The 144,179-nt window shown below is 36.4% G+C and overlaps 4 protein-coding genes across 4 annotated transcripts; 3 read left to right on the top strand and 1 right to left on the bottom strand.

Annotated features, from left to right (window-relative positions):
- Positions 1 to 20,206: 20,206 nt before the first annotated feature.
- On the top strand, positions 20,207 to 31,446 carry LOC134743393 (histone-lysine N-methyltransferase, H3 lysine-79 specific). The gene is made up of 9 exons (XM_063676784.1): positions 20,207 to 20,441; positions 21,304 to 21,448; positions 22,722 to 22,844; positions 27,150 to 27,330; positions 28,554 to 28,627; positions 28,697 to 28,789; positions 28,871 to 29,439; positions 30,863 to 30,938; positions 31,281 to 31,446. Exons 1-9 carry the CDS (start codon positions 20,410 to 20,412, stop codon positions 31,443 to 31,445), a joined length of 1,458 nt encoding a protein of 485 aa, XP_063532854.1. The 5' UTR covers positions 20,207 to 20,409; the 3' UTR covers position 31,446.
- Positions 31,447 to 46,177: 14,731 nt separating this feature from the next.
- Positions 46,178 to 83,086, top strand: LOC134743738 (bromodomain-containing protein DDB_G0280777-like). Its single transcript, XM_063677371.1, has 2 exons — positions 46,178 to 46,317; positions 81,225 to 83,086. Exons 1-2 carry the CDS (start codon positions 46,309 to 46,311, stop codon positions 82,986 to 82,988), a joined length of 1,773 nt encoding a protein of 590 aa, XP_063533441.1. The 5' UTR covers positions 46,178 to 46,308; the 3' UTR covers positions 82,989 to 83,086.
- An 8,588-nt stretch (positions 83,087 to 91,674) lies between these two features.
- LOC134743788 (coiled-coil domain-containing protein 12) lies at positions 91,675 to 94,103 on the top strand. Its single transcript, XM_063677448.1, has 3 exons — positions 91,675 to 91,969; positions 92,382 to 92,502; positions 93,840 to 94,103. The coding sequence occupies exons 1-3, from the start codon at positions 91,821 to 91,823 to the stop codon at positions 94,047 to 94,049; spliced, it is 480 nt and encodes a 159-aa protein (XP_063533518.1). The 5' UTR covers positions 91,675 to 91,820; the 3' UTR covers positions 94,050 to 94,103.
- A 446-nt stretch (positions 94,104 to 94,549) lies between these two features.
- Positions 94,550 to 141,445, bottom strand: LOC134743770 (putative carbonic anhydrase 3). Its single transcript, XM_063677422.1, has 7 exons — positions 141,221 to 141,445; positions 104,183 to 104,230; positions 102,120 to 102,284; positions 99,643 to 99,781; positions 98,403 to 98,508; positions 97,384 to 97,611; positions 94,550 to 96,508 (listed from the first exon to the last, which is right to left on the bottom strand). Exons 1-7 carry the CDS (start codon positions 141,264 to 141,266, stop codon positions 96,254 to 96,256), a joined length of 987 nt encoding a protein of 328 aa, XP_063533492.1. The 5' UTR covers positions 141,267 to 141,445; the 3' UTR covers positions 94,550 to 96,253.
- Between the last annotated feature and the right edge of the window lie 2,734 nt (positions 141,446 to 144,179).

Below are 144,179 nucleotides of genomic sequence, written 5' to 3'. Positions count from 1 at the left end.
GCCCTTGCCAGGATTCGAACCCGGGACCTCCTGCTTCGTAAGCAACCAATGACTCGATGTCACTACCATCTAGGCTAAATTAAATTCGAGTAAGTATATTCCACGGTATATTCAAACCTAACAATGAAAAAGTTTCAGCAGGTTCTAATTTGATACTTTCCAAATGCATAATCATAATCAATATTTATACGGTAGATAAGATAAGACAGTGTAATGCTATTAACAACTTCCACTAGACTTATATTGACCGGGATATAGACCGTTAGTACCTTTTGTATTTCGGCCAATATAAGTCTAGTGAAACTAACCGTGAATCATTCAAAACTCTTATTAATGAGTTATTTGATATATTAATACATAATATATACACAAAACGCCCGTGCCCCTAGTGCCGGCATTTGGCGAGGTCGCCCATGGGTCCTACTCCCAACTGGGTGCGGCACCTGGGCGGGAGGACTGGGGGGTCTCTTTCGCCAGGCCTGCGCCCGTGCCCCTAGTGCCGTCTTTTGGCGAGGGCACGCATGGGTCCCACCTGGGTGCGGCACCTGGGCGGGAGGACTGGGGGGACTTCGTCGCCAGGCCTGCACCAGTGCCCCTAGTGCCGGCATTTGGCGAGGCCACCGATAAGTTCCGCCTGGGTGCGGCACCTGGGCCGGTCGATTCTGAGAGGGGCTCCTGGGTTGCCCACGGTGGTCTGGGTCTTGCCGATAAATCTGGAGGTGGCGCACCCGGATCCTCCACGTTTTCTCTTTGGGCCCTTGGCCTGGGTGCTTCGTCGTCTCCCTGTGATAATAAAAGCTTAGTAAAGTAGTAAATGAACACTAAGTACCTAAAAAAATTTTAATTGTAAGAAATTAACTTCACAGCAGTTTAAAATTTCATCAATTTCAACTATATTATATCACTAGCTTTTGCCCGCGACTCCAATCTCCAATCTGCTTTATTTCGATTTCCCATACAAACTTCCACCCCCCCCCCTTTTCACCCCCTTAAAGGATGACCCCCGCTGCCGTGTCAGACGTATCTCTGCTATCTTTAGATAGCAGAGATACGCCTAACCAGTGCAAAATGAAACTAGACACTATGCTTTATATAATACCTAAACAAAATTTCAAAAAATGTCTTTAGTTACTGAGATATTTCATGTTTTAAGATAGACGTTTTCGAATTTTTGGACATTGAGTTATGCGTATCTCTTCTAACTCAAGTTAGAATAATTATGCGTAACTCTTCGCAGTTTTTTTACGGCAAACTGGATATCTACTATCTCGAGTTATCATAGTTTCGCGTAACCACACGCAGGTAGTACGGCGATAGGCGGCTCGCGATGAGGCGGGGGGCGGAGGGAGCGGCTCGTCGCTCCTTGCCACGTGTATTTGTTTATTTGTGTCGTTTTCAAGCAAAAGGTACCACATTGTCGCTTATCATAAGGACATTCTGACAGGTTTTTCGTATAAAGATACAAGCAATTTTCGTCCTTATGGTAAGCGACAATGTGGTACCTTTTGATTGAAAACGTCACATTTACATTTCATTACGTACGTAATATTGACCCGGTTAAGTTAGCGTTCCGGTGTTTTTTTATGTTGTTTGTTCAAAATATGATAAATTAGTCTTTGAAATGAGTTTTTTACGAAGTAAAGCCTTGTTACGAATGTGTAGTGATAGAAATGTGGTAGAAAACAAAGGTTGTGCGACTAATTATCTTAGCTAATCTCACTTTGTAATCATTGCTGAAAACCCTGTGAAAAACTAAACTATTTCGTATTTTTTAAATCTTAAGATAACCTACATAGGTACTGAACTGTTTATCGTCGTCCGCTGTCTGTCATGAACTAGTCGTCAACTGGTCTTGTGATTGTCATGTCTAATTTTGAATTTAAATGTCGGTCGTTCCAAATGTTCCAATATTCTAAATATGTATGTCAGTCAGCCAGTGTCAGTAGAGGCAAAATATTAGTTTAAACATATATTTGGATCGCTGGAGTGTCTTATTTTGAAATACATAGAAACGTTAATGATTCTGATTCTGAATAAATTTTTTGGAGTAACTGACCTTAATATTTTTACTATATATCTTCTAATACCCACAATAAATTTACACCAAACCTGAACCAAAACCTGAGTTCCACTAGGTACAGCCGGGGTTCATCATCAGCTCTATCTTGGGTACTGCTCTCCCAAGTGCTCATCAAGGCGTGTCGGATGACCAAAACAGCGTTTGCCTACGTTGCACCAAACCTGAGTTCCACTAGGTACTACCAGGGTTCAGCATCAGCTTTATCTTGGGTACTGCTCTCCCAAGTGCTCATTAAGACGTGTTGGATGACCAAAATAGCGTGTGCCTATGTTACACCAAACCTGAGTTCCACTAGGTACAGCCGGGGTTCAGCATCAGCTCTATCTTGGGTACTGCTCTCCCAAGTGCTCATCAAGGCGTGTCGGATGACCAAAACAGCGTTTGCCTACGTTGCACCAAACCTAAGTTCCACTATTAGGTACAGCTCTCCCAAGTGCTCATCAAGGAGTGTCGGATGACCAAAAACAGCGTTTGCCTATGTTACACCAAACCTGAGTTCTAATAGGTACAGCCGGGGTTCAGCATCAGCTCTATCTTGGGTACTGCTCTCCCAAGTGCTCATCAAGGCGTGTCGGATGACCAAAACAGCGTTTGCCTACGTTGCACCAAACCTGAGTTCCACTAGGTACAGCCAGGGTTCAGTATCAGCTCTATCTTAGGTACTGCTCTCCCAGTTGCTCATTAAGACGTGTTAGATGACCAAAACAGCGTGTGCCTATGTTACACCAAACCTGAGTTCCACTAGGTACAGCCGGGGTTCAGCATCAGCTCTATCTTGGGTACTGCTCTCCCAAGTGCTCATCAAGGCGTGTCGGATGACCAAAGCAGCGTTTGTCTACGTTGCACCAAACCTGAGTTCCACTAGGTACAGCCAGGGTTCAGCATCAGCTGTATCTTGGGTACTGCTCCCCCAACTACTCATTAAGACGTGTTGGATGACCAAAACAGCGTGTGCCTATGTTGCACCAAACCTGAGTTCCACTAGGTACAGCCAGGGTTCAGCATCAGCTCAGATCTATGTATACTAAACCTTCTCCAAAATGTAACAAACCATTTTTCTGAATACCGCATCAAACTCGGTTCAGCCAAACGCGAGATAATCTCGGACAAACATACGGGTCAAACTGAGAACCTTTTTTTTAAAGCGGTTAAATTTTTTGGAGTAACTGACCTTCTGCCGTTAATTCCGCCTTTTACACTTACTGGGATTAAATATTAAATAAAGTACATACAAACAAACACACACACACACACACACATACACATACATACATACATACATACATACATACATACATGCATACATGCAATACATGCAAACGCTATTAAACATAAAGCTCTTTCCACCATACGATTGATCTACTTTATAACCAATGATGTAAGGACTGATGGAAATCGGGCTCCTTGTATGTAATGTGAGTTAGCACAATATAAAATGGATTATCTTGTGTAGTCTGGTTACGCGTTTTACTAGGAGCACTAATACAACGAACTCTTACAACTTAAGATAAAAGAACTACGCGTGACCACCTCAATATTCCCCATGCCCTGGTTACACGTTTTACTAGAAGTTGATACAATGTAGTCTTCTAACTTTAGATAAACGAAAACCGCAATAAGCCCGCGAGCCGTGGCCACGCGAAATAGTATGAGCGCTCATACAACGAACTCGTCTAACTTTAAGTTAACATAGTTACGCGCAACCACCAAATGTATGAAACAGTGGTTACGCCAAACTATGTTTATGCGTTTATTTCAAAAACTATGTACTTTTACAAAAAAAAAGTAAAGAAATATTATTCTTCACGTCTATTGAAACACAAAACACATATTAAAAATGACTTAACTCAATAAACTCACGAAATATATGAGTTTATTAGTTTTCACGCTCACCAAAAACTTTAAAGTCGATTTACTCAAAACTATGTTTTTTGAGATAGCAGAGATACGTCTGACACGGCAGCCCGGGTCTCAAACTATCTCTATTTTAAATTTCAACAAAATCGGTTCAGCGGTTTAAGCGTGAAGTGGTTATGGTAACAGACTAAACAGACAGACAGAAAGATAGATAGATAGATAGATAGAGAGATTTATTATTCCAAAATTATACATACAATTTATACAGTTTCCTGCAAAACTGTTGTTCACAGTTTGCCTGCAGGTAAGATAGTTAACTAAATTATTCTACTTGCTATGCTACTTAACAGACACACTTTCGCGTTTATAATATTAGTATGGATTTGACTTTAAATTCTGGATCACTGATCCGCGAATTGGCGATAGGTAAGTTAAAACCATCCTAATTATTAACATTTTTGGGGTGCTTCCTGGTTTCAATTGCATCCCGCACAACTCAAAATAAATAATAATAAATATACAGCGATAGACTTGAAGAATCTTTAAAATACCTTAAATTGACTACAAAAACATTTTAAAATGCCATTTAAGTATTTATCCATAACAATTACAATTTGGCTTCAAGACTTGAAAATGTTTTGTCTTAGAGGAGTTCCATTCAGGTCTTCATGACCAGTGCCAAATAGCACTAGTTAAATGCAAATGCTTGGTTTTTATATAAAATGTAAAACATCGCTGTTATAAGTATGCTTATAAGGGTTCAGGCCGCGTAGTCAACATGCCCATCGCTTACGCTTCGTAGCGAACGAAACGCAACTGTCACACACTGCGTTTCGTTGTCGTAGCGCAAACGATTGTCACCTTGGCTAGGCCGGCAGGAGTTCCCTCGATTCCGCATGGATTTCATCATCAGAACCGGATTTTGACAAAAATGAGAGTAATCTACATCTGTATTTACATCTGCATTTTACAAATGAAGGGTTCCGTACCATTACGCAAAAAACGGCAAATAAAATCAGGTTTGTTGTATGGGAGCCCCACTTGTATATTTATTTTATTATGTTTTTAGTATTTGTTGTTATAGCGGCAACACAAATACATCATCTGTGAAAATTTCAACTGTCTAGCTATCACGGTTCATGAGATACAGCCTGGTGACAGACGGACAGACGGACAGACGGACAGAAGGACAGACGGACAGACGGACAGAAGGACAGACGGACAGACGGACAGACGGACAGACGGACAGACGGACAGAAGGACAGACGGACAGACGGACAGACGGACAGACGGACAGACGGACAGACGGACAGAAGGACAGACGGACAGACGAACAGTGGAGTCTTAGTAATAGGGTCCCGTTTTCACCCCTTGGGTACGGAACCCTAAAAACACTGGTCGGAAATTAACGAAGTTATGAAGTAACAAACCTATAAAAAAAACCGGACAAGTGCGAGTCGGACTCGCCCACCGAGGGTTCCGTACTTTTTAGTATTTGTTGTTATAACGGCAACAGAAATACATAATCTGTGAAAATTTCAACTGTCTAGCTATCACGGTTCATGAGAACAGACAGACAGACGGACAGACGGACAGACGGACGGACAGACAGACAGACAGACGGACGGACGGACAGACAGACAGACGGACAAACAGACGGACAGACGGACAGACAGACGGACAGACAGACAGACAGACAGACAGACAGACAGACGGACGGACAGACAGACAGACGGACAGACAGACAGACTGACAGACGGACAGACGGACTGTGGAGTCTTAGTAATAGGGTCTCTTTTTTACCCCTTGGGTACGGAACCCTAAACAGATTCTCAATACGATTGTATGTTTTTTTATTATTACTTGGTTCCGTACTTTTTAGTATTTGTTGTTATAACGGCAACAGAAATACATAATCTGTCACGGTTCATGAGATACAGCCTGGTGACATACAGACAGACGGACAGACGGACGGACAGACAGACAGACAGACGGACGGACAGACAGACAGACGGACAGACGGACAGGCAGACGGACAGACGGACAGACGGACAGACAGACGGACAGACAGACAGACGGACAGACAGACAGACGGACGGACATACAGACAGACAGACGTACGGACAGACGGACGGACGGACAGACAGACGGACGTACTTTTTAGTATTTGTTGTTATAACGGCAACAGAAATACCTACATAATCTGTCACGGTTCATGAGATACAGCCTGGTGACATACAGACAGACGGACAGACGGACGGACAGACAGACGGACGGACAGACAGACAGACGGACAGACGGACAGGCAGACGGACAGACAGACGGAAGGACAGACAGACGGACAGACGGACAGACAGACGGACAGACGGACTGTGGAGTCTTAGTCATAGGGTCTCGTTTTTACCCCTTGGGTACGGAACCCTAAAAAGATTCTCAATACGATTGTATGTTTTTTTATTATTACTTGGTTCCGTACTTTTTAGTATTTGTTGTTATAACGGCAACAGAAATACATAATCTGTCACGGTTCATGAGATACAGCCTGGTGACATACAGACAGACGGACAGACGGACGGACAGACAGACAGACGGACGGACAGACAGACAGACGGACAGACGGACAGGCAGACGGACAGACAGACGGACGGACAGACAGACGGACAGACGGACTGTGGAGTCTTAGTAATAGGGTCTCGTTTTTACCCCTTGGGTACGGAACCCTAAAAAGATTCTCAATACGATTGTATGTTTTTTATTATTACTTTGCTTAATGACTGAGTGGGCGAGAGAGCCAAATGCCGGCTGCCGCTTTCCGTGTAAGTCGACGACTCGAGGGCGTTGTCAAAACTGATAATATAAATATGAATAAATCATCAGTTTTGAAAAAATAATGATATCTAAGAAGTATTAGATTTAATATTGGTCAGATTTAGAATAATATAATAGATACCCACTATCATCGACGTTCGTCTTCTTTGTTATTCGTTTATTTATTTCTCTGTCATATTCTTCGTTTTTTATTCGCCTTCTTCGCTATAGGTACCTACCTAATTCTTAGGTCAAAAGTGTGATTAAGAAAATCCGTTTTACAATGGGATTTTTTAATGGGATTTTAAGAAGAAGAAGACTTTTTAGTCTTCTTCTTCTTCCTGCCCTTATCCCACGTTATGTGGGGTCGGCACAACATGTTGTTCTCTTCCATTCTCCTCTATCTTTCGTCACCTCAGCACTCACTCCTTTCTTTCTCATATCCTCTTTCACACAATCCATCCATCGCTTTTTGGGTCTACCATACGCTCTCCGTCCATCAACATTCATCCCTAACATTATTTTGCCTATATGGCATTGATCCCTCCTCATCACATGCCCATACCACGCTAACCTACTACTTCTTATCTTCTCCGTTACTGGTACTACTTTCAAACTTCCCCTAATATACTCATTCGTAATCCGATCCTTTCTCGTCACTCCACACATCCATCTCAACATTCTCATTTCCGCTGCGTGCACTCTTCTTTCATCCGTCCCTTTCGTCGCCCAGCATTCTGATCCATACATTACTATTTAATGGGAACAATTTTTTTGGTTAAATGAAAGACTAAGAACTCCATGAAAAGGCGTTAAAATAGGTAGGTAGGTACTTAAATTACCTATTAAAATTCAAGCAAACAAAGTTGCGGACAACAGCTGATTATTTATTGTGCCTAGCGATATGTTTGCTAGATGTTGGCTAGATGTGATATCACAAATAACACTATGGCATGGCAAATAATATGAAATGAAATTTAGTTTTCCTTTTCGTTTAGTATTATAATATTTTGTTACGGCGATATTGAGGTACTCACAAGGGCGTAAAGTCCTGATCCTCTTGATCCCCTTCGGAACAGGACTGTTCGTGATATTCCGCTGTCTACAAAAATAAAATAGATTTAAGTTTGCAGTGCTCCCATCGAGTCGAGCAAAACAAAGCATTTGTCATATAGGCTATTTTCAACCTCCTGTAATTTAAAGCTAGAAAACCTACAATTTTAACTTGGTTTCATAATTAATTTTTACCACACCAACTCGAGGAAAATACTAACTTTAAAGCATCAAACCAAATCAAACCAATTTAAATCCAATTGAACGTTTTTAAATATGTATCATTCAAAATCATCATTTTCTCAAACATGCTTGGAAATGGTCGCCTTTTGTTCGTAAATCGAAAACGCAGTGCCTAATTTTTATCCCAGCGATGACAACGCACGGCCGTCGCGCGCCCGGCGGCGCGGACGCAGCGGGCAAAAATGAAATTCGTGTGATAAATTTTACTCCTAGGACTTGCATCTAGGTATCTCGTCAGAAAATGCCTTTCTTTCCATCCCTCGGCAACAATCTCAACAATGTACTATTAAAAGTCAATGGTACCAGCCGAATTTTCTCGACATATAAGAAAATATCCTAATGTAACAATCCATACTAATATTATAAATGCGAAAGTCTGTGTGTTCCCTCTTCACGCTTAAACAGCTGAATCGATTTAGATGAAATTTGGCATAGAGATAGGTTGAGTCCCTGAGAAGGACATAGGATAGTTTTTATCCCTAAAATCATCCCTTAAGAAAGTATAAAGCGGGGTGGAATTGAGATAATTAATGAAGTGTCTGCTAATTTGTGTGCATAATATGCTAAGTCCACGCAGACGAAGTCGCTGGCAAAAGCTAGTAAATATATAAAGAGGTCGGATTTTCAGTGGCGATAATCGACACGAATCATTGCGCAGCATTTTGGCCGATCTAAAGGCTAAGTAGCTTTTATAATTTCTCTTATACATATACACGGGAACTACTTATATTACGCCCCAGGCGTAAGAGAAGCACAGGTTAGGTACAGCCGAATCGGCGGAAAGTCAGATATGACAAATTGTTTTCCATAATGCATCAAATGTGTTAAATACACTTTTCCTTGCTATAATTAAAAAAAAAAGTCTGTAATAAAAAGGCATTTATAGACCCTTGGTACATGTACACAATGTTAATGTTAATAAAACAATAATGCTCTTACCTCCCTCTCTCCGAACACGGGCACCTGCACATTTGGCATGGAGCCACCAAATAGTGGCCCCAACAAACGATGCACCCGCTGTTCATTGGACGACAACCTCAGTTTGGTTGCCGGACCTCCGCCCGTCCCCGTCGCCAAGATTTTAATGTTTCTTGCTTCTGATGCGATTTTTATACTTGGACCAATGCTAGAAAGTGTAAAAATTATTATTATTATAATGGATATTGTATTCAAGATATATGTAAACGATTGGCAATTATTTAAGTATACATACAGTAGCCCAGCCCTGTGGACTTTTATGGACACCAGGGTGGCCGTTGAGGAAGGGCGCTACGCGAGACCACCTGTCCTTGGTCGACGAGCGACCCCCAAGCCCCGTTGTCACGAACCCCACCGCCAGCTCCCGGTTACGTACCGGCCGGTACCTTCCGAACTTTTTGGGGAACGACTGTAATATGATATATATTAACATTTTTACTTATGAAATACTTACTTATAAAATAAATATATGACAAATATAGTAACAATTACTTACGATCCACTCATTGTTACGATGTTGTTACGCGTTGTCATGTCGTGACGTTGTCAATATTTGAAAACATGCATTTTTTTGTTTTAGAATAACAGTAACTGAGTATTTATAGACAAAAAAGGTTCTAAGCCCAAATAGTGTAGGAAATAGGTGTAGTTGTTGTATGGAGACCCATGCATTAATTTCTGTCGATGAAATTTTGCTTGGTTATTGTATACCTAGTATGAGCCGTAACTAACATATAAATATTAAAAAAAAAACACTCCAGTCCTAAGTTAGGTATTAATACGTAAAAATACAAATTTGTTTATATACTGAACCGAGTAATTCCTACGTCCAAAATTATTTTACCACATAGGTTATTTGTATCAATATGTGATATATTAAATATATTAATAACGGGTCACTCACGTGTTTTAAGTCGAAAACGCTCGACATGTTTTACTCCGTACCGAGGAGCGTCATCAGGAGCTTGCGTCGACGGTGACGGACCGGCGCAGACTGCGGGCCCAACACCAAATGTCATGTTGTGTGCAACCCATCATTTGACAATAATGCCGTAAACGAGGGTAGTTTCTCGCCCCCCTGCCGCCACCGGCGCCCGCGCCGAGTCATCGGGCGCGGAGGGCTGCGGCCCGCAGTCTGCGCCGGTCCGTCACCGTCGACGCAAGCTCCTGATGACGTTCCTCGGTACGGAGTGAATCATGTCGAGCGTTTTCGACTTAAAACACGTGAGTGACCCGTTTCTAATATATTTAATATGTCTGTGTCTTACGGAAGTTTTGTCTGTATGTGATACTAGAAAAAAATCTAAAACTTTTGTCAAACATGAGAATATTTTTCTTATGATAATTCCTTTTTTAGACTCTTATTTTCATTGGAAAATTGCTCTGTCATTATTTTCTTCTTATATGATCTTAGAATATAATTTGGCGTAGTGGATTAGAAAATCCAAAAAAAATGCATACCCAAATTTATGTATTTTTTTAGAACTTTTAAAAACTGAGTGGAGAATTTCTCAGCCTGATTTCTTTTTAAATATATACTAAGTAGTCACGTATACACTTTAATCGAAAATATCCAAAAGATGTATCATCCAGAACACCGAAATTTTGGAAGCGAAGATAAATCCATCCCGCGGTTACGCAATAATGTACCGTCTTCCTGTAGCAGATTAGCGTCCCGACTCCCGACCCGACCGCGTGACTCGCAGCCCGCACTTAAGAAGGGAGTTGTCGTTGTCACTGGTGTGTGATTCTTTACACTACATTTAGTGATTTTTACAAGCTTTTATTTAACTTGCAATGAACGTAAGTAAATATGTATGTAGTTATGTAACTATGTTTGTACGGGTCAAAGTTAAATTTGACCCACTTTCCGGTTTCCGATGAAACTTAAAATGTGCACACATATGTAAGTCGGGTGACAATGCAATATTATGGTACCATCGAACTGATCTGATGATGGATACAAGAGGTGGCCATAGGAACTCTGTGATAAAACAATGCAACCTAATTGTGTTTGGGGTTTTTAGAATTATCTCAATAAGTATTAGTTGCCTGTGGAAAGAAAATTACAGTCAGCGATAAAAGATTGTACCAAAAATGAAATTTTTGCCAAAAACTTATTTGCGTTTTCTTTGTACCGAATAATATATACTTACGTAGTTTCATATATAGGGCAAACGAAGCCCAAAAATTGCCATTCAGTTGAAATAATTCGTGTGTAAGCGTATTTTGGCATAGTTGTAGATAAAGGTGCCTGAAACAACATACTAAAAGTACTGATGGATGGGGGTGAAGCTAACGGGTAGAGGGAGGTGTAAAGGTCCCTTTTTAGGGTTCCGTACCCAACCTGTATGTCCGTCTGTCTGTCACCAGGCTGTATCTCATGAACCGTGATAGCTAGACAGTTGAAAATTTCCCAGATTATGTATTTCTATTGTCGCTATAACAACAAATACTAAAAAAAGTACGGAACCCTCGGTGCGCGAGTCCGACTCGCATTGGCTGGTGTTTTAGTTTTTCGTAAATAACTCGTGAACGGTGGCCCATAACAAAAAATGTTCTAGTACATAAATAATCTACATAAAATTGCCTACAAGAAAGATTTAATACACTTTTTCGCTACGATCAATATTTAAAAAGATATTAAACGAGAAAGTTAATTAAAATCAATTCTATGGTTTTTTTATATTTTCGTAAATAACTCGTAAACGATGGCCAATAGCAAAAAATGTTGTTGGACGTAAATAATCTACATAAAATTTACTACAAAAAAGACTGCATACTTTTTGCTAGGATTAATATTTAAAAATATATTAAAGAGGGAATTTTAATTATAATCAATTCTTAGGTTCCTTTTTTTTCAGTTTTTCGTAAATAATTTGTAAAGTATGAGCTATAGCAAAAAAAATTATACACAAATAATTTACACAAAATTTTCTACAAGGAACATGTGAAACACTTTTAGCTAGGATCAATATTTTAAAAATATATGAAAGCGGGATAGTTTATTATCATCAATTTTAAAATCAATTTTTTAACATGCAGATACGTCTGCTACTCCAAATTTTATATTAAAGGAAAAAATGGAACCCGCAACCGCCGCAATCCGTGCGTTGCTCTTAACCAATGGCTTTACGCCACCCCAAAGGCGTGTATACATAAATAATAATAAATAATAAATATTATAGGGACATTCTTACACAAATTGACTAAGTCCCACGGTAAGCCCAAGGAGGCTTGTGTTATATACAACGATATATATAATACTTATACAAATACTTAAATACATAGAAAACATCCATGACTCAGGAACAAATATTTGTGCTCATCACACAAATAAATGCCCTTACCGGGATTCGAACCCAGACCATCGGCTTCACAGGCAGGATCACTACCCACTAGGCCAGACCGGTCGTCAAAACACATACATAAGTTAAGGAATGGAAAGATTTGCAAGGTTCTGGTAGGCTTCCGTAGCCCAATTGGTTAAGAGTAACGCACGGATTGCGGAGGTTGCGGGTTTAAATCCTGCCGGAAGTGTAACTTTTTCCATTTTTTCCTTTAATATAAAATCAATTTTAAAGTCCTTTTTTAGTTTTTCGTAAAAACCTCGTAAACGGAGGCCCATAGCAGAAAAAGTTCTGGTAAATAAACAATCTACATAAAATTTCCTACAAAAAAATTCCGAAAACTTTTCTCTAGGATCAATATTCAAAACGAAATTAAAGGAATAAAGTTAATTACAATCAATTCACAGGTCACTTTTTTAAGTTTTTCGTAAATATCTCGTAAACGGTGGTCCATTGCAAAAAAAATGTTATACACAAATAATTTACATAACATTTTCTACAAAAAAGATTTATTACACTTTTTCGCTAGGATCAATATTTAATGAGGTATTAAAAGGGGAAATTAAATTATAATCAATTCTACACATTATTTAACTTTCCCACTTTAATAGTTTTATAAATGTTGATCTTAGGGAAAAATGTTCCACATGTTTCTTGTAGGAAATTGTATGCCAATTATTTATGTTTAAGCTTTTTTTTTGCTATTAGTCATACTTCACAATTTTTTTACGAAAATCTAAAAAAGGGACCTGAGAATTGATTACAATGAACGTTCCCTCTTTACTATCTCATTATATATTGATCGTATCTAAAAACTGTAAAATACCTTTTTTGTAGCAAATTTTGTGAATTATTTTTGTATATTTTTTTGCAATGGACCACCGTTTACGAGATATTTACGAAAAACTTAAAAAAGTGACCTCTGAATTGATTGTAATTAACTTTAATTTCGTTTTAAATATTGATCCTAGAGAAAAGTTTTCGGAATGTTTTTTGTAGGAAATTTTATGTAGATTGTTTATTTACCAGAACCTTTTCTGCTATGGGCCCCCGTTTACGAGGTTTTTACGAAAAACTAAAAAAGGACTTTAAAATTGATAATAATTAACTATCCCGCTTGAATATCTTTTTAAAATATTGATGCTAGCGAAAAATGTACCACTTGTTTCTTGTAGGAAATTGTCTGTAAATTATTTATGTATCAGATTTCTTTTTGCTATAGGTCACTTTACAAATTATTTACGAAAACCTGAAAAAAGGAACCGAATTGATTATAATTAACATTCCCTCTTTAATATCTTTTTAATATTAATCCTAGCAAAAAGGATCCATAGTCTTTTTTGTAGTAAATTTTATGTAGATTATTTACGTTCAACAACTAATTGGCCACCGTTTACGAGTTATTTACGAAAATATGAAAAAACTTACCATATAATTGATTTTAATTAACATTCATTATTTCCCCCGATTTTCCTTCGTTTGGTGGCCTAATAACGAACTTTGCTCCCGTACGACTGCAGACAATATAAATATAACAAACGAAAACAGTAAGCCACCGCCGGGCGAGGCGTGGCGCGTGCGCTGGCGGCGGCCGGTACCGCTCCCGCACCCCGCTTGTACACTCCGCTCCCTACCACACTGCTACCGAATCTCCTGATATGTTTACTTTTTAATACGCTCGTTATTTTTTTGGATTTTTTTATAATTGAATGGTAAGAAAACTGTGAACTTAATTCAATAAATAAAATGGATAGAGAAATTTTCCACAGGGAGTAAAAAGGCAATTTCTGAAAATAGTATAGTTACATGGATTTTTTTTTAGATTTTCATTTTGTAGGTATAAAACGGCAATAAAATTGCATTCCAGTGAAAAAATTTGACGGAGCAATTTTCCGGTCCAAGACACGCCAAAAAATTATATTTTGTTAATATTGGTATTTCTGCTGGGATATTTTTTTTTATATTGTTGCAATACGTTACATGAATATGTCCGGCGAAGAAAGTTTGAACGGAGCATTTTTCCGTAAAAAGATATTAACGAGTTAAGACTTTAGGTATTTACTTAAATCATCTTAATATTATTCTTTGAAAATTTATACAATACTCTTTATTTATTGATACTTTATCATACTGTAAAGTTTTTTCTGGCAGAGGAATTACTGCAGGGGTCCACTACTTTTATTTCCTACACTAAACTCTCACTCTCTCTAAGTCTTGCAAGCTACCAATAAGCTTATAAGTCTAACAAGGGTAGCGGAGCCAATATAAAGTTTAAGTTACATTAAATGCACACTCAAAGTTTTCTACATGGGTGAATTCTATATCATACGTCTTTATAGTACAATCGGATTAGGTCTAACCTCGAAATCCTTCCAAAGATATGAAATTTGTCGTTTCATTCACTTTTCTAAAGGCATGTATTTAATTAAACAGGCATCTTATATGTATCCTTTAAAACATAACAATGTGGAACTTAAAGATGAAGTTCATAAGGTAAGTATGCCTATACCTATTAGGTGTGTTCAATTTGCTGTGAAACCTTAATCTAAAGTATCTAAACCAATATAATATTGTCTACATATGGTGCAAGTATTAAGATGTTTCATTCCACTTACCCGTAATCAACTCCAAATATTGTAAACATTGCGTTTTTTAAGCTTGAATAACCTCGTGCTGATTTTTTATTATTGTAAAATTGTTTATCATGTGGAAAAGTAGCTCCCGCACGCCGCTTTTATAGGGTTTTACCATGGTTTCCCCATTTATCACAAAACACAAGTAATCCAACAAATACATAATACGATTCTGACAATACACATGCCATATAGTGACTGCTAAAACATTGCCATATATAAATTTTAATTGAATGACAGCTGCAAATTTTGGTTCGTTTGACTCTAACGTCTACGTAGACTGCCAACTTCAAGTTTAGTTCATCATGCTCTCTGGAAAATCCCCTTTGCTTTTTTAAGGTTGGCGTCGACTATACTCGCCTAATTATTACAAGTGCGAAAGGTAGGAAATTCGCACGTGTATTGTACAACGTTTTACAGGACATAATTATGGCCCTTTAAATTTTCGACATACGCACGTATAGTGCTAGTTACCGCACTAGGGCGGTAAAGTAGCACCATATGTACTGTAATAGTTATTTACGATACAAGTGCGGAAAAGACGAAATTCGAAACGAGTGGCGATAAATTAAAACACGACCGCAGGGAGTGTTTTAATTCGACACGAGTTGCGAATTACCTATTCGCACGTGTATCGTACAATGTTTTACAGTATATACAGTATGGCTCTTTAAACTTTTGACATATGCACGAAAAGTGCTCTTTTACACACTAGTGCGAAAAAGTAGCACCATATGTACTGTAATAATACATTACGATACAAGAGCGAAAAGTAGGAACTCGTGTCGATTTCGATTGCCAAAATTTTCATTTTTGGTACAAGCTTTTATCGCTGCCTGTATTTTACTTTAAATTTTTTCAAACACAATTAGTTTGCGTTGTTTTATCACAAAGTTCCAATAAATATTTTTTTTTATTTCAGAAATTTAAAAATTCCATAAAACATTATAATAAATAATCGACACAATACTTTGGACAAGATTTGTAATAAAATTTAAATTAATTAAAATTAAAATAATGAATTTAAACGAAATAAATATCATATACAAAGGAAAAAATGACCAAAGCCTCCAGTGCCCGGGGCTAGAATCAAACCAGCGTCCTCCGTTTACGCGACAGACGCCTCAACCGCTCGGCCACCCGGGCTCGGTGGCATGGGTCGAAATTTCCAAGAATATGATATTTATTTCGTTTATAGTTTAAATAGTAGTGTGACTACTTGTAAAAAAAATACACAAATTAAAATATTTGCACAAGAAAGTAATTTAATTTGTTCTTAGAATAATGAATATATTATTAAAATACTTAAGTAAAATTTTAAATAAAATAAAATTGACGAATTAAAAAGATGTCACAATATTGTTATTCATATTAATAATGATTTCATGTCAAAAGTACAAATAAAAATAAACAAATATCCTAAAAATAATAAAATTTGGCCACCAATGACCACCTCCTGTCTCTATCATCAGATCAGCTCGATGGTACCATAATAATATTGTATTGTATGCAAATTTTCAGCTTTATTGAACACCCGAGAAGTGGGCCAAATTTAACTTGCAAGATTTGATTGTTTTTTTGTTGACCACGAACGCTGTAAAGGGTTCGATACGTCGGGATGTATTATAAATTCGATATACGCGATATAATCCGTTTTCATAGTTTTATTTCATGAGTAAACTATCGCGGTAACCGAAGACAATATTAAGGATTTATTTAGCCAAATATTCTTTAAGTTCTTCTTCCTCGCGTTATACCAGCATTTTGTCACAGCGTAATAATTGGCGTAGGCATTAGTTTTTACAAAAGCGGCTGCCATCTGATCTTCCAACCAAGAGGGTAAACTAATAGGCCTTATTGGGATGTAGGCTTTATTGTGCCAAAGTTACCTACTCGTAAGTCACGTAACACAACATATTATTTTTCACATCACCAATTAGAAAAAGGGCTTTTTCTTCCCTGCTAGGAGGGATCAAAGTGGCACTTTTCTTCCCTGCTAGGAGGGATCAAAGTAACACTTTTCTGTTCTAGGACACTATTTCAAAAATTTTTTGCGCATTATTTTTTTAGCTTAAATAATATTTTTAAACATTATAATTACCTCATAGGTGATGTGAAAAGCAATATGTGTCACATGGCAGCAAAATTATTTCCATCTTGGGCGTAACACACTTGAATCCCTCACTACGCTCAGGATTCTATAATAGAATCCCTCGCTACTCTCGGGATTCTATTATTCTTCGTTTAGGATTCAATTGTACGCCCTCGCCATAAATATGTCATTTTGCTCCCTTGTGACACAATCTACTAATAAGTTTCACAGAACAAAATTACTTGCATATAGGTATAGGTATAGCCGGTATAGGTACCTAAACATATTACTTTTCTAATAAAAAGGACTGAAGTGTAGTGCTGCGAAGATACGGTATTTTTGTTTGGCTTTTTTGTTGCTTTGTTTGTCATATGGATATATCTACATGGTAGAAGAAGTAGGTATGGAATCCTCCATTTTGCGTAGTCCGACGCACCTGGTATTAGGGTTATCCCAATTTTCTGTCAATGTCTGTTAAGACTGTTTTTCTTAAGAACACCTAAAATAATAAGTTTAAAATTAATAACGAGGACCGGTCTGGCCTAGTGGGTAGTGACCCTGCCTGTTAAGCCGATGGTCCTGGGTTCGAATCCCGGTAAGGGCATTTAATATTTGTGTGATGAGCATATTTGATATTTGTTCCTGAGTAATGGGTGTTTTCTATGTATTTAAGTATTTGTATACATATATACACATATACATTTGTATACATGTATATATATATATATCGTTGTCTGAGTACCCATAATGCAAGCATACTTGGGCTTACCGTGGGACTCAGTCAATCCAATCTGTGTAAGAATGTCCTATAATAATAAAATCTCAGTCTCCAGTTTGCTGTTCATTCAAACTGAGAAAATATAAATTTCTGAGTCAATATACGACCGGCTGTCCTATATGCCATTGAAAATTCAACATTAAAAACCCCACGTCACGTTGCATAAAAACTAATTAGTCATAGCGTCCAATTTAGAGTATAGCACAGGCAAGTGTTCTTAAGAATTTTACCTTAATTTATTAATCAAAGGAGCTGAGGTAAACATGAGTTGGAAGAGGTTGGTACGCAGATGCAACCAGCAGTTATGTAGCCGACGCTCCGCTTCACACGGGATTAGCCCTTAAGCCTGCACCTAACAGACTCCGGCTCATAGCAGCTATGAGCTTGCTGTTGCGTCAGTTTTCATTTTTAGAAAAAAACTAGTCTACTAACTACTAACAACACAATAAATGCTTATTTTGCCGCATTCTTCACTATCTCGCCCTGTCTCACTGCCATCTAACCCAGAGGGGAAAAATATACCTGATTGTGATTGGTCCGTCTTCCTCGTGATATTTTACTTAACCGAAAAGCAATTGGTATTTTGCACACAAGTTACAAGAACCGAGCCGGGGTTAGGACCCACAACCATTGGTTTAAAAATCAAAATTTATACCTATATAATTTGTATATTTATAATAATAAATCTGTTTTCTTTTTGACATTTCGTAGTATATGTATTACTTTATGTTAATTGTCAAGTATTTTTTTAAATCATAGATTATTGTCACATGTTCGTTTTCATGATAGATCTACACCCACGCAACTGCATGTCATGTTCTTGCGGTTTATTTTTATGACGCCATGATCGAAAGTTGACTATAACTCCATCTTGCGTCCAGTAGAGGAATCAAAATAGTATGGAAAAATAAAATTGCAGTTTACTCTATGCCGTAGAATCCCCTTTTGAATGTGATAAATCTATATATGGCGGCCATACCCATCGACAAAAAAGTCTACTTTTGAGATCATTTCATGCATTTGACAACTAGAATCCTGACTAGAGCCGGGACACGTAGGCAAAGTGCGTACCAAAAGTACGTTTCTATAAAAATACCAGTTTTACGAGTACGACCCCCAATAGGCAATTTACGTGCTTCCCGTGCTTAAGCGTCTTACAAATAAGGGTTATTTATGCAAATATCGACTTTTTATTAGTAGGGATCTGACGTATCGTGACGTTTTGAGTCAAGTCCATTAATCATATGACATATTAACAACGTAAAAATTACCTCCATTATTTTTTGTTCCAACAGACACACTGACAGACTGTCAGTTAACAAAAAAATATTTTACTTAAAGTAAAGGTAAGAATGGCTGTACGAGGTGTTGGAAATTTCATATTTGTTATATTTCAACAATTAAAGTCCGTGCTTTTAAATACTCGACAAAACTAAAGATCGTCCATTAAGAAATACCTGTTCCAAAAACTATTCCAGTAAAACGCCCCACCTCTAGTGTGGAAATGTTCATTACCTGTCAGCGAATTTACCTATTCGACAACACACGATTTCTTCCGTTCAACTGAAGTTCAACACGAGACGTCACTTAACGCATGTCGAATACCGCTCCAGTAGTCAAATGAAAACATGTAATTTACTTATGATAATTAGTATTTTCTGAAATACCTACAGAATTTACGAGACAATAGCTATCCAGGTTTGCTAAATTTTTACGATTGAAAGTAATGTAAATACATACATACAGTCACGCCTATATCCCGGAGGGGTAGGCAGAGACCACGGATTTCCACTTGCTACGATCCCGACATACCTCTTTCGCTTCCTTTACTTTCATAACATTCTTCTTACACGCTCGCCGGTTTAGGGTGCTCTAGACCTGGCCTTTCTTCACGATTTTCCCGATTTGATCAGAGAAAGTCCGCCGTGGTCTACCCCTTCCAACTCCCGCTTCTACTTCTTCCTTATACACTCTGTTTGCTAGCCTTCTTTCACTCATTCTTTCCACGTGTCGAAACCATCTCAACATACCTTTCTCAATTTTTGTCAATACATCTTCGTTCAGTCCACATTTTTCCCAATTCTATCTTGCAATCTCACACCACACACAAGCTTTGAGAAGTCTCAACGCTCTCATTTCCACTGCATTCACTTCACTTGGCTGTGATGCCTCATCTGCCATACCCAACTTTCGATACCATACATAAGTGTAGGCACCAGCACCCCTCTATGCACAGCCAACCGTGCATTTTGCGACAACTTCTGGCTGCTCATAAGAAGTGATGTAAATAAGTAAATATATAGTTAGTTAACCTGTCCTACATTCGTCAATTCACAAAAGCTCGTGACGGCAACAAATCAACAATGAAAACATTCCCTGAAGCGTGCAAGCCTTCCAATCCAGTGTCGTTTCAGTTCGTTTCAGCCGCAGTTGCTCGCGAATGCCCGGCTACAACCGACCTCCATGTAATTACCTATCAACGTATATACTAAGTACTACGATTATTATATTGTAGTCATGTTTAGTGAAACTCACTAATGTTTGCTTTGCATTCGCAGCGGTTGCGTAGGTAGGTGCAGTGGCGATGTGTTGTAGGGTTATGTTAATATGCATGTAACTTCCTGGTACTTATGGTGTTAGGTGTCATGATTAGGTACGTTAATGAGGCATTTATCTATGAAATAGAGGATATCAGCTGTGTATACTTATCCTACAGGATAAAATGCTTAGCAATGAAGTGCCGCATCAACCCTGTTTGCCTATTTCCATGGAAAATCTGAAACTTTTTAATGCGGTATTATTGTGCAGAGGTTCCAAAGAACCAAAGGCCTCAACTTAATGGAAATGTAAACGTAAGCTTTTTGATTTATTGCATTTGATTTGACCCGGGCAATTAGTAACAATATTAAGACTAGGTAATCCATTTTTTTTTAAATATTATTTTGATTTGTTTCACGTTTTCGGATGTAAATCTTTTGCATATTTTTGTGAAATAATCCGATTTAGCTACGTAGTTTTTTGTTTGGAGACGGTCCCACTCAGCAACTATTTTGGTCTACCTTTCAAGATTCATCACCTTTTAAATATATTGGAGAAAAGATAAACAATCATTTTCGTTTTTTGTGCACTGGTAAATCTTAACTAATCTACTGACTTCTGATAGAATTTACATATTTCAATTTCAAAATATAAAATAAAAAAAACAAAATGTCGTTACATTTCTTATAAGGTCAATTAGATGAAAAAATAAAAAATAAAAATACGGAATATAAACAGATCCAGTTGCAAAATACGCGTCCACATCATATAATAGGTCTACATCATAAAATAGGTCAGTAAGTTCCCAAACAAATCGCAAGTGTTGCACAGCACCGAGTTTATTTAGCGTGGAAATTAATATATCGAAATATAAACAAATTTTGAGTCCACAGGAGGCTGAGCGCACCCACGTCAGGGTCAGCGCGGCGGCGAGCGCGGGAGCGTCGCCTCGCGCAGCTGACTCGCGTGGAGGGCGAGCGTTTGGCTCAGGAGCGGAAAGAGCGGGCAAGGAGAGAGAAGTTGGAGCAGCAGCGACAGGTGAGTTGCAAGTTTAGAGTGTTTAAGTTAGCTGAGTGCCCTACGATAGGGTCGGATGTGGCCGCAGGAGCGGCACCTGACGCAGCTGAATCGTTTGGAGGGTTACAGGTGAGTTGTGAGTATTTGCTTAGTTGACTATACTTTGTGCGCTAGTGCGTGGGTACCGTGGGTATCGTGGGGGGTCAGTGCCTGGCTCAGCTGACTCGTGTGGAAGGCGAGCGGTTGGCACAAGAGCGGAAAGAGCGCGTGAAGAGACAGGTGCGGGTTTCGAGTGCAAAGAAGCACAATATCTATAAAAAAAGTAAGAAGTAGTAAAATAGTACGTGCTGAGATGTACTTTACAGATTTTTGTAGGCATCTGTTGTTCTGGTTACTTCTGTGTTCTGTGCACAGATAGCTACTACGACTAGGGATAAGTTCGCCTTTGTACTGCCTATTTTGTGCCATACCTATTTGTGTTCTGTGTTTTGTACAATAAATAGTTTATCCATAAAAAAAAGTTCAGACTCGCTTTCATCTTTGCTTTGAGATTCGACAGACTATAGTAGATTGTTAACCAAGGGATAAAAGGCATCCATTTCTGTCGTGGTAGTTTAGCGCTCGAACGCACAGAGACTGAAATGGTGCCTTTTACCCGAGGGAAACACTACTTTTCATTTCGAATACGAGGAAAGTAAAATATAAATGCGCATTTTAAAAAAACACGGCTAAGTATAAACTTCAGTAGTATTTCTTGAGGGTACTTTCAATTAACAATTTAGGTATACATAACATTATTTATTGAATGGGGAGTTAATTATCATAAGGAAAATTGTGTAACAAATCTATTTAAAACCATAATTTTAGTTGCTCGTAATCGTAAAAAAAAGAAAAAAAAACGTACTTAAAAAGTACAGTGCTCTAAAGCAGAAACTCATCATTTTCTGCACACTTTTTAGAACAACAACGACCCACTTTCAGAGCATGAGAAATGAAAACTACTTTGAAGAGTCAGAAGATATTTAGTTCTTGCAAAATCAGAAATATAAATTAAGTACACTCAGTACAGTGGGGAATTCGTCCCCAATTAACTTAGTTAATATATTGGAAATTCGCATTCAGATTGAATGCAGACCGTACTTAGAGAACAACTTAAATTTTCATCTATTCAGTGACCAGCGGCATCGACGAAAGATTATGAGCAGTCATAGTAACCCGTAGTTTTAGGTACTAACTAACGATAAAGATTACGAAAATAATTAATATTATAATTATGTATGTTTTACTCCGGCAGGTCCGAGCAGAGCTGGCGTCGTACGAGCCATGGGGCCGAGCCGGCGGTGGCGCGCCTAACGCGCGGAGCCTACGCCGCACGGATCTGCGAGCCTGGGGCATTTATCCTGAAGACGAACTGAAGGTAAGTATAACCTTGTTAACAGCTAGACATGTCAGGGAGATTAGGCGAGTCATGCGAGCTGTTGGACCTGCGAGCTGGGCCGTGTTGCATAATAAACTACAACTAATATTACAAGCGGAACTCCTTTTCTAATTTCACTTATTAGAAAAGGAGTTCCGCTTGTAATATTAGTTGTAGTTTATTGTGCAACAAGGCCCTGGTCGCGAAGACAAACTCAGGATACGAGTAAGCCTCCTTGGGCTTACTGTGGGACTTAGCCAATCTGTGTAAGAATGTCCTATAATATTTATTTATTTTATTTTTATTTTTAAGTGTTAGAAAGAGTTTGTGTCACACGGAGTCGTACCTGCCAGCCGTGGGAAAAATCGAACTGAGGCCGATTCTTACCAACATCTCATGTCGGGTTACGTGCTCTAACCTAATGTGGGTATAATATATTATTTTCTCCCCCCCCCCCCTTGCTTAATAATTTTTTTTTTTTCAGATACACTTTTTCTTTGTATCGGTAGATACAAACCGGTTATTTACCAAACTTTTTTTACAAATTGGCATAACAGATTGAACTTAACATAAATTAGTTTTTTTTTAGAGGATTGTTCGTTTTTAGGGTTCCGTACCCAAAGGGTAAAAACGCGACCCTATTACTAAGACTCCGCTGTCCGTCTGTCCGTCTGTCTGTCTGTCACCAGGCTGTATCTCATGAACCGTGATAGCTAGACAGTTGAAATTTTCACAGATGATGTATTTCTGTTGCCGCTATAACAACAAATACTAAAAAGTACGGAACCCTTGGTGCGCGAGTCCGACTCGCACTTGGCCGGTTTTTTTATACAAGGATTAAGTAAACTTTACACTAAAAAAGATGTCAGAACAAAAAACGGCAATACTAATTATTACACATTTAGCTAACATTATAAAATATTCGTTCTAACAACAACATAATTATTAGCCAAATTGCTGAATGATTTTTCCACAGTGACAAACTATAAAATCTGCGATTGCGATCATCTTTCCGGCAGTAATGATCAAACGAATAAGATTGATAAGTTCTATGAATAAACGTGAAAATAAGCTCGTTATAGCAATTTGAAAAAGGTACGTTTTAAAATAATAAACATTTCATAGTTACTCGTAGCGTAGGTAATATCACTTCAACCCTTAAGTAGGTCATTCGTGATGTGAACTTTTATAAAGAATCGCACGTAGATATATCAGGTAAATATGGCTTTCTATAGTCAAGTTGCTTTTACACTACGAAGAAGCAGTTTAACAAAATTGGATTTCGTATGAAATGTATTGGGTACAGGTATGTAGCCTCCGTGACCTTTAACAACTTTCCACGAAGGTTCATCACATTTCTTGATTGACACATCGGGTGGGGGCCGATTTGGGTCATTTATACCTTTGTTATTTTCCAATGCCGACGTAGGCCTGACGATGATGCCTAAATGATAGGCTTCAAACCATAACAAAAATACATAAATCACATTTACAATCGAGTCTTTCGCGAATAAATAAATTCGCGATAGACCCGATTGTAAATGTGATTTAATATGTGTTCAAAACGCGAAAGTTTTAAATGTTACATAACAAAATAACCCTTAATGATAATAATCACTATACCTATTAGATGACATCTTAAAATACTTACCTATATAAAAAAGTTCGCTCAACAAAACCTTGTCACAATATAATGCCAAGATTTTTTATTTAGAAAATAGACAATAAAGAGTAAAGAGTGTTGTATTATATTGTATTGTACTTATATAGACAAAACATATTTAAATGTTGTCCTAAAGCAAACTCGAGTAACGTAGGTGCGGTGCACTGACATAATTTCACTTGTTTTCGAATCCTGAACCGAGATTTTTAGCCACAGCCGGGCGCTACCTCGAGGCTATAGTCGCCCTGAGCACCATTAGTACCGATTAGATAATAATACCTAATATTATTTAAGTTCTGACTTTTTTTTTATCTATTTAATAAAGGGGTTTTATCATATTTGATGATGGCACCCCCATTGTTACAAATCAAAATCACAAATTTACCTTCACTTAATTCCTAAATTAACTAATTTATATAAATCTTTAGCTGTTTTAGACACAGGGTGTGGTAAAATATCATTACACCCTGTGTCTAAAACAGCTAAAGGAAAGGAGTGGCGTTAGTGAGATGACGTCCAAGCCTCGTATAGGTATGCAGTATGTTTACATATCGTTTTCCAGTATCAGTAAAGGCATCAGCTCATTCGATAGGTTAATAAGTATAGTGAGCTTGACGACATGGGAATTCCTTCTGTTATCACATTTATCTAGATCCCGAAGTAATAGAAAAAATGACCTCCGCTGATGTTGTTGTTAATTTATTATAGTTATGTATAATTAAATTCGTATATTCCTAAGTGTCATGTTTGGTGTATACTGTAAGCGACATTATAATAATAATTAAATTAAATAAATAAATGATGACATAAGTACTCGTAGCACTCGACTTATTTTGAGCGATGAGCATCCCTAATATGCTGGTATCTGTTAGAATGGTACCTACTGCAATAATTGCAGTTCATTGTAACTTTTATCTGTCTCTGTTGGCTATTGTGAAATATACCGGGTGTATCCTGTAATATGAGCAAAAAATTTAACTGTTAAAAATAAAATGAATTTTTATTTTTAGCGTAAGTACTTAAAGTTTATTCTAAGACGCAATGTATTGCGAATTTTGTTTTGTTTAAAGCGTGACAAGCAAAGTCAATTACACTTATTACAGCGTACGATTGAAGACAATATTTAATTTTTAATCAAGTCTTCATTATTTAAAAAAAACGCTGAACAAATGTTGGTCAGTTAGAGGAGTATATCCTACAGCAGTTTAATATTTTGCTCGTGTTACAGGTCACACCCGGTATGGTCTTTAAGTTATGTTCGTGCATTACATTTTCCGTATTAACTAAGCCTGGACCACTCTTTGTCTTGGTAATAACATTAAAGTGCAAAAGGTATTACAGTTTTTAAAGACATTGAAGCTGAAGTAGAAATACAGCACATATATTACTGCCATTCGCGTCTTTAATCAGCTTCCAGATGAATTGAAAATGTTAGATGGCATAGAATTTATGCGTAGTTTAAAAAAATGGCTTATTAAGAATGAATTCTATTCACTAAAGGATTTCTTTGAATTATATTCTTTATGATACTGTGTCCCCTGTACAGATAGCTATGCTATGTACGTGTATAATAGTTAAGTGTTTCTTAGTTTTAATTTAGTTTTAAGTGTCCATTGTATACCCGAATTGGGTTACCGTTGAAACTCACATGTATCACACCACATAACACCTCTGTAACACGGTTGTACAATAAAGAAATATCTTATCTTATCTTATCTTACTTAATTTAAGTCGGCGTTGCGGCGGGAATGGATATTAATTAAAAAATGTCACTCTACTGCTTAAATAGAAACAACCAACTTTCAAATACCTCTACCTATGTTAAGATTATTTAAATGTTCTTACACCACTCTTTACTTTACTACCTACATTTAAAAACAGCTAATAAATTATCAACTTAAACAGCTACAGAAATAAAAAATAGCCGTAATTTAAAAAGTGATTGCTTTTAGAACACTTTATCCCAAATGAGAGTCATAAAATTGAATCATAATTGTCATTTATTGTCTTAATACATGGTTGAATATAATATCTTACAAACGTTTAATATTAGCGAGTAATTATTATGTAAGGAGTGTCCGTTGGCTATATATCTATATAAGGTAGGGGTCAATCATATTGCGCAGCGCAAATTAAGTGCATGGCGCAACTGATGAGTAAAAACCAGTCAACTGATTTCCCCAAAGGCCAGGCTCATCTATTTTTCGACCTATATGGAGATGACTTCATAACATTTAATGATAAGGATGAATTACCTACATATTCAGATTGATTGGTTTGTTTGCGAAATAAATTCCTGCAAAAGATTTAATGTTTCCTTGCTAAAAATGTTCTTGTAACGTAAAGTGTACTTAGGTACTTTGAGTTACCTACATGCAGTCATTAAAATTTTGCGGTTAGGTTTGTTATTTATTTATAGGCACCTGTCGCAAACTATATTTTTTATCATGTTTAATTTATCATTTGCCAAATTTTCATTTCACCGAACCCGTTTTTTTTTTCAAATTTCGTATTTCCGAAAAACCCGCAAATCTAACCTAACCTATCCTAATGGCTTCTAATTAAGCGATATCCTTTTTGATGGTTATAAAAAAACGTTCGTTTTCCCACTGGCCTTGCCTTTATGTCGGTCAACTTCGCAGGGTGTGGCATCATACGAAACATGCCGCCGCTGGTCGGGTCGGCGTCGGCGTCGGCGCACGCCGCTGCGGCTGCGCGAGGACCCACAGCACTGCTACACCGAGAGCCTGCGCCGTGCCGTCGACAACGACATCCGCTACCGACAGACGCCGGACCAGCAGCACACCTACAGGCAGATACTTGGTAAGCACTAATGTAACCCCCTACTCGATTTGGTGTAACTGATGTAGAGAACTGCAGGAACGGATGACATTAGGTACACTCATTACTTCCTGATTGTACCTGTAAATTGATAGCAGTCTTGCACTGTAAGTCAAATGAATATCAAATTAATTAATATCAGTTTTATAACGTTCAAATTTAGTTTCCGGTCTCAAAATGGAATGACTTTTATGTGTCCTTTACTTATTTATTTTTCCCTATATCTAGTTGTGTCATTCGCATAATATAAAAAAAGTATAATGTACTGTGGCACGATTACTTTTATAAACAAAATTCTCCAAAAATTATGGTTCTGGTTGGTGTCACGTAAAAAATATCAATGATTGTTTGAAAACAGTCTTTCGCAAGGATGACAGAGGGTGATTGAAAAAATCTAGTTAAAGTATCGAATAATTCATAAAAGAGATGTTAATAGATAGGACAATGTGCTTGAAAGTATTGTTGTGTATGTGCAATACGTCTAATAGGTACGCAATGAATCTTAGCATTTACAACATTTATTCTGCGATAATATTTTTTTGTAGAGATATAATGTTTGAGAAAATTTTGACAGCCAAATGTTGATGATTTATAGCTTCGCCTTGCAAGGACTCGCAACAAATGATGAAGAACTGAAAGTCTAGACTTTCAACGCTGATGGGCATCATTTAATTGCATTAAAGTGTGGCACTACGGATGTTTTAAAATGTTGTTCATTCATGGATGACCTAAGCTCGAGCCTTAAGGCCCGAGATGAGCTTAATTGACGGCTATAAAAATATGGCATAGAAATATGCACCTAATAGCATTAACCTTTAAAAATTCTTGTTTATTATTTTGAGATAAAACAAGATTAAAAGAATAAAGTATAGGGTATTCTGTGGGAGAATAATAATTATGTAACTATGTAGGCACTGAGCCTATTCTTGGTTTTAAGGGTTTTACTAAGACTCCTCTGTCCGTTTGTCTGTCTGTCACCAGGCTGTATCTTATGAACCGTGATAGCTAGACAGTTGAAATTATCACAGATTATATGTATTTCTGGTGCCACTATAACAACAAATACTAAAAAATACGAGTCCGACTCGTTCTATATACCTACCTACCGGTCTAGATGAATATTGAATCGGTAAACTTGTTGCTTCAAGTTCATTCAAAATCAAATTTAGTCATATACTATATTGATCATTTTCTTTTATTTTCAGACGATATGGTCGATACGCGCAAACGGGCTATCAAAGACGAAATGAAGAAAAACCTAGAATACGAGCGAAAAATGGTAAAAGGTTGAATATTTTTTTACCATAATAATTTACCAATATCGACTCAACTGATTTAATGTTTTCAGCAAACTATGGATGGTCCTTGGGGTAAACCGGGACCTGGCGGGACTATATGGAGAAACCCTAGAGACATAGGGTTAAACTTCTCGAAGTCTATGGCAAGTTCTGCAACTATATTCCTTTCTATTATGCAGTTTTTGTTAAAGACAATGAAATTATTCTTTTATAAAACGTTATAGGGTTGGACCGACAACGATCTTTTAAATAAGCTACAAAGTGATGAACACAAACGCTATAAGAGATCTTCACTGACTTTGCCTAACGTAAAGAGAGATGATGATACTAAAGATAAGGAGAGAAACACACCAGATAAGGAGAACAAGCCTCAAAGCGAATTAAAACTTCCTGATATTAAACACACTAATAGTCCGAAAAGTAAAAATAAAGAAGCACAGAAAGAGGACAGTACACAAACCAGCAACAGGCAAGTAACAAACCATCAAGTTGTAAAAAAAGACGAGGGTGTTTCAATAGCTACTAGTAAAAACAAACTAAAGAAGAAGACATTTGTAAAGAGGCTACCAAATGGGGAAAAAATTAATCGAACTCTACCTGAGGAAGAACATGTTGATAAAGTCGAAATAGAAAATGCAACAGATATAGGAGAAAAGAAGTTGACACCCGAAGAGACGATACTGCGTACGACAGGTGGTATAGAGTTGGTGCCTATCTTGGCGCGGCGGAGGCGGATCGGACCACGCACGCTGCACTCAAGTGACGTCACTAGACCCCCAGAGGACATGTGCCAGTGAGTGTTAAAAAGCGTAAAGCCAACTACGGAAACTGTTTTAAATTATGTGATCAAGCAGGCAGGCTAACTTAAAATATGTATAAATATTAAATATCCAAAAAAATTGGCGGGACACACGTAAAAGCTAAGCTAAGCTTAATTTGTTTTAGAAGTATATGCTGCTTTAAGTTGATTTGATAAAACTAATAACGGTCAAACGACAAAAAACGATTACCTTTTGTCAATACTTTTCAATAAATCTTTACATGCCTCTTATTCGTGCATCCCATTGTAGTTTCACAATAACTTATTCCATTCAGATGTCTTCTTACGTAATAAAACAGTTGGGCATTATTCCGAATAATCGGTGTGTCCAAGGTTCGTTAGAATAATAAATTTTTAATTTCAAGAGGTCATCTTATCTGACCCTTAGCATTATAAGTAGGCGGATAACTAACCGTGACATCTTGAGTAAATTTTTGCTAATATGAGTGGATATTCTTTAAGAGCCTATTTAGCCTAAGGCAATCCTAGCCGTAGAATATATGCTTACAAATGTCATATCAATGTATGTTGACATCCACAGGAGCATACAAATGAATGCCGAATTATTATGACAATTCTCGTTAGTATTTATATTAAGAAGGAGGTAACCGGTGCCAAATTATTGCTTAGACACAGATGTGTAAGTTATTAATTAGCGCTCCGGATTAACGAATACATTATAAATGGAAATTCGTTATTTTTATGTCAATGTTGCAAAGTTCTGCAGGCGGAGGGTACGTATACCCAATATGTTGTATCATGGAATTTTAGTTATGCGTTGTGCAATCCGGTAGAAAAATCTCGCGCCGCGGCGGGCAGGCAGATGGTTCATATTTCTTCCCAGCGGCCGATCTTTATCTCGCTTTCGGTGCAATCTGTTATAAAAACAACGTGAATCGGTAAAAGGTTAATTAGCATACAATATCGATTAACCGGTAACGGTTTAATTCGTGCGACGCTTGTGTAATCGAGTTAATAAAACAAGTGAATAACGATGTAGATTGTTGTATGTTAACAATAGTTGTACATAATAATAGGTGGCTTATCTATTTGTAGTAATGACAGATTAAGGTGATCGACATGACAGATATTTAGTGTGCCATCCATAATGTGCAGTGGCTGTATGTAGCTATCGATCGTGCGCCATGGATTGCGTCACGGCTTCGGCTTTCTATCCACGTCGTGATATATGACGCTAGAAAAGATTTACGGATTTCATTAGTACCTACTCTTAATAAAGCGTTTGCCACCGTCACTTTGATCTTTGACATTGTTTCGTTCGATAATAGTTTTTAATTTACTAGGCGTTATTATCGCATGTCTAAATCACTTTTAATTATCTTTTCAAATAAAATACGCTTCTTCACTTATATAATTGGTTTCTCCATATTTGTAGATGGCGAGAACTTCTGAACGAGGGTTATCTGAGAGAATTGAAACATCAAATGAAGGTCAAGTACCAGCGAAAAGAGGTAGTTTTATAGAGTGTCAATTGTCTGTTACTGTTTAAATAATGTACCTATTTACGAAAATAGTGATATTTTAAAAATTTATAAAATACTATATACCGACATGAATGTCTGACATAGACAATCAATTTGAATTAAGTATGAACAACTTTACACCTCAACACAGTGTCAAATAACACAAATGCCATGAGGTATCTAATGTAATTGTAACTGTGTCAAGGTATGACATTGGCACAAAAATCAAATTAACTGACTGAATCTACCTATAGGTACATATATTGTGCTCTACATGTTTTCTTAACCAGTGTGTAACCGCCATACAATAAATAAATAATGTGTTGCCAGGAAGCCCGTCAGAACTCGGCTGAGAGCGTGCGGCAGCATCAAGAGACCTGGGCCTCGCTGTGGGGCCGTCCCGGCCACGGTGCGCCGCAGCAACGCGGGCGTTACGCCCGCAACAACCTAGCGCGCCTACTGTATGTTGGGCCCCTTACCAATACTTTTACGTGAAAACAGTCGACTGATGACGCATCGCATTTCGCTGCGTACCTACAGCTTTCTCAGTTAGAGAATAAAACCTAAGACCAGCACGATCCGTGTGTGGACACTACGTCCGCATAACCTAGCATGCCTACTGCACCTATGTTGCATGCTTATGTGTTGTCCAATGGCTCCAGCCACTAAGTGAACCCTGGAAGGAGCACTTCTACGAGTGTTGATCAAATGGTCACGCGATGACACAGCTCGCAGCACTGCGATCTGAAGTGTAGAAAGCCGATGGCTCGAGGGATGATACATATTGATATTTATATACCTACTTGTATTTAGGCATGCATTGTAACAACACCAAAAAGATAATAATGTAGATATTTACCCCCTTATAAATACGACTTCTGTTGAATTGTCTCTTTCTAACAAACACAAATGGCAAAATGACGCGTAATAGTCTAGTCGACAAGTTCAAAATGGTGACAATAGCTTTAACAATTTTTTTATGTGGGAATAAACGCTTCGAAAACACTCCGAATCCAATTAGGTGTCAGACGTATTTTTACGAGAAGTACCTCTATTTTTCACTATTTTAAACCTGTTGACTAGACTAAAGGACAGGGGCAAATGATTATCAACTCCTTGTTAGATTTGACAAACGTTAATGAATAACGCCAATACTATTTATCACCAACAGAGCCCACAACATCACGTTAAAAACTGAGATGGTATGAATATGAACTAACGGTGATGACGAATATTATACAGACAGACAGTCTAGCACATCTTGAGTTACGTAATTGAAATGTAAATTTAACATTCGCGTATTTTAAGAATATTGCGTTGCTTGTCTCTTGTTTATCGCAGCAATATTACTAGTTTTAGTGTTCTTTTGAAAATTAAATTTCTCCTTAATTAATTTCTTGCAAAATCTATATGTGTAGTCTACATCCAAAAAAAGTGTCTTCTGATTCTAAATATATCTTTAATTTTTACGAAGTCTTATCAATAGAGAAAATTCATAGATTTTCTCGGTAACAGGCGACGCAAAAAATTGGGAAACCATGCCATACCTAGATGTATAGATATGTCTTGGATGTAGCGTGTAGTTTGATATTAGATTGTATCTAATTAATACATACTGTACAAGATATTGAAGTAGTTATTAATAATGTAACGTTAAAACGACACTCATTTAGGCAAGAACATGTAAAAGTCTCGATAATTAATTAATGTACGTGTTCTTGTGCTTATACAGAATCTTTCCCCTGATAACTACTAATATTTAAAGTTTAAACTATTATAAAATATTATCATCATCATAACTCTTAAGAGCCTGGCTCTTGTCGGTGGAGTAACCGCCACTCCGTTCTATAAGCTATATAATATTATATAAGCAGGAATATATAATATTATATAAGTTCTATAAAATATTATATAAGCAGGAATTCATAACAGGAATGTAACCAAGAGCTAAAAACGGGTCTCATGTGTACTATATTAGAATTAAATGAAGGCTACAAAAACCACTAAAGAGTTGTGTAAATAGCGTTTAGGGTTAACCAAGTTTATAATTAAGACATTCTCAAAATCACGAGCAATTGTTTTAATTAATGTAATTAAAGTGACATTTTGGTGCTTATAATAATTTATTATTTCGTAAACATCTCTGTCATTCTAAGGGACAAAAGACCGGATGTACCAAAATACTATCATGTGTATCGCTTTTAAGCGATAAGACCGCCTGTTGTTACCTCTATCCAATTATGTTTGTTTATGTTTCTGTGCGTTTATTGTAAACTATGTGAGGTGTGCAATAAAGAGTATTGTATTGTATACTAGTACAGTTGGATATGGTTACAGTGATAGACAGTTCTCGAGAAGTTTCGGAAGCAATAAAATATCGCGAGAAGCTTCTCGAGAAATTTCTATTGAAAGGAAATTTCCGAGAAAGTACTTTAAATATACAAAATTTTAGATTAATTGTTTTTTTATATGTGTTGATATTAGTAATTTATTCGAAATACATTTTAATTATTGCAAAACCTTTAAAGGCAAAATTTTCTTCGTTCTCGAGAAATGACGAAAGTTCTTCTCTTCTTCTTCGTTTCTTGAATGCCTTACGCATAATCACTTACAGTAATAAATTAATAAAATATTAAATTTTATATTGTTTTGAAATTTCCGTTCCGTCCAAGGGAAATTTCTCGAGAATCGTTGAGAATTTCCCGGGAAAGGAATTCTTGAGAACGAGAATATTCTCGCCGGCACATCACATCAGTTATGGTTGGATATTTTATTTACTTATGCAATTATCATGTTACTCAATTTTGCAAAACACGGCTAAATATATTATGATCAGCACAAAGAGTTTAAATCACTTTTCATACCTTAATAAATAGGGAAAATGGGGATGGAAGTTTGTAACATAATAATATTATGTTTGTTATTGGACGAAGTCACGTGCAGGCTAAAATAGTATAATTTTTATACAATCGTGATATAATAGAGAGCTTTCATTTGAGTACCGTGTTTATTTAGTGAGAGATTGAAAAGCTTGATTATATCACTATTGTATATAGTATTTTTTCTACTAGTCATATAAAATAATACTTTAAATAATTAATGAAAATTAGTAATACAATAATAAAGTACAAAAGATATCAACGCTCGACTATTGTTGCCCATTTAGTCTTTTTATGGGAGCGCGGCCGACGGCACGTGATTAGTTTTTTTTTTAAATATAGTTGATGATGAAATGATTATTATAGTTGAGTTGGGAGCCCATACATGAAAAGAACGCAATTATATTTTGGTATACGAAATCTTAATTCAACCATTACAGTTGACGAGTAGAAAAATAGTATTAGTCTGCTGCTTTAAGGTTCCTTTCCCTGAGAATGACACCCAGGAACTGTTAGGCTTACGCAAGCTAAGTATAAACAGTATATCAATTCAAATATAAATGACTGTTAGTATATCGAGATCCGAGAAGGTATGTAAATTTAAATACTTTGAATGAATCATTAGGTGTCGGTAGAGATTATTTCAGCTAAGAAGGGATAAGAAATGAATAAAAGTCATTTTAAATGGATTTTTGTGTAATCCGTGCATTATTCGTTCCGTTCTTTGGTAATTTTATTCATTCGTTTTTATAAGCAGTATTCAGCTCACGTAAAATATGGTTGGTATCTTTTTAAACATTTTTTTACGATGATAATAAGAATCTTATTAGTCTATTTTTTATTTAGGGCCGTCATTCTGCAGTGTTGTGTTTACATTTTTTTCAGTTTGTGTTTGAATTAAAGGCTTTTATATATATATATTTTTTTCGAAGCAATAACTTTGCCAAGTTTCATTTCACGGCTCTATTAAAATAACCCATTGTCCAGATACAATTTGGAAAAGTACGTTATGTTATGTCAAATTTTCTTCCTACAATGCAGAGCCGAAACTAAGTACGTTATGTCAATCTTTCTTCCTAATCATGGTTTTACAACTGCACAAAAATATAAATTCTGTAATTTAGCCTGTCTAATGTCAACCGTACTGGCATTCACTTTTATTGTGCAAAATTTGGATATGAATAATAAAGTTAATATCAGTGTCGGCACACTATTAATTTTATTGGGCTTTAAAAATGTTTCTTTTTTCTGATTATTGAATAAGATGTTAGGTCTCATCTATCTTTGCCGTCGGCGTATTTGATTAATTAATACGCATGGAAATAAAAGTTTAATTTGACAGAACCACAGGTATCGTTTAGCATAAATATGTATATGTGTCAGAAGCATCAAACGGACCGGAAATGCCGGCCAGCCTCGCTGGCCGGTGAGAATTAACTGCCAGTATCAGTGATACTCGAAACGAATGAGTTATAGTATGTAAGTGCCCCTGTACAGTCAGCAATACTTTTAGCTTAGCACCCGTATGCACTAATAGTTTTGTTGACTGTACCTACGTTAATAAGAATATGAAATAAGCAGGACAGCCCGAAATCGCTGCCTACATTCTGATTCATGATTGATTAATTGTCATACATAAATAATTAGGCTTTCATCAAAGATAGTTTTGTTAATATTTATTTACTAAAAATATACATTAATCCTAACTTTCAATTTCAATTTCAATATCGTTGTGTGAGTACCCAACTGCCTTCTTGAGCTAAATATGTGGTTTAATCAATTTGTTTGAGGAAAGTAAAATGCATGTTTAAAAAAAAACATGACTAAGTATAATTTTTTCATAATATTTCTTGACGGTACTTTCAATTAACAATTTAGGTAAAAGTTGGTAGAAGTATCGTTATTTATGGAACGGGGAGTTAAATATCAGAATGGAAATTGTATAACAAATCCATTAAAAACCCAAATGTTTATCTTTAAACAAATGAAAAAATCGTACTTGGAAAGGAAAATGCTCTAGTGCAGACACGTATCACTTTCTGCACACTTTTTAGAACAACAATGACCCTCTTTCAGAGCATGGTAAATGAAAACACCATAAATTACACTTTTAACACCGGTTTGTGGTAAACCCTGCGCTGCTATGTTACAATTACCGCACCGCGCATTTCAAGCACTTATAGAAGCATCTGCTTGCGCAAGAGTGCACAGGACTCATTATTTAAATTTAATATAACATAATTTACAATTAAAAAAATAACACAGTTTGATATATTCTAATCTGATCTTTTTAGGTATACAATAAGATCGATATTTAAACGATAGTGTGTTAAGTCGTTCATCTCAGGTGTTTCAACCATACTAATATAAGTAAATACGTCTTACCTCACTTTACAGTTATTAATCTCCGCCCACTAAGTATAAGTATTTACTGTTTAAAAATATTTTAGTAGATAATTAAACATACATATTCGATATAATCTTAACTAAACAAAATACTTAGGGTCGGTTGCACCAAACTGTTTGTCATCGTTAGAGTTCGCTATATTTTATTGTATGGAACCGCCATACAATAAAATATAGCGAACATAGTAAACCGCCGCGGTGCGCCGGTCGACGTTGATCAGTCTGTCAAGTGCGGATGGTTCAACTGGCACTTAAACTACAATATAATTAATAATTTAGAAAAATAATATACAAAGCAAAATAGGAAATAAAAATGACAAATTGACAAATTAATCTTGTACAAATTGATTTAACATAAGTGTGTTTTCAGTGTCATACTTTTTTTGGGGTTCCGTACCCAAAGGGTAAAAGCGGGACCCTATTACTAAGACTCCGCTGTCTGTCTGTCCGTCTGTCTGTCTGTCACCAGGCTGTATCTCATGAACCGTGATAGCTAGACAGTTGAAATTTTCACATCAGATGATGTATTTCTTTTGCCGCTATAACAACAAATACTAAAAAGTAAGGAACCCTCGGTGCGCGAGTCCGACTCGCACTTGGCCGGTTTTTTATTCTTAATTTTTATAGAGGCTTCCGTACACTCGTGATGTCGATGCCCTCATTAGGAGAGTTGTGTCGTACAGTGATAATCGTCAGGACCACTAGCAGCCAGATTAAATGTAAAATACTTTCCACTTCTAAAATTAGTAAAATTTTTATAATTTATATCATTATAAAGGAGGAGTGATCAGCTTTTTAGATCAAGTAAAAGAAAAAGTAGAGGTAAAAAAAGTCAGAGCTGGCGCAGGATAGGGAAAGCTGGAAGGTATTCCACCGACTAGAGCAGTGGTTCCTAACCTTTTTAGTACTGTGACCCCTTTGACTAACTAGGGAACTCGATTTTACCCCTCCTCCATAATCATTAATATTTTTTCTTATAGATAGGTACCCCCGTAAAATGCCAGTTTTACCTCCACGGGTAATTACCCCCAGGTTAGGAACCGCTGGACTAGAGAATAACTCTTAAGTTAATGATGATGATGAAAAGAGGAGTACTCTATTATATTTAAGTAGTTTGCCTACATACCTACGCATGGAAATAAGTTGCGTATGAAAGTACGCCTAATTAGTATAGGTAATTACAATTCTCACTTACCGGCATGCATTTACCGGCTTTTAATTTTAGTTAATCTGTTAAGGTTGTAATGTCAATTGCGTCTCACCATCTTACTAAGCAAAGACTGAGATAAACATTGAGAAAATACACATTGGAGTAAGAAATTGGATAGATGGAATACCACCCTAATCAGTGCGTGTTTTTTACGATATAGTATGAGTAATATCACAGAATAAATAATAGTACTAAGTAAAGAAGCTTCACTCTCTAACAAAACGCGTCAATTACGACAGATATGACCCCAAGGTGGCGCAAGCGCGAGCAGGCGTACGTTCCGTAGCGGTGCGCGGCAACTAAATACTATGGCTAGACACCAAAATTGGTGTGGGCCGCATGTACTTGTAGCGACGCGACGAAATCGCGGAGTTACCCACGCCTGGTAATACTAATCTCGAAAAATCATTGACATTCTAGAGAATAGAGCCAGTTTATATTTTTATTTTTTTATACCACGTCGGTGGCAAATTGGCAATCAAGCATACGGCCCGCCTGATGGTAAGCAGTTACCGTAGCCTATGGACGCCTGTAACACCGGAGATATTACACGCGCGTTGCCGACCCTGTCGACGTTGAGGAAACTTACTCAATACATATCGTATAGTATCACAAATGGCATGAGCCTAATGAGCAGTCGTATTCGAAAACAAAGAACTGTGAGAAAAAAGCTTATTATTGCACAAAAATCTAACATTTATTCACACGTTATTAAATTAACTAATTTAGGCATTTTAAATAAATGACTGAGAAATAATAAGCCCACACTTAAAATGTTTCTTAGATAGGATGTTGTAAGTTCGTCGCTGGCGTTCAATCGTGAGGAAAGCAGCTTGTACCTGCCTCGGGTAATTTAAATAATTGAAATTTATAAGCCGTCACTTGCCAGAAGCATCTTACCTAAACGTTAAAGTCTTGTTAGTTTTCTTGGCCTTAAGCTAATAGTTAGCTCAGCACATATGTAGTCTACGTACATGTGTAGGTACATTTTAAGCGCATCTTGTTTAAGTTATTATTCAAGTGAATAGTTCATTATTTTAAGTTAAATATTTGAAAAGTTCCTTACTCAAAATATCTGAAAATTTTCTCTGACTTGGTACGAAAAACGTTCTATCACATTTTATGCCAATCCTGCAGATATTTAGAAAACATGGTGCCCATTATAACCGACCAATAGAAGAGAGGTCATAGGGCCAACTAGCATTGCATTTTCATCTTCCAAATGTTTGTTATATGATAATATGCGAGTATATTTATTCAATAATCATGAATATAATAATAATAATCAGGAAAAGCAGAATTTTGATACATAACTATAATTTTTATATTTGTACATATATGAGAATCATTGGATCTTTGAAGCGACATGTCCAATTTATCATCCATAGTCTAGGGACAAAGAATCCATATGTCAATGGATGTCTCATTGCTCGAACGGATAGATAATAGTAAAGTAAACAGTAGTAGTGTAAGAGGGATTAATTAAAACCTGTCTTGTTTACTTTTCAGTTTACATAATCATTATCGTCAGAGGCTCGATTAACCAATTATGCGCATACCTACGCGTCGAGGTACAATGCAAACAGCGGTCAAGTGCACTTGGGCCTACTGAAGTATCAGTAATGACTATACCCCAGTCAACGGAAAACATATTTTGTGAGATTTCGGCATCATTTATTACAATAAATCACCGATATCTGTATTCATTTAGATCAGGGAATAATGTCGAGCTCTTGAGTTTCCTTGCGCTTTTGATGTTGTAAAAAACTATTCAAAACTAACCCATTCTTTTCAAAATAAAATTTATAAAAATTCCATAGTTTTATAGTCACGATTTTTCTATTACAGGCAAAGTATACACTGCTACTCCACTAGCTGAAGCACTAATCGAATTCACACAAATACAAAAAAACCGGCCAAGTGCGAGTCGGACTCGCACACGAAGGGTTCCGTACCATTATCTATAAAAACGGTCACCCATCCAAGTACTGACCCCGCCCGACGTTGCTTAATTTCGGTCAAAAATCACGTTTGTTGTATGGGAGCCCCACTTAAATCTCTATTTTATTCTGTTTTTAGTATTTGTTGTTATAGCGGCAACCTAAATACATCATCTGTGAAAATTTCAGCTGTCTAGCTATCACAGATCACGAGATACAGCCTGGTGACAGACGGACAGACGGACAGCGAAGTCTTAGTAATAGGGTCCCGTTTTTACCCTTTGGGTACGGAACCCTAAAAAGCAATTATACAAGACAAAAGCATATACCAGATAAAACCTTTAAGGCCTACTTGCACCATCCAGGGTTAGCCACTAACTCGGAGTTAACCGTTATCAGGGTTAATGGCGCAAGTGGCTCTATTGTATTAACATTTATAACCTAAAAGCTAAAACTCTCGAACGTCAAAAACCCCTGTTGCGGGCCCTGCAACACGAGCAAAAGTATAATGAACGGATTCTTAATTTTAATAGTATATTTTTAAGTGGTATTGGCATTTATTTTATATTTATAGGTCTGACAAGTTGTCAAGACAACTAAAAGGTCAAGTCATCTCCTTCGTAGACTGGGTCTATTAGTTCTTTAATTAAACTTCCGCGGCCAGCCTAGCGCGTGGGCACCCGCGGATGGAGAAATTCGTAGAGCAAACAAAGATGTGCGTATGTAAATTACGCGACGGAGAAAGCCACGTATTATGACGAAATGGCGACAAAGCCGTAAAAACTGTCATTTCTGCTAAGGTGCGGTTCTTAAATAATTTCTTAGACGAATAGTCATGACTATCGACATCCGTTGTCAGGTCTAAATACTCAAACAGAAAACAAAACCTATCTTCTTTTCACGTAAGTGGAGTCTCATTTCTAATAGTTGTGGTTTAAATCTACGTAGTTTTTTCAAAAATTGTGGACTATGGGTAGGTACATACAGGTACACAACAGACAAATAATATCCGTTTGATTAATTCGTGCTATCTTGGAATTCAAGGAAAGATAGTTTATTCTCATGTACCGTTAATATTGGTAATTTTCGATTCGTTACCTGTCTTTGTTGTGTCACTGCATGGAAAGGCGTAGGTATACGCAAACATTGCGTCTGACATTCAAATTTGCAACGGCTAATCATTTCTTTGTTGCAAAATTACTTTTTCTTTTATCAAGCTTCGAGATTAACAAAGTTTCATTGAATACTAGTTTACGCTGCGTGATGTCACGATTGTGGAAGTATTAGTAAGTTATCGTGTAGCTAGACATTTGATTAACTTTCTTTTATAATAATATTAGCGACCCGCCCCGGCTTCGCACGGGCAGTTCAACTAATTTACACCACCACCACCACCTTTACAAGTTTTACCTATACACATAAACCTTCCTCTTGAATCACTCTATATATTTAAAAAAACCGAATCTAAATCCGTTGCGTAGTTATAAGATCTAAGCATACATAGGGACAGACGGACAGGCAGCGGAACGCGACTTTGTTAGGGTCCGTACCCAAAGGGTAAAAACGGGACCCTATTAGTAAGACTCCGCTGTCCGTCTGTCCGTCCGTCTGTCCGTCTGTCTGTCTGTCACCAGGCTGTATCTCATGAACCGTGATAGCTAGACAGTTGAAATTTTCACAGATGATTTATTTCTGTTGCCGCTATAACAACAAATACTAAAAACAGAATAATATAAATATTTAAATGGGGCTCCCATACAACAAACATGATTTTTTGGCTGTTTTTTTTCGTAATGGTACGGAACCCTTCGTGCGCGAGTCCGACTCGCACTTGGCCGGTTTTTTTATACTATGTAGTGAAAATACCTAAAGGATTAAAGGTTAAAGGATTGCGCTAAGGTCGAAGAGTTCGAGAATGCAAAATGCTATCATGATTTTGTTACAATATATTCATAGATCGCTATCTAGTATTTTATTAGATATAGCAGGGGTTTCCTAGATGCGGCCTGCGGGCCGAATTAGGCCCGCATAATAGAAGCAAAGACCAAAAAATTAGGCCTGCGGAAGCTAGACCGTGGCTTTCACAAGGGACCCTTGAGATAGACGATAAAATATATAGGTAATTAATAACTTGCTCGTATGTATGTAATGTCTCGATGCTATGAAACTTTTTACACTTTTAAATAAATTACTTACAAGGAATACCATAAAAATAAAACCTGCGCATTGCAGTAAAAACCGGCTTCTGATATTTTAAAATATACTATTTATATATTGGCTTTCGAAAACGAAAAATCGCTCTGGCTTTTAGGAACTTTTTTTTTACCAGGTAATTACTTAAAATAATTTTTGTGGGATTTTATTGATGCGGGTAGAAATTGATTTTTGAAACAATGCAAAAATTATTATTATGAATTTACTATTTAATTTATAGTGCAAATATTTGTTGTATTACCTCATGCACCCCATTCCGATTTTTAGTCATAGAATTTTGGCATGTTCCGAATTTTCAGTCAGAAATCTCCGAACCCCGAATTTTAATACTATCATCCCAAATAATGAGAATCTGTTAGCCTAATGGGTAATGATTGTAATGATTTATTCTGTTACACATTAGTGTACAATTAATCCCATAAAGATTAGCAAGTAATGTCTGATCATTGTAATTTATTGGGATGGTGGGAAAATATTGGGGATTGGTTTTATAATTTATATATTTCCCGTTCTTAGACAATTTATTCGTGCCAAAAGGGCATTCGATAGTAATCAGCTACTGATTGTGAAAAAATGCAACTCAAAATTAATGATAGCATCTGATTAACGGTTCCGCCTGACCCTAGTTAACCTTCAAGTATACTCCGGAACTGTGTGCACTTAAGTCACGGTTAACATATTGCTCGAGTATACTAGTGTAACTACTTAGAATAACACAAACCAAAGTTTTTAATAAAATAATTTAATTATTCCCTACTTATATCACTCAGTATTTCATATGTAAACTGCACGTGATTAACTGTGCATTGATAATAAATAATAATAAATCTACGGCCGACTTCGGCCATGGCGACTACTGTTAACTCCGTTGCTGTCGCTGGTGTTCTCGCAAGTGGCTGATGTAGCCGATCTTGTTAGTAAAAGTTCGCGAACATTGCGGGCATGTGAGCACACCATTAACATAGTATGTATATATGTATGTAAACACTTTATTGTACATAAGACAGATTACAAACACAATAAAAGAACAAAAATATATACAATGTACAAAGGCGGACGTATCCCTATAAGGGATCTCTTCCAGACAACCTTGGCATCAAGCTCTAAGCGCCGCTGAGATTCAAAATCTATTATCTTGGCATTTTTTGCAGCCAGCCATTCCGTACGCACGGCTCCGGCTGCCTGCTGCTCCCATCGCGAGGGCTCTACTCCACACTTTTTAATTGATATGAAGTTTAAAAACCGGCCCAGTGCGAGTCGGACTCGTGCACCAAGGGTTCCGTACTTTTTAGTATTTGTTGTTATAGCGGCAACAGAAATACATCATCTGTGAAAGTTTCAACTGTCTAGCTATCACGGTTCATGAGATACAGCCTGGTGACAGACAGACAGACGGACAGACGGACAGCGGAGTCTTAGCAATAGGGTCCCGTTTTTCCCCTTTGGGTACGAAACCCTAAAAAACGATTTTAGTACATTTGTTTTTCAGATTAGAAATTTTATAATATTAAAAGTAGTGGTAACTTTTTTCCTCTAAAAGTAAATCTGGGTAACTATGGATGGAATTATAATCTCGTTTACATATTATTGTACCGCATTTTGGAAGAAAAAATTTAAATTACCACTACTTTTAAGGTTAGAAAAACTCTAATCTTATCAAAAAACGGGTGTATGTTATTATTACTTTTTTATTAAAATTTAGTATAATTAATTTAATATAGTAGAATTATAATATTGTCTTCGGTTACCGCGATAGTTACTCATGAAATAAAACTATGAAAACGGATTATATCGCGTATATTGAATTTAGAATACATCCCGACGTTTCGAACTCTTTACAGCGTTCGTGGTCAACGGGTGACTGAGGAAAAATTACAAAGTGCAAAAATACTCACATACTAAAATAATGAACAATCATAGACTACAAACTTTAAGGCTGGTTGTACATGCAAAATCGGTTCATAAGGCTAGTTATACACTACAATTATTTTCAAGTAAAGATATATATATATATATATATATATATATACGCGATAAAAAAGAAGTAGAATAGTAGAGTAGTAGTATAGTAGAATTGTTTAACGTGACCATGAAAATTGTAATAAATGGCTTGTCAATATAACAAATTAATTTAAAAAAAGAATGCTAGTTACGGCGGTTTTTTAAAGTTAAAGAACTGGTTGAGATTGTTACATTGTGTTCAAGATCCCCGCGATAGTTACTATATTAGTGAATCAGAGAACACTAATGATATGAGTAAGGTAAGATGGGAGACTAAAACCAACTAAAACTTAAGTAATGTACACCAGTAGCCACATTACACGTCTATTGTCAACTGTATAGTTAAGTCCGTATTTTGTATATTATTAGGTATGCATTATGCATTGCGCAATAGTTTACATAAATAAAGAAATGCAGTTTTATATATATTTATTGTCATGGAGGGTTACATCAATAGTGCAGATGTTTGTTTAGCTCGCACCTAGGCAGCGTTGAAAAAGAAAGTCCTACGTAAGTCGCACGCGCAGCCTCCTCGGTCACGGCGCTTTGACCCCGCCCGAATAGCTTGCGATTCCATTCAACTTTTTCCATTGTATTTTCTGATTTTTACGTAAAATTAAATGCCAGCACGTAAACACATTCTAGCAACATATTCTTCCGAGATTACCTTTCGTTTACATTCGAACGATGAACCAAACTTGTTAGAAAGAACGTTATTGATAAAGCACACTGCCCTATTTCTATTCGTGTGTATCTTTGGCGTTAAATAGTCCCTACAAGCGATTAAATGTATAACTTCAAGAATAAAGTATAATATATCTAGTACCTAATAATAGTCCAAAATAAACGGTTCTTTTTAATTGTAAATGGTTTTCAGGAAAAAAAAAATCGCTCGTCCATTGTTAAATTGTGTAAACATACTTAAATCACTGAAGCAAGTAGCTACTGGGTTATTTCCGTAATATATTTTTAATGAGACTTATTGTACGAGTGCACAATGCTTATCGGCAGTGACAGTACCCACGCGAAAGTGCGTGCGTTTAAACTTTTATAATTAAATAGGTAGAAAAAGATTAGCGGTCTTTAGTCAGACGAATGATATGAATCAGGAACAAAACGTATAGGTACTTATACGGAAACATCTGATGAAAACAAATTGTTATAACAAATACGTTTAGGCAATTCAGCTTTAGTCATACTAATTTGAGAAGCTTTGGTCCATTAATTCAGCACAAGGTTCCATGAGAATCGTCACAATTCGTTACAAATGAGTTGCAAACATTACCGGTGCTCACGTAATATGATTATAATATCCGCAAATAAAATATTAGGTAACATTCAAATTTCAGCGCTACTTCCACACATCACGGTTGAAATTTAATTAACCAATGGAGACCGGTACCTACACCAGTAGGGGTCCGAATTTTATTGTATGACTTTGCAAAGTCGGTCATATGACCAAATCAACTTTCTATAGCTAACTTTATGAAGTTAGTACCACCATTAAGAGTACAAACATACAGTTAAACTACTTCAAAATTTGTCAGCGACATATACCTATATATTAGCTACTGCTTATACAAGTTCATATGCTCCAGCAACTATGTTATATAGTTTGCGTCGGGAATAACGACATCTTTGGGATAATTTAAACAACAAACTATAGGTATATATATACTCCACATCGGCTCGAACAGCCTTTCAACCGGAAAAGTAAAGATAGAAAGGTGTTTCGCAAAAGAGACTACGGCCATGTGACAAGCTGTCAATTTAACACGTTTTGCCCGCCTCTTCTAGTTAACAGAATACCTAACAGTAATCTGTAAATGAACAGTCGGTTATCGTTATGGGTGCTAACTCATACCCCATAACAATTGGCACGTAGTTAAACTGACAGTAACGGGTGAAATCTTTGGCTAACATTGCATAAAGATAACTCTTTGTCACGCTGATGCCGCCGTCACGAAATCGGTCAATACTATGTAGCCTACGCATTGAAGAATTTGACTTTGTATTTAAACGGTGCAAGTGCTAAGGGCCACTTGCGTCATCCCACTAACCCGGGTTAACCGGTTAAACCTGGAGTTACCATGGTTACCAGTACAATTTGACACTGTGTTAATGGTTTAACCGCTTAAGCCCGGGTTAGTGCGATGGTGCAAGTGACGCTAAGAGATATAAATATTTGTGTAAATAACACATCTATTGAATGTGTATAGAATAAATATTTTACATGAAAATGTTCTCAAGAAATTAAAAACTACAAAAGTATAAATATATATAATTTCTAATAACACTTATTATCCTCATTTTCGGTGCTATATTTTAAGGCCTCTACGGTTTTAGACACAGCCGCACGGAATAATGCTAACGCTGAACCATGTGTAAAGATTTTTGGCCATGCGCTTTTTTCCGGGTGGTCTCTCACCCCGAATCATTCGTTGAATAAAGTGTTGAACTTTCATAACACTATAAGTAATACCTACTAAGTAACGTACCATAGTAAATCACAGCTTATTGATGTCCGGATCATGCCAGTTGACATATGATTCAACGTTTACACAACGTTTGTTTTGGGCGGGCGCGCGCGCGACTTCCCGCGCAGTGCAAGTCGACGCGCGACCGCGAGCACCAGTGAGCATTCCGACATTTCCGACTCGTGCGCATATTGTAGTGCTGTTGTTCCACCAGTGAAGTGACCCGACACCATGAGACTAGTGAGTATCAGTGTGTGTTATTTTGAACTTCAATAGGTTAAACAATTGGATGTAATATAAAAATTGATGCCGAAGCTTTTAAACCAACGTACAATTATTACTGAGGGATCAGCAAAGTTTGAGGAAAAAAGACAGCTGCAGAAAAAACCATCAGTTATATAATTATAAGGAACACCGAATTTAGATTTTAAACTGTTAACTTTTGGAAAACGGTAAGCGCTCCTCGCACTTTTGCACCTCAAAAGAACCGCATGCGGTTTGCGGCGGGGATTTGCCGACCTCTTTACACGTAATGTATAAAAATGCGCGCATGCTATCGAGTATTTTTCTGTGATGCAATAGTTTCGAATTGGAACTGAATTTCATGTTTTTTTCTACTAAATATATGAGGAAGTATTTACAGCTATATTGTGCTTAAGTGATTTGAAGTTTTTTGGTTCAACTGCAAGTAAACAGGTGTTGTAAGTTTTGGGGTTGCGTTCCTCAAAGAGCAGAAAAAGTTAAGATCCTTCATCTTTCAACTTTCTATCTGTCAAGACCTTTTTCTCTAAGAAACCCGTGGACTAAGTAAGGATGTTACGATTACGTTTAAGTCAATAACAAATCTTCAATAAAGATGTTTATCGCACGCCTTTTTACACTTGCATACAAAAACTCCCAGATGACCTAAATTTGGTAAAAAGCTATGTCTTATAGCCCAAGTCAAAGGGAAAATTCGAAAACCGCCATATGATACTGCGCGACGATCGACGATATATGGAGATAAGAATTCGGTAACGGCGAAGTTATGTTAGTCCCTCGAGCATTTTTGACGCTTTTATAGATCATGCACTTCAATACTATCACCTCATCAATTCCATTGGAACATCTTTAATAAGTACAATATACCCACTACACGCACTACTACACTATATAGTAGTATATACCGTTATTAATATATATATATATATAATATTTCTGTGTTTCACGGAAGTTTTGTTATTAAAAGTACCTATACCGAGGACGAAAGCTCCTGTTTCATTAAGCTCAAGTGATGGTATCTATTAGTTCAATTAGTTGGCTATTAATCTGCACTTCATATGACGGACCTTTCTTCCTGGACTTATGAAGTTTGCATGTTATTGCTGTATAATGATGTTACGCTATAGCAATTATGATTACAACAAGTAGAACCATAACAATTGATCGTGATTCAAGATACATCATTATAATCGTGTTAAAACTGTTTAACCGTGTCAAGATTTATAACTTCATTGTGTGAGTTACGTTTTTCATTTCATGTTATTTGATTTAATCTTTTAAAGTTTTACATACGAACGTCTATAATTATCTTGACCGGGAATTTCGACATTGTGACATTATCAAGTTATAAATTTAACTGTAATAATTAGTTATTCCATGTTCTTTTGACATCGCTGTGAATTAATTTATTATTTACATTACACATTGGTATTTGCATGTTTATTGGTATAACTATGTAAAGCCTGACCAGTAATATATGATCATTGTCAAGAGGGCGCTGTTATTCTCATGTATTGTCACCCTATACACCCTATATTCAGTATGGTATGAAATAAATAGTTCCAGTGAAATTCCGCAACATGGCGCGTGGTCATATATTCCGGTCAGGCTTTATATGATGATATTGACGATCACTACATAGTATAAAACAAAGTCGCTTCCTGCTGTCTGTCTGTCCCTATGTATGCTTAGATCTTTAAAACTACGCAACGGATTTTGATGCAGACTTTATTAATAGATAGAGTGATTCAAGAGGAAGGTTTATGTTTATATGTATAATATCAGCATTGAACCCGTGCGAAGCCGGGGCGGGTCGCTAGTTGGATATAAATGAAGCTTTGAAATATTGTCACACGGTATTACATGTACAGTGCCGTTATAGTCATTTATAATGTTATAATAATTTACAAAATAAATGAATTGTATTAAATGCCTAATTTTATCAAGTTAGGTAATTTCCGGAAATTTCTGGTAAATCCTGTCAATTTTTTCACACTTGACCCATGACAACCATGTACACGCGTGTTAACTGGCGCATTCTCCAAGAAGACTCCTCATATTCTTCATTTTCTACCAGAATCGTCTTGTTAGCGTGTCATATTGACATTTTACTTTAGGTCAAGCCTGTAAATAAAGAACCTACCCCTCTTACTTCTACCTTTTTAGGGTTCCGTACCCAAAGAGTAAAAACTGGGACCCTATTACTAAGACTCCGCTGTCCGTCTGTCTGTCTATCAAGTATCACCGGGCTGTATCTCATGAACCGTGATAGCTAGACAGTTGAAATTTTCACAGATGATGTATTTCTGTTGCCGCTATAACAACAAATACTAAAAAGTACGGAACCCTCGGTGCGCGAGTCCGACTCGCACTTGGCCGGTTTTTCCATTTTCTTTTCTCTCTTTTTCCACTTTTCACTCTCCCTGCTCCGTTACGCATTCCTCCATATACGTGGAGGAGGACGTAACGCGACAGTTTTTGACCCAAACATCCCGATCAACGAAAGACAGACATTTTAAAAACTTCAGTGCAAAAAATCTCAATCTCTGTTAAATTTTGTCTCCTTCTAACAAACAGAAATGTCAAAATGACGGATAGAGAAAAACGATTATCAACGGTTAGTTGATTTGACAGACGGATTTAAATATTTTTTTATTATAAATTTTGGATAGTCTCCCCTCCATCCTCTTATTAAGTTATTACGTATGATATTCAATATCACACTTATCAAGTTCTAATTATCTCGAAACATAATCCGTTGAACACTATTTGAGTAACGAATTTTCCCACGCATTTTCTTTCCTTACCGATTCATACTAATTGCTGGAGATTATCATTCTTACCTTTCTAGCGAATTGCCTATTGTAATTAACTTTTTAACCAGTCACTTGGAAGCTGCATGTACTATGCAGAAATAGACTACGTCCTATAGACTTCGCATTATTAAGGATTACCGAAAACTCGCGGTAACCACGTAAGCGCTCTTGGGTTTTGCACAGAAATTAAATAAATATTATTTTTATAAGACATTCTTACACAGATTGACTAAGTCCTACAGTAAGCTCAAGAAGGCTTGTGTTATGGGTACTCAGGCAACGATATATATAATATACAAATACATAAATACATAAGAAAATACCCAAGACTCAGGAACAAATATCTGTGTTCATCACACAAATAAATGCCCTTACCGGGATTCGAACCCAGGACCATCGGCTTCACGGGCAGGGTCACTACATACTAGGCCAGACCGGTCGTGACATGAGGTGTAAAAAAATGAGGTGTACGTGTCTCGTGTCGACAAAACTCGTACACAATTAAAGGGCTATAAAGGTTAATATCTGAGCGGACCCCGAATAACAACTATTGTTATCTATATTAATGTGTATCGGGACCCTTTTATATTTTGTAAATGATGCTAGATCATCCAGTTAACATTCAACAACATTTTTTACTTATTTTAACAACCTACGTGTACTTGAATCTTCCTTAATTTCAGTAATCTTATATCTTTGTAAATAATAAAAAAAGCGCTTACGCTTTATGCTAAATTAGTATGGGGATGCCATTCAGTGGTGACGAGCGCGAATGGTCATATATGCTTTATCTAGTAAGAGGTATATTATTATGTATTAATCTTCATGTAATCATAAAATTGGATCGCTTCATTCAGGAAGACGCGTGCCTTGGCTCGTATTGTCATGCTATTAAAGATTTGACAAATCTCCTACCTATAATACCTCCTCGATGTACATAATCGATCAAGGGTGGAATCCGTGTTTATGTGTTGTCTTCAGACACAATAAAATAATCAATGCACTTTCCCCCGGTGATGCAACCGTGCGCTCGCGCTCCGATCTGCCCGTTTACACGAGTCGGAAGATGTTTAAGGATTTTCCCAGAATACTGATGTTATGATTACAATAGGCTTTAAACAACCGCCTTATAAATATTTACTTTCCTTTTTTTCCCGACTGTGGCAAAGCCAAAAACGAATTTTCTCTACTATGTATGCTGACAGTGCAGTAGGTTGGATTTCTAATGGGTATTCTTATACATAAACGCATTTAACTGATTTGCAAGACCGAAGTGATCCCATAAGTGTTCCGTTTGTCAAAATAAAGTTTTGCACGGAACACTAAAAATTTAGTAAATAATATACAAAATGAAAATGTAAGTATAAATGCAGTATTTTCTACAAACCTAAATATATATCGACCAACAAAACCTGTTCACTGATTAAATTATGGTAGACAAATTCAGAAGATAACAGTAATTTTAAGAATAGAAAACGACTAAATATATAAGTAGTCTGCATCTTCTCAAATGATTTTTCGCCAAAGACCCTAATCTGTTAAACAAAAGCGTTACCATTATTCGAAAGGATATCGAACTAAAATAATAGGGAATATAACGCCAAACTCTGCGCAGGGGGCGCCACTATCACAATCTGAGGTTCTACCACAAAACAAGAAAATCAAAATTTCGTTATCCAACATCTCTGTCACACTTGCATATTCGAGCGATAAAGAGGCAGATAGCGACATTTCGGATTCGCGTTTCCCGGTGGGTTCTCTGTAAACAAACCGCCTTGGTGCATCAATGTCATATTTTATTATATCTGAAAACTTGTCAAAAAACAGTATGTAAAAGTTACTCTATGGTTTACTAAACGGGCTACTGCTGCAGTCTGGTGGCAGAATATTGCAGTAATACCCCCTATTCCAAACTAGATTTATATTCAATAAAAGCTTCATAACTCCATACGTTCCTCGAAGCACGCTACGGGTCACGGGTTCGCAGGCTTTACGTTATAAATATTACGAGCTCATACTAGCATGTCTTAACGTAACATAAATCGATAAGATTCACTAGACTGCACGCCGTCGCTTGTCTAACAAGTCTATTAAAATTATTGATAGTTAAAGTAGAAAATTTGGAGATTTTTAAATTTTTTCATATGTCAGTTATCGCCGATCAGTTTTAAAACCAAATGAGTTAGTTGTCATTTAGCTAGGCAGTGGTTACATCAACATATTTTTCATCACACCAGCTGGTAAAGGCTCTCTTAATTAAACGTAAACAAATGCAAATTTTGAGTTGTTTCCTTATGTGGGCTGGTAGAATTGACTTTCAAATGATGATTTTGAATGATAAATATTTAATAACATTAATTTCGAATGGATTTGGTTTGATTTTGTTTGATATTTCACTGTTAGTATTTTCCTTGCGTTGGTGCGGTGAAAATTTTTGTGTTTCATTTGGAGGCAAAATTTGTTTAACCCTCGTGCCTTGAAACCCTCGCAACGCTCAAGATTTCACTTTTCGAACCACTCGCTACGCTCGCGGTTCAATTTTGGAATATTTCGCTTGCTCAGGTATCAATATTAGCGCGTGAGGTTAAACAACAACCTTGCCCCCTTGTTAAATAAATAACTATTGTACACCTTTTGACTACTAGTTAGTTACATTGTTTAATGTTTATGGATACTATTTGTATGAGAGTTTCAAAATAACTAACTATTAAACAAGCGATGACACGTAAATAAACCAGCTCTTGTAAATTGATAGTTACAAATGTTACAATCCTCTATATCCTCCCGACCCTAAATTCAGTACCGCGTCGTTTTACTCCCACTTCTAGTAATTGTTTAATTTTGTCACAACTCTATATAAATATGCGTTCCGATTCAATACAAACTCGTAAAAAATTATGTAAAAGCAAACAGTGTCGCCAAATTACGAAACTAATGCAAAACATGTATGCGCATGCGCAAGCTATAGCAGGGACATATCGCATCGCATTATGTAATGTAACTCTCTATCTAATGACTACTCTGTGACCTATGATCTGAACTAGGCGTCTGAGCTGTTGAAAAACTACTTCTTGTTTCCTTTCTCGACGGAATGAAAGATGTTATATTTTCATTGAAGTGTATTTGTGCGCCCATTTGATAATAAGTCGGTAGAGAACATTACGCCACGTTTGTAGATTTTGTAGAGCTAACTTGTAACTCCAGTGTTTATACAGTATGTGGCTGTGAACTTGAGAACTCACCGAGGGTTCCGTACTTTTTAGTATTTGTTGTTATAGCGGCAACAGACAGAAATACATCATCTGTTAAAATTTCAACTGTCTATCTATCACGGTTTATGAGATACAGCCCGGTGACAGACAGACATATGGACAGACGGACAGACAGACAGACGAAAAGACGGACAGAGGATTCTCAGTAATAGCGTCCCGTTTTTACCCTTCGGGTACGGATCCCTAAAAAGTGAAAATATATTAGGTAGGTACTGATCGTTTATGCCTGCAATTTCCTCCGCCACCTCCTTATAAATATTGAAGTGGTTTAATAGCTGTACTTGTTGATATAACACGTTACCGGAATCAGAAAATTGTCTTCATCATTCACAAAGTGATCGTCAACTTTAAAGTCACCAATTAACGTAAAAAAATACAAACACTCGAACACCATAAGCGCTGAGTGAAGGATGACGCTATGACATAATAATAAATTCCTCGATTCGTGTAAGTAGGATGAAAGTAAAAGCGCATCGCACGTCGATCACGATGACACATTTTTGTTCTTTTATCTCAATGGGTTGCCGATTGTACGAGAATTGCCCAATCGATACACCTGTAGGTATGCTTATGCTTTAGCCTAAGATGCTAAACAATAGTCAAAACATAATAGGCAAGATTCGGTATGACCTAACCAAAGTAAAGCAATATTCACGGCCTTCCAAACAAATTTTTCCACAAATTAATGTGAATCGGCTAATGCACTAGCGTTTTTAGGGTTCCGTACCTCAAAAGGAATAAACGGAACCCTTATAGGATCACTCGTGCGTCTGTCTGTCTGTCTGTCTGTCCGTCGACCAATTAAGGCGGTTCCCTGAGCCAGAAGGCGAAAAATCTCCTTATATGATCCTGTTTTTCTAAGAGACGTTGATATTCGTAGACGTGGAAAAAATATATGTAGTTCTTGACTATATTATCTTTAATATCATAGCTTCCGATACACGAATTATGACACTTCGCTCGATACAATTAATTCCCAAAGTAACCTCTAACTCGGACTTTTAATCCAACTTTACTCGGTTATTTATTATGTGATACTATAAACAAAAAAAGAAGAAAAAACAATCATAACTTAAATAATAATTTCATAGCTTTCGAATTTCGATATTGTAGGATAACGTTTTTCAAATAAATAAAAATCGACAAAATTCGATCAAAATTGACACTTGGCGCATGATCTTTCCCGTTCTTTCTTGCGAAATGTGACAGAGACAGCGGCAAACCGATGGAACGGCCTTAAGCTGAAATTTGGCACACATATGTAAGTCTGTGACCCAAAGACAGACATGTAACGTAAACAAATAAATTTTAAACATAGGGGCCACTTTTGGGGGGTAAATGAGAAAATTAAAAATATAGTTTTTTTTAAACTATATCGTGTTACATATCAAATGAAAGAGCTCATTGTGAGGATCGCAAATATATTTGTTATGTAATTTTAGGATTAACAGCTTAGAAGTTATTCAAGAAAATAGGCAAAAAATTACCATCCCCCCCCCTTTATCTCCGAAACCACTGGGTATAAAATTTTGAAAAAATACACTAAATAGATCTTTACCCATATATTTCAGGAAAACCTATTAAAAATGTGCAGTCAAGCGTGAGTCGGACTTAATTACTTAGTTTTTGATCCGACCCCTACGGGTTTTTTTAAGACATTTCACTCGCGTTTCACATAAAAAATACATTGTTTAAATTGTGTATTGTACGGAACCCTTGGAACGCGAGTCCGACTCGCACTTGGCCGGTTTTTTTATTTGACCATCTAAATTTTAAATCATCGGATACCTAAATCGAGTGTTGTTAGGTAACCTAGAGCAAATGAGCCTTGACGTTAACTAATGTGCTTAATGTGTTCTCACACTAACAATAATATGTAGATAAAATTCTTAACGTTCATCTATTTGAATTACATATCTGTTTTGGTTCTGTTACTAATGTTTATACTTTCTTATGTATGGAAAATGTAAAAGTCTTGCTCATCTCCTGTCAGAGCGGGGATTTTAAAACGCTGTTATTGATTTAATATTGACATTATACCACTCTACACTAATGTCATATCAAATATCAAATAAAATACAGATTTAAAAAATCTTAATGCCGCTACTGACAGCACTTTGCACCTCGTGTAATGATTGATGGACACACGTAGGTATCGAAGAACTTACGCGCACAGCACTCGTTTTTGTGTAGTCATAATCACTGTGCACCCGTGAATGAAGTGTCATAAATATCTTTCACTGCCTAGCATGAATTAATCGATTCATGATTCAGGAATTTTATTTAGGAGAAAAACATAAATATGGAGGCTGTAAACAAATGTAATCTTACAAATTACAATCAGACCGCATTAATTAATCCTAAAATTGCAATTGCAATATTAGGGATTGGAATTTTCGCCTATTCCACCTATTAGCAAATCTGTACAGTGGACGACTTACCTTTTTAGAAGATGTTTACTTTTTATAGTGACGCTTTTCAGTGACGCTTAATAATAAGTTGGTTCTGTTTGTCTCATCTCAAGCAATACTTCAGTTTGAGCGTTTTTGAATAAATATCTTCTATTCTATTATATTTTTGAATTTTTTGAATTCTATATTTTTACATTCTGTTAGAGCTTTCTTCTTCTTGTTTCCGATCAACAAAGTATTATGAACCAGTGCATTTATCATTATCATTAATATTCTGAATGAGAGTTTTGAATGATTCACGGTTAGTTTCACTAGACTTATATTGACCGGGATATGGACTGTGATTACCTTTTGTGTATTGTGAATGAGTCTTGAACGCAGACCGCTAGTTTGCGCGCATTAACCAGCAAGAGTAATTATCTTTCCTAATAAAAGTAATTAATACAATAAAGGTAGGTAAATAGCTACACGTACCTGTTTTCTGAAGAATGCCGTACGATACCTTTGTTATAGTATATACTAGAAGTATACAAAGAGTTGTAGGTATACTGAGATATTTTTTAAGATCTCCAAATAGTAGAATGAGCTAACACAGCTTAAGTAACAGTCGGACACCTTAAAAAATCCAACTATACAATATTTTATTTGCCAAAGATGCATACATACCTTAGCATCATTTATGATTGCTGTCGCGCCGTAAGACAGTGAAAGCCCACCATTTTCGGATAGAAGTTTCCCACGATCGCAGACGAAGATTATGGGACATTTCTTTTGTTCCCCGTGTTTAGCGCTAATCTAGACAGATGTTCTTAATCAAATAATTAAATAAAAATTATACGTTTTTTGGTAAATTATTACCTTTTGTATTCTTGATTATCTAATACTATCTTTCAATGATATCATCACTAGCTTCTGCCCGCGAGTTCGTCTGCGTGGGATGATGATGATGAGTGATATAAACTGTCCTATAATATATCCTTCCTCGGCCCTCAAACTACCTCAGTTCAAAATACTATCGTATATACATACAAGTATCTATATATTTATTTATTTTAAAATTTAATTCAGACAACAAGGTCCATATTACATACACCTTACAGACTAACATACATATAAATTTCATAAACTTAAAAACTAAGCCTCTAATGGAGTTAGCCGGTCGAAATAATAAGCAGATGGCGCCAGCATAGCTTGCCCTGTCAATCCCTAGAAATGTGTCAAATTTTTGTTTTTTTAATGCCCTGGATGCCAGCCCTTTAAGCCAAATCTCATAGAAAAAGATGCAAGCTATGATGGCGCCATCTCTGCAAACCTTTGACAGTTGCCAACCCCATTAGGGGACACCTATGACAGACGAAATTTTAATAAGACATGCACCTAGCCACCTCGCGCCTGTGTGGTGCACCGCGAACCTCGTGAATATCGGATACCTGGAATAATTGTGTGCCCTGGCCGAGTCCTCTGTGCGGATCCCAACTCCCGGAGAAAGGTTAGTGCTGTCTTGACAAACTGACAATCTTTTATCCTAAAATTATTTACCTAATTGTCCCGTTTTCTAAACAATCTCCATACCAAATTACGTCTACCTAAATGGGTTAAGCGGTTTAAGCGTGAAGAGGAAACAGACAGACAGACAGTTACTTCGCATTTATACTATAAATACGTAGTAGGAATTTATAAGCTTGACACACGGTGTTAATCACACGCATTGAACAATGCTTAAATATCAGCAACAAACAACAACAAAAACAAAATAAATTCGCGATAGACCCGTTTGTAAATGTGATTTAATATGTGCTTAAATATCAGACTCTAAAGTCTAATCTAACTAACTAATCTTTCGTTGACACTGGTATTTTCATACATGTAAAGAAACGCTGTACGCAGCGTAAGGCGGCAATAGTTGATAGATCAAGGCTTAAGACCTTATCAAAATAGAGTAAATCCGTCGTGTCACTTGAGTGTCGTCAGCGTCATTTACAATTTTTCAGGTAATATCGGGCTAGCGCAAATACTATAATCTCCTTCGTTGCTCAACATGGCCTGTTCGTAAACGCATAGGTAGAATATCGAACTTTGAAATCACATAATTAATATCCTTCTCATACTTCTTCAATGATTCAATATTACAAATTGCCCGATACACTGTGGAGCTTGTGCTTTATGCATTCTCCGCCTCCAAGCGACTTATCTCTTCATTTGCCTGCAGCTTTCGACCCCAGATTTATAGAGGGCAAATAAGGTTATGCCATGATTATGTAAGTCCATCAATCTTGCCCGCCAGACAATGGGCAGAATACCGTAATGACAGCCACTTCAAACGATTATAATTTTTAATTTATTTGTACAAGAACGCTGAGTACGTTAAGTTCACAATGTTGTTCTTTATGTGGGTCAAAGTATGATTTAAATTCAGATATACTTAACACCATTTGGATAGGATCATGAAAAAGTCTTCCAAATAGATCTCGGTAGACAAATAACAGAGATATAGTAATAATCTATAAGTAAATTCTAATTGAATTACATGGCAACGATAAGTGCTACAAACAATAGGCGTGGATATAACAAGGCATCTAAATAACCATAAAACGGGTACGTTGTATATTTTGAACAAGGCATCTAGTTCATCAAGTACATGAAATTAGATGCCTAAAATAAATAAGCGTTGAGGTTGACTCTAAAACGTCAACCTCCTTTTGTTTTTTGCTGGTTAAAACTAGTGCACGCTAGTTAAACAGCAAATAAATAAGAGACTAAATAGCTAACATGCGAACATCGCATTCGTCTTTAATCTTTTGGACGCCAATGACGTATATATCGGCACCTCAGGTCCAACGCCAAAGACGGATTAATCGGTCACAGACCACAGAGCAACATAGACCTACGTGCATGTGCATAAAGTCTAATTTCAGTTTTGACACTTCGGTGACGTGGCGTCCGAGAGACAGCTTTTGTGTTTGACAAAACATACATAATAAAGGTTAATGCATACTGACAATGACAATACGAGAACAAGCATGAGTAATGTAGAGCATTAGGTACTCCGCCCGTGATGGTATCTGCCATATGTCTCCGACCACGTGACAGCTAGCATTTCTTCATTGCCCGTAAGGATCATTTCGCAATTCGTTAGCTATCGATTAAGATCCTATCCTTTTGAAGTGTGCATCTCCAAAAAATGCGTGAGAAAAAGAAAATAGTGGCTTGTAACATCATTTAGAGACACCCACACATCGCTGTAGAGATAAATGTTGCGATTACGAGTAGGTATCTATTCTCTGCCCACCCATTAAGTTTGTTTGTTTTACGAAAACTTCTTAGTGTTAGCTAGAAGTATCGTTTTTGGCCAACTTTGCACTGTTTTTGGCCAGTTGATATTTGAATTGATATATATATAAGTTAAATAAACAATCTATATTTTTTGTGTTTTAAAATCTTTATACGGTAACGAATCGAGTTTGTCGTGGTATATGGTATAATATAATAAATACATTTATTTTATCGTATATTAAGACAATAAATGACCACAAATTGTACTTCTAAACCGCAGCGATATTTTAATATATTTATAGGGGAAAGGAGAGACTGTGATGATGCATAGCAACGTAAATAAACTGACCAGTATATGGAATTTGGAAATAGTACATTTTGTCTATACAATTTTCTAACACCGATTACAAGTCCTGAGACATACTCAACCTGACAAGCCGAGACAAGGTGCTTTCTTAATTTCTGGGCGTGGTAGATGTCTATTCTTGCATTTCTAGTAGGTACCTGCATTGATATCGTTATAATGTTTGAATTCATAATGAGCCTTTGTCAGATTGATTAAGTGAGTACCATGTGCCATAAGAATTAGTGCTTGTACTTAAAGACAATAAGCAATTAACACATCATATCGTCTAACGATCGTGCAGCTATTATTACGAGTTGGACAATACTTTCTAGATAAGACAAGCTCTCAAAATGTACAATTGCTGTACAGGTTGATTACATCAAATTAGTATGTTGAATTGATTTAACGTTGGTGCACAATGTTAGAATAAACCATAATTAAACATTGCTTACATTGTGGTATCACATCGTTAGTTTTTTTTGAGTGTGAACTAAGATAGAGTATCTCCTACCTCCTTTTTCTATCGCAATGACGCCCCGGGGGAATTGTATCATATTGCATGACAGCAAATATGATCAACTCATACTTACTTGTTAGATTGTCAGATCATTAATCATTTATACGACCTATTTATTTTTAAGCGGCGTACAATAATATACACTATTATTCAATGATTAACTAATCTTATTCAGTAATCTATCAGCAACAATATCGGACTGGAAAATCACATTAATAAAGCACTAGTTTGCTTTAATTTCAATTTCATGAAAATGTTAAGAGACAGTTAAAAAAAAATTGGCTGTCAAACTAAACTATGTAGTACACTATTAAGAGTTATACAACTTATACAAGTTACAGTAGGTACTTTTATGATATCACTTACAAGATGCGACTTGTCTAGACTCTAGATATTTAAAAGTCATATCGGAAGTAAGTTCCGGGGTAATATATTAATAAAACATTATCTTCAGCCAATTCTCGTTACGTATGCTCATCCATAACTTCCATAAGCCTTAATGATTGACTCATTATATGATTACGCACAAATAAAGTTCATAAGGTGTCTGTCTTGTACTCGACATAATATATCTTTCAATCAGAACTAATTAGTTCGTACACAGAAGACATACAAGCTGATGAAACAAGACGAAGGAAATTGTAAATTAGATAATACAATGCAGCATAAACATTGACACTAGAGATAATTAAAGCATAAAGAATTACAATAGTCGATTTTACAGCCATGGTCCGCAAGTTCAACACGATACGTAATTACGTACGTACGTACGTCGTCTTTAGTTTTATTCTGAATTTTTCTCTCATTTAAATCACTGGCCCATTTAAGTAATTTAGTTCTGGGACTTCACATAGGTAGTTAGAAAGGAGATTTTGGACTGAAGTTTGGTGGTTTCGCGGTAATAAACTTTATACAAAATATATACCTAGGTAAGATATGTTAGGCGCATGATGGCACCATATTCAATCAAAAATAATGAGATTGACAGTCCCTATTCGTTACACGTCTCTAAATGCAGAAAGAACATTGAGTCTATTCTAGGACAAGCAATAATGCTCGCTCAACTATTAGATCACTTGTCGCAAGCCATGGGATATCTGTCGCTTAAGCCGACATTTAATTAATTATAAATATTATAATACAATTGCAGTGCAGCTTAAATTCTGAGAATTAAACGCAATTGAATCTCACGCACGACAAAAATGCATTAAATGTAATGATCGACGCCGGCAATGTAATTGTATCTACTAACTAAACGTTCTGTTTAAGTGAATTATGGTTTATTCTTCGCGCTTGGTTACAAATAATATAAATATTTCGTAATTTAAATTATTTATTGTAAGCTTTTGATAGAAAAGTTATTTTACGTACATACAATACAAAATACATATGTACCATTGTACCTAATAAAGCAGTTATAATAAATACAATAAATTTCGCATGCAACCATAGTTTGATTAATTAAACGTTGTTAACTTAAGTTAACAACAGGATTAACTGGAAACGTTCGTAATATAATTCCAAATAACAAAAATTTCATTAAAGTGCAAGCAATTATATCTGTTGCTTATAGGTACTAACCTAACTAATTATAGGTGTTAACCTAACCTAACCTAACTAGAAAATACAGCAGGTACTTAGATATTAAAGTAAAATTGAACTATTGGTCGAATAACTTAAAATTTATACTAAACTTAAACTATGTAAATAAACTAAAATTAATGTTTTTAAAAATCGTTTATTTCGTATATGTACTGATTTTTGTTTAGTACGAGGAATACGTATAAAGCTGAGGGTTTTCTGTAATACCCTCGTAAGGTCCAATGTGCATTACAATGTACACTCTATTTCAATCTAATTTGAACCTTACACTAACTGAATTAAGTAGTATTTCTTTTGTTTCATTGTTTTCTAAAACAAACGAAAGTCACCCTAATTTTCTATACAACAAGGTTCAAATTAAAAATAGGAAAACTTTGTATGGTGAGCCTTACGAGGATACGGTATAGACCACGTTTACTAGCTCTTCCTATAGCTTTCAAGCAATCATCATATTATTTTAAGTGGAGATGAAAATTGAAGAGTAGACCTACCGAGGTCCGCACTCGGAGTCCCCTTATTATAGAGGTCAACAAAATTCACTAGAGCCTTGCTAGTTATGACTTCTAGGTCAAACTATTTCCTTGGAGCTTTGATGAAGATTTGTCAGTGACCTGCGATAATCAGAAGAATATTCTTAGTCCATCGAGCTGTTTTCAATTCAATTCAATTCAATTATTTAATTCGAATCATTTTGATCCATATAGTGTCCATCTATAGTGTGATCCAGTTAGTAAGTACAACAAAACTTAAAATTAATTAAGGTTAGCAAAGATAGATATAACTCCGTAATAGATGGATACAGTCTAAGGAAAAAACGTGCCTCGAAAATCAAGAAAATTTGATTCTCGTTCAGAGGGCGCTACTAGTTTTGGCCTACAGTCGTATAGATGGCGTTGACGGTTTCGTTTGTTATTTAACAATTTTAACGCATATCAGTGAAAGAACATGGGTCAAAATCATAAAAATAATTAATGCAAATAAAAAAAATCATTTATCTATATTTAAATACATTCTATCGTATTTTTATAAATCTTCATTTTTAGTTTTAAAGTGTGTCGACAGATGGCAGTGAATTTACTGGGGTTACAAAATTTACTATGACAGTACCGCTCTAGTATAAGTTACTCTATGAGGTTAGTGACATACAATTACAATTCACAAAACACACACATAAATTATAAAATAAAATACCTATACAATAACATATAAAATAAAATCTAGGCAATCTAGATGCACCATTTCTCAACATCTGTTGCGGTGCGGCCACATGTAGACTGTTCCAGTGTTTGAGTAATGGTGCATCTATCTTACCTGCCAACGTAACCTCCTGTGCCTGTTTTACAATCGACGCTTTTTAGGGTTCCGTACCTCAAAAGGAAAAAACGGAACTCTTATAGGATCACTCGTGCGTCTGTCTGTCTGTCTGTCTGTCTGTCCGTCTGTCTGTCTGTCCGTCTATCACAGCCTATTTTCTCCGAAACTACTAGACCAATTAAGTTGAAACTTGGTATACATATTTGGTATACATATGTAAGTTTGTGACTCAAAGACGGACATGTAACGTACACAAATGATTTTTAAACATGGCGGCCACTTTTGGGGGGTAAATGAGAGAATTAAAAATAAAGTTTTTCAAAATATATCATGTTATATATCAAATGAAAGAGCTCATTGTGAGAATCTCAAATGTATTTTTTTTATAATTTTAGGATAAACAATTTAGAAGTTATTCAAGAAAATAGGCAAAAATTACCATTCTCTGAAACTAATGGGTCTAAAATTTAAAATACACAAAATAGATCTTTACCTATAGATGTTTGTTTTTGATTACAGGAAAACCTATTAGAAATTGCAGTCAAGCGTGAGTCGGACTTAATTACTTAGTTTTTGATCTGACCCCTACGGGTTTTTTAAGACATTTCACTCACGTTTCACATAAAAAATACATTGTTTAAATTTTGTAATGTACGGAACCCTTGGAACGCGAGTCCGACTCGCACTTGGCCGGTTTTTTTTTTTCATAGAAACAGCCAATGTTTTAAATCACTTATTGCTGTAAATGTAGCGCTATTATAGTTTTTAATATTGAACAGACATTAGGTAATTTGTTTTCTTTCGTCCGCAGTGTGATCCTGTACTACAAATTATAAAATGCATAATGATAATTATCACGCTACACAAGCCCTACTCTTTAAAAACACCAACAGACTGATTTTTAAGTAAAGCAACAACACAATAGCTTGCATGGCTTGTCAATTTATCACACCACACAATTTGTCTATTGTTTCAAAGATTATATCATCGCACGACTGGTTTACATGTGCTAATCGATTCGCAATCAAGGAAGTAACTAATAATGAAATGTTGAGAACGATTTTAGAAAAAAACTAGGTACCTTCTAAAATGTTTGTAATTACTTTGATAACGTTTTCAAGGATAAGTAGTAAACTAATTTAACGATTTACCTTAGGTATTTTTAGATTCTCGCGCGACATTTTCCACCACTCCACTTTCAAGCACTAAGAGTGACAGTGCGCCGCGTACCGTATGAGTTACACCGTAAAAGTCACTCACTCGCACACTTATCATTATCACACACACTTTTACATTTCTGCGGCAATTTGATGTTTTTTTTTTAGTTTTAGTCTTTGTTTTAGTTTTAGTCTAAAGTTTAGTTCGTTCTGGTGTTGGTTTTTTCTGTAACTTTTGTTATAAATATATTTAAAAAAGGCGGTAATTAATATTTTGTTTGTCTTAATTTTCTGTTTAATAATGTTTGTATTTTTATGTCAATGTAAAATTATTTGTGTGTCGTTGGCGTACGTGTCGCCATTATTTTTAGATTAAGCCAGGTCCCCACAGAAAACCAGCGCCACGGTTTGCCGCGGCACTATGCTGAGTGGGGATCCTTTTTGGCGTCCAAATGTTTTTTTGTCTGCATGCTTTTCTTTTTTATGTTACTATGTTGTGGCGTCAAATAAAGGTATTTTCTTTCTTTCTAAAATTCAATAAGGAGAATTAACAATTACACCTAAATAATAATTATACAAGAACAGGCATGGAGAAAAGCAAGGCACCTACGAATACAGATCAACTAAATTACGATGTCCACGTAAATCGTAGAGTTAATTCGCTTCCTCCACTGCAAGTCCCGACAATGGAAAGAAAAGTCAATTTGAGCAAATCTGCACGTTGTGATGACGTAAACTTTCTCCGGCGACGTGAGTGCACTGACAGACATAGGACATTAGCACTTTTCTATATTGGAGTTTAACGCATTTATTATGTCTCGAGCGCACGCGCGGTAATGATACAAATTATCTGACATTATTTTAAGTTAAGGCCGTTCCATCGGTTTGCCGCTGTCTTTGTCACTTTTCGCAAGAAAGAACGGGAAAGAACATACGCGCCAAGTGTCAATTTTGATCGAATTTTGTCGGTGTTTATTTATTTTAAAAACGTTACCTAACAATATCGAAATTCTAAAGCTATGAAATTACTATTTATGTTAAGATTGTTTTTTCTTCTTTTTTTGTTTATAGTATCACATAATAAATAACCGAGTAAAGTTGGATTAAAAGTCCGAGTTAGAGGTTACTTTGGGAATTAATTGTATCGAGCGAAGTGTCATAATTCATGTATCGGAAGCTATGTTGTTAAAGATAATATAGTCAAGAACTACATATATTTTTTCCACGTCTACGAATATCAACGCCTCTTAGACAAACAGGATCATATAAGGAGATTTTTCGCCTTCTGGCTCAGGGAACCGCCTTAAGGCCCGATCACTGCGTTTTCGTGTAGGCAGCATTTATAATAGGACGAGAAATTATTTCAGTCCAACTAAGCTAACTGTGCAACGACCTTGCAGTAATTAAGTGTGGAAGTGCGTAGTTTTAAATAGGAATTTGACGTTTATGGTGTCACCTCCACACTCTGTCATTGCAGTCTCGGCAGAATTAGGTCATTAGTCCTACTCAACACAAAAACGTCAAAAAAAATTACAAAATATATGGATACTCTGTCATTTGGACTTACGAGTATGTACAAAATGGTGATTTATTGGTTTTCTAATTATACAACAGAAGGAAAAAAATACTGTATTCAAAACACGGAAACGAAAATCGAAATCAGTGCGCACAGCGCCTAACAATCCTACGATTCAGATCGTGACAGCTTTTAACGCTCGCATCGCACGGTGTATTGTATTGAACTATCGTAATTTAGATAATGTTTCTCACTCGGATTAGTATACGGTTCAGACGGGTACACATACACACACACATTCGTTTTCACTTTGATGATAGGTGAGATGTCTGACTTTGGCTAAATTACTAAATTAGTTCTAAAAACTTAAAAAAAATTATATGCCTGTATTTTGTTAGAGAATCGCCTTTTATCAAGTGAAAAACTATTTTGATAAAGGTTTCATATCTAGGTTTAGGTCTAGAATCCTAGAGCCTCTGGAACGTAAATATGGCTGTATTGTTATATTTATTATTCCTTTGGCGGCCGAGCTGTGGTTAGACAGACATACCAAAACGAATAATGCAAGCCATTTTTATAATTATTTATAATTTACGATTTACCATAAACGGTATCGGTATACGGTTCTAATTCACCATAATAAGAATTCCTTGCGGCAAATAATACCTAAATGCCGTAGGTCAATTTAAATTCCACGGTTTGATTCAAAATTAGTTGCATAATCCTCTTTATAAGCTAGTAGGTAAGATGTAGGCATCTCATGTCTGCACAAAGGCCGTTTTCAGAATCAATAAAGCTAATATGATACCCATTCAATATCAGTTGGAGTTCGGCTTACTCCCACACACGTGGCTTCGTTCTAGAGCCTGCGTATCAATACAATGTCAATATAATTTTGATGGTTCAAATGCACGTACGAAAAAGATGACCGAGTCTGTGTTATTCAACCGAAGGAAAGTAGCCATCAATAATTCATAGTTCACACTTCACACGAGAACACTGCACCGAAGTATCAACAATTTATATTAATATGCAACGATTGGCCTCGACATGTCAAATGACTAGCCATCAAAACTAATGAACGACTTTGTGGATCGAATTTGTCTGAATAGTGTATTTTTATCACGACGCAACATTGGCGTTTGCAAACTTTGCGACGCAACATTAAACAATCCGAACATTTAAAAAATCTAATATTTTTACCAACTTAAAATACAAACTTGAAGTTATCTGATACCTTCGAACTTCGAACTGAATCTAATCACAAACTTTAAAAGCTTGATAAAATGCAAGCTGATGGGATCCCTGAGAAATTGAAGGGAGTCCTTGGACTGGGAACAATGAAATACTGACAAAAAAACTAAAAGTTAAAATTTTGTACTCGGTGGAATTGAGTAAATCACGGAATATCACTGTATCTCACAATTATGCAAAGCATTAGCTTCATATGGGTACTATGAAAATCACCAGCAGTGCATCAGTTGCACGTACATGTAGTTAGTGAATGCATTTTACCAGTAAGCATATCGGAACAGTGCATCGTGGGCAAATAAACTCAAAGGGAGAGCGGCAACTGCCCTCACGAACTGTGAACCGAAAGGAGCTACAGGGCGATTCCAGTTCTGATTTCGTAGTTTATTGCAACTTTTGCAAGCTTATATTTGTTTTTACTTGCCCGGTGTCTTTAATTAAATCCTGGAAGTTTATTTGACCTTTTTTGTACTCAATTTAGATTTTAATGCAATATCAAGCATTATTAGGTAGCAAATTTGGTTATGGAGCCGTGATGGCCGTGATGTGGCTATAACAGCCTTGCAGACCATTATTATAACCTGACAAGGCAAGACAATGTAAAATAATTTTAGGACCGCTATCTTACTATCGAAAACTATCCAAATTTAAATAAAATATTTTCCTATTAAAGGTCTTAAAAATACTGTTTCAAATACGTTGCCGTCCATTAGCTTTTTCACTACGAAGTTAACCTAATCTTTCTACTGATATTTATTGAAAGAATAAATTATCAATACTGAGTTTAAAAGCTTTCATTTGTCAGTTTGTTACCTTTGATTTTTGAACAATGACGTCGTCCATTGGTTACGGACATTACGTTGAAAACTCGATAACAATTTTTTTGTAATTAAACATAATGTAGAGGTTTTGGTGAACCTTTACTTGGATTTCATAAAGTTAACACGCAAAGTGATTTATCTACTTTGATAATAGGTAGGTACAATAATTGTAATTACATGAGAAGTCATGAGAATGTTAACGTTGGATTTACGTGGCTCTATGGAAAAATTCGAATTGCTCTAATAGGGATGTTGCCAATTTTAAGAACTGTTTTCATTTTATAGATAGACACGTAATTATTACAAAAAAATATGTTTAAATTTTTTATTTATTAATTTTAAATAAAAAGAGTGTTTAATTAGTTTAGTGTTTAAATTTTGCACCTAAACTACCCAAGCTGTCACGTGATCTTGATGACGTCACGATGTCATAAATAAACAAACTGCTATCAAATTTTCAGTCATAGCGTAGATAAAAAGCTGAAGTATTTTATTTCTCTCTCTTTCTAAAATATATTATTATATATAAGCTATAATAATGAATAACAAGTTTTACAAGTGCTATGCAGTGCCTATGTGTAATAAAACAACAATCAAGACACTAGAGTAGGTATTAGTTATTCGTATTCACCTTTTGATTAAAATAGTCTTAGTACCTTACGAGTCCCGAGATCTTTTATGAGCCGCAGGTGAATAAACACACACTTTCACACGTATCACAAACGACGTTTTTTAATACATTTACGAAAAAAATCACAATTAAAAAAAATTATAAGTAAAACAAATATTTGTTACACTTCCAGTTACGAATTTTGCCTTGAAATTGAATGATATTGTTAATTCGGCACTATATTTTAGGTTCAACGATGATGATTAATTTTTACATACATTGCAAAAAATTATCACCATAACGGATTTCATACAAAAACACGGTTACAATCTAAGATTAATTATTTTTATTCAACTAAATTTTGAGTGCAAATAGAGGGCGCCGGTTTAACTTTTAAATTTAAAATTTTTCCGTTTCCGACAGCCAACGTGGCAATTATATTATATCAATTATTCAGCCAAATAATTAAAAAGAATTTTAGTGAAATATCGTATTATATAATATTGTATTTGTTTAATAACAAACAAATATATACTTTATAGCGTGTAATAATATTTTTTCTACGTAATAAATGTCTAATGGCGTAATAAAAAATACATACAGTTTTTGAACATCCAAAGTATCCAAACTCTGGTGGTAACGTATGGATTACGGTCAGGTTTGACAACTTGTCTGTGGGACTTCCTCACACCGTGACGTAACGCGTTTAGCGTTTGCAGTCACGTGATACTGGAAATTATTTAAAATATTTTTAATTTAATTTAATTAATTTGTTACGCATATTTACACTTACAAAATGTGATTTTCAGCATTCTAATATTCCATGTTATATATTCGCGATTCATGTCAACATCCCTATGATAGCTGACCATATGGTCAGTTTTTTGAAAAGGAGCGTTGGCATAAGTCCAAGTATACCAAGCTTTGTTTATAAAACACATTTTAAAAAATCTAAGTGAACGTATGACAAACGAGTTTTTGCACTTTAACATGCGCCTAAATTGCGTTGAAACGTAAGCATATGTTTGATATCCCGAGGTGTCAAAAAACAAAGCGGAATTGCGCCCCTGTAGCCACAAAGTTGGCACGGCGCGTGCCCCGGCTAAACACACGCCTATGGGCATTTGCTCCACGAAGATTGCTGTATAAATAATAGAGAAACTACGAAAATGTATTATTATATTACCTCCAAATGAGTACAAGTGTTACATGCTATTACTATAATTGTTTTACACACTTTTACACTTCAAATTTAATGGGGTGTAACATATGAAAGGTATGAAAGGTTATGGAAAATTTCCGACCAACGGTCGACGACGAGCCGCAGGCTGCACTGCACTCACTCGCTGTCCAACCCTTATATCGCCTTGCCTGCCATGTTCGAATATTGAACTATAATTCTGATAACTACATGCTTGAACTATAATTGTGATAACTGCGTAGTAAACGTGCTAAGATGAATTTTATTTACCGTCACAACAACTAAACAATCAAGTCCAAGTTGAAATCAATTTAAATGGTTCGATTTCAAAGTATGCCGTACTGGCTTTGAAATCAAATGAATACGAAATAATTTTATTGATTACCTACATGTATAGGTAGGTAGTTATCCACACGCAAGCATATTATTAGTGCATGCCATGGCAATAAAAACTAGATCTTTGAGATCAGCGGTCGTCTATCACTGTCAGAAGCGTAGCGTAGCCGTAGGAATTGTATCGAGCAATGATTGCACGTCGGACATAACAAAAATGTTGGAAATGGTCATTGCGTGTCACGGAATGTCGCGGTTTTAATAAAGCTTTTAAATGACTAGCCTCTTCCCGCGACTTCATCTATGTTAGTTTCTAGACTGTCTTATCCTCCCTTCCCAAACTCCTTTCTGTAATTCCTATATTTTTTCTTTTTTCATTCCCACACGGGATGATTACTGGGTTATTGGGATAAAATTAAAAATATCCTCTATCCCAATCCAGTTTATTAAGACGAGAGGTACCTACAGAATCTTTTGGATAGTGTAAGTGTCTTAAGCTTTGGAATGTTTAAGATTCATCACATATATCACGTCAACTGAGGAGTATCGTTCCAAAGGACTTATTTTTGTATGATGTTCATAGAGAAAAAAAGCTGTTTTAAAAGACTCTCCTCAACTATTTTATGTATCTTGTTATGTTGTTATGTTGTTATGTTGTCAACGGGTGACCACGAACGCTGTAAAGGGTTCGAAACGTCGGGATGTATTATAAATTCAATATACGCGATATAATCCGTTTTCATAGTTTTATTTCATGAGTAACTATCGCGGTAACCGAAGACAATATTATGTTGTATTAGTCAATGAATTTCATTTGTATTACATGCAAACTGTAAACATCCAAAAGATAAAGAATTGCTACAATCCAATAAGATATTCCAAAATTGTGCAACAGTCACCTGCACTTTGCGCCCCACCGTACGTCGCTGAGGTCATCCTAATATTCTTATGTTTACACGGTAATATAAATGTTAAATATATGCGTTTCAACATTATTGCGCATTATCATTTCTCCGTGTCAAAGTTACACATCGAATTTGTCGAATATGTGTATATTATTAAATCTACTGTCTTACGAAAGTTTCGTCTGGCCTAGATTTAATATATTAGGGACGGTGCAAGACATTTGCACCGTACGGGAAATTCTGTGGGGAACCGCAAACGGCCTGCGTAGGTGCTTCAGGCATATTATTACGCATGGTGCTTCACTTGAATTGCATTACGTGTGGGGCTTCGTCAAAATAATGCTTATAAAGGAGATTACGTCACGGAGTTTTATTTTCAATCATTTCCTACTTGTATGATTTGGTAAAATGGTAGTTTGATAGTTTGGAAACGTGGAGTTAGAACTACCTCATTGGAAACAGCCTGTAGGTGTCTGCATTATTCCTAAACATTTAAGTTGATATTTACAATAGTTGTGAAGACATACCATACCGTGACTACCGCGAGCAATGAGCTGAAAGTTGCAGAAAGTTATGTAGATATAACAAAACTCAGCACCTAGAAATGTCCGTCACCATAAATTGTGATGATACAAACATTAAGTTCCTACGTCTATTTGAGATTTTAAATATTGAATGTAATATAGTCGTAGATATTATACATCGTACCGATATTATATATCGTAACGAACAATTGAAAAGAAATCTTAGTTCATGTCTATAATTTGTATAAATACGAAATCGAAGCTATGTAGTTGAAATTCAATTTTTTTAACACATTTGCGTAAGACATAATAATATAGCCATTTATCATTATTTTTTTGTAAACTACAGAATGTCCCGCAGTTCGGTGTGCCTTTTGGCATAGGCCTCCTCCAACCTTCTCCACTACGAGTAAGACCTATCTTGTGTTTGATGGACGTCTTTGTTTTTTACTTCCGTCTCTTGGGTACCATAGGGTAACATGTTTGCTCCATTTGTTTAGTTTGCATTTCAGCATGTGTCCTGTCCACCCCTTTAGATGGTCTATCCGGCTTAACACATCCAAAACCTTGGTTTTTCTTCTTATAGTTTGAGATTTTGTCCTCTAGCTTAACTCCTAGGATACTTCTCTCCATTGCCCTTTGACATTTTGCCGATTTTACTATATCCTTGACAGTAAGTGACCTGTGCCCTGTTTATCAAAAGCTTGTAGCTTGTAATACAAGTGGAAGTCCCTTTCTAAAAAAAGCTGTCAAAAAGTGAGTTCCGCTTGTATTACAAGCTACAAGCTTTTGATAAACAGGGCACAGGTCTCACATCCATAAGTTATGCATGGTAGAATACAAGTGTTGAAAGTCTTTCCCTTAATATGCATAAGTACCAACTGATATCCGTGTTTTTCATTATTTCCTTTAAAGATAAGTATTTTTTACATCCACAGGTTATTCTTTAGCTTTAGCGTACTTCCTTCTTATAGGTGTCTATAAGAAGAGAACACCATGATAAAAGACTTAAAAAAATTATATTAGTTAATTAGAGTTAGACCAAAATGAGAGCGTTTTCAATGGGACAATGTGAAAACGCTCTAAGTCTGCAACAATTTTGTTAGCACACGCAGTGCAAGTGTTATTTATACGTTATTATTTCATAGAAGTTTTACGTTTAAAATAACACTTGCACTGCGTGTGCTATCAAGATCGTTGCAGACTTATCTTGGTCTCACTCTACAGATATAGTGTAGGCACGTGTTTAAAAATATCTACACCTCAAATTATGAAATACCACCGTAAATAATAGTAATTTAAATTGACCGCATTGCAAGTCTATGTTGTTACGCGGGCATGGAGTGCATAGAAAGCAACATTTTCAACCAAATGTTTACAGAGCTGTGCCCACTTTATGACTCATAAAAGTCATAAAGTCTCCTAAGCATGTGTAGAAAATGCTTCCTCTTGCGTTTTCCAACTTTGCGGTGGTTTACGCATAAAACGAAACGAACCACGGGATTACGTATTTTGTTACTTATGTCGCCTTTGCCACGCACAAGAAGACATTAAGTAGGTGCCTACTTCATTCCGTTAGTATGGATTTTTATGGTATGCGATAAATAGTTATGCTTGATATTTTATTACCCATATAAATTGCATACCATCATAGACATAGTATAGTAGTTATAGAAATGAAACCGAGCGACCAGGGGTAAGAGAAAGACATATTCATGTATTAACAGGTTAATGTATGGCAGCATAGACCTTTTTCTCTTTCACTCTTATAAATTTCGGTATTTCGCCATCGCATCCTACCTATGCTGCCATAACCCGACCATGAAAAAAAACCCGGTCGGTGATAAGGACAAAGCATGGCACTATGTTCTCTTTCCTCTTATAGGAATCGCAATAAGACTATCTTTCTCTATCAAAGAGTGTCAGGCCCTTGCATACCATACAAACCGAGCGATGACTTGGTTTGCGTCTAGTACAACACAGAATTAATATTATCTGTCTCGCTAGAATCGAGATCGATGTTTGCGTATTCACGCGATAAAGAGACAGGTAACGAAATTTCGATTTTCGTGTTTCGAGGTAGGCTCTCAGGCCTTAATTCAGGAGTGACGTGTGATAACTAATAAGCAGACTAACTATATAGGTACCTACTCTTACACATGGAAATGCCAGCCATTATGGTGGGGAGCCCAAGAGGGGATTTTTGGTGTTACTTGAGCGAGCCAGATTAAGATAGGGGGGAAACCTTGCATCCTGTTTAGGACGACGCATACTTGAAACCGAGCCGGGACTCCAGGACAGTCCGTCAGAATAGTAAAAAGAATCGTCACCTTGAAATACTCGAGCGCGTGAGATTAAGATTTGTTGGATTAATTACTTGTTAAATGAAATAGTGCCCATTTCAATAATCTGACGATTTTATCACCATCCACCACTATTAAAAAAAAAATAAAAAAAAATTTATTAACTATTGCCATTATTTTAATAATATGATTTTAACTAAATAATTGTAATAGGTCTCTACGACGCTCGAGTAACTACACATTTAGCATCGCCGTCTCCCCAGCTATTAGCATAAAATGTTGAATATATGAGTATGAAATGCAAACTCTGAGCGTCTAGATTAGTTAAAGATAGATAATATAAATCCAGGTAATAGGATCAAGGCCGATGTGGCAACATGTCATAAAACTAAATTAATGTCCTCTCTAGTTACTATGAAATTGATAAGTATTTCGTTACAATATGTGCATGCGTGCTTGCGCAAAGACAGGAACGTGCCTTGTTAGGTACCGTAATAAAGAATTATTCTCATTTTAGTGATAGATAATGGTATAGGAGTGGAGCGTGTCAGAGGCTCGGGGCGGTCGTTGCTCTGATAATTGTAGGCACTCGAGGTTTGAACGTGTTACGTTGCACAATACAAGGCGCCTCGCGTAATGTTCCGTCATCTCATCGATTTGGTTTATGTATATATCTTCTTCTCTTATTTAAGAGCTGTGATCTTGTCGGTGGAGCAATCTCCAACTCGTCCGGTCCTCTGCCAACTCCTTAACCTTCTGGTATGACACGACCTGAACCTTTTCTTTTATGTGGTTGAAATATTATTTTCTCAGTCTTCCTCTTCCTCTCTTTCCCTCTATCTTTCTTTCTATGATGTTCGTAAGGAAGGTTATATATGTATATGTAACCGTCACCAATTCTGTCGATGTACCTATTCATCGCATTCTTTGTGCGAATCTAAAATTAAATACAAAAAGAAATAACAGAATCGTATTCAAGATTCCCAGGTTGCGTGCAGACATATTGTGTATACGCGACATATTGAATGTGGATAAATAACTACAATAGCAACAGAGCTATGACTACATGAAAATAGAATACATTATGGGTAATGAAGATGTCAAAAATACTGTTGAATGAATGTTGTCTTTTTATTACTGACCTAAAATTAACCGTTGTAACCAATAAATAATCAAATTAATCAATCAAATTGCATCGTAGTATAATTCAAACGCCGTTGAAATTTAATCAAAAATGACCCGTTTCCATTGCAATTCATTGTAAGCTGAATAATACAGTAGAGAGCTGATTGAGAATGTTAACCGCTAAAAACCGCTAACAATTCTCAATAAATAGTAATTAAATATTATGCTGCTGTGCTCTGCATAATATTTAATTATTACCGATAACAAGTCAAGACTCAAGACTAATCAGCATTAAACTAGTTAACACACTGGTTACATACTTATTACCGCGTGTGAAGTCTTTAAATTACATGGTCGCAGTATAAGTGACTATGATTACTGATTAGTGTCTGTTATTGGCAGTCAAAGGCTCAACAAATTAACTATTCATACAAACCACGATCGGATATCTTTGTCAATATAGCTCGATTGTTCAGATAAATCGAATCGTGCGCACCGCACGCAAAATCCCTTTGATCTTATGAAGTGTTTGTTAACCATTGAAAGCAATTTGCTTTCTTTGATGACAACTTACGCAATTTGGTTTTGTGTTGAAAAGCTTCGATTATATTTGAATACCTATTTGTTGAAGTTATTATTGAAGTAGTGACAGGTGATTATATATGAACAACTTTTAACAAGTAGCTAGCCGTCAAAAACGTTATTTTATAACCGACTTTTTTGTACATTCCTCATCTTCCTATACTTAATTTATGATTTCATTTTCATTGCATCAAATGGTTGAACAGATTGAATTATCGTTATACCTACTTTACATTATTTAATCCTACACCAAATAAACGTCTCTATTTAGCCTAATTGATTTGTATTGTTTTTATCTAAATACCTAAATACAATAAAGTTTATTAAGTTGTATGAAAGTTCGTTATAGTTGTATTGCAGTTTCAGACCAGCGAGGTAATTAGGACCGTGAATATAATATTGCATTGCCATCCGACTTACTGACATTTCTATTCATGAAAATTTACAGCTCTATCGCAAATTGGGACAAACAGACAAGTACAGAAACAGATACGGGAAATAAATTCCTAAAGTACCTAATTGATGTTGGCTCGAACAGCCATGTCAAAAACAAAAGAACGCAACCAAAGTTAAAGATGTGTGTTGCATCGGTTGCATGATAGCGGTCGTGGGACTCGTGGGTCAGCCTCACGATTTCAAACTGGTATCCCTTACTTAGTAGGCATACTACTTAAAATAAGAAATAGCTGCGGAGCCATTTCTATTACGTTGATGTTTGCACTTTGACTTTAAAGACGAGTAGATACGCGGAGAAAATACCACAGTGTGTGCATTAAACACTGATTGCCTATTACTAAGTATGTATTTGAATTTATTCTTTACATAGGGGTTATTTTATTAATGTCATTATTACTTAACTGCTTGCAAATTAACGAATCAAAGTCATACAGAAATTTATTAATCATATTTTTATTGTAGATAGTATTATCTTGACGAATTACGTTGTCCAAAAACGGTCATAGGCCGTGTAATTTTATTGTGCGTTGTGCGTCCACAATTTCGTTATGCAACTAATATATGCAAGATGATGCAAAGAAGTGTCATTAATTAAGTTATTAAAATTATTTTTTTGTGACGGGTACTATTGAAATGTAGGTATGGTTAAGTGAAATCAAGTCATATATAGGTACTGTAAGTCAGGATTCTAGTCATTTTACGAGCCTTCTAAGTATTTTAGGTATTTGTAAGAGACAAATATTATTAAAGCCGCGTTTCGTTTTTTCAACGATTATTGTTCGTCACATCAATGTTTGTATTAGTAATAAGGTAATAATTTATAACGACCACAACTTGAATGAAAAAGACAACAATATAGCCCCGGAGCACTTTTCCCGTGGCGGAGCACGTTTCCCTTTAGACCGTGGGTGCGATTATAACGGTACTTTAATAAATAGGTAAACCAAATTCCATAAAGGTTAATGTCATCTAATAGTCGGGCCGTGTCGGCAACAATGCACTGCAGCCACTGCAGGTACTTAATTTAACTCTTACGCAATCAAATAATTCTTCTATTTTGGCTAAGCAGTGCTAATTGGACTAAATTTAAACCGTTTACAATGCAATGTTGCGAAAGCGTATTAGGTATTTTGTCACATTGTAGTTCAAAAGACCTTTAACAAATTTGTTACCTGGGAATATCTTTTTGGCTATCTAGGATCTCAGTTAGCCATCTTCGTAATCGTTATGTACAAAATGTATTTCCTTATGTCATAATGAGGTTACCATAGCGTTTGCTGGAAAGCGGGCGTGGACTGTCGTAATGTTTACATTTTCATCTGAACTTGTTTAGCTTGCGTAAAGGATGTTCGCTCCGGGGGTCATTTCTCGAATGTGCTAATGAAGCGTTGGATTCAGACCAAAAACGTATTGATTATTGGTTAAATAGATTCTAAATTTGGCAGAGCGCGTAATGCACACTGATGTTCGTTGAAATCATTTGCAACATTATTGACCAATCGAGCGCCAAGCGTTTCAGCTTGGGCAAAAATGGTACCTCCTCGCCTCCTACAGGTCATATTTCTCAACAGATCTCGTGAAATTTTGAGTGGGGTTTTTTTTTATGGCGGAGCAAGTGCTACAGCTCACAGAGCTACTAGTTTTTATTACTTCTAATATCAAATCTAATATTACATTTTATTCTCAGCTGCAACAATGTCAACTGCATCCACATATGTTCGGTCTACTCCTAAAGGGGCCCACTGACTATCAGTCCGCCGGACGATATCGGCCTGTCAGTTAGAACAAAATTTTGACAGTTCCGAACAACTGAAAGACAAATATCGTCCGGCGGACTGATAGTCAAGTGGGCCCCTTAAGGGCATAAGTTGTATTAGGCCGTCATCTCATGTAGCACACGCCCCCGGCAATGCCCTCCGCCCTCGCGATTATGTAAACATTTTAATTGCGTCGAAGGCCGTATGTAACGATGTCACCGGGTCATTCTATTATTACGGTGGTTTATAATTAAGTACATTAAATCAACGTTTGTCAACCAAATAAACTTCAAAAACTATGCATCTAAATCTAAGTTGTGGGTTTAGGTACTAATGAATGGGCGAAAAACTTTTCCCAATGTATCACACCCCAAACTATTTTACCCAAATTATCATTTATACATAATATAATCATATATATCATTTATTAATATTTGCCAAATTTGCGGAGTGAGAATTTGATCAAACATCTTTTTGGAATATAATATTAGCCAATAAAAAATGTTTGCTAAATAAGTTTTTGTCTTAATAAAATTTGACAAAGTAAAATGATGCCAAATTATAATTTTACCAAATAAATTAAATGAGAAGTGTAAATTTGCTGAAGATTCGTTTGGGAAATGGAACTACTGCGATAACTTTGTTGGGAAGTTGAAAATTTGCTGAAAAGTATTTGGCTCAAACGGAAGTACACCAGGTTGTCGTTTGATGAGGATCATGATGGTTTTTTTCATAATTTAAGGGCATTTATTATTCATAATTGCTACTGCACGTATAACCGCAACTCATCAGTCAGTCTATGTGTAGAGCTATAAGGAGTATTGGCTATGTGCATATGAAGCCACCCTTCTATAGCTAGTGCTTGCTACTGCTACTTATCTAGCTCTGCTTAGCTAGCGTTGTCATAGCTTAATTATGTTCTGTCAATTTCAGTCACTAATTAGAATGAGACTTTCTGCGAGACTTGCAATGTGCGCGCCGAATCAAAGAATTAGCAGGCTGCGAAGTCAGGCGGGTTATACTCAATGCGCCATGGTCTGGTTATGGGGGGCAAGTGGGAAACCCTACGATTCCTTGTAACCCCTTCCAATATGCATGTCGGGTCAAATTATTTGCAGGCTGCGAAGCCAGAAGGGCGTTATTATACTTATGCGCCTTGTTACGAGCGTGAGGAGCAAGTGGGAAACCCTACTATTCCTTGTAACCCTAAAGGTTTCATTCCGGTTGTGGAAGAATTGATGTACAGCATTGCAGGAAACGGGCGATGTCACTATTAATCTCCTTTTTAAAATTAGGGATGAAGTTGAATACTTGAATCGGGACAGCAGTGCGGCACGAACAGAGATTGGCAGTTCCATCGCCTGTTTCCCAATGCTTTGACGCGGCTGCAGTCACAACCGGTATGCAATCGTTGTAGTTGTATATCTATCACTATCGACTATCAATAGAACCAACCATTTAGAAAAGTCTACTCCAATTCGCTGGGCGGAGCGATTGTGTCACTTATATATGTTAAATAATACGGCACGCCGTGGGTGCGTCCACACATTATATCGGTATTGACATTTACCAGCGTATCGCGCGGTGAAAGCGTCGCCTGTGACCATCGCTTTTGCAATGGACACTCTTCTATAATTATGTGTATGGATAACTATTGCGATACTTAATTTTAATAGTAATTTCAAGGAAAAGGCAGGCATAGATGTACTTTAATTATTGATAGTGATTCTTTTGTAATAGTGCCACACTGTTGGACCACGCATACTCCAATATCCGTGATGTCCGTGTGTCCGCGGCGTGCGTGTGTAAAGTTCGATGATATAGCTTTGGTATTTACATAGATAAATATAAGCATCGACTAATTATTTCAAATATCTCGATAATGGATCACTAACTTAATTGAGGTCAAATATCGAACGACATTACGACACAATTTCGATCCATTACGGAGATTTTCGACAGGAGAAAAAAACTACCTAAATTACTTGAGCAACCCGTCATGTCATAAGTCCATTTTACATATTTTTGTATTATTAAGTATCACTAATACATCTCGCTCTCAAGACCATTTCATTTAGTTAAGTAGTTGAAAGATTAATTAACCTTAAAGAGTTTCTCATAACTACTCCGAAACATGATGGTCTGCGATAACCCCGCGATCCTTAACGCTTTGTAAAAGCCCGCGCCACCGTGTCAGTCTAGTCATTCTTACTGCTTAGCTGCATCTGTATCGGCCTTCCAGTATAATATAAACTTCCGTTATTGATCGAGTTTGTATAACGAAGATAGGGAAATGTTAAAGACTATCAATATCCATATATGTGTGTCGTCATTGTAGATGGTACGAATTTGCGAAGTCTCAGGCCATGATTTTGAGAGTTTTGACGTCCGCTTAACGTCAGCGGGTATCGCCGTGATGTAATTGTTACTTTTTAACCTTTTGGACGCCAATGACGGATATATCGGCACCACAGGTCCAATGCCAAAGACCGATTAATCCGTCAAAGACCACAGAGCAACATAGACCTACGTGCATGTGCATAAAGTTCAATTTCAATTTTGACACTTCGGTGACGTGGCGTCCTAGTGACAGCTTTTGCGTTTGACACGGCGTCGAAAATGTTAACCCCCGCCATTGATGCAATCACGTCGAAAACTGCATCATCAAGCAAGCTGATGATGTGGAACGCATCGAATGGGCACAGTTAGTCTTTATTATGGTCGTATCTCCATATACCTATAACTGTTGTCTCTCGCTCGATGCCACACTTAACTGGTCTACATGAGACACTTACCTATTCCGGTTAGCTATCGGAATAATAGCAGCTCAAGCACAGACAATACACCGCTCATAAAGCACCGCAAATAACTTTCCTGAACCTTTCGCTGACGGGAAAGTATTGGCAATGCCTGACATTCTATCGCACAGATCACTATTCCATTAACAGTAGACGCATTCGACAACATTAAATGTGCTGACTCATTTGGCTTTGAATAAAAGTGCGATCAATGAATGACCAATTAATTGTTTAACTTTTTTTGTTGCGGCTCATCGTTCACTTGTTCATTATTTAAATGAAGAAAATGTCTCGTCGCATTTGCAATTACGATAATAAAAGTCAGTAGAAAAGATTCTAAAGCTTTTGGACGTAATAACCCGTATAAAAAATAATTATTTTCATTTTCTTATTGCAAATTGTTTTCTTGTACAGAGGGTATTGGAGGCTGACTCATTTTGGGTCATCATGCCAAACTAGTAAGTAGGTAAATATATTAGGACAAAATCTCATGATTTTGTGCCTGTATTCTACTCTGACCAAGAGTCGTTTTTAGATAATCACTTTTATACCGGGTTCCGATTAACCGCGCAGCACTTGTATTAGGCAAATATTGACATCTAAATCTAAACTAAACCATGATCGCTAAAATTGACTGGTTGTGCATTATTTTATCCATCAGGCTTCTATAAATATACGGAGAGATTATAATCTTCCTTACCGTATCCGGAAGCCAGAGTAAGGTAATAAGGTGTAGATACTGTAGATGCGTTACGGATGCGTTAGCATACACCCACAGTACGTGTTATGACAGTGACGAGTGGAAAGGTCGTGACTGTATTCCTATAGTTTGACCGCGGCACAGTGTTGACATCCAATTTCATATAACAAATATAACAATAGACTGTCGTAATTTTTAGTGGCTTAAGTCCTAGTAATAATATAACTAACCGGCAAGAACAACTTAAGGAAGGAACTTGACAATTTAAGTAATATGTGAAAGCTATGTAAAAGCTTTTTGTTAGTTTAATTTGTCTCCAGGAAATAAATATTATGGAAATAAATTTGGAATTATAAAAGAACTGCAAATATTATTGGTCCTGTATACCAATTAGGGATGATATAAGTAGGTAGTATATTTTGTATTAAATTTTAACAAGTTATAACGTGAAAGTTAAAAAAATATTTGGTAACATTGTTTGGCAAAAAAAAGGTAAGTAAGTTATGCTGAACGATTCTTCACTTGTATCAGGAGAGGTCTACGGCCTACGGCCTACCGCGTAAATAGAAATTTCGTTATCTGCCTTTCTATCACTCTTGCGTATTCGAGCGATAGATAATGAAATTTCGATTTTCTTATTTCTTGGTAGACCCTCTGGTCCGCTGGAGTCGAACATTCGACAGAGTTTGATAAGCGATAAGAATACAGCAACTGCCCATGTGCGTCGTACGTGTGCAAACAATACCTCACAATTAAACAACCACCCGAAGTTGATAAATGACCCGCACCATCGCTACCCAGAGCTAGAGAAATCTCACATTATTAATGATGTTCGGAACTGTCCTATAAAACCTTGAAACTTATTAAATTAATCATTGTCCACTGATGACCTGACCCATTTACAAAATTATTACAATAACTAAAACACGAGATCAGACACGGGTAACTAGTGAGATAATGCAAATTGTCATACGTTCGCATTAACGCGCAGCCAGTCTCATCAGTTGTGTAACGCCCTGCAAGAAAATGCCTATTGTTTCATATTACAAGAACAATGTAACCAAACACATCTAAAAACATTAAGATCGTGGAAACGTGGAAGTAGGTAGAGCTAGCATAATCGCGACACGCCAACGCAAATGGATTGCCGACTTACCGACATAACTGTTTCCTATGGCACACTGTCTAAAATGAGTATGACATGCGACTTGCGAGTATTGCGTGTCTTATATCTCGAAATCAGGCCCCAGAAATATCTGTATCTATATCTAATACGTGTTTTTTTTTTGTTTCCAGGTGCCGGCTTTCTTGCTCATCACGCTATTTGCAATAGCGTCAGCGCAGGACCCCACGACAGACGCTATCAATGACAACATCATTGGAATAAAACCATCGGTGCGCCTCGACCCCTACATCAGAAAAGCTTTGCTTAAAGCTCTTACCGAGTTAGAAGAGAACAATAATGCCACCACCGACGTCGATGACATCACCAATGATGACTCTACCGACGGTACTTCTACTTCTGAATCGGAATTATTACAAACTGGAGACGTTACGGAAAATTCACCCACTCAAAATCCAGAAAATATACAAATACATTCCTTCATAGTCAACGGACAATCGGCGTTTGCAAATAGCACAAATGTAACACCTACTTTTATAGACAACAACTTTTCAATTTTAAGCACCACCGCAGGAAACGTCGAAAATCAAGTGACCGCTACACTTCCGACCCAATCGCCACAAAATGAAATATTCCAAACAAGAGAATCAGGCTTAAGCTTGCAGCACGTTAGAAGTGCACAAGAAACACCGACATCAGATAATACTATTACTAGTACCAGCACATTAAACTCTAGACCCACGACCCCAACAACGACAACGACGACGACAACAACGACGACCACAACCACGACACCCAAACCCACGCACAACCAGGACGGAGAGAACATTGAAGATGTCGACAAACGGGACGTCCAAGTTTTCCAAGCACCCTTAGTTGCGGCCTTTACAGTTCATCAAGATGCCCAAGGATTACCTAAAAAAGTTGTACCTATTTTCCAACAACAAAATATCGGTAACAAAGTAAGGTCCCAAGCGAGCACCACACTCACAACGGGTATCCCGGCGCCACAAATTGTTCCGCAGCCGACCCCCAACCAAATAGATTCAAACTTTTTCATAAACCAACAATTGGCATTACAAAAACAACTTGAAGAAAAACAGCGAATCCTCGAAGAACAGTTGCGTCAGTTACAAATCCAACAGAGACAACAGGAGGAAGCGCTGAGAAAGCAGCAGTTCCTTTTTAAGCAAAAGCAGCAATTGCAACAGGCACAAAGTCAGCAGCAATTGCAACAGGCACAAAGTCAGCAGCAAATTGTGCTTGAACAGCAACGCATTCAAGCTGTCAACACTGGGATCAATTTCCAAGGATTGCCAAAACCTAATCCACTCAACCAGTTCTTCAATCAGAACCAGGGTCTCCGACCACAGAGTTCTCAAGTGTCAATCCAAGCCAGCGTGCCGTTAGAACAGGTGAACAACGTAAACGTTCAGCAGCAGTTGCCAAATAGAGAGGCTGTCGATTTTCTTGTACATTTACGTAACAATCAACCTGAACAGTTTCCGCTGCAGGAAAACCATGTACCAATTGGAATAAGCAACTTTTTACAGCCTAATTTCCAGCAAGGCCACAATTTCAATCAAATCAGACCTGATGACCAATTTAGACAAAAAGGAAATCGAGTATTTCGGCAAGAAAGCGGTGTAGGCAATTTCGGTTTTAATAACTTTCATCAGCAGCAGCAGCAGTTTAATAGATTCAACTCGTTTAACTTTGCTCCTAATAACCGCTTTGTGCCACTTACCAGGCAAAATCAATTTAACCCAGCTGATATTGAACTGAAACAACTGCTGTTTCAATCTGGTCTGAACGCCAGAAGTCCTGAAGATTTCAACATCGTGTCTAAAGTTTTATCACTTAATCACGGCGTCCCAATCAACAATAATGTTTCAAACAGGCTATCTTTTGACAGTAGAAGGCAAGTGAGAGCGTAACTTGAATTTATCTTAATATGTTTTAAACACCGTTATTATTCCTTATGCGCTTACCTTGAACTGCGCAAGAAATAGTTCATCTGGTCAATGACTGCGTAAGGTGCGTGATTTCGAAAATTTTGGTTTGAGCCGATTGCTCTGAAAATTGTGATTCGATTTAGGTTCTGTTGGTTCGATGCCAACAAAGGTAACATGATCCCTCCATATCCTAAATTACAAATTGTTATTTTAAATTTATGTACCTACATTTAACATTTGCAATTGTGAGCAATAAAGTTCTATTCTATTAATAATTTTGATAGCTTTAAATAAGAAGATGGTCAATCTCGTGATTTTTAATACGTATTTACATTTACTTGCCACTGCTAGATTCCGGATTGTCCCTGACTATTCCTTACAGACAGACAGACCAAAGAAGATCTGAACAATACCGTCACTTGGGACTCTATACTAGTTCCGCATTAAGAGAAAAAGAATGAGATCCATTTTGAGGCCGCATATCAAACTGCCTAGAACTAATTAATTTTCATAGTTCTAAATAGCCCACGTGATAGTTTTTTTTACATTAAAAATGTTACAGCCTTGATTCATACTCAATTATGACGTTTAGTTTGTAGACAACTATTTATTGTATTTTATAGTATTTGCGAACTGCCATAAGTAGTACTTACCTACAGTAGTGTTATTATTATTAAGAATTAGCTAGAGAAAACTGTACCTATAGGCAAAGAGGATATAATAAGATAGAGCGGTACTGTCATAGTAAATTTTGTAACCACTGTAAATTCACTGCCATCTATCGACATACGTTAAAACTAATAATGAAGATTTGTAAAATACGTTCAAATGTATTTAAATATGGATAAATGATTTTTTTATTTGCAATAATTATTTTTATATGATTTTGACCCATGTTCTTCAATGGATATGCGTTGAAATTATAAATAACAAACGAAACCGTCAACGCCCTCTATACGAGAGTAGGCCAAAACTAGTGGCGCCATCTGATCGAGAATCAAATTTTCGTGATTTTCAAGGTACGTTTTTTCCTTAGACTGTATCCATCTATTACGGAGTTATATCTTTGCTATAGGTAATTAGGTATGTGTAGGTAGTAATCGTAGAATTATATTTTTTACAAAAAAAAAGAAAATCTTAATTACATAAATATATCGGTACATTATTCTAGCTAATTCTGAAAGCAACTGTAAATCATAATTTTTAAACTGTTAATTAGAAATAAATAAAAAGTATATGACCACTAATCTCTAATGAATAGCGCCGTGAGTAGGTACAATAGGTACCTCCCTCTCCCTTCGTAGGTATTTCATGAAGTATTTAGATAGCAACTTGTAACCATAGTTTTTGTTCCAAATTGACTACTTAATTATCTAGATGAGAATTATGTGTAGGTAGACAGAGCTAGCTAGAAAGGGCTATCTATAAAAATATTTAAGACCTACCTATACCTATACGTACCTATTTTGAGAAAGTGATGTTATGCCTTTTGGCACTTGTCATGCGGTTTGTTTCTCATAAAGGCTAATTAGATCCACCCGGCCACCGGCTACTTTCAATAGGGAGCTGACGTCGGGCTCGGGTCCGACGGCTCTTGCAAGGGACGTTATCCGTTTCACGAAATATCAGAATATGAAGAATATCTTTAACAATATTTGACATGTAAAAATACTTGGTCTCTAATAGGGGGTATTACTGCAATGTTCTGCTACCAGAGTGCAGCACTAGCCCCTTTAGTAAACCATAGATTAACTTATACATCGATTTTCTTGTTTCGCGATAGAGCTTCAGGTTGTGGTATTGGCGCCCCCTACGCAGAGTTTCGCGTAATATTCTCTATTGCCAAAAATGTTCAATGTTTGATATTTTTGCATTTGTACTACTTTTTTACATTTCAAATATTGTTAACGATGTGCTGATATTTTGTGAAACGGAAAACGACTCTTGCTCGTGTGGATCTAAAGGGGCCCACTGACTATGAGTCCGCCGGACGATATCGGCCTGTCAGTTGTTCGGAACTGTCAAATTTTTGTTCTAACTGACAGGCCGATATCGTCCGGCGGATTGATAGTCAGTTAGCCCCTTAAATTGTAATAGGCCATGAATAGGCCATATAATTGCCAATTTTTTTGACATTATGTGTTGTCTGAAAAGAAATTGCTGTAACCTATAGTGGTCATATAAACAAATAAAATATCATTCATGTTGTGAATTGTTTGTACCTATCTGTAGTTATAAGAATGTAAATAAATGTATAAGTAAAATTCTTGTTTTTTTAACCCGGTTAAGGCTGCGTCTTACGTAAGCGAACAACTCGCAAACGCGAAGCGAAGCGGCTCGGCGAGACTCGGCGCGGAAGAATCAAACCGTTCTTACTACTTCTTACATATGTATAACCCTTCCTAGTATAGGTGAGCGATTTTGACGCGATGGCGCGTCACAGAGCGGCGCGGAGCACAGACCACCCCCTATAGACCGAGCTTATAGGACGACTCGCGGTCACCGCCCGTATGGTGTATAGTTCTTATATAAGATTGCTCGCGCGCCGCTCCGATCAGTTGCGCCGTTGCGCCCAAGAATACGACCTATTAGCAGTGTGCACGTCTGTACGAAAATAAATCGTAAATAATTGAATTCGTTCGCTAATCATTTATATTGCAGCGTAAAATGGTGTGGCAAGTCATCTAAGACTTCCAAATACAAAACAGATGGAATAACAATCCAGTTAATTGTGAAATTCATTATTTTGTTGAAAATTGTTTCTTGTCCGCGGAGTTCATTTTATACTGGTCAATACGGTTGTACTCAGCAGCAACGAAGTATGCCCGTCCCTTTTCGTCAACATGAAAATGCAATGTGCTATCCCTTTCACGTTAACGACTAGTGATGTGAAGGTGGTGCTTTCGTCAGTTGCGGAAACTTCGTACTTTCGTTCGTACCATATTGTACCATTTTAAAAAATATAAAAGAAAACTGGGATTCTTTTTTATTGATAATAATTAATATGTAGAATCTGTAGTTTTATTTAGTTGGTAGTTTATCTTAGTAGGTACTGTAGGTAGATACCTACGTAGTTTAGTTTTTAGGGTCCCGTACCCAAAGGGTAAAAACGGGACCCTATTACTAAGCCTCCACTGTCTGTCCGTCTGTCACCAGGCTGTATGTCATGAACCGTGATAGTAAGACAGTTGAAATTTTGTATGTATTTCTGTTGCCGCTATAACAACAAATACTAAAAAGTACGGAAGTTGGAGTTACTCAGAAGCACCTTATTTTTTTAACGCTTTTACGAAGTACATAAAATAATTCAAAAAAATAATAATTCAATTTTTTATTGTAGGTACACAAAAATATTTTCAGGGTTGTTAAGATTAACTTAAATTAAACACAGTTGACAAAATGTACCTGGTATAGAAAAATACAGTCAGGTTACTCTGGTTCCTACACTAGGCTTAGCCTATCTCGTAGGTAACCCAGACTCGAATGAGTTTAGTTTAGTTTGTTTATACAATTAATTAACATAACTTAAAGCCTATAAGAAGAGGAGATAGAAAACAGAATTAATATCACATTTTTTACAATAAATTATTAAATACTTTGTAAATCTCATGAATGCAAATTTTACCACAAAATGTATGCAACACCGAGTATTAAATTTCATAAGCCCGCTCCAGACTACGCGGCGCGAAGCCGCGAACGCGAGTGTGGAGTCGATTTCGCTGATTAGCGAACTAGACTCCACTCGCGTTCGCGGCTTCGCGCCGCGATTTGCGCACGAGTGTGGAGGGCCCTATACATATTTTCTGGGACCCTTATTAGGTACTTTACATTTAAAATCTTATATCATTAATATGCTACGTAATTTTTTTTAGATACGTTTATAAAGTATCTACTTAATTAATTATTATATTGTTTTAATATTATTAAGTATCGTTTCTGTAGACTTTATTGATAACAATTTTACCACAATAAATTATGGTACAACTGGTACGTACCACTGCATGTAATGAACATGTCCCATCCCTACGCTTACACGTATCGTTTGGAACGACCAATCACAACGCCGTGAGCACCCGCCCCGCGCCTCGGAGGTTGGTGATTTCCGTCGCGAACAAAATGGCCAATATTAGGCTTCTATGCCATGAAACGAAGCACCAATGTACCTAACATTTTTAATAATGTACCTACCTACTTGTCTGCTTGTAAATTTTTATAATTTTGTTGTAACATATTTTGTAAATATTATTATGTACTTACCCAATTCCTGACATGTAAAATAATATTGCTTTTACCAATAAACGTTCTGATTCTGATTCTAATTCTCTCTGTCTATGTCTAATTGTCTGGAATGAGACAATGAGACAGTCATTTCACAAACTATAACTTTTTGTAAACGATTACAGGAGGTCCTTGGAGCTTTAGTAGAATAACGGGAAGGCACTTCTTTAAAATCACAGCATATATTTATTATTAAATTTACATTCACAATATTAATGACATCTTTCTTGTAAAACAGAAGGAGGGTGACAGTGGTTGGAAACTCAGAATAATGACTAAAGCAAAAAAGCCGGGCAAAAATAAAAGCTTGGTAAAAGACATCGTATTCACAACACGTTATTACTTTTTGTCTATGAGTGAGTGAGACAACAATCCGCAAGTTCTTTCGTTTTTTTCAGTAATGTCATAAGATAAACTGAGGGAAATGTCAAATGGTCCTATGTGGTTCTATAATATAATCCAGCCAAATAAAATATATGTTCGTTATTTCACAGGTAGGTGTCAACTGTAACAACTTGACATAGTCGTATTATTTTAGTTGAAATATTTCGGGATGTTTCAGCGGTCATCTTGGTTTATTTTAATTATATTTTTGCTATTCCTGAAAGATTGTTGGAAAACGTGCTGAGTTTTTATTTGTAATGGTTTGAAGCAGTGTTGCCAACTTGGCATAATTGGTGCCAGATATGGCATAATTTCACACTCTCTGGCATCGAAAATTTCCATTTAGCATCTGGCATCTTTTTTAGCATAATTTAGTGAATCAAGTGATTATGTCCCTAAGCCAAGTTTGAAACCTACTTGGCAGTGATAGACAATCCATGGCTCAACCGTCAAAGGAAATTTTATACATACGAGGAATTATAATAAGCCGTAACAGACTACCGCACCGCACCGCGACCTTTTTTTCATACGCGTTACCAATTAAATTGTCAATCAGATTGTGCGAAAAATTGTCTCGTCTACACCGACTAATCTTTTTGTGTTATCTATGGTATAGTCAATGTCAATGTCATGTCATATGTCATAATGGCCGGTTTTTTGTTACCTATAATATTTTAGCATCTTTTTTAGCACATTTCAAAATTATTTAGCATATTTCTGGCATAATTTAGACATAAGTTTGGCATTTTTTCAAATTCCGAGTTGGCAACACTGGTTTGAAGTTCCCTTTGTGATAATGTCTTGTGTGATCGAGGGCTGCAAATCGCATACAGGAAGAAAAGAAAATACGCACGAACCGATAACCTTTAATCGGTGAGTTTTGTTCAATTTTGAAGAAATTTATTTATAGGACCTGACCCTAAACATTGAAATCGATATGTTGTTTATGTAATTATTAATTGCATTCAAGTCTATATAGATTTTTGCATATATTTTCGAACTTTTCTGCTAAGTATGAAAGGTTATATTTTTGGCATAGTGATGTATCGACCTCAGATCAATAACCTATCGACATTTACAGCTTTCTTATAGTTTGGCCCAGGACTGTCTCATTTTAATTGATGAGTACAGTCAGGGGCATAAATATATATACATTCCCAAAGTCTCAAAAATATGTGTACGCTCAGACAATAAAATCGTGTTCACATATTTTTAAGCCATTTGTCTGGATCGATATTTTTGCCTTCGACTGTACCTATAGTTTTCTTTGTTCTTACTTACTGACAGATTGTGTTTGCCAGACTATAGTTTAATACTAAAAACCGGTCAAGTGCGGGTCGGACGCGCGCACCAAGGGGACCGTACTTTTTAGTATTTGTTGTTATAGCGGCAACAGAAATACATCATCTGTGAAAATTTCAACTGTCTAGCTATCACGGTTCATGAGATACAGCCTGGTGACAGACAGACGGACAGCGAAGTATTAGTAATAGGGTCCCGTTTTTACCCTTTGGGTACGGAACCCTAATAAAGAAGATATTAATGATCATTGATGAATGTTCCTTTTATTAATATTGTTGGTCACAAAACTCAACTTTATATTTCAGATTTCCAAAGGACGAGGAATAGGGGATATTACTGCAATGTTCTGCCACCAGAGTGCAGCACTAGCTTTTCTAGTGCACCGTAGAGTAACTTATTCATACTGTACCTTTAACAGGTTTTTGACAAGTTTTCAGGGGACCTACCGGAAAACTCGAATCCGAAATTTCGTTATCTTATCGCTCGAATACGCAAGAGTGACAGAGATGTTAGATAACGAAAGTTCGATTTTCTTGTTTCGCGATAGACCCTCAGATTGTGATAGTGGCGCCACCTACGCCGAGTTTCGCGTAATAGTTCCTATTATTAAATAATAAAAAAATATTACACGAACGTTTTTTTTTATTATTTCCTATTTGGTACAGTCAGCTGCAAAGGTACCCCACGTCCATACTAATTTACAGAACTTTGTATGCAGGGGGGTGCCTTTTCTCTGCTGCTGACTGTACATGACTAGAAACTATACTTAGTCTTTTAGCATTAGAAAAAACGGTAAACCATTTCCACGTGTCTTTTTATTGACAAGTTTTTTTATAAATATAACAATATTTTACTTATGAAAGCAAAAGTATGTAAATGATCGTATATTATATTTGTTGTGACTTATTTTCAAAGTGTTTTTCGATAAAACGACACGTTAAGATCGCTCGCCTTCTTTCTAATGATAAAAAAACGAGAGGTATAATAATAATAATAATAATAATAATAATATTCTTTATTGTGCACAATGAAACATGATTAAATACAGCAAATTAACATAAAAAACTGAGCAGCAACAGGCGGTCTTATCGCTTAAAAGCGATCTCTTCCAGACAACCTTCAGGTAGTAGAAATTAGCGCAAGGAAGAAATATGTATAAGGGTAGCAAAAAATAAATGGAGAACGAGTACAGGAAAAAAAATATATCAGCACAACTAAATATATAACAATATCAATACATGCATAAATGTAATATATACAATAAATATATATATATATATATATATATATATATTCATACATACATACATAAACATATCACACAATACAGATAGACAGACAGAATCTAATAATTAACGAGTTTGAGGAAGGGACAGATAGTGGATTTTGAGCTGAGCCTTAAAAATGGGGAGTGATTTAGCTCGTCTTAGCTCCGACGGCAGAGCATTCCACAACCGAATCGCTTGGAAGGTAAAAGAATCGTTATAGAATTTAGAAGAAGAAGAAACTTGGGTAAGCAGATAATTGCAGAATGGGTAAGAATATAATAAAGGTATAGTTAGACGGTTCTGAGTGGTAGACTGCAAATGAGATAAAAGCTATATTAGGTACATGCATTAATCCTCATATCAGGCGGCTCTTTGATTCCAAGGTTTGCATAATTTTTATACTTTTTAATGATTTTTAGAATATGAAAATTATAAAAAGTGTAAAAGTTATGCAATCCTTGTAATTCCACGCATTTCATTTCATTTCATTTCAACGAGCCGCCTGCTACAGATTTCTTGAAATTGTCGCGTTTTTTCAGGTTCAACTTTCATTAGCCAGACTATTATCAATTTGCCAATTTCGTGATTATTCTTTTACACGGCACATAAACTTATGCATAATTTATCGATATAAAAAGTCGACACAGTTACATCCCTAGCAAATTATGAAACTTATGACACCGTACGTAAATGAGAAATAACAAGCATATATGCATCTCTTTTCGGCACATTATCTAATTCGTAAGGAAGTAAAGTACGGGTATACATATTTGCGAAGCATTTTTGCCCGACTTCTATGCTTTAGTCATTATTCTGAGGTTGGAAACGTAGTGATTATATGCTCTTTGGAGGGTGACTTATCAATTTGAAAGCCACTGACATATTCTTATTTGATATTCTATATTCGAAATCAGCTTTGTCAAGCTCGAGTCGATTGCTCTTAAAATCTCTTTACACCAATACTTTTAAAGTTTATTTATAATGAAGGAAATAATATAAAACTATATGTATGTGTACTTATTCTCTATGCAAAAAATACAGCGTTTTATGCAGAGAGTACAAATATGGTTCGTTAAGGCGTCGTGACGGCGGCATAATTTATATTATATAGTTGGTCAAGCAAATCTTGTCAGTAGAAAAAGGCGGCAAATTTAAAAAAATTAGACGCGAAGGGACATCGTCTAATTTCGCTTCTTTTTCAAACCAAACCAAATTCGCAGTAAATAAGAAAAAAAAATTTACTCATCCTTTTCTTTTGGGTGCTAGTACTAGTGTAAGACAAAGATAGTATGAGTCTCTGAAAAATGAAATGAGACAGTCCTTTGACAAACTATATCTTAAATAGTTTTGCTAATAATGTTGGTAGACATGAAAAAAAAACATGACATGACAATTGACATTGACAATTTGTACGTCAGATGGCAGATCAGATAGTATTTATTTTTGTGCTTGCTTCACTTGCATGTCTTTTACAGATTAATTTTATTTATTAAATGGAAAGTGACCGTGACAATTGACTTTACTATCTGCAAGACTTCATTTAAAAATTTCAATATACTCTCTATTTGAGAGTATCATAAGTATGGTTATCATGGAACTAGGCGAAAGCGTCGGCAGCCTGGAAGAGCAGGCACTTAAAAGGAAAGAAAGATTAAAGAATTTAAAACGGAAGAACCGTACTTCAGAAAATGACCTTTCAGATGCTCCTGCTGAGAAAGTTTCGTTACCAAAGTAAGTTATCGACATGCGGTTAGGTTATGTGTAGTTAGTATGTAGTGTCTATTCTGTCGTAATAGACAGGAGGAGGAGGCCCTATGCTTTCTTTAATGTGTTTCACCACACTAGGTTTAAGGTTTCCCGCAGGTTGTCTCGGACTTCAGTCGTATTGCAACAACAATTGTTACAACAACAAACCGTTGTTGTGTTAACAGTGAAACATACTTATAATTTTGCTCTGTTTAATATTTAGGTCTGAGACTACCAATTTATGTCCACAATCTACAATGGACCATAATTCTAGCAAATAAAAAACTATGACTATGAGAGTAAATAGAGTTCGACAATGCTGTTTTCACTGACTTGGCTGTCTTGGTGAGAGAGTTGTCATGGTGGGACTCAAAGAATGTGTTATTCCTAATTTCAGACCAAAATTTCGGAGCTACAAGCCGCAAGACGAGACTCTTCAAGAGGCAAAGCTGGAGGATGCTTTACCACCAGCTGTAGAGGACGAAGTAAAGGATTTGCTCGAAGCTGGCAAAGAGAAGGTAATTCTATGTCTGACATAGGCCTCCCCCAAGGCTCGCCACTCTGACCGATCCTGTGCCGCTCGCATCCACCGAATTACCGCGACCTTCACCAGGTCATCGCTCCATCTCGTTGGAGGCCTGCTGGCAATTCGTCTTCCAGTACGCGGACGCCACTCCAGAACCTACCGGCCCCACCGGCCATCAGTTCTGCGAGCAATGTACCAGTGATCAGCGTTTATTATTATAACTGCTCATTTAATGTTGTATATTTTATAAATTGACAGGTGACAACTAAAACTCGCTAATTACCACCGCAAGTTCTTAGCCATAATGAACCATATTAAGTGATAAGGTTGATTTTTGTTGTTATTTTTTAGTAATTGGTGAATTTTAGTTGTCACCTAACGAAATATGCTACTTACATTTCAAATATATTAAAAAAAAAAATTAGTTATCAGTTCAATTGGTTATGCGGGCTTAGTGACATATGTATATTACTATTTCAACTTAATATCCTGCTGTTTGGCAACCAAAATGCCAATGTATATTACTGACTCTACTGGGTTATTTGAGAAGTTAGGAAATATAGAAGACTGACAACCATAATATTGCTTGCTTCATTATTGTTGTTGATAGTGTTGTTTAATATAAGTTTTCCACATGAAGACTATCATGCTATTTATAACTTTGAAAAATAAAGCTGTCCTATGCTTGACTATTGTCACAGGCACAAAAGTGTAATAAAAGCATGATAAAAGCATTTTTAACATGAAACTTATTTATCAGCACCATCTAGTGAGCTCTGGTTATAAAACATTAAAATTATAAGTATGGTGCTGTTAGTAGTAGATACAATTTGACAGGTCGGTTACAGCAAGCAACCACTGACCCATCATCTTCCTCGCGTTGTCCCGGCATTTTTGCCACGGCTCATGGGAGCCTGGGGTCCGCTTGGCAACTAATCCCAAGAATTGGCGTAGGCACTAGTTTTTACGAAAGAGACTGCCATCTGACCTTCCAACCCAGAGGGGAAACTAGGCCTTGCTGGGATTAGTCCGGTTTCCTCACGATGTTTTCCTTCACCGAAAAGCGACTGGTAAATATCAAATGATATTTCGTACATAAGTTCCGATAAACTCATTGGTGCGAGCCGGGGTTTGAACCCGCGACCTCCGGATTGCAAGTCGCACGCTCTTACCGCTAGGCCACCAGCGCTTTTTCAGCAACCACTGACCAATTCCAAAAATTAAACACCCTGAAAAAGATTTACACCTCATTTAATCTTGTCTGTTTCAAAGTAATGTAAACCTAAATATTATTGAGTCATTTAATACCCTGTATGTTTTAATTTCCAGGTAGTCCTTCAAGACCTAGACATATCAAGTCTAGCCCCTAGAAAACCTGATTGGGATCTAAAACGAGATGTATCAAAAAAACTAGAAAGGTTAGAAAGGAGAACACAGAAAGCCATTGCAGAACTCATATGGGAGCGGCTCAAGCAGGGCAAGGAGGACAACCTGGGAGCCATGATCACTATGACAGATAAGCCTAGTGCTGATGATTGACATGATACAACTGCTGTGTGTAGTATGTAAGTAATACACAATATTTTTTAAGAACTCTCTTGGTTTCAGTACTCTCGCCAGGGGTAGACCCAGAACACGATGGAAAAATGTAGTGCTAAATGACATATGAGTGAGTGCACATTATCTGAGGATGATGTCGTGGACAGGGTGAAGTGGAGAAGGTTAAGCAGGAAAGCTGACCCCACCACCATGTGGAATAGATAGCTAGGAAGAGAGAGGTTTCAGTACTCTCGCACACTCATTTAGTGGTTAGTTAGTCATCCTGGGCATTTTCTGCAAATTGACAGCCATAGTGTTGTGAAATATGGGGTAGCGCTATTCTAACTACCCCAGCTCCACAAAACCTATTGACCTTCAATATTGGCCACATTTGGTTCACAAACATTTGCAGTGTTGTCTACATATGCATTGCCATTGTATATAATCCCCCATAACGTGTGTCTGACACAATTATGCTAATGCATACAAAAAAATAAAAATAAAAGACCATTGTCATATTTTTATCACAAAAATATAATTGTGTACATATCACAGTAAATTAAATCACACTTATACATTTAATAATCTCTAACCACATCTGATATTCACACATTTTCAGTCATTTATTATAATATTGCAGTATTTATATCTATAGTTTGGTCTACTTACATATACTTCCATTAAAAATTTGTTACAGTATTTAAGATTATCAAGTAAGAAAACATAAAACATTAATGTTGTCATTTGATATTTTTTCTTCACCTTAATTTTTTTTTATTGTAAACATAATTATAAATTAATTTTTCTAGTTGTTTTTTCTGCCACTCATAGCTACAATCCCCTATTTTAAATCTTTACATTGAATCTTAATTTTAATAACCCATAAAAACTTATTGTACTTATGTATATTTATAATAACTTCAATAATTACCTTTAATTAGAAATAAAGGCTGATATTTGCATAAAAAATAATGTCATGGGTTTAGTTAATATCTCTATGCCTTTGCTTGTTTATGGCTGGTTGTTAACATTAAAAAAACAGTAATTAATTATAAAGTAAAATTTCATTTTCCACTAAATAATATCCATCTAACCCAAATTGCTTAATTAAATGTCTTAGAAATCTCTTGGGGCCACTTGCGCGGTCTAAGGTTAGCCAAGTAATTCGGGGTTAACCATTTATACAGGGTTAAACTGTACTGTATAAACGGTTAACTCCGAGTAAGTTGGCAACGCGCGAGTGCCCCTTAAGCAAGTTACTTATTTGTTTTGCGATTGATATAGAAAGTTTAATGTTATTGATTGACAACGTGATTTCATATAACAATCAATTAAGCAAACCATTAAACAGTAACAATTAAATATAAAGAAGAAAATTTATAACTGAAATGGCTTTTTGCTGTGCTGTGGTATTTAGCTGCTTAATTAGCTGCATTTTCAGCCCATTATTTAAAAATTTACAATCAAATGTCAACCTTACTCATACAATTTACAGTACATAAATATTTCATTGGTTGTATGTGGTTGGTTAATTATACTTAGACTGGAAAAAAGGGTTAAAAATGGCATGGCTGGCATATTTACACATGGCATCTCATTGGTAAACTATTACTTGATGTAAATGATTCACTACACCTTAAATAAATAAAAGTATTTTTTTAACAAGGTAACAATCCTTAAAATATAAAAAAAAAAATGTTTTGATGCCTTAGGTATAAACAAACATTAAGTGAACCATAGACAGAGCAATAACAAGACACTTAAAGTAGAGCAATAACAATGTTTTGGTCCACCAACTACGATTAGTTGCAAACTTTACAGCTGTAGTAGCTTATATTGTTGATGTTTGATGAATTTTTAATTCGCAAACTCCGCAATCGCAATCCGGCCGGATCCGCCGGATTGAGGCCAGAATCCGGCCGGATTCAAAACCAGTCCGGTTTGCAATCTCTAATTACTGTACAGCTGAAATAGTTGTTGTCGATATTACCTATAGAAAACGATGCGGTCTCCGATTGGTTGAATCGGCCGGAAGTTTTAAGTTTTACCACCTCTCTTTCGCCTAAGTGGGGTGATGGTTTCCATGAAACATGCCGTACAGCGCCTTTTGTGGCACCAATATTGTTCTCTAACGTCTGCGTTAGTACTTTGTCTACGGTAAAACGTAAAAACAAAAGGTTTTATGGCTAATAGGACCCATTACATTACAGTACAATCATTACCGCTATACTCGACAACAACATCAAACTGAAATACAACTTCGCACTCCCCGCCCCATTCCCCTTCCTCCTCCTCGGTCTAGTAGTAGTAGTTTCCTCGCTAGGGTCGTCCAACTCGTTGTAGCTGAAGTACTTGTTGTCAATGTTGTAGAAAACGACGCGGTCGCCGATCGGCTGGATGGGTCGGAAGTTGTGACGGATCTTGCCGTGGGCTGATTTTAGCTCGCGGAATAGCTCTATCTGAAAATTTATTTTTTATTTATTTATAAATCTTACAGCTGTCTTTACAGTTTCCCAATGCGATAGTGTAGACAGGCTATTAACAAATAATAAATTACTACTATATGACTATACTACATATAACATATAACAATGTGCATACATACATACATATAATTACGCCTATTTCCCGGAGGGGTAGGCAGAGACCACGGATTTCCACTTGCTACGACCCTGACATACATCTTTCGCTTCCTTCACTTTCATAACATTCCTCATACACGCCCGCCGGTTTAGGGTGCTCTTGACCTGGTCTTTCTTCTGGATTTCCTCGATCTGATCAGAGAAAGTCCACCAAGGTCTGCCCTTTCCAACTTCCGTATAACAATGTATTTTTTAATTATCCATGAAGGACTAGCGGTAGTATAATAGGCATGCAATAAGAGTGAGAGGCTGCGTGTTTGTGCGAACAGATGTGTAAGTTGGGCAAAATTTCAAAAAAGTTGGAACAGTTCTCATAAATTTCGGAAAATTCAAAACAATAACGAAGATTCCCAGATTTGTGAGTACGTTCTAACTTTTTGAAAACTTTCCCTAACTTTTACATTTGTATTGGTGCGTATAGGTAAGTATAGCGTTTACAAAGACCACGGGGTCACGACAAATGAGTAATATTTTATTTGTAAAATACATCGTGTAAGACTCAAAAAAAAAACCGCACCAATCAGTCGCACTCAAATTTTGTTGATGTAATGATGCTCGTAATTTACACAAGTAAACACAAAAACAGGAATGAAATAATGTGTCTTAATTTCGGCTGAGACTGGAGTATCAACTGATAGCCGTGAGAGGCTTAGAAATTCTTTATAAAATGTGGTCAACATGTGAATTCATACCTGCTCATGAGCTAGTCTCACAGGCTGCTCGAAGTCCAGCCAAGTGACGACCTCCGAGCACGGCGGCGTGGTCAACGAGCCCCTGTACGTGAAGTACCGCCGCAGGTCGTACGGCAGAATGTTGAGGAACGAGAAGGGGTTGCTCATTACTACGGTCGCGAGGGGTTCCGTGACGTTCGCTAGCGCTGACGTGATGTCGTCGTAGGCGGGGTGCTGGTGGCGGTCGAGCTGGAAATATTCGTGGTAAGTTTTTATCAAGAAAAAGGTCTGGGTAATATATATATAATATACGTAAACCAAAAGTTATCTGTGTCTGTGGTTCCGGAAATGACTATATTTTCAACTAATGGCTATATTTTTTATTTTTTTCGTTGAGTACGGGCATAGATAAATAAATAAGCTTAGAGTGCTCACTCCTAGGCACAAATTTACTAGCACGTTATTATTTACCGGAATAGGAAATAAATAATATAGTGGGTACCTATTTTAATTATTAGAATAATAATAGACTTGCACCTTGCACATAGCATTTAACGCCTGATTGAATAAATTGATAAATCGTTTCTATAAATAAGTACAATAAATTATTTAAAATAGCTATTCTTACATACAACATACCATTTCCTGCTACTAATCACCTATTTAGCGGGAAACTCTTGCTCTTATCCTCCTTATCCATGGCTTGTTAATAGAAGCATTCGTTAGGTATCTTCGAATGTAGGTATAGCGTGATTGCGTTAATGTCTTGCATTCAATACAGGAATGTGTGTGTTCTTAGGAGTAAGCACTTTCAATTAGCATTCTAGGAAAATAGTGTGAACTAAGAGTAGGTACTTTGAGCAAAATATTCATGATATTTCTTGAGTTTTGTTGTGTTTATCATAAACAAAATTGCGTAAAACTGGATCGTTGATAGAAAACGCCAATCGAAACTTATACTACTTCATAGTCACGAGAATGAAACTGGGCCTTGACTGATTTGTTTCATAACTGATTTGTTTATTGTTTGTTTATATTACCTCGTAGAAGAAAGCTAGCACAGCGAGCCCGTCGCTGTGTTGGACGGCCTCCTTGGCGGTCTGGTACTCGTCCTTGTAGAACACCATGTGTAGCTCCATGGGAAAACTGAAAATTAATACCACTTTTTTTTACTATTTGTCATCCCGTATAAGCAGCTACTCTATTGGTCTAAAAATGTTATATTAATAGTTCTTACTCCTAATGTTCTTACTCCACAGTCCAATGAGGTAGTCAGGAAAATCAAAACTGTAAGTCAATACACAGTTGATTAATCGTAAGGCCCCTCCCCCTCCCTTTGGCCATCGGCCATATCAACTGCCTACACCTTAGCCTATCAGCTGGCGACGCCCTTGCTAGGCCCGTATTAGTTTTTTTTTTTACAAGAAACAACCTGGTAAAATTTGTAAAAAACCGGAGGTCGGTCTATTGCGGAAATATATAATTACAAGCTTTTTATTAACTTGCAATGTACCTATGTATGTACGAGTCAAATCTTGCGAGTTAAATTTGACCCACTTCCGACAAAGCCGAAAATTTGCATACATTTGTAAGTCGGGTGACAATGCAATATTATGGTACTGAGATGATCTGATGATGGAGGCAGGAGGTGGCCATAGGAACTCTGTGATAAAACAACGCAACCTAATTGTGTTTGGGGTTTTTAGAATTGTCTCGATAAGTATTAGTTACCTGTGGAAAGAAAAGTACAGTCAGCGATAAAAGCTTGTCCCAAAAATGAATGTTTTGCCAAAAACATATTATAGGTACTGTGTGTGTCTTATTATAAAACCTAACGACCAATACAGGTGAATACCATTGTAACTTATTGTGACTTGATGACATAAATCACCCGTATGTTTTATGTATTGTTTGAATCACACCAGAACAATATGCAGATTAACTGAAGGAATGGCGATTAGCATGAACCCACAGTAATTATTATAATAACGCCGCTAAGTATGGCTATTCATGAACAAAGCACACGTGAACCACGACATAACACTCACGACTCTATCCGGTTCGCTATATTTATATTACATAATGTATTTTTATTTATTTGCATCCAAATCTTAATGATAAATGCAAAAGAAACAATATCATAGACCTGTAAAGGATTCGTCAGCGGCATTCAAACTTCATAAAGTAAAATTGATCTCATTGGCGAGCTGGATTCACTGCCAGTGGTGACAAAATCAAACCATCGGTATCAGAACTGTTGAGAAAGACAGAGACGGTTACCTTCTATGGTTGATCTTGTCCTCCGAGCCGAAGGTGTCATTATCACCCCAATGGAAATGCATCTGGCTAAAGATGTAGTCGCCCTCTAGCGGCCCGCCGCGTACTCGCGGATGTGGTTCGTTTTCCACCTCTATCAGAACTGGAAACAGAGGTTAATATTAATGACTTGTACTGTGTAATAATTATCGCTTCAAATGAGTACTTAATTGACGAAACAGCAGTGGCGGCGCGTCAAAAAATGTAGTTGATGTACTTAATAGTCCGACTCATTTGTTAATTTCAAAAGTAATAATAGTCCTATCCGGAAGAAATCACAAAACTTGGCATCATGCATGTTATGTAAGAAACAGGAAGCAACTTGTCAAGTGGATTGGTTGCAGAACTTGACAAAGAATTTTAGGAATATTTTTATTTTTACAAAACGTCATTAAAAATTAAAACTACAATCATTTAACTAAAACAAAATGTATTTTTATCTTCAAAATATTCTCCTTTAGCTTTGATGCTTGGTTTAATAAGTGGAGCGCCGGAGGGGGAGGGTTGATACGCCAAACGCACACTATAATCTCCCATTGCCTAATATTCTAACTTTATATATAATTATTTTACGTGACAGAAAAGGAAATCCCTTATCGAGTGGAGGCGCAAGATCTACATTAAATGTGCTGATCACTCAATATGCACGGACGTGCCAATATGAGTGTCTGCCTATCGCACCTCCCCTGAAAAGGTAGGAGTTCCCGCCCCTGAAAAGAACAGTATTGGCGATGCCGCAGTAAAAATAATCTCAACGTATATTTGGGCCAACCTGTAAGCTTGTAAAATAATGCAATGATAATATCGTCATTGGCCGGCTTTCTAAGCATTCTCGTCGTTTCACTGATACAGGGTGGCGGGTGGGCCAGTGATAAATTAACTTTTCATCTCGACCTCTTTCGTTATTTATGAAATATAGGCAATTGAGAAAGATGTCATTTAATAGAAAAAAAACAATTTTTTATTCAAAATGGTGCCTTACACAGGGGAGCAGCGAGCGTTTTGTATTGAAGCCTTTTTTAGGGTTCCGTACCCAAAGGGTAAAAACGGGACCCTATTACTAAGACTCCGCTGTCCGTCTGTCTGTCTGTCACCAGGCTGTATCTCATGAACCGTGATAGCTAGACAGTTTAAATTTTCACAGATGATGTATTTCTGTTGCCGCAATAACAACAAATACTGAAAAGTACGGAACCCTCGGTGCGCGACTCAGACTCGCACTTGGCCGGTTTTTTATTTAAAACAATCGTTCTTATGTGACTGTTCGTCGGCGTTTTCGACTTAAGTTTGGATTACGCAATATCCGTGAGTGTTAAAGCACAAATTTAATCAAACAATGGATAGTCAGATTTGAGGCTACTGGATCGACACTAAAATCTCGACGCCAAGGACGTGCACGGTCTGCGCGTACCTACTAATGGAAACATCGAACGGGTGAGAGCGGATGCAAGGAACTCAACGCGTAAACGAGCTACGGCTTTGGGGTTGTCCAAAACAACTTTACGACGACATCTTGATGATTTAATTTTTAAAACGTAAAATTTATTTCTTTATCCCAAACTCTAATTATAATTTTTATTTAAAAACATAAAAATTTATTATTTATTAATATTTTTTAAATGCATTTTTCATTGGCCCACCCTGTATGATCGTTTAACTTTACTTTTAGTTACATGCAACTGATACGTATCACCCACTCCACCTGCACTTGTAAGTGCGTCGTGTAACTCAATATCGATACCGCAAATACTAGTATCATTTACTTGATCGTTACCGTGCTCCTTTTTACTGGGATATTGTAAAACTTCTTCAATGCTTTATATTTGTAGCCTTACCCCCTTATTCACTTTACGGGCCTGATTTAGTTAAATTATGTTTTATCCCTTTCTTACAAATACATAGGTCAAAATGACAGATAAAGACAAACGATTCATCGCTAATTCAGGCCCGTAACGCGTTTATGAATAACGCCATTAGTATTTTTATAACTTACCTATAAACGTTTTAAAATGTACTAAGAAAAAAACTGCTAAACTGGTAAATAATTTTGCTTCTTATGTTGAATTCGGAATTGTTTTAGAACTTTCTGGAAATTATATCATCCCTACTTAATTATAAACTCGAAAGTACCTCTTCACGCTTAAACCGCTAAACCGATTTAGATGAAATTTAGTATGGAGATAGTTTGTGGCCCAGGGAAAGACATAAGATAGTATATACACTACAAACACACACACACACACACACACACACTTTTTGACTCTTAACAGTCACAGGAACCTAGCTGCCGCGATGTGTGGCCGTTGTTGGTGACGTGCACGTCGTCAATCGAGTCGTATAAGCCGACGAACTCGATGTCGGGCAGCGTTACCTCCTTCACGCGCAGTTGATGTGGACCGGGCCTGGTGTGTGCCCTCTGTAGCTTAATGTTTGTGCCTTACCAGTGTGGCCGTTGTTGGTGACGTGCACGTCGTCGATCGAGTCGTCGAAGCCGACGAACTCGATGTCGGGCAGCGTGACCTGCTTCACGCGCAGCACGTTGATGTTAATCGGGCTCTGGTGCTTGCCCGTGCACTCTCGGTATCGCTCGCCCCAGTGCGTTGGACCTGGTTAATAAAATAAAGATATTTTTGTAACCGGTTAGCAACGCAACAACCTATACCTAACGTAAAAGAACTATAGGGTATAGATATATGATGCGAAAGTTGTGGAAGGGTTTTATCGGTGATAGGAATGGGATTATGTCGAACTACGAAATAAATTTAAAATTTACAAATCAGGGATGGATTCATTCATTGGCAATTATGAAGGCAAAGGCGAAAAGTAAGTAATACTCGTATCATAGAGAAATAAATAAGCTTACTTATTTCTCTAAGTAATAACTATAACCTATAACCTTCTCTAAGTAATGTGTAGAAATGACAACGTGATGATTGATGATCGTTTGCATCTGTCATTCCGATACAGTTTTTGGGGTTCCGTTCTGAAGGGTAAAAAAGGGACTCCTCTGTCCGTCTGTTAACCGTGATAGCATTGACATTTGAAATTTTCACAGATGACGTATTTCTGTTGCCGCTATATAACAACATATACTAACCACAAAATAAAATATTTAAGTGGGGCTCCCATACGACAAACGTGATTTTTTTGCCATTTTTTGCATAATTCGCAAGGATTCGTAGGGATTGTGGATTCGTGCATGAGTCCGACTCGCACTTGGCCGGTTTTTACTTATTGATTGGCATGGCATGAACCATAATAACGATTGTCGCATTTGTTACGCTCCCGGGCCAACAATAGTGAGCCGGCTGTCTAAATCCTTACTTTCAGAGCAGACTACTCCGGAATTTTAGTACTTATAGATCATTTTCGGAAATATACTGTATAATTATATACTTCAAAACTCTTTTGGTTGCTTAAATTAAATTAAGTATCTAGAAATATTTAAACCGCAAAGCCTTTAACAGACTTTGTCATTGAAATTGTAACATTTATATTATATAATTATATCATAAAGTTTTACAAATGGTTCATCTAAACAGTCGAATTATTTAATTACGACAACAACTCTTCCATATAAATTACTAGCGACCCGCGGCGGCTTCACACGGTACACAAAACCTTAACAAATTATACACGTAAACCTTCCTCGAGAATCACTCTATTGATAGGTGAAAACCGAATAAAAATCCGTTCAGTAGTTTTTGAGTTTATCGCGATCATACATACACACAAACAGACAGACGCGGCGGGCGACTTTGTTTTATAAGGTGTAGTGATGCCTTAATTACATGTAATGTAGGTATTTTAATAAGGGATTATTTTTAAGTAGTAATAATTGATTGAGTAACCTTTGTCACGCCATTGTGAAGTCAAGGTCCATAATATGGATCATAGTTCTGAAGTATTTTCCTCCGAATGCCAGCGAGTTTTCATTTGAAAGGTTGTTTCACTGCCATAGTGTAAATGCAGTGCATAATACGCACAATTAAAGCCCGGTTCACATTTGTCTGTCGTGTCGTATTGTGTTGTGTCCTGACACATATCGGTTTTATACATTTAATATGGTTGCGTTTACATTTGTCTAATGCAGCCTGCAGACTGACTAACGTACCTACAACGTACGTAAGGCTCCATTTAGAAGATTCAAGAACTTGCATGCGATTTCGTTACATATGCGGTATTTGGTCCCTAAAGCTGAGGGCTTACAGCGAAAATCGAATTTTTGTTATCTGTTTATCTACCAGGTCCGAGACAGATAACGAAATTTCGATTTTCGCGGCAGACCCTCTGTTGCAATTTTATTATAGTTTGGATCTTCTCAAATGATTTTTACGACAAAGACCCTAATCTGTTAAACAAAGGCCATTGTTTCTTTTATGCGAGCGCGTGGCTATTGTGACTGAGCGCGTGGCCATTGTGATTGTGCCTGAGCGCGTGCCACGCGCTGAGACATAATGGCCACGCGCTTATACGAGTAGGTACCCAAAGCTAATCAACTTACCGATGTTGCCATCGTATCCAAAGTCTTCCCCTCTTGTAAGGTCTGGTGCTGGAAAACAAAAGAAAACAAAATAATTGTACTATCCAATACATGAACAGTGAAAGAACAAATTTCCGTACCATTTCGTACTAGGCCAAGCAATAAGAAGGTATAGAGGGAAATGCTAGGAACACAATTTTTGACTTCATAGCTTTGTTTTGACTAGTTAGGAGATGAACATATCAAAAGTCCCCGACCGTAACCCTGGTGCTGGGGGGGATGTTCATACCAAAAATGAATTCAGCACCCCGATTTATACGAAAACGATACTAAACCCGGCTTAGCAGCTTCACTGATTTAGATAATCAAGATAAAAATGAGAGCCCTAAATAAACCTTCAAGAGCGGATATCTCAAAAACTATACAAGATATCGAAAAACGACTTAATAAAACTTGTAACAAATTAAATATCTTTTCATTTTGTATAAGTGGCCAAGTCGCTCACGCATAGTTTCCGAGATATAATCGAAAAACCGAAAAATGGCACTTTCAAACCCCCCTCTCCCCCCAGCACCAAGGCGGCCGGGGACTTTTGATATGTTCACCTCCTAAATAGTCCAAACAAAGCTACGAAGTCAAAAATTGTGTTCCAAGCATTTCCCTCATTACTTTTTTTTAGGCATTCATTTCCTGGCCTATGCCTTGTCACAGTGACAATCAATACGAAAGCCGCTAGAGACCTTATTTATACTATTGTCACTGTGACAAGATACGAAATGGTACTAATATTAAACTCCTTGACCGTACTAGCACCAAGAAGGAAACCAGAGTCGGACCAAGATAACTCTGCATGGCATTTGCATTGACAAAGTGTGGCAATATTATTGTATTGACAACTATTGCACGATCATCATGACACTCTTTATTGGTTCTGTTCAAATCGGTGCAAACTTAGCTTAGACGGGCTCTACGTTTATCATGACACTCTTTATTGGTTCTGTTTAAATCGGTGCAAACTTAGCTTAGACGGGCTCTATGTTTATCATGACATGACACTCTTTATTGGTTCTGTTCAAATCGGTGCAAACTTAGCTTAGACGGGCCCTACGTTTATCATGACACTCTTTATTGGTTCTTTTCAAATCGGTGCAAACTTAGCTTAGGCGGGCTCTATGTTTATCATGACACTCTTTATTGGTTCTGTTCAAGTTGGTGCAAACTTATATTATGTAGGTACTTAAATTTTTGTACCTAGTCATTTTCGTTTTTTTATAGACAATTTAACGGTGGGCGATATGATATGAAAAGCAATAGGTATTGAGCTGGACATTAAAATTTCATATCCATAAAGCTTTCTATCAAATCCAAATCAATAAAAACCAGTCGATAGTTACTATCATCGCAATTTATTAGTTTCTCACGCAAACGTTTTTATCATCGGAATCCGCTGAAATGCGTGTCGTGTGCCGTGTTCACTATACACGCTTTTGTGCTATACCCTGCTATTACTATTTTATGTCGAACAACTGCCTTCTATCAACCAGTATATAGTATAATCTGCTTTTACTACGAGGTAGTTATCCTAATTTGTGGTTTACCACTCAATGGTATTGTATTCTTGAGACCCTTTAAGTAAACTAGCTCAGTTCAAAAGATTTACACTATAACTACAGTCACGCTCCGTGATTGTTGAGCCCATTAGGGTTCTAGCTAAATTGGACATTCCATAGCGTAAGTATTGAACAACCAATTTAGCTAGGACCCTTAGTGACTCAACAATCGCGGAGCGTGATGTTACATCCTTAAAATCTAAGTATAAACTGGCTTTGTGAGCTGTAGACCTCGCAATCTCATTTTGAAAATAATACAAATACGTTGAAAAATTAAAATCGTTATCCGCCTCTCTATCACTCGAATATGCAAAAGCGATATAGAGGCAGATAACGATTTTCCAATGTCGAGAATCGGTTAGGAAATGCGACCTACTCGTATTATAGAAGAACAGACTCACATACGAAAACATTTTTGCCCAAGCTGAAATGGAGACGCTTCGCTCGCTCCTTCAATTTGAACATACGTAGACTGTTTTTTCTTGAGGCATGGACTCGGCAAAATTTGGAAATAGGTACTAGCCCTGATTGTGTGCCGGAAAATTGTTATTACTCGTTGTTATTACTATCCAACGATGCTATTGTACTTAGTTACGTACAACACGAGGTTCGGACAATGCTGGTATGAGTACTTGGGATGCTAATCTATTTTCGTAATCCGCGGTCTTAATTTCTCGTAGGTTGGTAATCTCCGTTCGAGGTTAGGTTTGGCTTTCAAATTATGTTGGGCACAGATTTCATATTTTGTTTACATACCTACTTATACCATGTATTTTAGAGAGCTTTCGGTTAAATGTTGTCTTTAATTACTACAAGCTTAGGTACACATAGATCACAATCATATTGATTATAAATTGCAAAGAGGATATAATAAGATAGAGCGGTACTGTCATAGTAAATATTGTAACCACTGTAAATTCACTGCCATCTATCGACATACGTTAAAACTAATAATGAAGATTTATAAAAATACGTTCAAATGTATTTAAATATGAATAATAGAGTATTGTTTTCGAGCTCCCGACATTTCGACGCAGTTACATGCATCTTGTTCACGGGTAACTGAAGATAGCGAGTGGGTGTCAAAGTTGTGTAGACCGCGCTCGGTCTACCCTCATTCGTGCGCGTCGGCTGCGATCGCTTTCAATATCGAAAGTTCGAAAACAATACAAAAGGTAATCACGGTCCAGATACCTAAATCAACTGTAGGTATATTATCCAACCCAGAGGCGCCATTCTCCGATGTAAACAAAGCTTGTTTTTGACTTCAGAATTTCCAAAAATTTGAATTACAAAACCTTTTCTTGCGAAAAACAATAGTGTCTCATCTAATTAGTTCACAAAGTGCCTGAAGAATTTTTTTTCCTTTCAACCGTGAAGCAATTTCTCTGCTTCAAGAAAATTTTACCATTCATCTTCTTAAAAATGTGTATGCACTTGCATCAATTGTGTTCAGTTGTATTTTTGGTACTCAACAAATTCGAAATTCGAATCACTTTGTAGCTTTGTACTGTCACAATGACAATAACATGCGATCTTTCACCGCTTTCATATTTTTGTCTTCTTCGGAAAGTTTCAAAGTGCCCTAGAAATTAAATGCCTTGGCTTAAACTACGTTAAATGCTCATATGTTACGCCATTTAACTGAAGAGCAGTAACATTTTATATTATTTTTTGCCAGTTCGTGATTCTTGAATCTCATCTACCTAAGGTTGCCATATCACGAGCTGTTATTAAAGAAAATCTAATATTGCTCCGCTAAACTAACTTAAATGCCACTTAATATTAAATATAATTGTCCTTTGTTCACTTTAACTGTGATCAGTATAGTTATATTATATGTTGCAATTATTCGTTTCATAAAAGTGACCACACTTTTCCCGCAAAAAGCCGTGATGAAATCGGGCTCCACGGTCAGTTACTATTGGAACGGTTAGCTCTATGGTAGCTAATGGTACACAAAATTACTTTGGTTAACTAATTAGGCACTTACTTAGTGGCTTAAAATTTCTATCAAAGCATTTGATTGCGAACCATGCATTGGAAGTAAGGTTTTCGGTAGTATGAAGGTACGCCATGTAAGGTTTTCTTAGATAAGTTGCGTCGTTGTATGTAAATATGTTACCGCGTAATGTGCTACTGCTGTGCACCTTAAGAATAATATTAAACTTTTATTACATTTCACGTTATCTGGAAAAAGGCCCTGGAAAACTAGGCCATTTACTACTACTCTAGTTTAACTACAACCTGTTAGGTTGAGGAAAATATTTAAAGTATCATTTTTGTAATCGACTTACGGAGGATCTTTGTTTAACCCAAGTTAATTTCTAACAAATTATGACGAATAACCTTTGCCAACGTAATAACCTACAACACTATAACAGGAAACAGATTCTGTGGACATAAAGTGCGTAAGTATGCACAATAAATTTCAAGATCAGGGACAATGTAAGGGGAAGGAAGCCTACACATTGCTTGAGAAATATTGCTTTTATTGCCAAAACGTAGACGGCCATCCTTTTACAGAGATATTAACATCTTTTCGGATGGAGGCGTTTGCCTTGGGGAGAGCAATGCCTTTACGCTCAAGGCGGCCGGACAGTTTTTTTCTTTCTTTGACGAGTTTTTGTGACCAACCGGACGTCACCCCACGGGTAAGGCCTATCACAAATCACAACCCGTTCATCATTAATCCGTATCAAAGAGGCATAGTCGGCAAAGATTGTGCCCTTGTATTTAGTGACTACCAGTTATTTTAAGTAACCCGCGAGTACCGATAGGCTACATACATACTTCCACTCTTTGTCTTCCAGAATAAAATATAGGATTTATATTTATATGCTGATACCGTTTAAGTATAGTTACTTAGTTGTACAATAATGTTTTGCCCAGTTTTTGCGCCGGTATCTTCTCTGGGCTGCGGTAGGTTTTGACATTTGTAAGTGCATTGTACGCCTAAATTGAAGAAAAAGATTTTCATTTTTGTTAGGGTTCTCATGAACCGTGATAGCTAGACAGTTAAAATTTTCACAGATGATGTATTTCTGTTGCCGCTATAACAACAAATAATAAAAACAATAGATAATGGTACGGAACCCTTCGTGCGCGAGTCCAACTCGCACTTGGCCAGTTTTTTTTATTATTCTATGCCAACTTTCATCCAAATCCGTATACCATCTGTAACGTGATTCAGTAACAAACATAAACTTAAAAACAAACTTTTACTTTTATAATATTAATAGGACACTATAATTACGTAGAATGTACAAAGCATGTGTATTCACAAGGCTAACGCCCCTATCCGTTATACCCAAAGACAAAGACAGTTGTTAAAAAAGTAATTAAAACTAATCGTAGCACAAAACAGCCGGGGTACTGGCGCGTGTCAATTTCATTGATAAAAATAAATTTATGCACTTAATAATAGTTGACCTTTCGTCATTGCCAATGCCTCGACGTGTCTATTATGCAATGTTGAACTGCAGAAGAGCGAACAATTGGAGCACGGCTTAGTCGGATACAATCACTCTAGTTTCATCTGCAATTTCATGTAAAAAAGTGGAAACCGTCATTTACCGTTGTGAAACCGTTTAATATTAACCTATTTATTGTGATGCCATGCTCTAATTGCTGCCTGCGATTTGGTGTGAGGGATGATGATGATGATTGATAAAAACTATCAACCTCAAACTTTCTCCATGCCAAATTTTATCTAAATAGATTCAGCGGTTTGAGCGTGAAAAAGTAACAGACAAACACTTACTTTCACATTTATAATATTATTAGTAGGGATTATTCGTGCTTACGCAATTCTTTTCTTGTATTTTTAGCGTTCCGTACCCAAAGGGTAAAAACGGGACCCTATTACCAGGACTCCTCTGTCCGTCTGTCAGTCACCAGGCTGTATCTCATGAACCGTGATAGCTAGACAGTTGAAATTTTCACAGATGATGTATTTCTGTTGCCGCTATATATATATATTATACCACGTCGGTGGCAATCAAGCATACGGCCCGCCTGATGTTAAGCAGTTACCGTAGCCTATGGACGCCTGCAACACCAGAGATATTACATGCGCGTTGCCGACCCTTTAAAAACCTGTACACTCCTTTTTTGAAGAACCCCATACTGTAGCCCCTCGGGAAAACCTCGGCAGGGAGCTCGTTCCACAGCCGAAGCGTCCGCGGGAGGAAATTCCTCTTAAACCGCACAGTACGCGACCATTTAGGTGCTAGGGTGTGAGGATGAACACCCTGCCGGCGGCGAGCGGTGCGGTGATAGAAAGCGGCCGTTAGCATCATGTCAAGCAATTCTTCAGAGCACAGCCCATTGTACAAGCGGTAGAACACACACAAGGAGGATTACAACCCTTCGTGCGCCAGTCTGACTCGCATTTGGCCAGTTTTAATTACTGACAGGACTGCGATGATATTTTATGTTGTCCATATGTCGTTCAAATTAGAAAACAGTTATGATTGTTATCATTAATAATACATTCAAAAGAAAAATCTAGCTAACTAGCTATACAAGTCATGGTCTCATATTTTGTTATTGATACAAATATTATTATGGACCGAATGCTCGTATTGGCTCACATTGTATTGCAGCATGCAGCGTATAGGTACTCTCTTGAATAAATAAAAACTGTGTACATTTTTAGATTTTACTCTGTCGATCTATAAATCTGAATGATTCTGCCTATACATATTACCTATATGTATTATTGTAACTGTGATAGAACTAGAATGAGTACCTACTTATTCAATAATGAAATAATCAGCAATTATATTGCCCGGCTGGGTGGAGCCTTCGAGCCCGTGGGTAACACTGGTTACCTACGAACTTGGCATTCCAATTTCCGCTTGATGCAAATGGTTTCTGTAAATACATGGTTGTTCTCATCGCTTATTGAGCGCAACACTCAAGGGCATGGGGCCTAGCCATATACATAGTATATACAAGTAGTTATAGACGCGCCACCGAGCGACCGGGGGTAAGAGAAAGTATGTTTATATAAAATTTGGGCAGCATAGGATTTTTCTCTTTCACTCTTATAAATTTCGGTATTTCGCCATCGCCTCCTACCTATGCCACCCGGTCGGCGATAAGGACAAAGCATGGCACTATTTTCTCTTTCCTCTTATAGGAATCGCAATAAGACTATCTTTCTCTATCAAAGAGTGTCAGGCCCTTGGGCCTAGCCGAGATGATAATTGTTGATAGAAAATAGAAAACGCCAATCGAAACTTAAATTTTTCGTATAGTATGAATTTTCTCAAATGATTTTTACGCCTATATAAGACCCTAATCTGTTAAACAAAAGCCATTGTTTATTTTATGCGAGCAGTGGGCTACCGTGTCTGAGCGCGTGCCAAAGCAACAATTTCGTTTAAATAGCGGCTGTGTCGTAGTAGAATAGAATAGAATAGAATACTTAGTGGTTTTAAGGTTTTAGATTTTAAATAAACAATAGATTAGGGTCTTAGGCGTAAATAGTTATTACTTATTTGTTATGCAAGGCTGCGAAAGCTGATATTTGGCGTGAGTGTTGAAATTGAAAGCTGAGCGAGTGAAGGTATCTAAGATAGATTCCTGAGCGTACCGAGGCTTTCAAGACACGAGACGCCAAATAATTTTGCAGCCGTGCGGAACACACAACTTTTACCCTCACTACAGCGAGGAAAATGCGAAAACAATCAAATGTGTCGTTTTCAAGCAAAAGGTACCACATTGACGCTTGTCATAAGGACGCTCTGAAAAGTTTTTCGTATAGATACAAGCAATTTTCGTCCTTATGGTAAGCGACAATGTGGTACCCTTTGATTGAAAACGTCACATTTAATTTTGCCCTCTATTTAACATATCAAATTTAAGTCAACAAAATCCAAACAAAATAAACAAGAGAAAAGCACACATATTAAAGATTTAAAGTAATATTGTCGTAATTCATCGTGTTCGAAATTCAAATGACTTTTGCACGCAGATTTCGCGCTATAAACTGAGGTTTTCCGAGCGAGTGAGGTGAAAAATCATTTGAGAAGCATCTGTCATCCCGATACATTTTTTCTACAGGTACCTACGTTTGGAGTGTGTCTATGTACGATTGTCATCTTGGCTAGGCCCCCTGCAGTGCGAAATGATAATTCGCCCATATAAAACTAGTAAGTATGCGAAATAAGAATTTAGTAAACATCGGTTTGCAGTTTGCCGACTAAACGTTCTGCGATAATTTAATTGGAAAATGTAATTAGGAAAGAATAGTTTATATTAATTTTTATTTATTGTACTTAATGGTAGACGTGTGTAATATAATTAAGGAAAATTAAATAAATAAAAAATATTTGTTGTCTGTTCCATAAGTAGCAGTCCAATTTTAACCTGTCAAGGTGTTTATTTTCCCGTCCATCTATATCGTGCATCAGGTTAGTTACGAGTAACAGTCAACACCATTAAATTAAAGGTCACACTTAAATATATTATGAATAATATGAATGTTATGATAATGTCATGCTTCAGTGTTAATGTCATGCTAACAAAAGTGTTGTACGGTTGTACCTTAATGAAACTTGGTACTGGCTTCAAACATATCAAGTGTTGACGCGTATTTCATATTTTATTTTATCCTTTTTGAAGTCGGTTTTTTAGGGTAAAAACGGGACCCTATTACTAAGACTCCGCTGTCCGTCTGTCTGTCACCAGGCTGTATCTCATGAACCGTGATAGCTAGACAGTTGAAATTTTCAGAGATGATGTATTTCTGTTGCCGCTATAACAACAAACACTAAAAACATAATAATATAAATATTTAAATGGGCCTCCCATACAACAAACGCGATTTTTTTGCTGTTTTTTTCCGTAATGGTACGGAACCCTTCGTGCGCGAGTCCGACTCGCACTTGGCCGGTTTTTTTACCACTGTTCACTAGACCACCCGGCCCTGCCAGACGTTAGCCGCGTAAGCTGAAGACGCGGGTTCGATTCCCTCCTCGGCTACCGGTGGACTTGGTCACTTTTTCTTAAGTCGTACGTTATCATTATCAGTTTATAATTTATATATAGTAGTGTAACTACTTAAAAAACACAAATCAAAAAATATTTCATGAAATAATTTGATTTGTTCCCTAGTTGGTTATATAGCTCCAGTTTATAAAACAAACTAAATAGAGCAAAAACAAGTTTTGAATAAATAAATAAAATCGCATATTTTTTAACTATGGTATCTCAAGCTAAATAAACTAGTTACAGACAAAGATATACCTTATCCTATTGTAAGTAAAAAGTTTCAGAGCAATCTAGCTAGCTAGTCGTTTAAAATGAGAGCGTAACTATAGTTGGTCAAGCAAATCTTGTTAGTAGAAAAAGGCGTGAAATTCAAATTTTCTATGGGACTATATCCCTTTGCGCCTACATTTTTTAAATTTGCCGCCTTTATCTACTGACAAGATTTGCTTGACCAGTGCTATACGTTTGTATGGAGATTGGAGAACCGAGCAAATAAAAACTAATATCGACATTTAAACCCAAGTACTTATAGTTTGTGACTATTTCAAGGCGACTGCACTTACACGACACCATATCATTGTGCATACATTCATATGTGTGCCCTACTATTACTATTCCGAATTGTTCACAGGGCATTTTGAGGTACGGAGACTTTATCAACATGCACTTGGTATTAGCTACATTCAGTATCCGTTATCGTGATTTATTATATTATATTATATATTACTTGACGTAGTACTTCGCATAGAAACTTACTTTGGTCAGAGGCTCTACCACGAACTTCGCTTATCAGAACTTAGTCGTCTTCCTCTCTATCAAGCAAGCAAGCAAAAAACGACATTTCGGCTTTCGACCCCCAGACTCTTAGTGGATGGAGAGAAAATTACATCAAAATAAACGTCACTCACTTCATCACAATCGAGGAGAATAATTTTGTAGTTGTCTAAATACAAGAATATCTTTTGCAATTATTAGTATTTGTTGGGGTGTCTAATATTCTCAGTGGATACTCTGTATTAAAAAATTGCTTGTCATTGGAATAACAACTAACCTACTTAATTGGTTCTTGCTATGTATGAATAAAATACTTCACATCACACGTTTTTATTACGCCAAATGTGAGCAATTGAGCATTCAACTTTATTGTAGGTACCTTTGCTAGTCTACTCTATTGTGCGGCACATACATGTATTTAATGATACATAAAATGGTATATTTAAAAAATATATCCATTGTCAAAAGTTTTTTTGTTGCTTAGTACGTGATAGGTACAAATAAGACATAAAGACTTTAAAAAATACTTATTATTAATATAAAATACGTACCTTATTAACTACCTACCTCGTAATAAATAGGTAGGTATTTTTAGCCAATAAACTGAAAATTAAAATTCTGCTAAGAGCTAAATTAGCTTCAATTCATTTTCGACCCATTACAAACATTACATGTAAAAAAGATGCAAGTCTCGCAACGCAATTCTTCTACTACAAAAAAGTTTTGAGATGTAATGTGAAACCAAGTCGGTATTTTAGTCAGTGCCAGGGGGTGTTAAAATCGTATCAATATTAGATATCTTTATTTTTTAATCGTTAACGCTATCGTAGTCATCTCTCTATCACTCTTCCCCGCTAGTGCGACAGTGACAGTTGCGTTTCGTTCGCTATGGAGCGTTAACGATTGCAGGTTGGCTAATACGCACCCTGAACCCACGAGGCCTTAAATGAGTTGATATAGTTATAATGTATAAAAACATTTGGAGTTGTAGTATTATTTTTTTCTAAGAAAACTATATCGATAGCTCTGTTGTTAGCAACTTGGGTTTAACTGAATACCGTTTGAATCCCCTTATAATGCCATAAAAGTTATATTTTTTCAATTGCATTAACATTTTAAGTTACAACCCTGCATATACAATTTATAGTATCAATACATATACATATAATATACCAAGGACAAGAAAATTTTAGTTTATAGTACCAAAGGACCTTGGTACAATCGCCATCAGATATATGAGATATATCGGGGCGGCCAAGGTGTTCACAAATATCTGAACACGAACTCTAATGCCTTGACAATAGACGCGTGTTCAGATATTTGTGAGCACCTCTGCCGCTCCGATATAACTGATGGCGACTGTACTATCTAGCATTCGAACATGGTAGGTACATGGTTTGCGAGTCGAAGGCAGCGGGGTAATTACCATCGTTATTAAATAACTTTACTCATTAAACACGTGCCACGTTCCCGCTAACATTTCAGAACTAATTTGTTCGATTATAGATATGGTTTGCAATAATGCTCCATGAATGAAGATTGTAACGGCCATTCGAAAACTCATTCAATTGTTAACCGTACTCTTTAGCAACAAAGTCCAAACTCAAACTGGTTTTTCAAAAGCTGTTAATGTGGGGCAGAATATAAAAGTTAGTTTAGTTATCGATAATTCATTAATACCTAAGTCAATAACTCAGAGGTTAAACTACGGGGTCGAATACTTAATGTATTTATATATTCAATTGACATTTTGATATTGCAATCTTTAATCAATCAAATCGTAATTCAATTTATTTCAAAATTAATTTATTTTCTTAATTGACTGTTCGTTTGACGTAAATTAATTTAGTTTTTTCATGTAGGAATCCATAATCGTCCATCCATTATGTCTAAGAATAATAACTGCTTTTATATTATTGGAATGCGGGGGAGTACGTAGGGGTAGGTAATAAATAGTTAATCAATATCATCTATTAAAACTAATTTCTTGCAGAATATAATTATTTGAAGGCGTATGTAATTTAAATATAATACCACTGTGCGTGACCTAACGCAGTACATTAAAAACAGCGTCGTTAAATAATCACTAATCAGCCTAGTTTTCCGTGAAATCATTACCTTAGTCTTAGTGCTAGAAAATTGAACTGAGTCCAGAAGCTTCATTCCAAATGCAGAGCGTTTGTGCAATAAGTATTCGTTTGGGACAACCAGGTTTATGTACCTATGCTCTAAAAGCGATCTAAGGTGTATTTGGGTAATTTCGGAAATTAGATAATCCCGAAAGTCATTTAACTGGAAATACCAGCTGAGCTCCTTCTCAGATTTGAGAATTTTAGGTAAATATCTCCGTCGCGCTGACGACGGCGGCTCCTAAAATTTGTGCCATAAGGACAACTGCAGCTGAAGCGAAAAATCCGGCGTAAAAATATCAGAAATCGAGGTTTCGTTATCGACATTTTCCTCCTCCAAAACTTAACCAATCGAACCAAAATTTGGGAACAGAACGAGAAAGAAATTATTTGTGTGTGACCGTTTTGATTTTTGCGTTTATTGTTGCCGATTTTTTATGCTAGGCGTCTGTTTACGGCACATTTATTTGGCCTTTTTAGCGCGTTTTGAAGTAAAGTTATAAAAACAAGAATATTTTTATGTAACTATTGTAATAGTTTCTTATTTAAATATATGATTGCTACGCCTTTGCAATGTGCATATTATGTAATAATGTTCACAATAAAAACTTTAAAAAGTCCATCCTTCCAGTCAACATGAGAAAAAAACAAGTGTTAATAAAGCCTTTACGGGGTTGGTAAAGGTAGGGGTTGGTAAAATTTACTTTCAATAGTTTTCTACTTCTAATAAAATAACTGAGCGTTACTTTTTTTTTGCCATTTTTTTGTGTAACCTTTTTTGCCACTTTTGTGTTATTTCTAGTCAGGATCACGAGCTCTTTCGATCCTAACGGGATAAAAAATGTCCCAAGGTTTTTTCCTATTGTGTTACGTTACCATATGTTTCCCCATATACATTGTATGGCGGTAACAAAAAGGAATGAAAAATGTGTAGACATTTTGGGACACTTTTATTCTCCTATAAAGATGAAAAGGGCTCGTGATACTGACTAGAAATAACAAAAAAGTGGCAATAAAAGGTCACATAAAAAAATGGCATAAAAAAGAAACGCTCAACTAGAGACGATTCTAACATTTCTAACAAACCTCGAGGTCAGGTTAAGGTGGACTTACCGAGAACTAAACTCGTTCGCCAGTGGATTAAACAGAACGAATACGCAGCTTTAATAGCTATTTACTAGGTGATCTATGTGAGAACATCTGATGAATGAAACAACATCCTGCGCTCATATGGGCAATTTGTTTATGATACCTTCTTGTATTTCCTGTACAATAGTAATTACGAAAATAATGAGTGTCTACTAACACCCACTTGCACCATCCCACTAACCCGGTGTTAAGCGGTTAAACCGTTGACCCAGTGTCAAATAGTATTGGTAACCAAGCGGAACGTTTTGGAAACTCTAAATCCTATACAAAATGACACTTAACGCAAACGCCGTATATACGTCACGTCACGCTATCGAATTTAATTGACACTAGGGGTATTTATACCTACAGGTAGACCCTTTATTAAGGTAAATTCTCGAAATCTTCAACTAGATTTAGGCAAATTAGGTCTAATTCAATATTTTTAAATTAAATGAAAAATTCACCGCCCCGGCAATAGACCTGTTGGAACACCGCTCCGATCGCCCAATCGATCCAACTCACTCTTTCTTAGGGTTTCGTACCCAAAGGGTAAAAACGGGACCCTATTACTAAGACTCCGCTGTCTGTCCGTCTGTCACCAGGCTGTATCTCATGAACCGTGATTTTTTTGTCGTTTTTTTGCGTAATGGTACGGAACCCTTCGTGCGCGAGTCCGACTCGCACTTGGCCGATTTTTTTATCCTCTGACGCAAAAACAGGGGTATATTAAGTTACCTATGCCTATAAAATTAAAAATCTTTATTTCAAACCAAACCAAATCCATATTTTGTTGTGTTTAGCCTTAACACTATGTTAGTAACCTACTTAGACCTACCAATTACTACCTCTGTCATCATAATCATATAACTTACAACCGTCATAAAACATCCAACCACTTTGTTACCGCCATAAGGTTTGAATTTCAAAAAACCTGATCTTACCTACTGGTCTCTACAACAAGGATGTGTTTTTCAAATTTTAAGGTCCTACTTTTACCGCAACGAGCAACACTAAATAATTGAAAATACTTAATAAAAATGTAAATAAACAACAAAGTACGCACTTAATTGAAAATATGTACTTTAAACTAAAAAAAAAAAACTAGCGGACTGTTTTACATAATAATATATGTGTATTATGTGTACATATAGAATAGATAGATAACTAGAGAATCCTGGTGAAACCAAAAAAGTATGGTTTACCGATGTCTCTACGGTACCTTCACGTGATAAAGACCGGAGGTCATATTAGGTCTAATTCAATATTTTTAAATTAAATGAAAAATTCACCGCCCCGGCAATAGACCTGTTGGAACACCGCTCCGATCGCTCTAACCAACTCACTCTTTCTTAGGGTTTCGTACCCAAAGGGTAAAAACGGGACCCTATTACTAAGACTCCGCTGTCTGTCCGTCTGTCACCAGGCTGTATCTCATGAACCGTGATTTTTTTGTCGTTTTTTTGCGTAATGGTACGGAACCCTTCGTGCGCGAGTCCGACTCGCACTTGGCCGATTTTTTTATCCTCTGACGCAAAAACAGGGGTATATTAAGTTACCTATGCCTATAAAATTAAAAATCTTTATTTCAAACCAAACCAAATCCATATTTTGTTGTGTTTAGCCTTAACACTATGTTAGTAACCTACTTAGACCTACCAATTACTACCTCTGTCATCATAATCATATAACTTACAACCGTCATAAAACATCCAACCACTTTGTTACCGCCATAAGGTTTGAATTTCAAAAAACCTGATCTTACCTACTGGTCTCTACAACAAGGATGTGTTTTTCAAATTTTAAGGTCCTACTTTTACCGCAACGAGCAACACTAAATAATTGAAAATACTTAATAAAAATGTAAATAAACAACAAAGTACGCACTTAATTGAAAATATGTACTTTAAACTAAAAAAAAAAAAAACTAGCGAATTGTTTTACATAATAATATATGTGTATTATGTGTACATATAGAATAGATAGATAACTAGAGAATCCTGGTGAAACCAAAAAAGTATGGTTTACCGATGTCTCTACGGTACCTTCACGTGATAAAGACCGGAGGTCATATTCCGTAACACAAACTACGTAGGTAGATGTTAAGTAAATAACCAAAAAGTTACTCACAAATACAATATCCGCGACGTGTAGGTTGATGGCAAGAGCGTTTAGCAAGTTTTTAACCCTGGACTACTTCTAATAACCTAAAAAACTTCGAGTATGATGTCTATGCTGTGAATATGAATTTATCGAATTAAAATATTAATGTAAGTTAATAAAATGTAAATCATATTTTCTTGTATACTCAATCGGTAAACAATTAATAAATAATTATAAATGAAACTTTATTATTAGGTATATATAAATTTAATTATTTTATTATCGACGTTAAATTTAACCAACTAAATACTTTCTACCTAAAACCTCAAAAGACCTCAGCGAACTCGGCACCGTCGAGTGTACAGAAACGGCTTTGGACAGAGTAGCATGGCGGTCTTTGGTGTCGGAGGCCAAGATCCATTTCGGGTCGTCGCGCCACAGCAGTAAGTAAGTAAATACTTTCTAACCTAGTTAGAATGAAAAATATGTATTTTTGAATTTCTTAATATTTTCCACTACCAAGACGTGTCATATTGCATGCAATATACAGGGTGTCCTTAGCCATTGGACAAAGCCGAAATGTACATATGCATTAGGGTATTTAGAATCAATATACCAAGTATCATAACAACCGGTGTAGCGGTTACGAAGAAGTTGACAAATTACGATTTTTTACTTTGGAGCAGCCTGTATGTGTTAATAGCTCCTGAGGTAATAAATAGTATGAAACCTTCTTAGACCTTATTGATTATCTTTTTTATTTATGACATTAATAAGATTCTCACTTTTGACAAATTTCATCATTGCCGCACATTTTCGAACAAGTTGTCAAAAACACTGTCAATGATTAATACAGTATTTTTCTTTTTGTAGTCGATCATTGGAATTAGATTTTGCTTGAAAATTTATTTTTTATCTTTTGTTCTAATTAAAAAAATATTAACGTTAGAGCATTCCTGAGAAGTAACCCTACGTGGGATTTCAGGGTTTGTCCAATGGCTAAGGTCACCCTGTATATAAATATAAATTTAAATGTTGAAATATTATTGCTTTAGTATTAAGTTTTAGTTAATAAGTACATTGCTATATACCCTAACCTGAAAGGGTTCATGTGAACACTTTAGCTGTAAAATGCTCTTTGTAAGACCTTATGTAACACATGATTATAAATGCAATAAATGAATTTTTAATTATGTGTTAAGGTGCAGTAGGTTTAGACAGCGGAGTTTTTGAAGTCTTAGCGCTTTTTAGGGTTTCGTAGTCACCTAGAAACCCTTATATAGTTTCGCCATGTCTGTCTGTCTTTCCGAGGCTTTGCTCCGTGATCGTTAGTGCTAGAAAGCTGCAATTTGGCATGGATACATAAATCAGGCATTGCGACAAACGGTAAAATAAACACTATAATAAAATTGTTTTTGGCGTACCTGCCATACAATATGTTTTTTTTTTGCTTTGTGAATAATAACATATGTGTCCCTCTAACTTTTGAACCATGGGTCCAAAAAATATAAAAATCGTGAAACAAAAGCTTAATAAATACTTTCAATGAAAACTATAGCGAACATGATCGGTCCAGTAGTTTTTGAGTTATTGTAAAAACTCGTCTTTTCTTAGTAAAAAGACGTACAAAGCGCTACAAAGGTACTCCCTAATGCTCGTAACGTACATGATACTTACTAAATAATAGCCCCCGTTTGGCCTATTTTGACAGAATAGTAACTACGAAACCCTACACTGAGCATGGCCCGACATGCTCTTGGCCGATTATTTATATCACAATTTGGCTGCCAAAAATTTAGTTACCAATCTTGAAACCTTTCTCTAGGGACTCTATCAAATCGAATCCTGAGTTTTTGACTTTCACTCGATAGAAGAAATCACGAACATACGTCTAAAATGCACTTTAAAAATTTGTAACAAATTTTGCACAAAAGCTATAAAAATATGCAAATTGCTTCTAAAAATCGTCAATATCATGTATATAGCGCAATAATGTCAAATTTTGTCAGTTTGAAACTGCTAAAGGCAGTCGTGGTGAGGCTAATACTGGACGTTATAGGACATTCGAACAATTGAATGACATAATCACTGTCAATCCAAGAGAATACAAGGTGTAACAAAAATAATAGTGATCCGTTTAAGGGCATATTCAGTATCGTATTCTGATAAAGAGAAAGGAGAAGAAAAACTTTTTTGACGCGAAAAATTTGGTCTTTGTATGGAGGGTTGGCCGACTTGGACGACCTGCCCATAGGAAAAAAAATATACCTTGCATAACCACTCCGGGCTAAGAAACAAACCTTCCTTATAAACCTAAGTACCTAAGCATTGTCGCTGACTTGGACTGTATTTTTTCTTTCCTCGTAGTTGCGCCAGGCTGCTGTAGTGTAATGCAACCTTTTATAAAACGCGGCCCTGGCACTGACAGTGGGCATTATTCTCACGGCGCACTATTAACAACAGTGTCGAAGTAGGCCGCTGACCGCAGCGCCGGCGCAGGGCTATTCACAACGCTGGCCATGCGCATCGCTTCAGCGGGCGGATAATGGTCGTTATCGGTGTTATAACGACTGAATATAGGTCCTATCTTTTCTATTAAGCGGTGTCAAAAACTATTGATTAACTTTGCGATAGATTGCACCTGAAAAACCAACAACCTTTTTTATGGGTCTTTTTGATTATTTCTCATTTTAATGATGACAGCTCCGTCACGCGTCTATTCTCCTACAACGTTCTTTGCCATTGCTTGGGCACTTTGCTGAGCAAAATAATTTGAAATTTAGCACATACTGATTCTGGTTCCGAAAATTAAACACGCCGGAAAACCTAACCTTTGATTGACGCCTAATAATTTTTCCCCGTAGCTCAATTGACTTAAAATCAGAATGAAATGAAATCACAATGAGAGTTCGATAATAATACCACAGAATGTTGACACCCAGAATATTTGACACAGTTCATTAAAACCTCAACTCATCAGGAACCTAGGCAAGGTGCCAATCGTTAGCACTACGACAACGAATCGCTTTTTGTTTCTCTATACATCACACTCTTACATTGTTACCGTTAGCAGACATAGAGAGAGATAGCGTTTCGTTGTCGTAGCGCGAACGATTGGCATCTTGGCCAGGCACCCAGTCCTACACTTGGTGATCCACAGACATTTTAGTGACAAAGTGTGGAAGGGTCACCCTAAACGACACATTTTTATGAAACTGATCCTCCACACTGTTCTGCCAAAGTCGGGAAAGAGTTAGAGCGACCAGCGAATCGTGTCACAAGCTATTTTTTTATTCTTTATATGGCATTTTTTTTTCCTATCAAGCTGTCAGTTTCAAGCTGTCATTTATTTTCATAGTAATTTTATTGTCGCTTGTACTGAAATTACCGCTTTTTTTTTCACACGACTCGCTGGCAAGAGTTTAACTTGGACGAACTTTTTTTTTAAACTCAAGGTAAACAAGGCAGCTGCTCAAAATTACAAGAAGTTTAGTGAATGAAAGGAATGGTCTGCATACCAAACAAGACAACGCAACCGTCATTGTAGTCCATTCAAACCACATCTGTGACGAAAGCAAGTAGATAATTGATAAAATAAGCGTTTAGACTACCTGTCGTCAAGCATTATAATGTGTCTTTACCATAAGGGCACACGGGGCCCGTGCCCAGGGCCCCTACCCTCAGGGGGCCCGAAAACAGACAGTAACAATATATTTGATTACCCGTAATAAATAGAAGATCATAGTAGAAAAATGTTAGTTTAATTCGCTTTCTTTACTTTCCAAAAGGGCCCCAAATTCTTATGTGCCCAAGGGCCCAAGCATAGTTTAAGACGGCCTTGATATAGAAAATAACATTCCTCGAAAAATCATTTGTCAAAAGCTTGCATGTTATCTTAAACAATTTAATGAAAATTAATTTCAATTAATCTCAATTATTTTATCTATATGTGAGCGAATATGTGCTTGATCCACGTCTTATATAACGGTACACGTGCTTAAGTATACTTTATGGCATCTGTCATAATCATAACATACGAGTGATAAATCAATGTAGTCATCTTGAAGTACAGCTACTATAGCTATAAATTGAAAGCAATGGACCATTATTGCCACCTGTCTTAAACTCAATTGCCAATAGGTATTCTTACTCTTCAACTGCTACCTACATAATAAATATAGGTAATACATATATATTTTTTTGCTGCAGCATACGGATGATATTAACACTTTTACTGCCCGTGCATTACATCAATTACATGACATGCACCGCCAAACTACTCTGTGACGTCAGAAATGGATGGCTCTATACATTTGTGCAAATAAAAAATCACCTGTAATGCACGGACGTATCGATCCATGTCGGTAGGTAGTGAAAGCGAGGGGCAGTTAAAGTGTTAACAAACTTTGCGTTTGATTATATTTTGAAGATTTATTTTGTGTTTTGTTTTAGTTAAATAATTGTAGTTTTAAAAAGACGTGTAAGTAAGAAAAATATTCCAAACAATTATTTGTTAACGTACGTAACGTACGTAATTATTTGTTAATGTTTGAAGCATAGGTGCCTTCCTTTTCATTATTTTTACGCATGTTCACTTCACGTGTAACTTCACGTTTTCCGAAAACAGTAGTAAAACAAACATTTCGACATCAGTAAATCACGAAAAGTAGGTACTTACCTACTCTAGTCCTATAGAAGCTTCGAAAAAAATCAAGTGAGTGTTTCAGAATATAATTGCTTGTATTCCGTCTGTACATGTACCCGAAACTGGGTCGCAACGCTTATTCAAATGTCCAAATGTCCACCCAACTAGCGCATAACGGGTATTAAAATACATTTTCGCTACTTTAAATTAAAGTGCAGTTACAATATAACATTGTTATTTATTAGGCAATAAATCTGCAAGATGCACATTCCGTAAAATTTAATATAATGCAACCTACATTACGAGGTGAGTTGTATTTTTAGAGTGTAAATGTGCATCCGGAGCATTAAAAGGCCACATTAGTGCAAATCCCATTTGGCAAGGAACTTCAAAGTTTTCTTGTGCACTTGCCTGGATGTAGTGGATACACTATGATATTGCAATATGTATAGATTTTAACGGTGTATTTTTGAAATTATTTAGTAGACTTAAATATCCTGCCCTGCCTAAAATACCTGAAGTAACTACCTATAGAGGTAAAATTGTTCTGTAAATACCATCCTACAAAATAATTAATTTCAGTTCAAAAAGTTCATTCGATTTTGAAGTTTCAACTATGCGGGTTTGCTTGACGAATATATGTTGAACCCGATAAGTAGGTATACAAGACATTAGCGTACTTATCAGAATGAAATACTATGCACACGCTTTTTTTGAGAAATTTATGTCTGATATTCTATTGCCAATAGAATATTACACACTAATATTAATATTATCTACACTTAGCTGTCGGCTGCTCCAGAGTCACGTTGTATATTGGACATAATAATCCAGTTCATGTTCAAATGTTACTCTACATTATGTCTATTTTAAGTTCGCCAATTAATAACATCTCAGGGAGCAATTAACATACATTTGCATATATTTATTGCTCAGCTTTCACTTTATTTGCGAGAGATTGTAATAACAACAAAATAAAGACATCGTTCACAATTTATCAAGTAGATAGCAAAAAAAAATACGAAGGAAAATATAACTGCTCCAGTTAGTGCTATTACAAATTAATTCATTACTTTGCAAAGGGTAAACCTTTATGACGCCTCGCGACTATTGCAAAATATTGCGACTTCATACAAAAGTTTATCAAAATGCATCAAATCTCAGAAAGTTTGAGTGTACTAGTTCGCCATATGTCAAATTTCGTGATTTTCACCACCATGTTCAAACATTTGCGATGTCACACACTATCAAAAAGAAAGCCGAATAATGTTCCTAATTCAAAAGTTATACTGGTACTTTTTAGAAATGTTCGCTTCCGTTCTATTCAGAGCCGACCTCCGGATATTCACGGTAACCACGGTAATTACTTTTGTTTATTTTCAATTCAGTGATAAAGACAGGAAGGTAACTGGTGCATTTGGTTCTAGTCCAACTGCCATAAATTCTTTTTTAGTCAGTGCATCTACGCGTGCAGCGCCAAGTTTTAAATTAATTATAAAGACTAATAAAGAATCAAATTAGGTACTTAATTGGGTACACGCAAACACGATAGAGAAGTGAAATAATAATTAAAATCATTTGATACCATTTGATTTCGATAGGTAAATAATCTGTAGAAGAGGTGGCATTTACAGAACCTCTGAACAAAAGGTAGTTTTAATTAGGTACTTAACTACACAGAATTAAGATAGACTGGCATTACATAAAATGTCTGTTCGCTGCTACTTATATAATTGCTAACTCAAAGATAGCGTTAGGAAATCCCATTTAACTGTAAACAATGAACATATTGTTATGTTTGTGCGAAATTTTGGGGAACAATAATTTTGTAAGAATTAACCAATTGCTAAAGCTTGACTTAGTCGTGCTAACCTTCCTCTAATCTCACCTTGGTCACCGGACTGTGGCGAATCTCGCGATTTCATATTGTTTCAAACAAGTGACAATCAAAGGTTGGTCGTCGAAGGACATCTACAGACATGGGCGTCTCGATGTTGGTAAGAATAACCTTGTATAGCATTTCTATTAATTGTCAATGTAAAACAAGAGGTCGCAGCTCACGGGCAGCTACAGGCCGTAGCTTTGGTTGTGCTTTATAAACAGTCCAAACATTCAAAACTGTGTTATATGTAGTTGTCCATGCTTTCCTACTAACTTGAGCGGTAGGTACTAACTAGACCTTATTGAGATGAAATTAAATATATTAATAACGGGTCACTCACGTGTTTTAAGTCGGAAAACGCTTGACATGTTTCACTCCGTACCGAGGAGTGTTATCAGGAGCTTGCGTTGACGGTGACGGACCCGCGCAGACTGCGGGCCGCAGCTCCTGATGACAATCCTCGGTACGGAGTGAAACATGTCGAGCGTTTTTCGACTTAAAATACGTGATTGACCCGTTATTAATATATTTAAAAACAACTTACATTATTTAAACGAAAAGTTCCAAAAACTCTTCTTGAACTCTAGTTTGAAAGTCGGGCGTCCTACAGATAGGCTACTAACTTCTTTCTGTAGCTGATTTACCAACATGAAGTTGAAATCTTACTCGAAAAATTACCCTGTTTATAACTTAAACTAAACTAAACTACCAATTTCCTTCCGTAGCTGATTTTCACATAATTGATTTTTTCAACATTAAGTTAGCTGTGATCTGTGGAGTAGTACCAAGTTAATACTACTTAATACCTAATGTTAAGAGAGTTTTCTCTAGTGTCTTCTCACTATGTCGTACATTAGGTAACTACTCCTTCTATTTCTTAAAACAGCTTGAAATCGTACTCGAAAAAAATATACTTATAGTAAATTTCCCTGTTTATATTTATATTTGGTTGTCGTTAACTTAATTATGCTGTAATAAAATACATACTCATTTCCTAACTGGATAGTTACCTAAGATCGATTTTTTAACAGTTTTAATAATCAATGTACCGCTTTTCCCGATTTAGGACCGGTGTGCACCGTCAGGTGTAAAGCTGACCCTTTTTTCCAACGTAAACCGTATTCTTCCCATACATATTTAATCCAAGTTTGTGAAGCCCTGCATAAATATACAAGTAAGAACTGTCATTTCAATTGCTGTTAACATTTTCCTATGAATAAATAATGTTCCCTCGCGTTAAGGATGACACGCTAGACCGGGCCGGGGCCGGGCCGGAGCTTCCGGCGCTGCGTTTTCTATGGAAAGCACCACGTAATCACCGATGACGTGTCGGACGCCTCGGCCCGGGCACGCCCGGCCAAGCGTGAGTCATCCTACAGACAGTAGGCGAGTTAGACGAAAAGTGCTCAGGCCGATTTGTGGGAATTTTTATTTGACTTTCTATCGAGCTTACTTTCTGCGATAATATAATCCATTTAGTAACGTCACTAATTAGAAATAACTAGTAACATAATTACTGAGTGGTTGTTAAATAAGTTCGCGTAAAGTGATAAAAAATGGAATCGATAACAACACAAATCGGTCTGGTTATTTGGCGTTAGACGAGCGCATCGACCTGCCCACCCATTAGGTAGGACAGAAGTAGTCATTGGTAGGTCGAAGTAGATATAGGTTACTAACGTGAGAATAATAAATTTAAATCCTTGTTAAAAATACACTACCACAATATTTTGTAGTAATTGCACTACTATAATTACGTTAGTTAAATAAGTTAAGTATATACATATGTAACTGGAGACTGATGACCCCACAGTCAAACTCTTTATTGAGTTTTGCGGGGTTATGACTATATAAAGAATACTCTGTATTTTATTAAATAAATAAAAAACTAAATAAATGATACTAACAAAATATGGATGGCTTTTTGGTCTGAATTTTTTTTATACCACGCCTGATGATTAGATGTTGTCATGAAGTTTATGCAAAATAGAATCATAGCGATGGTAAAAAAAGTTAGTAGTTTCCTGAAGTATGCAATAAATAATACCAACATGAACCGGTATTATAGTTTCAGTTAGGTAAGTAGGTTCATCATTTTTCTTCTGGAATTTTCTTGATCAGCTCATTATGTGTCGTTATAACAATTTGATTGCAGTCAGCAAGGAAATAACTGTAATCATTTCCTAGGTTATTCAGGTAGAGGTCGCAAATTGTCTGACATGATCGATACAATTGCTCTCTTTACTTGTACGTTCTTCAAATGATGTAGGTACATAATTCCATTTTCAAATTTTAACAATTTACAAAAGCAACGACATGGTAGCTACTCCAGACGCCACATTTCATAATTTTTTCGAGTTGAATTTGACTATATGCTCGCACGGAACGTCATTTTTGGTTGTTTTATACTTAGGTTACCGTAGACGTACGTCTACGGCAGGGAATGCAAACCGGTTTTTAATTATATGGGAAAACCGGTTGATAACCGGTTATGAACCGAAATTTCATACAAATAAAATCCGGATTGCATTCGCTAGTCTCCGGACTCTACGTAACCTAGATAAAACAACCAAAAATAACGTTCCGTACAAACCGTACACGTCTACGGCACGTTTTACTCGATCGTCGTTTTAGCAATCACTTTTAAAATTAAAAACCGATTACCTACCGTTGTCGGGACAGTAATGTACACAATAAAGTACAAAACCGACCATTGGCAAAAAAGGGAAAAGCTCGCTCTGGGCTCACTAGAAAAACCAAAGAATTTTGCCGGCACTTCTCTTGATATTTTTGCACATTAAACACACATAGCAAATAACATAGTGTTGAATTTTCAACAGAAAGCTGTGCTATTAGTAAAGAAAACGGCTATTAATACCTCTACGCTAATTAGTCTTCGAAGTGTTTGCCCACTCGGACTTTCGTAAACTATTACGTTTATGCATACAGCTAGTCCGAAACTGATTGACAGCTCATTATACTAATAGAATGGTAAACAGTTGATAATTTAAGACAACACGGTACATCCTTGATCGAAGTGCTTGTAAATATACTGTAATTAATAATGACATAAGGTCAATCGGGATAATGGCGTCCGCTTTTTTAGGGTTCCGTACCTCAAAAGGAAAAAACGAAACCCTTATAGGATCACTCGTGCGTCTGTCTGTCTGTCCGTCCGTCTGTCTGTCTGTCTGTCTGTCCGTCTGTCTGTCTGTCTGTCTGTCCGTCTGTCTGTCCGTCTGTCACAGCCTATTTTCTCCGAAACTACTGGACCAATTAAGTTGAAATTTGGTATACATATGTAAGTTTGTGACCCAAAGACGGATATGTAACGCAAACAAATGAAATTTAAACATGGGGGCCACTTTTGGGGGGTAAATAAGAAAATTAAAAAATAAAGTTTTTCAAACTATATCGTGTTATATATCAAATGAAAGAACTCATTGTCAGAATCTGAAATAAATTTTTTTTTACAATTTTAGAACAAACAATTTAGAAGTTATTCAAGAAAATAGGCAAAAAATGACCATTCCCCCCCCCCCCTTCTCCGAAACTACTGGGTTTAAAATTTTGAAAAAAATAAACAAAATAGATCTTTACCTATAGATTACAGGTAAACCAATTAGAAATTGCAGTCAAGCGTGAGTCGGACTTAATTACTTAGTTTTTGATCCGACCACTACGGGTTTTTTAAAGACATTTCACACTCACGTTTTTTATGTATACTCTCCTTTAACCCCAAGTTATGAAATATTTAATTAGTGTGTAGAAATATTCTTTGCTGTGTACTTGTAAATGCGTCCCTAATTTGTAGACGCATTTATCCAAACCTAATTTCCAGATGTTGTAAACCTTTTAAAGACTACGATATAAAAATGTCCCGAGAGCGTTTATTTTTACCTTTGTCACTGACCTATTTAACGAGTGAAATTAAATAGTGGAGATTTTATCTAGATGAGTAGTTTTATGAAGGATATATTCAATATTTTCTTCCACAATGTGTGTGTGTGTGTTTTTTTTAACGGAATCGAATTACGGAGTTGGCTTGCCATCACACTTAAAGAATTGATAAATACATATCAAAGCGCCATTCAGTTATTACGTAAGACGATTTTTGCCAGTCGATTTTCTGTCGTACTTACGTTACGTAATAACATTTGCGACAGAAAGGCAAAACTTTGTTGGCGATTTTAGGCTGGCCCTCTGTTCTGTCTTCGTTCGTTTTTCAAATTGGGAATTAGCGATAGACGAACCTACGACTAGGTTCTTAATTTTACACTAAAACTACATAAAATGCAGTCATTCCGGTAAACATAAGCTCGAAAATGTTTTATATACGTATCAAGAAAAAGGTTGTTGACCACTGACATTGGGGCAAATGCGTCACATAGACGCTTATTATCACAAAATGGCAGGAGGTGTAGTAAATAACGTTGTTTAAAAATTAACTTAAATACACGCAATAATCCCAAAGTGGCAATTACCCCGGTTGACATAACCAAACCGGTTGGTATAAATCAAATCAAATAAATCATGACCACAGACAATTATACTTCTGGCATTTACTTAATAATTAAACATGTGTGCGATAACTACCTACCTATAAAAGGATAGGTTTATCCATCATCATCATTCCACGCAGAAAAAGTCGTGGGCAGAAGCTAGTTATCTTATACAATTGCAATTTTATCAAAAAAATAGATGCGATTCGATAGATTCGTTAGGTAGAGTCGCTTTTGTCGCTTTTAATACGAGTCAATCTGACCACTACCTATGTACGTACTCTTATGTGTTCATACATAAAACATAGGTAATAGGTACTTGTAAATCAATCTATGTACATATGTAGGTAGGTACATGGTGACGCGCATAACATAAACATAACAAAAACTAAGCCATCATGGGGCCCGATTCAGATTGAACAACTTGTTACGGTTTCGATCTTATTTTAATACGACCTTGATTGAAAATCCAGCCGATCCGATTGCCAGCTGGACAGTCCTTAGGAACCGTGAGATTGAAGACCTAGTGGCTGAACCTAACATCATGGGAGAGACTAAAGCTTGTAACATGGCAAACCTGCATAGTGCAGCCAGCGCGCGCAGACTTCGTTAGTTGGGCCATCTTGTAAGAATGGATGAAGATCGGAACGTGAAAAGAGTATACCTGGTTGGGCCGCCCAGCAGGAAGACGTCCTATCGGATGCCCCAGGTGTCGCTGATGCATCATGGTGGAGGCAGATCTGCGCGAACTTCGAGTCACCAATTGGCGAGAGGTCGCACAGGACCGAGAAAAGTGGCGCTATCTTGTGTCGGAGGTCGGAGGCCAAGTCTCATTGGGTCGCTGAGCCAACGGAGTTTATTGAAGATCGCTCACGCTGATTGGTGCATGCGAAATGAAGCAAGGGCCTGACACTCTTTGATAGAGAAAGATAGTCTTATTGCGATTCCTATAAGAGGAAAGAGAAAATAGTGCCATGCTTTGTCCTTATCACCGACCGGGTTTTTTTTCATGGTCGGGTTATGGCAGCATAGGTAGGAGGCGATGGCGAAATACCGAAATTTATAAGAGTGAAAGAGAAAAGGGATTATGCTGCCATACATTAACCTGTCAATACATGAATATGTCTTTCTCTTACCCTGGTCGCTCGGTTTCATGTCTATAACTACTATACTATGTCTATGAAATGAAGTGAGTCGTGCGTGAGATGCGCACCAATCACCAAGATGATCATCAAGGCCGTATCAAAACCATTTCAAATCGTAACAAGTTGTCAAATCTGAATTGGGCTCCTGGCCAAGAAGTGGTTTTGATCTATCGAGCAACTAATAGAGGCATCCGTATAGGAATATTTTTTGTGAGCATTTTTATGCAAAGTCTTTTGGTACCTCGTGGAAGATTACGAATATTTTAATTATTTTATGGTGATCAAGCTATGACGTTTCTGAGATATTTTGCCATCCAACAGTAGCCTTCGCTCGCGACTTTGTCCGCGTAAAAGTTATAAAAACACCCCCTTAACCCATATACTCATCTCTCATTTCCTTAAATTTCAAAAAAACGTTTTGCTTAATGAAGCTCTACAATCTTCTTCCTTGCATTAAATAAATAAATAATATGAATAAATAAATAAATAAATAATTTAATAAATAAATAATAAATAAATAATTTAAGTTTAGTTGCTTAAGATAGTATTAAGTACTAACATGTATGGACCATTATGAAGTCTGAAATAAACGATTTTTATTTTTATTTATTTTATTTTTATTATCCCGGCTTCTTACGGGGCTTCTCAAGGGAGCCTGGGATCCGCTTGGCAACTAATCCCAAGAATTGGTGTAGGCACTAGTTTTTACGAAAGCGACTGCCATCTGACGTTTCAACCCAGAAGGTAAACTAGGCCTTATTGGACTTAGTCCGGTTTCTTCATGATGTTTTTCTTCACCGAAAAGCGACTGGGCAAATATCAAATGATATTTCGTAGGTACATAAATTCCGAAAAACTTTGGTACGAGCCGGGGTTTGAAGTCGCATGCTCTTACACCAGCGCTTCACTTGGAGCGGAAATGGAGCTCTTCAAATTTCGAAATCCTTCTTTTAGGCTGCGCGTTGTCTCAATATCTAAGTTTCTAAGTACCTAGGTAATGGGACTATTTATTTCGTAAATTATTTAAATTCCGCTAATTGTTAACATTTCTTAAACCATTTATTATAGTAAACGCCCCTATAATTAACGTGGCACTAATAATGAGACATACACAATCCAGTAAAATAATTATTTAACACCAATTTTTAAATCCTGCCAACATTTTAAGATAAATAAATCATAGAGCTGCTTAAGGTTAACGTTTTATTAATTTGTCTGGTTTAAAAGTATGGCGCCATACTGTCCATGACCGGAGAATAACAAAAGAGTTTTAATTTGTTAATTCTGTTGAATCCAATCGCAGTATATTACATTAAACACGTCGAAAACATAGAAGACGAATAGACATTCAACTATTAATGCGCAAAGCCGTTGTTGCGAACGCAACCTTTTATTTGTATAATGCAGTAGCTAAACGCAGCCGTCGGGCTCGCTTACTATGCGGAGGCTTAAATGCATCAATATGAGCGCTCCACATAACCTGTATCGCGGCCAATTAGAGGCACCTAAATTTAGACTACCTTTTTTCCATTCAAAATTAGCTTAATCACTTTCGCATCAGCCTCCATACTATTACCACCACTTCTGCATCCTTTAACCGTTTTCGTCAACTGTACCTAGTAAAGTAACCAGCACCTATTGATTATAAGTTTACTTCAAATCGAAGTCTTTTTATTTGTCGTCGAGACCTGCACGGTGGCTACAGCCGTAGAAATATTAGAAGTATTAACATAACAGAAATACGCCAAATTTACCATATAGGTACTAATTCCGTCTCCCTTCGATCGTTTCCTAGTGAATAATTATCGATTGAGATCATTCATTACTATGATTAATTATTATGTAGGTAAATATATATGATTTATCTATGGTATGGTCCCCCTCTCGATCAAAGATCTTATAATAGCGTACCTCTATGTTAGCAATAAAGCCAAATTTTGAGGAAGATAGTCAATAATTATAGGTAGGTTTCTAGCAAAATAATAAAAAATAACTAAACGTATACGGCGTCGGATCGCACAGGATGGGAACGAATGGCGAAACCTAGTATCGGAGGCCAAGATCCACTTCGGGTCGCTGAGCCAGCGAAGTAAGTACCTAAGTAAGTAAGTAAACGTATACTTTAGGTGATTTCCAATATGTAAACTATTTAGTTATCACTTTCCTCGCGTTGTCTCGGTTTTTGCCACATTTAATAATCCAATAATAACAAAATCAAGCTAACTTGTTCAAATCAAGCTAGCTTTAGTTCAAGCTTAACTGTGATCCTGCGTCACCATTAAATCGTATCGTAATAGATTAAATTTAATTCGACCGATTAGCCAAAAGGCCAATGCATACCTAATATTTAACATAAATTTTTCATCCATTAGCGCTTGCATGCAACGTTTACTATTATTTATTCTGTGGCAACGTCCAATTCTATTTGAATTTTATCGAGTCCCAACCCACCGCCATTACGATACAAGTGCGAAAAATAGGAAATAACCTATTTGCACATGTATCATACAACGTTTTACAGTACATATGACCTTTTAAGTTTTCGGCATACCTAGTTAAGTAATGTGCTAATTATCGCACTAGTGCGGTAAAGTAGCATCATATGTACTGTAAAGTCTGTAATAGTACATTTCGATGCTAGTGCGGAATGTATGTCATTAATTCACGAGTACCGAGATATGACTCGGGACGAGTGAAGAATGACATATCCGCACGTGTATCGAACGCCGTCTTTTAATACAGTTGCGAAAAAATAAGAAAAGCAACAAGTATTAAGGAATGGAATTCGAAACTTTATATTATTAATTCTGTGACATCATTGATATTGACATTATGAAGAAGTGTTTTTCTAGCTTTTATTCGACTAGAATTGATTTTGTTATTATTATTGAACCCACTTCAATTAAAGTTTTTTTTTTCAAATGCATATTCTATAAGACAGAAACAATTGTAAATATTAAAACATTGTACTATTATTACCTAAATATTGTTATTTACGTTTATTTGTGTATCGTATATTTATAAAAACAATATCGAATGTTGCCTTTGGAAACTTAAAACATTCTTGCAGTAAGAAAATACGCCTCTTCTTTGACAGGCGTTCCGTTCCATTGAGACAACTTATTAAGAACGGTTTTTCGACATTAAAAAATAAACGTGTTATAATACTTATAATGATGAAGAGGTAAGTAATAAAATATGAAATATGCATATTTTTCGTATTCTTACATTAACAGTAGGTTTCTATGTTGATTACGACGTTTAAAGGAAACTAATATAAACACTCATCAATAAGTAGTCATGAATTGGAACAAGTATAAATTAAAAAAAATTGGAAAAGTAAAAAGCACTAGTTCGCGTAAACCAACTTTCCGCACGCTAAACAGCCACGAAAAGTAGCACTTTTTGAGCAACTTTATTAGAAAGAATATTATAGAGCGAGTAGAAGTTTTATATGTAAAACTCATAGATAGAAAAAGCACGTACGAACCAAAACGTCAGTATTACACTCGTGGTTTGACTGCTTGAGGTTTTTACCGTTTTTTCCAATGAAGGCATATTCAGAAATGATCAATTCGATTTTAACGTCGGTGTATTGTTTGATAGACTTGTAAGCGCCACTAATATGTATTAAATTCTGAGTTTCTGAATACACCTCTCCACGTGCATTGCTTACTCGTAATGCCAATTGAAAAACTCATTTTATGTTGATAATTTTATGTACTAATAAGGCGTTAAATTAATGGCAGTAAAAAACTTAACCGCAGACAGGACACGAAAATGCCGTCAATGCCAGTCAAGGATGTAATCAAATTATATGTATAAGTGAATATTTTACATACTTAATCCATGTGTACCAAAAGTAAGTGAGTCGTTAAATGACACAATATATGCCTTATTTCAATGATACAAGATCCAATAATGATCATTTATAAGTGTTGCTGTTAGTAGGTGTAGCTGATTCATAAATTAAATGTTCGTTAAAACGTGTTTGTAGTAGTTTCGTTAATAATTAATAATTTAAACTATGTAGGTATGCAATAAATCATATTGATAAATAATAGTATGTTTCCTATTAAAACTTAAAAATATTGCTAAATTTACTATTAAAGAAATCTCTCAACAACAGATTTTCGTAGTCATAAAGTGTAGGAGTTTGTATGAAAATATGATTTTTTTCATAGTTTTCATAATGACACTCCTACAACGTCAGTATTTATTGGCAATTCACACTTTGGCACGTCAAATTTACCAATCCCTCAAAAGTATCTTTTTTAGCTAATCTTTGAGAAAATAAGTGAAAGAATTACTATATAATATGCCTACAATATTAAAGAACCTTAAAGTCACACAGAAAACTCATGCTAGAATAACGGTCCGGGTCCGGGAAGAGGCATAGATTGCCATCCGAAGGGTTAAGTTAGTGAAAGTTAGACGGACTCGACCCATATACCTAATAGTACCTAACTGTACCTAGTTTATAAAACTGTATAACCGAAATTAAGGTTCTACATACAGTTCAATAATCAAGAACTACACTGTACGCAATAAATCATAATTATAAGAGATAAGTTAAATTTACTAGGTGTCGAGAACATTTCCTTATTGTGTAATAAATGGGATATCGGCAGGCGATAACGCCCCAGCCGACATGTCTGACACTGTCGCATTCCACTTTCTTGCAACAACTGTCTTTGTTACGAATCTTGTTAGAAAGTATGGCTATTATGAGCAATTTTATTTAGTTTATTTAAAGTTGTACACTTTTTATAAACTGTCATAGATGTCATATATTAAAGAAAAAGTGACGAAGCCCTCCAATGGTGAAGGCTAGATTCGAACATTTCGAACCGGGGCGTCTTTAGCTATCGCGGCTACGGGATCGGAGGAAAGTGGTAGGCTCTCCCTGAGCTGCATCAACAAAAGCTGCGAAAGCACAAATTATCAAACAGAAAGAGAGCAAAAAGGTGTCAATTGTCCCATAAACTAGTCCATGAAGAGTACCTACAGCCATTATCTTTCCGATGCGGCTTTTGCGGCCTACGCTTGTTGTTCCCTTAGCTAACCGAGAGCAAGCGAAAGTTCACCTCAAAAGAACTAATCTTATATAATCTCTGATTATATACAACCAGCCTGACATATCTCTAAGTCAAACTATATATATGTACTAGTTTTCGCCTACGCTCAAGGGAATAACGCCGGGAATATTAAGTTTCACTGAATGGGTAATCCAACGCCGCGCCTACTGACTGCAGCGGTCAGACGCAATGTTGTTACTACTTACTAGATAAAGCGGTGCAAAGTACAGGGATTAAGAATCAAGCCAAATTAGACCTAATTTCCGAACTTGTCATACATAAATCAGCATAGACCCAAACTAAGCCATAGGTGGGTCCCTAGTAACTATAGGTATGAGTCCGAGCGCCACAGTCACAGGTATTTTATTTCACAGTTGACATTGTATATATACAATTAAGACAATTACACAGATATGAAAATTGTATAATAATGTGGGAACACTAAAGTTAGCATTGTTGCAGAAACGTCATGGAAGAGACTATGCTTCTCTCGTCACCATAACAAAATAGGAAAGTTAAGAAAAGTTAGTTAAGTTCGGGGAATTAAAGGTTATTTTGTCTATAGATTTAATTTTATTTATTAATTAATTGTGTCACATTTTTATTATAACACAAGTGCTCAGAAAGTAACAAGGTTTTTTAATTTATATATATATATATATATTGATATATTTGGTAACCTAAGCTACATTATTAGTCGACTGTAGGAAAAGTAGTGCCATAATCAAGTGTAAAAGCTTTCACTGCTTCGCCTGTTACCAATATTACGTATAATCATTATTTTGCCCATAAAGTGCATTAGGTACCCCTTTTACATAACTCGTGAAACTTTAGTTACGGTTCATAAATGAAATTCTAAGCTGCCTTCCGGATTACAATTCATTTTGAACTGATATTATAAGTTTTTGATTTTTATCAACAGGCGCAGCATGATTCTATTTTTATCGCCTACAGTCACTATGCCCGTCACTTTCGCACTAACATACTTGTTAGGACGTGACAGGCATGGTGACAAGCGATAAAAATGCGACCGTGCTACCGCCGAAGTTTAACAATGGCCATAGATGCTTAAAGTCGTGCCGTTGAGTAGGTAATTACTTTAGTGACTGAACTATTAAGTGCAGCCTTTATTTTTAACCTAGTTTATATTATAATTGTTAAAATTAGTTACCTAAGTAGTGACATTGAAACGTGCATCGTTAACGATATGACATAGGTGTATGCCAAAAATCGGACTGGAACCAATCAATTTAGATCTTAAAATTTAAACAAAATGACTAAGAATTAAAAAGCTAGTCCTATACAATTTATTCAAAAGGAATGTTGAGGCATTAATCAGCCTTACTAAAGGATACAGCCCGATAGACCCCTATTACAGAGATTGTATGTCCATTTTACTGAGTCAACGCAACACATTCTGAGTAATCCTCGAATGAAGTGGCAATGACTTCAAATTAGATACTTTCTGTATGTGCTAGCACTCAAGATTACCATTGGTGAGTAATCATTACTTTTTGCATTTAATATAACATTAGAAATAAAATAAGGATAAATGCCGTTATTTAGAATTAGTTAGCCGTTGGAAGATTATAAGTAACTATTTTATAATAAGCTCTATTTGTTAGAATGTGTCTTATTTATTAGTGATAATATATATTTTTTATACTAGGTATCTACCCTTTGACCTCTGGCCTTTGACGTCACCACAACTGTTGTTTGGAGCCCATATACTGAAAATTTTTCATTTTTACTCTGAATTATTGCTCTAAAAGTCATGATCAAAGGCACGCTGATAGCGCCTACTACAAGTTAATATCATCATGAGAAGTTTGTGCGGTGAAATATAATTAGAATCGAACTTCACTTACAGGTAAGTTCGTTTAATTCCTAAATATCTGCTAATTAACAGTTTTTCCTACCTATTAGGCACTCTAAACTAGGTCGAGTAGTGTGTGAAATGACATGCTGAGATTACCTACATGAAACTTGGCATGAACATTTACCTATACAGTACAGTCTGACAAAAAAAGATAGAAATTAAAGTGTGGCAACACTGTACTGTCGTCCCGTTTTTCTTAGATTGATATGAAAGGGACGACACTTACAGTGTTACCACTTTTTAATTTCTACTCTTTTTTGCCAGAATGTACGTAGCATATATCTATATTTGATAAGTACCTACTAGTTTTCTTTGCTTAAAATTGTTATAAAAATAGAGCGATTACAGTTTTACATAAAAAATATATAAGGCGCGTTTTACATTAAAATATATATATAATCATTACCTATATTATTCGTAGCAAAGATAGATATAACTCCGTAATAGATGGATACAGTCTAAGGAAAAAACGTGCCTCGAAAATCACGAAAATTTGATTCTCGATCAGAGGGCGCCACTACCTTTGGCCTACTCTCGTATAGAGGGCGTTGACGGTTTCGTTTGTTTTTTAACAATTTTAACGCATATCAGTGAAAGGACATGGGTCAAATCATATAAAAATAATTAATGCAAATAAAAAAATCATTTATTCATATTTAAATACTTTTTTTTTTTTTTTTTTTTTTTTTTTTTAATACATTTTATCCTATTTTTATAAATCTTCATTTTTAGTTTTAAAGTGTATCGATAGATGGCAGTGAATATTCTGTGGTTACAAAATTTACTATGACAGTACCGCTCTATCCGTAAGAGCGAGTGATATTTATATATTATTGCGCGTTTCGATGTGAAAGATAAGATAAGATGTTATTGCAAGTGACTGTATAATATATTAAAGCTGTTACCGGTCTTGACTTGAGACGCTTGATGCAGTTATTATTCATTTGAAACACACAATGCCTGACCTCACATGATAAATAGAGCGAATATCTGCATCGCCTGAACGTTGCGAATTAAAAAATAACAATTCGTCACTTTAATTGGTCTGAACACTTTAATGAGCTTTAGCACGCAAGTTATTGACATGGTATCATATGGATAGATAGCGTGGTCGAGACAATATTTTGAGTCGAGAAAAGTGACATATGGTCGAAATATAATGACTAGCCAATTTAAACATCTTTCACTAGACTTATATTGACCGGGATATAGACCGTGATTACCTTTTGTATTAACATGATGCATGTAACTGCGTCGGGAGCTCACAAATAATACAAAACGTAATCACGGTCTATATCCCGGTCAATATAAGTCTAGTGAAACTAACCGTGAATCATTCAAAACTTTAAACATCTTTTTTTGTTACGATACCTATATTTAGATATTGGGTACCTAATATTATATTTTCACCTCAGCATCTCGAACAAGCCTACTTTCGTCACTCCCTGGAGTGAGGAAAGTGCGACTTTCCTTACTCCAGGGAGTGAAAAAGTGCGACTTTCCTCGCCCCAGGGAGTGAAACAAAATAGCTTTTTAATTTAGTGAAGGCCATGAACTGCCACTTCATACTTTTATTACATTTTTTTTCTGTATTATTCTGTGTACTTGGAAAAACATTTGAACCTTTCATATGTTCTCACTACTGAGGTGAAAAATTATGTAAATTATTAAATAACTATTGCAATAACTCTAACTATATTCAAACAATAAGTGCCTTAAATAAAAAGATTTTTAACCTTAACACAGAATATTAGAAAAAAATAAAAATATTTTTACATTTAAAGGAATCTCGCCAAAGGAATTTCACCGCTGCTCTGCAACTCCGGCCCAACGCAACGCTCTACCAACTGAGCTACCGCAGCATACGCGACTGCTACAAAATATACAAGGAACATAAACTTGTTCCTTACCGTATTTTATAGTGCGTGGCGGTGACGATTTCTATACAAAATATACAAATGGAACTATGGCCAAAGTCAAAGATTAAAAATGTTTATAAAAACACTAATTTTGGCATTTTAAAAGTATAAATATAATGTTTTAATGATATTTCCATGCGTTTTTGCCCTTCGTTGGTACAAATTTATTGCTTTCATTTTTCTTTCATATAAACTTTTACCCCCCCCATTTCACCACCTTAAGGTATGATTTTATAAAAAAATATTTTATCATAAACTTAAACCTGCTGCATTTGATCGATGTTGAAAATTTCAGCCACATATCTTCAGTGCTTTAGATTGTATGATGTCCGGAATTAAGCAGAGTAAGGTAGTATTGTTAGATATTAAAATGTATGGGATATTATGAAATAAAAAATAGGTACATAAGTCAAAATGACAAAATGAAATGAAATAAAATGTCTTTAACTTAAACACATGTAGATCCTAAAGTACTGAAAATTTTAACCTAAAAGTTTGAACATCGATTAATTACAATAGGTATGTTAGTTTAGTTATAAAATAAAATTTTATAACCCCTTACACCCTTAATTTAATAACTAACCCCCTCCCCCTTAATTTTATAACCCTTAAGGGGTGAAATGGGGGGGGGTGAAAGTTTGTATGAATAAAAAGAAAAACGACAAATTAAAAAAAATATTTAGTGCAAATCGCCACACCGTGATTGTTACAGCCAAAATTGTCACAATTTTTTTCATTTTTTGTGCAAAAATCATTTTTTTTTGTATGGAAAGGTCTAATAATTATTTCAAAAATGGATTTCTCGTTCCTAAATTATACGAAAATGATATAGAACTTGCCCTAGTTGCTAAGAGCAGGAAGAAATATAGCATATTGGACCTGAGGAGCCTTTCACCACCCCTTTTTGGGGGGTATGCACGCTACGATCTCGTGGCTACCGGGCCAAATCAGCTTTGTTTGACCTAAGGAACAATCGTGCCAAGCGGCATCGCCTGAGACAAAAGTGCATATTCAATGCGCTTACTAACCCTACTAGAAGATGTCAAATACTTTTGGCGCGTTGTTTCATCCGCTACTATTGATGCAGACTGTCCCTTCCTCCAAGTAAACCATGGCCCTTTCTTAAAATTAAATATTTATATACGCTATATAGTACGGTGATATCGCGACTTGAAAGTGTTAATATGATAGTAACTACAACTTTTCTCCTAAAAAAATTAAACAGTTTATTATTAAATTCGATCGATCCTGAAAAATACATACCTTGCAAAAGCGCGAGCACGAAAAACGTTGAAATTATGATATGCATAACTGTCACAGAATTTTTTATTGTCACACAAAAAAAATCTGATTACTTAATTTAAACTTCACTTGTTTTGAACTTTTTAGTCATAATTCAATTGTTTTGTTGAAAGCGCGGCATTTGTTTGATGCGTGCCGTTCAACGACCGAACGGTGTCTTGTCGGGCGAGCGTCAACTGTCTGCGCGCTGGTTTCCCTCGCATAATACCTTCCCCTAGTGGGCTGTTGTTACATTCGCGTGTTCAAGCGCAAGAGCCGAACGCTCGAGGAAACCAGTCTATGTTCGCTTGCGATTACCTACGAATAGTTGTTGCGTAGGTATTTAATTTCAATGCGACTTCACAACAGTTGGACATTTTTTAGATGCCTAAATAAAAACTCTCTTTTATAATTAAAAAAATGTATCTTCTCAGTGTTGTCTCTTCAAAAAGTCCTCTCAATGTTGATGAAGTTTTTTTTTTAATTTCGTTTGAGTTTATTAAATAGCTTTAGTTCACACAGGTACACGTGTTCCTCTGAGCCATTAACCCTATGTCCTATAGATGGCAAGCAGAGCAAGGCAGCAATCACCTAAGGCGTAGGTACTAGTTTTATTAGTAGTCATAAATACTACTTCGGTTTCCTTAATTATTAAATAATCATCGGTAGAGCAGTTGTAGTTAAAGCAGACTCTTTAAATATAGATTTTCGTGCATTGGCCCGCCTGTTGCTATACAGAAATTGAATAAAATATGAGTAACCAGTCGGATGTAAGATTACTGTTTTATGAACTTACTTACTACTAATTTACTAGGTACGTGTTAACTGTTAAGACAAGTTGATGTTCCTTGTATTTTGTAGCCATCGGTAAACTTCAGTACCGAGCTCAATTGGTAGAGCGTTGGTCCAGTCCCACTAGTCCCAGAGCAGCAATGAAATTCAGCCTTAGGCGAGATTATTTCAGAATGTCGTTTTAAAATGAGAGCGTATAAGTACTCTAGGTACCTTCAACTGAATGGCAGCGGCTAGATTCATGCGACTAGAATCTGTGCGGAAAGAAAAGTCGTGGAATATAGGGGAACCAAACCAATAGGTAGGTATTCTACGACTCTTCTCTTACCGCACACAGACTCTATTAAGTAAGCTGTATGTGTCCTATTGCTATGGCAAACAGAGGAAGGTAGCGATCACCTAAGGCGTACCTACCAGTGATAATAATAGTCATAACTCATACCTTGGATTACCTTAACCCTTAAATGCATAATGATGTATATATGCATCGTATATTTGATGGTCCGTGGCTCAATATGCAGCTATCCAAAATCACATTTATTACTTTTATACAGCATGACACATCTATTTCAATTTATTAAAAAGTTATACAAAAAATCATGCATTTAAGGGTTAATTAACATATAGTTGTTAATTAAGGTAATCGAGTTACCTATTCCTATTACTTACGTAGTCTTTTACAAACTGGTTGACTTGAGACAACCTTCCAGCAAGCAATGGAAATAGGCATGTAACACCGTGAATAGGGCGACAGCTGCTTTTAAACACGCTTTTCCTCAAACCGCAGCTTACTATTAACTGTGAATTTTTGATGCATTCTACTGATTCTACATATTTAGAATGCTGTTTGCATTTGTCTGTTTGGATATGTAGAGAAGTTGCAGCTATTAATCAGGCAGTAATTAGTAATTCATTGTAAGAGCTTTGATCTAGCTTAGTTGGAGGGGGTGACTACTGTACTGTCTCTATACCGGCATTGCTGGCAAGTGTTAATAGTTATTTGTTATACAAGGGTGCAAAGTTGTATTTTACCCGCGAGTGTGGAATTGAAACACGAGCAAGCGAAAGGATTCTATAGTTGAACCACGGGCGAAGCGAGTGGTTCTAAAATAGAATCCTGAGCGGAGCGAGTGCTTCAAGACACGAGAAATAAAATACATTTGCACCCGTGTGTAACACAAAACTTTTCCCCTCACTATAGCGAGGAAAGTGCAACATCCACAGACGTTAGATCATCTTCATCACTGGAATCACTTTTTTTACGATATTATAACAGCAAACACTGGAAATTCTGATTTTTACGTGAGTCGGTGAGAAGTGTTTTTAAGTAAAAATTTTGTTGACAATGTTGACATTTCTGTTCTGACGTATGAAATGTCAACGATGCGTTTTGAAATTGCATCGACTCAACTTGTGCGTTCAGAATTATATTTAACATCATAAAAATCTAACGTTTCTTATGGAATTTTAAGGTTTATGACTTAAAATTATTAAATAAAGCTAAATTTGGTATTTTTTATTAGATTCTCAAACCATTTATTTAATGATAATTAATATAGAACGAAACCATTATTATGAGCGTTTTATGTTTTGTTATCTGTCAAGCTACTTAAACACGCTCCATCCAAGGTCAAATTACTTTCCCCACTAGTGGATAAAATGCGTTTTTCCCCGCTTGTTTTAAAGGATAAAAGACGGCTTTCCGAGCTAGTGAGGGGAAAAATAAGTTTAACGACAAAATGTCTTCGTCGAAATTGCTCGTATAAAAACTGTAGGCGTTACCTAAAAAACTCCTAGCTTGAACGGTCAAGTCGGCGAGTTATATGCAGACTAATCGAATTTAACGATAGGTATTTGAATTCTGATGATTAGTATACAGATATTGGTTTTTCTAAGTAATTGATCTTACTTTTTAAAATGCTTCCCCTCTACCAGTGTAAGTGCTTACCTCGAAAATTATTAAATTACTTATGTTTTAATCGCAGCGGACATAAAAGTTTACAAAACAAATCGTTGCAATCCTTTTAAAGACCGCTTGATAAGCCTTGCAGCCTTAAATAGAAAGACAACGAGCACGTGCTTCCATTCACATTTACTACCTAGTTTTATTTACTTCCTGTGTTTTTTGTTTCCGAAAACATAATATTCC

This window comes from Cydia strobilella, chromosome 8 (assembly GCF_947568885.1).
Source record: "Cydia strobilella chromosome 8, ilCydStro3.1, whole genome shotgun sequence".
Taxonomy (NCBI): Eukaryota; Metazoa; Arthropoda; class Insecta; order Lepidoptera; family Tortricidae; genus Cydia; species Cydia strobilella.
This window is presented reverse-complemented; position numbering and strand designations above follow the sequence as displayed.

What these genes read in the sequence shown, in the direction of transcription:
- LOC134743393 (XM_063676784.1), top strand. Translation starts at nt 20,410, where the DNA reads ATGTTTGCTTTGCATTCGCAGCGGTTGCGTAG. An exon ending in CACCTACAGGCAGATACTTG is followed by an intron (nt 27,331 to 28,553) that starts GTAAGCACTAAT and finishes TTTTATTTTCAG; the next exon opens with ACGATATGGTCGATACGCGC. An exon ending in TAAACTTCTCGAAGTCTATG is followed by an intron (nt 28,790 to 28,870) that starts GCAAGTTCTGCA and finishes AAAACGTTATAG; the next exon opens with GGTTGGACCGACAACGATCT.
- LOC134743788 (XM_063677448.1), top strand. Translation starts at nt 91,821, where the DNA reads ATGGTTATCATGGAACTAGGCGAAAGCGTCGGCAGCCTGGAAGAGCAG. An exon ending in GAGAAAGTTTCGTTACCAAA is followed by an intron (nt 91,970 to 92,381) that starts GTAAGTTATCGA and finishes TCCTAATTTCAG; the next exon opens with ACCAAAATTTCGGAGCTACA. An exon ending in TCGAAGCTGGCAAAGAGAAG is followed by an intron (nt 92,503 to 93,839) that starts GTAATTCTATGT and finishes TTTAATTTCCAG; the next exon opens with GTAGTCCTTCAAGACCTAGA.
- LOC134743770 (XM_063677422.1), bottom strand. Translation starts at nt 141,266, where the DNA reads ATGCATATCATAATTTCAACGTTTTTCGTGCTCGCGCTTTTGCAAG. An exon ending in CGTGCTCGCGCTTTTGCAAG is followed by an intron (nt 104,231 to 141,220) that starts GTATGTATTTTT and finishes TTTGTTTTCCAG; the next exon opens with CACCAGACCTTACAAGAGGG. An exon ending in TGCTAGCTTTCTTCTACGAG is followed by an intron (nt 97,612 to 98,402) that starts GTAATATAAACA and finishes GAATATTTCCAG; the next exon opens with CTCGACCGCCACCAGCACCC.